Raw genomic sequence first — 144,179 nt, 5'->3', positions numbered from 1 at the left:
GAACAACAGTGGTGTCTTGTCATCTGCATCATATGAGGAACAGCCCGCTCCCATGTGTAAGTGTCGCAGGTGGTTGTATCAGTAAGTTTTCCCATGGGGCGGTGGGGCATAGAAGTTGAAAAGCAGTCTCATGCGATATCACGAGTGCGTTAATAGACGTGTGTCGATGTAGCTCACTATGCCTAGAATGAGAGGCTCGTGTTGGCGGCAGCGTCCGGTAGGAACCGCCATGGCCACGGCTGTTATTTTTAGCAGTCTTTTACATGTGGCGCCCCACTTTGGCGGTGGTGCAAGCGTGATGGCCGGTATCGTAAAACATAACCCGGATCTATCTGCCCGTCTCCGAGTAATGCGTGCAGCAGTCATTCCCCTCAGGTCGTGTTTTTATGTTGTCGTGTTTTATTGGCACAAACAAGGTGGGGGTTTGATATGTCGGTCGGTATATGGTGTCTAAAGTCTCTTGCGTAATGCATACAATGTCTTTGTTTACAAAAACTAAGAAGCCTGGTCGGTGAACAGGACCAGCATATCAATGAACACGTGAACCATAACTTGGGGGTATGTGCAGAGGAGGACAATGTATGGGTAGTTGTATCTATGTGCTTGAGAAGAAGGAAGGTGGCGTTGCAGCGTCAGTGTAGGTCCGGCGATTGGGGAATGGGATGCATCACGAAGGTAGTTTGTTCGCGTAGGGGGGGCTCCATCATAGGGGCACATTGACGACGTCTTCAGAGTGCAGTCAATGCGGTGGTCACGTTCAGGGCGCATGGCGAGAACCTAATATGTGGAAGAGGAGATAGGGCGAAGGGCGCTTCACCGCAGACAGCAGGTCAAGCGTCGTAGACATTCCAGAGTGTGGGAGGTTCGCAGGCGAGGCGCAGTGTATTGCTCGCGGTGTGGCAGAGATGCAGGGGTGTAGTGCCCGACTTGAGGTACCCTGCCAAGGGGGGGAGGGAAGGGAAGGGGGAGCAGTGGGCGCAAGCGCACCCCGCAGTGTCCCCTGTGTATGTGTGAGGTTCGGATATGGACCCCTTCAAGTGATTCCCTGTTCCAGACATTTCTGCTGAAAGGACTGAAGGATGTCATCCCAGTGCTGTGCAATGGGGAATTTTCTAAGTCCCGCCGTCTCTTCCTGTCGTAGGACTGCGCTTTCCGCTCGTGCCCAGTTGACGAGGGACATGTACCAGTGCCGCATATTTGGGGGTGAGTTGGCCTTCCACCGCTTGGTGAGCAGGCGTTTGGCCGTGATTAGCCTTAGGTCCCAGAACCGGACCGGCACCTTGTTCAGCTTAGTGCGTTTATGAAGTCCTAGAATGCAGGCCTCCCATGTCTTCGGCACATTTTCGTTGGTGCAGTGCGTAAGCAGCGCTATTACCTCATTCCACTATTGCTGGATATTGGGGCACAGCCAAAGCATATGTAAAAGGTCTGCACCCACCAGGGAGCAGCGTCTGCAGGCAGTATCGGTGACTGAAAAGTATCTGTTTATCTTATCGGGTGTAAGGTAGGCCCGGTGTAATATGTAGAATTGTATGACCTTGAAGCGGGGGTTGCGTGGGACGTTAACCGGCCCAGCTAGCACCATCGCCCATTGCTTGTCAGTCCAAGCTCTCCCTCTGTCTGTCGCCCATTTCTCTCTCAACTGCGAGGTGGAGGCTTGTGTATGAATCAGGAGGGCCTGCGCTAGCCAATGCACTATGTGGGAACCATTGCCCATGACATGGAGGTACTGCATAAAGTGGTGTGTCGGTAGTTCCTCGGACATGTCGCCCCAGGCGGCAGTCAGTGTGCGGACGAGGGACGCGTGCAACAGGAACTGTCCAGTCGGGAGGGTCGTGCCTTCCGCGAGGTCCGCAAAGGAGAGAAGGGTACCGTCAGTGTATAGGTCTCCGAGCGTTTCCACGCCCACATTAGACCAGCTCTCCAGCATAGCGTCCGTCATCGCTCCAGTTGTCCTGGCGGTACCCAGCAGGGGGAGTATCGGGGCATACGGTACTGTCGCTCGGGTGATTCGCAGGCATCGCAGAAAACACCTGCGCGCCACTGCTAGGTACAGCTGCGAGGGACAAGGAGCCCGGGTCAGCGGATGAAACAGAGTGCACACTTGTAACTGAGACCAGGTGTCGATGTCCGTGGCGGTGTCCCCTAGGTTTTTACCACTTAGCCATCCCGACACCCACTGCATCTGTGCCGCTAGATAATACAGCTCCGTGTTGGGGACTGCCAGACCCCCCGAGTCAGTGGGCATGTACAGCTTTGTCAGCGCCACACGTGGTCGGCCTGTGTTCCAGATTAGGCCCTGGAGCAGGACCTCGAGGTCCCGGAAAATACCTTGTTGGGGACATAGGACGGGATGTTGGGAAAGTAATACAAGAGTCTCGGTAGGACTATCATTTTGGCCAGTGCTACGCGGCCGGGCACATTCAGGGGTAATGTCCTCCAAAATCCAATTTGTGCCCGAATGGAGGAGAGCGCTCGCATCAGGTTCCCCTCCAAGATATCCGTAGGGTTACGGTAAATGTGGATTCCTAGGTACCGGAACGTCATGGGGTACCATTGCAGCCTCTCACCACCGAGGTAATCGTCGCTCTCGAGCGCGTCCGGGTCAAAGGAATAGGCTCTAGACTCAGCCCAGTTGACTCTCAAGCCCGACATCTCCTCGAAGGTGCGGAAAATGTCAGCGAGAGATCCCGGGACATTAGTCAAGTCTCTGACATAGAGGAGGAGATCATCTGCGTATAACGAGACCACGTGGAGTCCATCCGCCATCGGGATTCCCCACTCCTCACCCCGGGACCGGAGGATCGTGGCTAGGGGCTCCATGGCCAAGGAAAACAGCAGGGGTGACAGGGGGCAGCCCTGCCTGGTGCCTCTCTGTACGCGGATAGCGTCAGAAAGCAATGTGCCAGTGCGGACCCGGACTGTGGGTCCGTGGTACAATAAGTCAACCATGGTCTCGTAGCCATCCCCCAGTTCAAATTTCTCTATGACCGCCCTTAGGTATGGCCGTTCCACCGAATCAAATGCTTTTTCGAGGTCCAACACCAGGCACCTGGCTTGTGGCCAGTGGTGTGTTGCGTACTCCTGTATACGAAACAGGCGGCGGATGTTATAGGAGGTGTGGCGCGTTGGAACAAAGCCATTTTGATCATGGTGCACCAGGGTAGGGACCAGGGGGGCCAGCCTCCGGGCCAGGGTGGAAGCAAGGATTTTATAATCTGTGTTGAGGAGGGCCAGGGGGCGGTAAGAGCCCAATTGTGTGCCATCCCTGCCGGGTTTGAGTAAGGAAATGAGGTTAGCCTCATTGAGCATGGGGGGGAGGGAGGAGTCTTCTGCAGCTGCAGCATACATCTTTAAAAGCTTGGGGATGAGTATATCCGAGCCAGCCTTGTAAAATTCGGCGGGTAGGCCGTCCGGGCCAGGAGACTTGCCATTGGACAGGTTGAAGATGGCTTCACGGAGTTCCTCAGGAGCGAGTGGTGCTCCGAGGTCGTCCTGCTGTGCAGCCGTCAAATGAGGTAGCTGCAGGGGCGAGAGATATTCTGCTATGTCAGGCTGCGGGTCGCAGAGCCGGGAGCAATATAAGTGTGCGTAGTGGGTTATGAATGCCTCATGTATGTGGCGTTGTGTGTAGAGTAGCTCCCTCCCTTCCACGCGTATCGCCGATATTGGGGTCGCGCAGTCTTCCCGTGCAATCAGCCAGGCCAACAGTTTGCCAGGTCTATCGCCCTGGCGGTGCGTGCGGGCGGAATGTGCAGCAAAGTTGAGACTGCGCAAACGCTCCAGGAGGCGTGTATGTTCTGTTTTTGCTTCCGCCAGGGGGTCGCCTGCGCCACCCACCACGTCCCGTTCATGGTCAAGCAGTTCGGATTCTAGTCGCGTCAGGTCACCCTCCAGTTGTCTCCGCATGTGACCCTGTGTGCCCAGGCAGTGTCCCCGAATCACCACCTTGAAGGCGTCCCACTGGATCTGGGGGGAGGACGCCGTGTCAGTATTGTCTTCAAAGTATTGGGCAGCTTGCGTGAGAAGGGAGTCGCGGAAAGCCGCATCTAGTAAGAGATCCAGCTGGAGTCGCCAGGTGGGGATGGGCGGGTGTGGGCGCTCCCATGCAGTGGCTAGAGTGTGCGGGTTATGGTCCGAGTGAGTTCGGCCCATGTATTGTGTGTCTGTAACCAATGGGAGGAGGTCAGTGGTCACCATAAATCCCAGGCGTACATGCAGATCATGCGCACCCGACCAGTAGGAATAGGTCCGTGTCGTTGGGATGCGTGTCCGCCATGCGTCGTGTAGGTCCCACTGTATAGCCCAGCTGATCATTGCTTTCGTGGCTACGTGTTTCGGTGTACCAGCCGGGGGTGGGGAAGAACGGTCTAAAGTCGCATCTAAGACGCAGTTGTAGTCACCCCCCAGGATCCACGGGACCCCATGCCAGGTCGCCAGCACCGCCGAGAGACGGGTAAAGAAACTACGCTGGTCAGTGTTTGGTGAGTACAGAGAGGCCAGTACTATTGGCTGTCCATCCAGTCTACCCCGGACTATCACGTACCTGCCGTCCGGGTCCACATGTGTGTCCATGACCGCCCATGGGGTTCCAGGACGGACCCACAGGAGCGCCCTGCGGGCAAAGGAGGAATACTCAGTGGCATAGAGTTGCCCACGCCATCTGCGGTGTAGAGCATGCACCTCCGCCTTGTTCAAATGTGTTTCCTGTAATAGTGCTACATGAAACTTATGGCGCTTCAAATAAGAGTAGATCTGGTATCGTCTCGCTGGTGTATGCATGCCCCTGACATTCCAGGTACATATCCTAATTTCAGCCATTATCGTCACTTGTGCAAGATCCACCTTTGTCATCCAGTCCCAACCTTCCGAGTGGGGCCCCCCACTGACCTCCCGGCGCCCTCCCCATCTTTGGACCAAACACAGTTGCAATCACATTAAGGAACGACCCAGACAGGTCCCAAGGGGTGAGGGTGAAAGGGAAAACATGGAGCCTAGAAGAGGCAATACAATAAAAATACCAAAAGGTTGGCTGCGCAACATGCTGCCGTCCAAACACTCAAGTGAGCTGAATTAAACTACTAACTATACAGTTCTAGGGGGTGGTGAGCAAGTGGCACAGTAGCGACACAATAGTATTGTTCTCAAAGGGGGTAACGTCCCATCCCGGGCCGGAATGATGTGGGCCATATCTAACAGACTTTACCGGGCATCAGCAAATGTAGTGCAAAGGGAGAGTATCCATTCGTTGTAGTAATTGGAGGGAAAGTCCGTGCGAGGGCACATACCTCCGGCAAGGCCGGGTCGAGGATTGCCAGACCAGCAGCAAGTACAGTAGGGGGTGGGAAGGCGTCGCACTGACATGGTTCAAGTATTTGCAATGTCTGTAAAGTGTTACTCACTGTGTTTCGCTGATTCCATCCCATGCAGAGCAAGGGGAGTTCCCCCCCGTCCATTGTCGCCAAGTATCCCGCACCCCATGACGAGCAGGGGATGCGTGTGCGTAACGGTCAGCGCTGCGTGAATGTTCGGAAAACCCCAAGGGGCTTCCCCTCAGCCGAGTAAATCCACTGTTTGCGGTATGACTTCAGGTGGGTCTGCGGATTGTTGAGAGTCCGGTATGCCGTAGATTGCTGCGTCGTCACTGGGGAAAGTGCGCGGACTGGCATGCGGGGCAGAGGATGGCGTAGGAGAGCTGCTAATTTCCGTTACCCTGCGTAGCGCATCTTGTTGTTCCTGCAAGACTAGATCTGCTGGCGGGGAGCGGGTCGCCGTTTCCTGCGAGTTGTGAGGTGCAGGCGATTTGTGCCTGCGCCGTCGTCTCGTCCCCCGGGAGCGCGTCATCGTAACAGTGGCTCGCGCTCGTCGAGGTGCCTCCTCCACCCCTCCATCCAGCCAAGCTTCAACCTCCTCAGGGCTGGTGAAGAAGTGTGTTTTATCCTGCGCCACCACTCGTAGACGCGCTGGGAAGAGGAGTGAGTATTTGAGACCCGCCTGTCGCAGCCTGCGCTTCACCGCTAGAAAGGAATGTCTCTGCCGCTGCACCTGAACGGTGTAATCTGGGAAAAACATTACCATGGCATTGTCTATTCGAACGTCTCCTAATTTCCTGGACTCGCGCAGAATGGCGTCGCGGTCTCTGTAGTTAAGGATACGAAAAATCAGCGGCCTGGGGTTAGATCCCGGGGGGGGGTGTCTCGTGGGCACCCTGTGGGCTCGCTCCACCACAAAATGCTGCGATAGTGTTTCCTCCGGCAAGAGGTCTCTTAGCCAGTCCTCCACGTGGCGCGTAGGGTCCGTCCCTTCCCATTTTTCCGGTATGCCAACCAGTCTGATGTTGTTTCTTCGTGCCCGTCCTTCTGCGTCCTCAGCACGCTCCTCCAGAAATTCAACCCTGTTGAGGAGGTCATGTATATGTTTGTCTGTTTGAGTCACTCTGGGTCCCAGGTCAGCCACCGTGATTTCCAGCGTGGTGGTGCGGTCTTGTAGTTTCTTGTGGTCAGCCTTGAGATGGGTCAGGTCAATCGCTACACTGTCAATCTTATTTTCCAGGGAGGTGCGAGTCTGCTGGAGGGATTCTTCCAGGCGTTCCATCACAGCTAACACACTGTCCAGTTTGGATTTCACATCGGTATCCATTGTAGGTGGCGATTTAGCCTGTTTCCCTTTTGTAGATGAACCGCCAGTTCCAGTGCGCGTCCTCACCCCTCCAGACATGGGCAAGGCGGCGTGTGTGAGTGGTCATGGCTCACAGAGAAGGCAGGTCCCAGGGGAGAGCCCCCGCGACAGTGCTAGGGTAAGTGGGTCACCAGGTCTTCAGTCTCCAGGAGACCGGAGGGGTACGGCCCAGCCACCTCATAGGCGTTCATTACTCTGCTTTGCTTATACATGCAGTTCATATACCACAGAAGTCACATACATAAAAACATTTAACATACACTTGGATGGGCAGGTGGTAAAACAGGGTATAAATTATATTGCATATTGGCAAGACTCTCTCACCCAGTGCCAAATAAATATTTTTTTAGTGAGTGATAAACTCTTATTTACAGAATAGGGAGAGATCTTTGAATGCAACCTTTTCTTTTTTCTGCTCCAAATCCCCTTGTGCAGCATACAGACTCTGTACCAAGGTTACAATATTCCACACTATGTTTAAAAGGGTTGTCCTAGGCTTTGGACATAAGCTAAGGCTTTTAATATTTGAATGATATGTACACTCAGAATCGCATGTTTAAGCTGTCTGCCCTGGAAATGGACCACTATGCATAATGTTGTTTCTTTCTACAGCTTACATTCTCTGATTGCTTGCCAACTCAGAAAATCTTCTCCCACTATACTCCTAAAACCCTGCATAAAAAATTTACCTTGACATACTCCCGCTTGATTCCTCTCCTTTCTTCCCTTACTGTCTCCCCTCTTACCTTCCAACCTCTACATATCTTCTGTTTCTGAGACTAGCTGCCTCCCAACCTCTTGCTTGCCAGCCTCAGTCCTTCTTATTGTAATTCAGCTGATACCCCTTCTCTTTAAAACCCTATCCCTGTAATTTAACGTTAACTAATGTTCGCCAGCCTATCTATCTCACCACCCATTCACCTGAAACCACATAGCCCCAACTAATGATCATAACCACTTGGTATTAATTTATCACTTAGTAACTGGATAGATTGCATGCAATTTTTTCTTAAAAGAACGTGACTAATTGCAATAACTAACAATAACCACTAGATTAGTCATTAACCTTGGGTTCCGGAGTAGCATGCGACTCACCATAAAGCACTTCAAAGCCTCGTTGGGAGTAGTAAGCGCTATTAAATACAATTACAAGTAACGTTTGAATAGGGATTAACTCTGATCATGATTTCTTGGTCCTCTGACATCCCCTAAATATGAGGGTCAAAGACATTTTTTCCACCCTCAACTTCAGAGTAACTGACAAAGCAATCACAACAGCTAATGTATCTCTAAATAAATATGCCCAAGCCTCTCTAAAAAGACAAAACAGGTAAATTTGAAAGTATCCTTGGGACAATGGTATTCTAATATTCAACAGATAATTTCCCCCTGTGTGACATGGTTATCAGCGCCTATTTCCATGAAGAAACCTATGATAGATACATATATTGATGGTAATTGAGAGCTCCTATTTCTCAAAGATCTTTGAACTGATGTCCACTTATAAAGCCATAATTTAATTTACTTCTAGGGCATCAAATGATCTTCCACACTGCTAACGGCCATCTGAGAATATACATGGGCAAAGGCATTTTCAGTGTTCACAGATTTTTAATCTATATCTAATCTCAATGCTGATTTAGATGTAGTACATCACTTAATATGCTCAGTACAGTGACAGCTCCTCCGCATTGCCGCACTAGCTCAGAGCTAGTAGCTGAAAAATAAAACTATATTTTATTATGATTTTATTTCTCAACTCCTGGCTGAGCATGCTTGTGTAGGGAAGGGCGGGGGGCTGCTGGAATGTGAGGCAGTTTGCTCCCACCCTCTCTTTGTATTTATTTATGTACTTGCTTGTGTTGAGACTAAAAAATATCTTCTGACAGACAGCCACTTTCTAGCACTGAGCTACACACTAACAGGCTAATACACTAATAGGCTTAAGTGTATTGCTAGTGCATTACATGCTTCAGAACGATGGGGCTATTCCAACTTAGAGCCTGGTTGAACATGTTCTTCAGGTCACTCCTTAACCTCCTCCAGTGAACTGTGGTGAATGGCATTAGGAAAGATTCAACTTAAAGCCATTATTGGTCTTGACCAAAGTTCAATGCAGAACACAAAGAGGTAATTACTATGAAACTCTTGAAAAAACTCCATCCTAGAGCTGGAGCTACTAGTGCCCCCCCTCCCCTTCCCCAATTGAAGTAACATAGTAGGGTGATGCTTGGCAAACATGATCTTGGACATTTGTGGTTGGACTCACAGATGATGAATATGATTCATTTATGTCTCACTATGCCACAATAATGTGAGTAGGCATTATACCAGTGCCTAGCTGCTGTCAACTTTGGGCATCAGCCTGTTTTGAAGGTTTGACTATATGTGAACTATTTATTAACCCTGTCTTCAGTCAAGTTCTGTGATTTATCTACTGCAAATTTGAGGTCAATGCGATTTTTTGTGGTAGTGTACAAGATTTGGAAGGTGTAACAAGTGTGTAATATAGTGTTACTTTAATATTGTAGTCAAAATATTGAGGAAAAATATTGATAGGTACTTATGTATAGATTTTCTATACCTAACTCCACAGATATGTATCTCACTATATATATCATCAAGGTACATATGTGCTGAGCTCAAAATAGTACATCTAGTAGTGTTGTGTGAGTTAGCAATGACAAAACCCTTTTGGCTCCTGATGGGCTCTGTAGAACTATGGCGTAAGCGTTAGAGCGTAGTGAATTGACTGCAGGTTTAGAATGTTGAGTTTGCAGGTACACGCAGAAGAATAAAGATGTGTTTTACTAGGCTTCATGTGTGGCACAGTCATTAGAGGTTCCCACGCTGGGGAGGACACTACAACTGGCGACGAGATAAGGGATAAGTAACCCAAAGATCGACAGTGCTCTCCAAGAGTTTGTCGTGATCCAGCAAACTGCTTGTGTGTGCCACGTGTGCCTCAGTTGAAGTGCCAAATCAACGTTTGCCTCATGTGGAGTCAAAGTGCAACTCCAGATCGTGTAACACATTTGAAGTTAATTAAAGAAACACTGAGAAGTTTACACATCATTGGCCGTGAAATTGCTGGGAAGCCCACAAATATAAGTCATACATCATACAGAGTGATAACGCTGCGATAAGAAGCACTGTGAAACAGAGTTCAACCAGGTGTCAGGCAGTACAAAGAGACGTTTGCAAGCAAAGCAATACAAATATGATAAACTGTCAACTGCTTACCAGAACTTAATAAAGAGAGTCATTGTACCACAGACCTGGGTGGAGTGGCTCCAGAGTAAGCACCGGGTGTTGTGTTCGCAAAGCCATCCAAAAACCGAGTAGCACACCACCAATGCTGCTGAGTGGGGCCTAGAAAAACTCCAGAGGTTTCCGAAGATCAGAAAGCCAGGAGTGGTCATCAGAATGGGGAAAGTTTGGTTTCCCAATGGAGACCAAGAAAGAGGCCACGTTTCCTGTAATTATCAAAGATGACCCTGAGGCCAGCACGTTGCAGCCTCAGAGATGGGCTGCATAAACAAGATCACCAAGCAGCATCGTAAAGAACATTACTCCCCACATCAGTCAGTTCCACCAATGGTTACAGCGCTGCAGCCTTCTTAAAACCACCACCACCATTTGATACCATCAAAAAGCTGAATATTGGTGACAGATGGACTGCTTGGATACAGACATATGATGATTTCACTGATGTGCCGGAAGAAACAGATAACAAGAAGATTATCAGATACCTTAAGAATTTAGCTGGTGAAGGTGTAAAAGAAGTCATAAAGAAAATGCCACAAGTTGACAAAGTTATATGGCATTAAATCAAAAAAGCCTTGAAACTCAAATTTAATCCAAAGCTGAATGTAGATAACGAAAGCCACATTTTCAGTCAAGAACAACAGAAAGATGGTGAACCCATTGACAAATTTGTTGAGAAACTGGATACGCTCATCAAACACTGTAAGTTCAATGAATTCAATGATGAGGAACCTACATGCCTCGGAGTTAATGGCGGGTGCTTGTTTGACTCATTCACACAACGAATGCTGAGAGAAACTCTTAGGCTAGAGGAGGTTCTCATGGCTGCCTCAGCTGAAGAGTGTGCTGATCGAAAAGCTGCTAACATGGAGAACTGAGGTGCCCAGATTGAGTCGGTCATGAGAATACATAGTAAAACAAAGCAGAAGACAGAGGGACATAGGGTGATGTCTCCACAGAAGAACTTGTGCTTCAGGTGTGTATTTTCATTTCCAGATGAAGGTAAATGTCCCACCACAGGACAGGTGTGCAAAGGCTGTAGGAAGGAGAACCATTTTGTGATGGTTTGCAAGGCGAAGAAAATAAAGTGCATCACAGTGCCAAGACGAAATGGCCACCCAAATGCTTCAGAAGTGATGCTCGATGCACACCCACAAGGCCACACCAATTGAGACAAATTGACACCAAACAAAGTCAATCGTAAGCTAAATCATCGTCAAAGAGTTTCCGCATGTCTTCAGCAAATGAAAGTGAAGATGATAGTTGTACCATGTCGATGTTTACCTTTGAAAAATGTGAACATGTTGGACTGGCCACTTCTGAAGAAAAATGCAGGTCCAAGAAAAGTCGACTTAAAAAGGCTCCAAAGTCATTCAAACATTGTCTGAAGATTACACTATAGGAAACGGTTGCTTAATACCTTTTTATTATCGACAGTGGTGTGCCGATAAGCATAATGGCTGCATCTATGCCATTAAAAAGTCAAGGTTCATTTGAAACAATGACAAAACACAAGAAAACGAAAGTACAAGCACCCATTCATGTACTTCAAGGTATAGTGTTCAAGTCCCTGTTTACTCAGATTCAGCACAGCTGCTGATATGGGACTGATATCAGTGAACTATAACACAAATGTTCATCACGAAATATTAAGTCAGTTCCCTTCACTGTGTCATGAGTTAGGAAAACTCAAGGCTATAAAAGTACAATTACACATTAATGAGAACGTCCATCCAATTGCTCAAGACACAGATAAGCTGCACTTTATTTACAGGATGCTGTTGAAAAAGAACTTGAATCATTGCTCAAACAATGTGAGTGCCATAAGACAAAGCTAAACTTCTTTGGCTATATCTTTTCTGATGGGGGCAAGACTCCCGATCCAACTAAAGTGCATGCATTGTCAACTGCCAGTCCCCTACAAGATGTTTTCATGTTACGTTCATTCCTTGGCATGCTAGATACTATACTAGATATATACAAGACTTTTCCACTGTAAGTGCTCCATTGAGAGACTTGACGAAAAAGAATACTTCATTTAATTGGTCACATATTGCAAGCAAAGATTTAAGAAGATAAAAGAAGCTATCAAGAATGCTACTGAAATGGCATACTTTGATCCAAAGCTTCTTATAGAGTTTGTTGTTGACGCTAGCCCTTTTGGGTTAGGTGCAGTCCATGCACAGCACAGCGGATGCTCAAAAGCATATTGTGGCATATGCAATTTCCATTGATAGTAGATCTCTCATCCACCGCAAAGAGTTTTCGCGAGATTAGATGGCTTCTTCGCGATATGGGGTGTTCCTGCGATCCTAAAATCTGAGACAACAGCACCCCCTTTCAACAGGGGAGAATTCAAAGACATTCTCAGTCCTCTTAATGTGAAGCATCAGACAAGCACACCTCTTTGGCCTCAGGCCAATGGCCGTGTTGAACATTTCATGAGTACTCTTCGGAAATCTGCTCAACATGCCGTATCGGAAAAGCTTGACCATAAAACTGTAGTGAATTGAGGGGTGGAACTTGCCTAGCTTGAAGATGGCCGCCTGTTAGGCTAGCTCTTTCGGCCGCTACAAGAATTCTGTAAAATCCTGCTCTGTCGTGCTATTTAGCATACCCTGAGGTATCATCATGTGGGCCCTACACCCCAGTGCTGCTCCTGGGCGTGCCGGCTCGGGCAGGCAGTGGCTCCCGGGGCTGCGCCATGATCCCCTGCGGCCTATCTTGCGGCTGTGGTGTGGCCTGCTGCACGGGGCCTGGCGCTGGATGCTGTCTTGTGGTGCCTCTGCCTGGTGGGGCTCCTCACTGCAACAGTTTCCAAGGAATGAGTGACTCGCGGCGGTAGACGTGCACGTCCGGGTCCGTGCCGGAGACCAGGTTTCAAGTTGTTCTGTGGCCTCCTCCTACCTCCAGAGGTGAGCAAGAGTTACAGGCCATGGGGCATGCCCAAAATTGTTGCTGTGGAGCTGCGAGCTGCGACGAGCCCTGCCTTTTACACCGAGAACATATTTTGCTGCAGGGGGAAGCTGGGCCTGTTTGTGCTATGACATTTGTCCAGTCCCCCTGTGGTTGAAGGGGGGGGGCCGGTCTATTGTTGTGCCGCATTACTTGTCCCTGGGATGCCTGCTTCAGACTACACCCCCTCACCTTCGTTGATTGGGATTGAGATGGGGCCCCTAGTGACTGTCAGCAATAGCGGGAGTGAGGCGGGGGCCCTGGCCACACTGACCACTGGGTTCAACCTTCTATACTAATTTATTTTGTAGTGCTGTAACATGAAGGTGTAGGGCTACCTGTGGCCACAGCATGTAGCCTCTACTGCTGTTGTGGCCTGCAGCGGTCCCTCTACATGAACCTCTTTATACCCACTTGACCTTCCCACCGTTTCATGTGGAGTCCCCTACCTGATGAGATGACACAGCGTCCCTTTCTGTGGTCCTGGGGATGTTAGGCTATAGCGGTTGCAGTGATGAGTAGGGATTCGCACCCACCCCCGTTTGGACTGCCTCATCTATACCAACACCCAGGAAAGCAGATCAAGGGAGAGTGACCCCCTGACCACAGTGCTCCTCAGGAATAACTCACATGGTGATCAAATGTTCCTCATTGTTGTTCTATTTTTGTGATTTTCAGGCTTATGTACGCAGAATGTCTGTATACTTCAATATGTATAATGCCAGAATGATATGCGGGGTCAGTGGCTTTGGGGATTCCCATTTGAGAATTCCCATTTGGGATGCTGTGGTTATTTATTCTGTGATCAAGTGGCGGGTCCGTTGGAGTGACTGGGATGGGGCTTGCATATTCATGTTTGTTTATTGCACGATTGCGGCATTGAATGCCTTATAAGCAGCCCCCCGGTGACTTTGCGTTATGATGGTGCTTGGCAGACATTCTCTGCCTCCATATGTGCACCTCATTGTTTTCATTGGGATTTGTTGATTGGGTGAATGGCAGGGTCTGGGTTGGGAAACATGTTGTCATGTCGCATGTTGGGGGATTTGGCGTGGGAGGGGGGGGGGGAAGTTGGCATACCAAACTAGTTATATGGCACAAATGAAGGCGGACACAGGTGCATGTGTTGGGAGAGGGACGAGGTGCTACTATGGCTGCCCTTGTTCAGCCAAGCTGCGAAAACGATGCAGTATTAACTGTCAAGGATGAGCGGGGTGAGCCCCTTCGTGAGGCCAGCCATGTGGCAGATTGGTTCCACCGCTATTATACTGATCTTTACACCTTGAGACTTAAGCAGGACGAACAAGCTACAACTGACTCCCTTACACACATAGGCATGCCGAGGTTAAACAATGCTCCTAGAGAGTTTCTTATGGCACCTTTTCGCCCCATTGAAATTGTTGCTGTATTAAAAGATATGCCGAGAGGGAAGGCAATGGGCTCTGATGGCTTGACAGTAGCCTTTTACAAGGCTTATCAGGACAAACGTATACCACATGTAGTTGGCCTATTCGAGAAGATGCGGCAAGACGATTGTATGCCCCCAAAAATGCACAAGGCATTATTGGTCGCTTTTCTCATGCCAGTTAAACCAGCCGACCAATATTCATCCAACCGGCTGCTGTCTCTTAAATACAGGCTTTTTGGCAAGGTCTTAGCCAATTGCTTGCCTCTTTTGCTCCCCAACATTGTGGGTCCTGAGCAATCTGGCTTCCTACCTGGCCTGTCTCTCCTATATAATATCCTTACCCTCTTTGGAGCAATATAGTGTATTGACCTCGATTTCTGCGCTGCAGCGATTTTTCTGGGTGCAGAGAAAGATTTAAACTCTTTTGAGGGGGTGGGTTTCATGATTTCTGTGTTACGCCAAGTGGTAGTGGGTGATATCTTTCTATGACTTGCTCGGGTACTTTACATGGAATCAAAGGCACGTGTGGGCACACATCAAGGGTGCCCTTTATCTCCACTACTCTATGCGCTGGTTGCGGGGCCTTTAGCATGTATGCTAAGAGAATACCACTCTAACCATAGTATTCTTTTTCAATAGTATAGATGTATCATATCAGCGTAGGCTGACAATACACTCTTGTACGTTTGGGACCCTGTACATAACCTCTCACCAGTTTACATAGAAGTAGTACTCTTCGGTGGCCATACCGGACTACGTATTAACTGGGACAAGTCCCTTGTTTTTCATCGCTGCCATGACTCCAATACCACTGGAGTTTTGGCTTAGCTGGATGACGGAGCCAGCTTGCTACTTGGGGGCAGACCTAGAAGTCATGCTGCGTGTTAACTATGAAAAAGCTGTACATCGTCTCACAGAAGCGGTGGACCATTGGATTTGCTTACCTTTTTCTCTGTGTGGACGCATATCCATCATGAAGATTTTTGTTTCTTTTTGCAAATATTCTGATACTCTTGCCTAATACGTTCTTCCGGAACCAACATGGCATATTGGTGTGATTGGCATGGCTGGCAAACAGCTGCAAGTGCGTTGTAATATGCTCACGCTCCCATATGAAATGGGTAGACTCTGCGCTCCAGATCTGGAGACCTACTACAGAGTGGCACAATCCATGTTTGCCTATTACTGGCTTAATGGGCAGCTGGAATGACCACATCTCAGCCTAGAGCATGAAACGGCATCCGCGCTATCATTGCCCCAATACTTATTTGATAAGCCAGTGCATCGGTTTCACATGATCGGCCTCATAGGTACCATGCAGAGTCTTTGGAGGAAATTGATGGACCTTCTAAAAAGACCCTTGCTAAACTATCAGGGGCTCCCTGTGGAGTGGTGTAGGTGGTTCCCATTGGAGCAAGAAAGGGCGGGTGGGGAGGCACTATGGAGTCTCAGAATACGATACGTTGGTATCTTCTTTGAGAATGGGGTTCTCAGTGACTGGGTGTGGGTCTTTGCGCAGTGTGAGGCACCATCTGCACTGACACAATTTCATTATCGGTCGAGCCACGTGATGAGTACACTACTAGATGACCCCCCTTGCAGAACCATTGGAGCTCCTGCCTCTCACTTATCTACTACATGCAACATCACCATTACGATCAACCGCAACACTATACTCTTTCTCACAAGAAGTCCGACAGTCCAACATTCCAAAGGCTTGCAGTGACTGCCAAGAGGACTTGGGTATAGATATTAGCAAAACATAGTAGGCTTACTTTTGTTCTGTAATTCAAACCATCTCTTTGAACGGTCATCATCGTCTTGTAAATTTTAAATACTTTAATCGGGTATACCATATCCCGGTCCGTTTATTTCGTTACGGCTTGCGTGAAGATTCCAAGTGCTCGCACTGTGGGACGGATGGTGCTGGTTTTGTGCATATATCGTGGTATTGCCCCGGAGTGCAGCACTTTTGGCTTGCGATTTTTAAGATTGAGAAGGAGATTACTGGGGAGGCATTGACCTTCACTCCAGTGGTGGCCCTACTGGGCTACAATAAAGATGTTCCAGAGACATACCGGCGACTTGTAGCATTGGGCTTGGTCCTAGCAAGCCTCAGGATAGCAATGCATTGGATGAAATATTCAGTTCTACAGTGAAGGAGTGGCGTACAGATATGGTATATTGGAATACTCAATTAGACGCTTACCATGAACGTATGCCACCCCATGGTTGCCCGAAAGATATATGGGGTCTGTACAAAATGTATTTGGCGCTTGGGAGGAGTGATGCCGGTGGGGAGGGAGAGATGAAAGTTGCTGAATGATATATCTTGTGCAATGCATTTCCATTGTTTGATTGTCCAGTGCGCGCTTGCTTGCATGCTGTGTATGGAGATCAATACAATCACGGCTGTGGTCCCATTTCCTGACATCTAACGTTCATCCACATTAGGGCATTATTTGACCGCTCCCGGAGGATCCTGGCTGGTGTACATGCTTCCATGCTGTGTTAACACTTGCGATGGCTGACATATGCTATCCCCCACTCTATATATTCCGCCTATGCATTAGATTTTACTTGCCATGTACCTGCTCTGCAACGTTATTTGATGATATTTTATTTTGTTTTGTGCCGTAAATGGCATATGCTATTGTCTAACTCTCTATGTTTGTTAAAATGAAAATAAAGGTTTAAAAAACTGTCTTGAATTCTACTCTTTGAGTTTACCATTTAAGCCCACCACGGGTGGAAACCTTACACCCTTGATGTTCGAGAGAGCCAAGATGACCAAATTACCTCAATGAACCAACAGAAGATCAAGTCCTAAGGAAGAAACCCGTACAAGAGACTTGGGTCGTAAAAGAAAAGTTAAAGCCTCGGCAGATAAGCATCGACATGCAAAGGACATTAAGTTCACTAGAGGAGATCGAGTGCTTGCCCGTCAGCATGGAAAACGGAAATCTGATGCTCCCTTTGATGCTGAGCCATTTCATGTTGTGACCAGCAAAGTACACATGGTGACCGCTCAACGTCATGGAAAGTCTATCACATGAGATTCCTTGCATTACTAACATATATATGGCTCTTCGCTCGTCAATGTAGAGACTGAGTCTGAAAAGACAACTGGGAAACCCAGGACTGCTGTTGTTCCTCCATCACCAATGCAGATCATGGACACTTCGACTGCATGTCCCCAGTTTCCGAAGACACAGTCAGGACGTGTGATCAGAGCACCACAAAGCCTCATTTAGGATTTAGGATTGTATATATTTGTAAAACAATGTTCATATTTTATTTAACAGAGGGGGAGATGTAGTGTTGTATGAGTTAGCAATGACAAAACCCTTTTGGCGCCTGATGGACTTTGCAGAACTGTGACTTAAGCGTTTGAGTGAAGTGAATGCAGGTTTAGAATGTAGAGTTCGCAGTTACACCCAGGAGAATAAAGACATGTTTTCTTAAGCTCCATGTGTGGCGTAGTCATTGGCGGGTACCCAGGTTGGGGAGGACGCTACACATCCATGCTTCCCTGCATGCATTTACCTTTCGATATTTTGGTCCTCAATATATTGGATACAATATTAGGGAATCACTATAACCCTATACTCGATATTCCAGACTGCAACCTTTGGAAGATAGAGTCTTACGTTAGCCTTTTATATTTATTTATTAATACAACTCTGAATACTCATCTTTTTCTATACATCTGTCTGTTGTATGTTTTAGCACATAGGAGGTAGTGAATTCCATTATTGTGGTAATGTAATATCCATACAGTTACATACTAGGAATCCCCTGCAAACCTCAAATTTAGCTGAAACCAATCACTTTTTTCTCAAATTTATGGGTGGGAAAGTTTTGGAATCTACATAGATCCTCAAATTTCCTACCACCCAGTGTTCCCCCAGGTCACCCGAAAAAAATGGTACCTCACTCATGTGGGTGCCCCAAGTACCTGTGACACGAAAGGGCTCACAACATACTGTGGGGACATCAAAATTACCTATCACAAAACAACCTTGTTTTGCAAGGGGGGTCACCTGGGTCTTTGGCCCCAGGCTTGGCAGCCATCTAGGGAAACCTACCAAACCCACACATTTCTGAAAACTAGAGACCCAGGGGAGTCCAGGGAGGTATGCCTTGCTTGGATCCCCCAACGTTACCCTACACGGAATCCACAGCAAACTAACAGCGGGCGGAGAGCTCAGCTCTGCCCACGGAATTTGGGGAGATTTGCAAACGCGTAGTAGGCAAATCTCCGCACACTCCACGGCGGGGCAGAGTTAACCAGCCCGAGCCTCCCACCCGCCCTATTACTTACAACTTTCAAAAAATGACTTTAAAGTAAATAAAAACACCTTACCTTTGCTGCGGCGTCCCAGGGCTGCCCTCCTCCTCTTCATCGTTTTCTCTGTGAAAAATGCGCATGGGCGCGCGCATGCGCATTGCGTTCTTAGTGAAAATTGTGCATTCGCGTGTGACCGCGCATGAGCAGTATTCACAGAGAACGTGATGAAGAGAAGGAGGGCAGCCCGGGGACGCCGCAGCTAAGGTAAGTTGTTTTTATTTACTTTAAAGTCATTTTTTAAAAGTTGTAAGTAATTGTTAATAGGGCGGGTGGCGTAGCGGAGCTCCACGGAGTTTGTTATCAACTCCGTGGAACTCCCCTATGCCACGCTATGCCTACTACACCCGGGGTTACAGCAAACCTCATATTTTGATTAAATAATCATATTTTTCTCAAATTTCTGTGTGGGAAAGTCCTGGAATCTATGTGGATCCACAAATTTCCTACCACCCAGCGTTCCCCCAGGTCTCCCAATAGAAATGGTACCTCACTTGCGTGGGTGGGTCATATACCCGTGACAGGCAAGGGACCAAAACGTTTTGAGGAGACATCAAAATTACTTATCACAATACAACCTGGTTTTGCTAGGGGGTCACCTGGGTTTTTGGCCCTGGGCTCAGCTGCCATCTTAGGAAACTACCAAACCCATACATTTCTGAAAACTAGACACCCGGGTGAGTCCAGCGAGGTATGGCTTCTTGGATTCTCCAACGTTTTCCTACCCAAAATGCCCTGCAAACCCAAATTTCGCTGAAAAAACCCACCTTTTCCACATATTTTTGGGTGGAATCAACGTGCCGGCAGAAATGTCCTACCCCTTAGCGTTCTCCTTAGTCTCCAGAGTAGTCTCCACAGTAAAAAGATACCAATATCAATTTTAATCTCACGGGGTCTTTATTTGGTTTTTTTGTGATACACACAAAACACTATTTTTTCACCTCTTTGTTCTGGACACTCTGAATTTTTTGTAGGCGAGCTAGCTACCTATGATGAGAGACATGGGCACGACTGGTGAGAACCAACCAGTAAGCTCCTTTGGTGTAGCCCACGTGAGGTGCTATCTCGCTGTTTCACAATTTTTCTCTTGAATTTGTAACTGTCTAAGTGGAGGGTATTCTTGGAACACAGGACTGATAACCTTAAAGATGTTTTAGCCAAATTACGAATATTTTGGGCCATAAGGATTTGGGACAATACCTATGAAAGAAAATAAGGGGTGTTGGTGGGGTAGATAAATAGAATTCCCACTCCCATTCCTATACAGACAAAAAGTTGAAGCCCACACTAATCAGGTCTTGTTGTTGTTGATTTATGATTTGAGGTGGAGGGCGACCTGATCATATTCTTTCGCCCTCTAGAGCTCCTTATTGTGAGAGACTTGTAATAAACCTGCACCATCTGTTTTCCCAACAAAACTTGTTGTAGTATTGTACATTTGACTTAATTGTAGAGATATGTCATGTTCTGTATCCCTTTGTCGAGCTCATGCTCTGTAGCTCATGCACTGTATTCCATTGACTAGCTCCATGGTAATGGAACTGATTTGATGTCTGTTAATACTGTGCTGGGGCAGTTGCCTCTGCTGAGCTTGCTGGATGGATGGGACTTTTACATTGGATTAAACTACTTCACGCGTACCTTTGGATTGCCTAATTACTAATCAATTTACTAATTTTACACTTGTGTGGACTGTTTATTTTGTGCAGCGCAGCTAATTATTGCTTCTTACAACTAAACACAAACATAGCGGAAGTACTCATCATGGGCCCAAACCCAGATGCCTGGAACAACACCTGGTGGCCCCCCGTTCTCGGAAGCCCGCCCACCCCCACGGACCACGCACGCAACCTGGGAATCATCCTGGACTCAGAGCTCAAAATGGACCGCCAGATCAACTCTGTCTTGTCCTCCTGCTTCCACACCCTCCGCCTCTTATGTAAGACCTTCAAATGATTCCCCCTTGAACACAGAAAGACCGTCACTCACGCCCTGGTCACCAGCAAGCTCGACTACGGCAACGCACTCTATGCCGGAATAAACAAAAACTTCACCCGCAAGCTACAGAACATCCAAAACGCCGCCGCAAGACTGGTCCTCAACCTGCCAAGCCACTGCCACATCTCCCAGCACCTGAGCACACTCCACTGGCTCCCCTTCGAGGCTAGAGTCACCTTCAAGATGCTAACCCACGCTCACAATGCCCTCCACGACACCGTACCAGCATACCTGAACAGCCGACTCAAATTCCACGCACCACAAAAGACCCTACGATCAGCCCAGCTCTCCTACACCGTGGTCCCCCGCACCAGAAAGACCAGATGGGAGGCCGCTAATTCTCCTTCCATGCAGCCAGTGCCTGGAACGACCTTCCGCTCCACCTCAGACAGATAACATCGCTCCCCATCTTCGCAAGAAACCTCAAAACCTGGCTCTTCGACAGACCCCCTCCTTGATGGACTGGAACCTGTGAACCCCCCCCCCCCCCCACATATCCCCAGCGCCTTGAAACTCTTACTGGTGAGTAGTCACGCTTAACAAACACTTGATTTGATTTTGATTTGCTAAGCGGGGGTTACCGATATCGTCACTAATCCACTAGAATGCTTGAATAAACTGCAAGAACAACTACAAATCCAATGTAATACTATTATGAGAGAACCCTCAAATGTATTTAGAGGTAAAATGTTCCCTCTTGCTTGTTCCTTATTTGTGTATATCCTGAGAACCATATACTTGTGCATTGATGTATAAAAACTGATTGTCTGACATAATATCGACAGACAGAATATCGAAATACAAAAATATTGACACAAAAATATCGAAATCAAAAATATCGGAGTCATATCTTCATAAAGGTAAGTACAAAAATATCGAAAAATTAATATCGTAGTACAAAAATATCGAAATTAAAAATATCGTTTTTTTAAATGTATAAATAATAATGTAAAAATAATTTTAAAATACATATAATTTTACAAATATTACATAAAAACATTAAAACATAATTAAAAAATTAAAACTAATACATATACATTTAAAATAAATAAATTAAAAACGTAATAATTTAATGTAATTTTATTTTTTTTAATTTCATTTAATTGATTTAATTTAAATATAAATTTATTTTATTTTTACCCTGTACGCCTGTATCCCAAAAACCCAAAACTGACCCTGAACCCTAAAAATACCCCTTTACCCAAAAACCCAAAACTGACCCTGAACCCTAAAAATACCCTTTTACCCAAAAACCCCAAACTGACCCTGAACCCTAAAAATACCCTTTTACCCAAAAACCCAAAACTGACCCTGAACCCTAAAAATACCCCTTCACCCAAAAACCCCAAACTGACCCTGAACCCTAAAAATACCCCTTTACCCAAAAACTGAAAACTGACCCTGAACCCAAAAAATACCCCTTTACCCAAGAACTAAAAACTGACCCTGAACCCAAAAAATACCCCTTTACCCAAAAACTGAAAACTGACCCTGAACCCTAAAAATACCCCTTTACCCAAAAACTGAAAACTGACCCTGAACCCTAAAAATACCCCTTTACCCAAAAACTGAAAACTGACCCTGAACCCAAAAAATACCCCTTTACCCAAAAACTGAAAACTGACCCTGAACCCAAAAAATACCCCTTTACCCAAAAACTGAAAACTGACCCTGAACCCTAAAAATACCCCTTTACCCAAAAACTGAAAACTGACCCTGAACCCAAAAAATACCCCTTTACCCAAGAACTGAAAACTGACCCTGAACCCTAAAAATACTCCTTTACCCAAAAACTGAAAACTGACCCTGAACTCTAAAAATACCCCTTTACCCAAAAAACTGAAAACTGACCCTGAACACTAAAAATACCCTTTTACCCAAAAACTGAAAACTGACCCTGAACCCTAAAAATACCCCTTAAAAAAACTAAAACATATAAAATTTAAAATATTATTATATACTTACCTATACTTACGTTGTAATGGTATGCGTTGTAAAGGTACCTGCGTTGTAAAAACATGCGTTGTAAACACATGCGTTGTAATGGTTTTTGCATTGTAAAAATTTCGTAATGGTAGTGCGTTGTAAAAGTTGCGTTGTAAAGGTTGTTTCCCCGGTGGATAGCGTAGGGGTAAAAATTACTATTCACACTCCAGAGGGTGCAACAGTAGGGAAAGCGTTGGATAGCATGGGGGTAAAAATTAATTCCCACACTACTCCCACTTTAACACACAACACACTACACATATAAAAAAGACAATTAATATAAATTTCAATTAATCAATTAATAACAATTAATATTACTAAATTGATGTAATTATAAATGAACTAAATAACACATATTAATTACTAATTAATTAACAATAAATACCAAAGAAAATTACAATCTCTTTAAATAATTACATTTAATTATATCACACCCTATCCCCCTATAAACACACAACCCACTACACAGAAATAAATCATATCATTTATTCACTTAATAATTATTAATTACCAATTAATTATTATTTACCAATAACAAAAAATTCAATATATTAGCACATTAACTCTAAATAATTTAATTACATAATTAATATTATTTAATTACCAATTAATTATTAATTAACAATAACAACACATTAAATATATTAGCACATTAACTCTAAATAATTTAATTACATAATTAATATTATTTAATTATCAATTAATTATTAATTAACAATAACAATAAAGTAAATATATTAGCACATTAGCTGTAAATAATTTAATTTACTAATTAATATTATAGTTTCCCAATTAATTAATTAACAATAACAAAAAATTATATATAATAAAATTACTCTAATTAATGTAATTAACTAATTAATATTAATTAATTACCAATTAATTATTAATTAAAAATATGTACAAAATTATATCAATTAATTAACTAATTAATATTAATTATTTACCAATTAAGTATTAATTAAAAATATTTACAAACATATATTAATTAATTATTATTAAATTACTTCCCACCCTATTCCCCTATAAACCCACAACCCGCTCTGATACTAAAACGCAAAATGTAAACAAATTTACAAATTTTCAAACATACATTACAAAACATGTTTAACAAACATATAAACAACACATTAAAATACATAACACTAAACAAAATTTCGATATTAGTAAAATTCGATATTAGTAACATACATACCTTAAAAAAACGATATTCTGTCTGTCGATATTTTGGACATCGATATTCTATACTATCGATATTAAAACATCGATATTATTGTATGTCGATATTTTAATTTCGATATTTTGTCTGTGTACCATAAAAACTATTGTCTAAAGCCCTATAAAAGCCAATGCCTTTCTGTATCCCTGAGGACCCCTCTTTCCCATCTTTAAAAGGAAAATCTATGCCAGATTTAAATTCAAACTTTACTGAGTTCTTTCACTTATGAATTATATATGTTGTGCTGCTAAACTTATGATGGCATATTTCATGTACTTTGCCTATAAATTCCTTATAAATTCTAAAACTACCACCTGTGTCTGTCATTCTTATTGAAAATGCTTCAGTCATGACTATTGAGCTTGCTCTGGAATGCAATGTTGACAGGTGAGGTCCAATTGGGGTGCATCAAAGTCCGTATCGGGGTTACACCGCTCTTGGTCCTAGCCGTTGCTGTAATTTTGACATGATCGGTGTACCCCCGACTCGTGCCCTGCTTTTGTGTGAAATGCCCCATCATATTCGATCTAAATATAAGTTCATTTTTTTATTTTTTTTATTTCCACATTTCAGACGCATCAATTGACAATACAGATAGAAGAAAACAGATTGAGTCCGGTGATGCAAAGCTTACAAACCAAGGCTAATGCAACCAATATCGAGAGTCCAAAAATTCACTAAGATGACTGATCGTAGATAATAAATCATAATCATGAATCATATATAAATATCAGACGTTCATACAGTCAAATGTTCATGTGGGCCAAAAAAAGGTCCCAGATCTTCAATCCTAATTTGCGTTTCCTCGCCTCATTTATTGAATATAAGCTCAAGGTTGGCTAGTCAATACATTTTCGCCCTCCAGACTTCAAACCTTGGTGCCTCAGGGCATAACCATTCCCCAGCAATGCATAAACGGGCCACAGTCATTGCAACAAATAAAAACAGTCTGTGTTTGTACAAAATACTCCCTTTTGTAACTAAATGCCCCATCCCTAGAAGCATTAAGGCTGGAGTGATGTTAAATGTAACCCCAGTGGTCGAAGTGGGCGGGAACGGCAGGGCACGGCGTGCCCCTACTTCTTTAATTCTGTACATTCCGTTCCCCTACTTTTCTTATTATGAACATGCGTCCCTGGACGTCAGAAATATTCTATTCGTGGACGGGCAGGGAGCAGAGAAGTAAAAGCTCTCTGTCTCTTACTTCCTTCCCAGACGAGACAAGGAAGGTGTCCACTTCTGCTCTGCCTCTGGCAGCTGCCCCCTCTTTCTTACTCCTATTCCCTCTCGTTCTGTCTAACTCCTTCTCACTTTTCTGAAAATCATGAATCAAGAAATGGTTCTCACCGTCTCTTCCTGTTGTCCATTTGTACCCCTGTGAAATGGATGCAAAAAAGAAAACCACTTTTGCTGGAAATGCCGTTTTGACATTTTTCTATTCCAAAGTGCAGCCTCAGAAATAAAATGTTCAAACTCTGTAAAATAATTAAATAAAGCAAGATGGAGTGTTCTTAAAGTGGCCAGATATTTTTTTTCAAACCCCAACACATTAGCGCCACTTTACAGAGTTTGCCAGTAAAGCGCTACTTTTGTTTTCTTGTCTTTCTTTGAACAGCATTGTTTTCCTCCAGTACCTCCTACCTGGAGGCAGGGCCGGCGCTAGGCATGGGCAGTGTGGGCAGCTGCCCAGGGCCTGGCACTCTGCCTGCCAGTATGGGGCCCCCCACAATGGCAATTAACACCCCACTAGTACTTGTGTATGTCTGCCAATCAGAGTGAAAGAAATGCTTCACAAACAGGCTCATGGGAGGGGGGCCTTCCCACACCATCTAAGGGATGGTGTGGGAAGGCCTAGGGGAGGGTACACCTCTCAGGAAGCCAGTTCAGAGACTCAGCAGGGCGCCCATTGTCAGCACTTTAGCCCACACAGGTTTAACTCAGCCCCGAAGCAATTCTCACACCTTCAGTTCGAAATAGGCTGTACAAGAGTTGCTTGGGGTGGCTGAGAAGAGGAGCTGCGGCCCAAGTGGAGTCTGCACAAAGCAGCTTCCCCGAGATCAGAAGGTGTCACTTATGTAGATTTCAGGGGGCTCCCACATTGCCTTTTGCCCAGGGCTCCGAAAATCCTAGGACCAGCCCTGCCTGGAGGTACTGCAATACCTGGTTGATGGGTGGATTGGAAAACGAAATGTGTATGGCGGCTTTGTGTTCACAAATGTGGTCTTTTGAAACCATACTGTTTACGTTTTGTAAGCATATAAGCAGTGGACATTGAAATGGGTCCTTTCTGGGCCCTGTAGTTATGTCCTTAACTTTTCAGGCAAAAATACTTGTTGATTTCTGAATAATGACTGTAAAAGCGTTAAGTTTACCATGTTCCTGCTTACATTTTACATGCTTTATTAAATCTTTCATTCTTTATGAGTGTTTGCTTTTTCCAGGATGTTGTTACCTTTTTTTTTTAGGCAGCCTATTGCTCTTGCCTAGTGTGTAACTTGAATTGAGTCGCATCCAGTTATTTATAGCAGGTCAAATTGGATTGTAGCTGAAGGCAGCATGAGTTTCTCTCAGTGGGGCAGTATGATGTTCAGTGAGGGAGCAGATGTAGCACTGGGGGCAGAGCTGCTAAATTTAGAACTGGGGAACCAGGTTCAGCCTTCATGAACAGTCCCCCAGACCACTCTCCTGAGGGAGCACATTCCCATGCCAGACCTTAGAAGGCACCAGAAAAGCCCTGGTGTGTTAGCACCAGCATGTGGATCCTAGCAGTGGCAAGTGTGGGTTCACCTTGAAGGCTTGTCCACCACAATCCATTCAGAAGTTCAGCTCCAGTCTTGCGGGCAGGCCTACGAAGTAGCAGACCCTAGAGCAACAGTGACTCTGTCACTGAGGTCACAGGACCCTTGAGAAGAGCTGGCTCTAGGGCGGTGTGACTGGTGTGACTGCAACAGGCGCTGACTTTGAGTGGGGGCGTCGTATATTATGGTTTTAAAAGCACTTGCTGCCTCCTTCCTGGCCGCCAGCTATTTTCGGCAATAATAAAAATGTCATGATAACTCTGATGAATAAACTTCTTCCTAGAGCGAGATCGGAGATTTATCTAATGGAAGTTTTGACTCATGGAAAGATAGCGCAGAGTGTTAATGTGCCTGCTGCAAAGAAAATGTACCAGGCCCATCACAAAGTGCACATATTGTAAATAGGTCAGTGGGTTACTGCTTTTGTCAGTGAGATCCTTTTGCTACTTGCAGTTTATAAGTTAAAATCCTAACAAAGAACAGTGAGCTATTAACTTTCATCTAAGAGCTGCATACAAATTGCAAGGTATAAACTAGAGCGTTATGGTTTTTTCCCTAAGTCTTTGATTATCCTAATGTTGCAAAAAGTGTTATTTTTGATACAAATCAATAATGATTTTTAAAGAGAACCCCCAATCATGGTATTAAGTTTTAAATTCTGTGTTTGTGTTTCTCCAGGCCAATCACTATTAAACTATACTGTCTACTAGTATGGTTATCATGTGACTCCTACACCTTGTAGTCCTTTGTCTTATGTAACATTTCCTATACAGTCATTTACACACGTAAAATTGATTGTCTCTGTGTATATTACTGACGACAGAAACTCCATGGCTCGGAAACAAATGGCTCGTGCTTTCACTTTTAAGCATTTTTGGGACATTCTGTGATTAAAATAAATTCACAAAGTGGAATATGTTTCTAATGTCAATAGCTCATCTTAATTGTTAAATAATCATGTGTATCCATTGGTTGAATTACATAACATAATAAGCTGTAACTGGTCAGTGAAATGCCACACAAATACTAAAGGTTGGGATGTTTTGCGCATCCTGGCCATACCTCTGTAGCGGCGCGGTCTAGTTGACGCACGTCACGTACAGGCGTGATGTGCGGCCACCATATTGAGGGATGCGCGAGCAGCGCGAAAAGAGAGCGCGAATTTGCCGACACTGAGCAGATGCGGCTCGGCGCTCTTTGGGGCAGGATTTATTAATAAATTTACAATTTACCTACAAATGTCCAGCGTCCTCATTGGGGGAGAACACAGTGTTACAATGGCGACGAGGGTGGGATACTAGACCCCCCACCCCCTGCACAGAACCAGCCCACCAAGGAAACAGCATCTATAGGTGGCTAGAGGACACGCAGCAAGGGACAGGACCACGAGACACCCGGTACCAGGAGGAGCAGGCGGCCGAGAAGTGACCAGCAGCCCCCACACAGGTACCACACCCCAAAGAGCGTGGCAGAGCACAGCACAGCCCAGAGGAGGTACCTACCTGCCCGAAGGGGTAGCCCAAGCCCCACAGACACAAAGCAAAGTGCGACGGAGCACGCTTCGACCCACCAGGCAGGCAGGACCGCGCTGGATCCCCCAGGCAAGATTGAGGGGGCGGACGAGGGCAGTCCTCAAGCGCAAACAGTCAAGGAAGAACAGGACAACGCGCCAGGAAGTCCCAGAGGCCAAGAGAGCGCACATCCCGCGATCAAGAGCGAGAAAATGAGTGCGCAGGCGGGGTACGCGATGGCGCCAGTGCAGTTCCTGCCCAGACCAGGAGAACCACTTATGAAGTGGGAAGACTGGAGGGAATACATCGATAATTTCATAGGAGTCCTGGAGGATGAGAGTGAGGAACAATTCAATCCCAAGAGGAAGAAACGCATTTTATTGCTCAACCTGGGCCCAGAAGGCCTGAGAATTTACAAAAGCCTAGTGCCAAAGGAGAGAGGAAGCACCGACGTGGACGTTTATGCCCATGCCAATGAAGACCTGAACGAACACTACAGGCCGGCGGTGTGCGTTTCAGTGGACAGGTTTAATTTTCAGCAAAGGAAACAACGCCCGGGAGAGACCGTTGAGGAATATGTTGCGGCCTTGAAGAGACTAGCGGCCACGTGCAAGTATGATAATTGGGAAGAGGAGTTCATCAAAGACCAGCTGGTGATGCATACCACGTGCACATCGGTACAGGACAAGTTGTGGGCCAGTGGGGACACCACCCTAAAGGAGGTAATGGTAATAGTCAAAAGGGCAGAACTTGCGCGCAGGTGTGCGGAAGCAACGAGGAAAGAGACAGCCCCCAACGCCATGGTGAACAGAATAGGTGAGGAAGAGCCCCGCAGGGACTATAAGAACAAGGGTGCGGCAGCAAAGGGACCCAACAAATGGCAAGGCAACCCAGGCCCTCCAGGGAAACAAGCGGGTAGTAGCAAGAAACCATCCTATCGGTGCGGGAGCTGGTCGCACGAGGCGCACGACAGGAAGTGCCCAGCATTCCGCGCCAAATGTTTGTACTGTAAGGTGTGTCGGAGGAAGTCCTCGAAGAGCATGGTGAAGTATGTCGGACAGGACGACGAAGAACAAGAGGAAGGCGCAGAGGATGACGTCGTCACAATCATCTACATAGAAGATCAAGCACTAAGCGTAGATGGCCAAGTGTTGAACGTTGACGGCAAGAGAACGATGAAACCGGTCCTGGAGATGCTGATTGGCGGAATACCGATAAAGGTCGTGGCTGACACCGGATCACCCTACACCATCATCCAAAGAGCGGTGTGGGAGGAGAGTTTCGCACCACACTTAGGCCCACAACTGGAGAAGCTGGACATCCGCCCAGTGACGTACAACGGGGACCGCATTCCCATGGCAGGATTCAGACCATTAGATTTTAAGTTTAGAGGCCGGTCAGCCTTCTGCAAACTGTACATATCTGAGAGAGGATGGCTCGACCAAGGAGACCTGGGCATCAAGCTGGACCCAGGGGGCAAGGAACAGATACTACTCACAGAACCGGGGACCTGGCCCGACCTAGACAAATGAAAGGAAGAGTACCCCAAGGTGTTCGGCGGCACAGTCGGAAGGATGGAAAAATTTGCACACAAGATAGTCCTGAAGGACGCTGCAGTACCGGTCGCCCACAAGGTGAGGAATGTGCCTCTGGCGGTGAGGGACGCAGTGCAGGAAGAACTGCTGGATCTGGAACGGAAAGGGATCATAGAACCTATCACGTGCGCGGAGTGGCTTGCACCCCTAGTGGTAGTGAAGAAGCCCAGCGGGAAGATCAGGCTGTGTGTCGACCTACGTGAGTTGAACAAGAGCATAGTGGTGGAAAAGTTCCCCTTACCCCGGATCGAGGAAATGTTGGCCAGAACCAGGGGAGTCAAATGGTATTCCACAATAGACTTAACCCCCGCCTACCACCAGATTGCCCTGCATCCGGAAAGCCGAAAACTCACTTCCTTCATCACCCCATTCGGGTGCTACCAGTTCCGCCGCATGCCGTTTGGGCTGGCCTCGGCGGCTGCGGTGTTCCAAAAGTTGATGCACCAACTGTTCAAAGATACTGAAGGAGTCCAATATTTTCAGGACGACATCCTGGTAATGGGGCGAGACAGGCCAGATCAGGACAACAAACTAGGAAAGGTGTTGAAGATCCTTGAGAATAAGGGCCTCACTGCCGAATGGACCAAGTGCCGGATAGGAATGGAGTCCGTCACGTACCTGGGGCATGAGATAGGGGTGCGAGGAGTCACCCCGAAAACAGACAATGTGAGAGCCATCTGCGAGGCGCCACCGCCGTCCAACAAAGAAGAAGTCCGATCGTTCCTCGGAATGGCGGAATATTATAGTAAGTTCGTGCAGCACTTCGCATCCAAAACCCATCACATGAGGCAGCTGACACGGGACAACACGGAATTCTGCTGGTCGGAGGCGGCGCAAAGTGAATTCGAGATTGTCAAGAGAGAGGTGGCCGGAGCAGTCCCACTCCAAGGATACGACCCCCAAGGAACCACGGTACTAACCACGGACGCCAGCGACAAGGGACTGGGCGCTGTCCTTATGCAAGATCGAAGTCAAGGGAGGATGGAGACGATCAGTTTTGCATCCCGCACGCTCAGTGAGACCGAGAAGAAGTACAGTGTAATTGAAAAGGAGATGCTGGCGGTCGTATGGGCCATGACCCGGTTCAGGCAGTTCTTGTGGGGCACACGGTTCTTGTTAAAGACAGATCACAAACCCTTACTGAAGGTGCTAACATCCAGCGGACACGCAAGTGCCACGCCGCGGATCTCAAAGATGACCCTCAAGTTGCTAGAATTTAGGTACGATGTAGAACACATCCCCGGCAGCAGGAACAAGGTGGCAGACTACCTGAGTAGAGCGGCTGCTATGGACCAGACGGGAGAGAACCAAGAAGGGGCAGAAGAAATGGTGGCACTCATGGAAGACCAAGAGAAAACTATTGGGCATCTGGAATGGAGGCAGGCCTATGGGAAAGATCAAGTCCTTGAGGAAGTAAAATCCTACATCACAAAGGGGTGGCCTGAGAAGAGACTGACCCGTGGAGGCCTCAACCCCTACTTCGAAGTCAGAGAAGAGTTGTCGATGGACGACCAAGGAGTGTTTGTATACAGAGGGGAGAAAGTCATCCCCCCAGCAGAAATCATCCCCCAACTATTGGACATGCTCCATGAGGGACACTTGGGGATCGGAAAACTGAAACTAAGGGCCAAGCAAAACTACTGGTGGCCAGGGATGGACGTGAGGGCCGAGAGGCACGTCAGAGACTGCCCCCAGTGCCAAGGGGCAGACAAAACGCTCAAACCACTCCGCCCAGCCCTTGGCAAATTTGACCCCCCAAGGAATCCGTGGGAGGAGTTGTCCGTGGATATACTGGGCCCTATCCTGGATGGGCATGGGGTCCAGAAGTATGTGTGTGTCATGGTGGATAGGTACTCGAAATGGCCAGAGCTGAAAATAGACGAGGCGATGGACACCGAGACCATCATAAAGTTCCTGGCGGACACGTTCGTGAGGGAAGGGATCCCGAAGTCCATCTTAAGCGACAATGGCCCCCAATTTAAATCAGAGAAATGGAGTAACTTTATGCAAAGAAATGGAATTCTAGCAAAGCACACGTCCATATACCACCCGGCTGGGAACGGACTTGTGTAGCGATTTAACAGAGTGGTAATGGGCTCTGTGCAGGCAGCCATCTCCAACAACAAGGACTGGGAAAGAGAGATTGAACGCATGGTGTGGGCGTACAGGATCACCCCCACAGGGACAGGGTACAGCCCTTTTCAAATACTGAGAGGCCGCGAACCATTCACCCGGGACAACCGCGTGTGGAAGGAAAGAGTCATAACAAGTGAATGGTCCCCTGCGGTTGTGCGAGCCAACCTGGAGAAAGCACAAGCCGTTTACTCTAGACACTACAACGCCCGGAGAAATGTGAAGGAGACCGAGCTGGAGAAAGGGGAATGGGTGCGAGTAAAACTGGCCACGCTAAGGAGGAAGGGAGAGAGTAAATACAGCAAGCCCCTGCAAGTCAAGGAAGTGAGGGGTAGAGCGGCTTTACTGAGTGATGGCAACATGTGGTCACAGGATCGCATGGCTAGATGCAGCGGAGTGCAAGGATGGAACCGAGGAGGAGAGGACCCAGGAGATGGAGAAGAAGGGTCTCTGGAACAAGAACGATCAAATGGAGAGTTGGAGATGAGCGAAGGAGAACAGCGGAGAGAGAGAATAGACTATGGTGATCAAGGACTGGCTGGTGAAGCGGGAATGAGCAGGCGAGATGGAGGCGCGACCGCGCTTGAGAGTGGAGGAAGGAGCGAAGAGACGCAGGAGAGAGCGATCCCGCCTGACCCCCCGAGGCTCACACGGAGTGGTAGAGCGGTGGTTAAGCCTACCAGATTTCGAGACTTTGATATGAGCGACGGACAGTGAGTTTAATGTTTGTTGGGTAAAAAGGGGAGATATGTAGCGGCGCGGTCTAGTTGACGCACGTCACGTACAGGCGTGATGTGCGGCCACCATATTGAGGGATGCGCGCGCAGCGCGAAGAGAGAGCGCGAATTTGCCGAAACTGAGCAGATGCGGCTCGGCGCTCTTTGGGGCAGGATTTATTAATAAATTTACAATTTACCTACAAATGTCCAGCGTCCTCATTGGGGGAGAACACAGTGTTACAACCTCTAACTCCGCCCACTGATCCAATCCTCAGGTTATTCCCGCCCTCTGATTCTCCGCCCACAGTTCCCCTACTTTTTCCCCCCACTTCGACCACTGTGTAACCCCTAAAATAATGGATAGACAATTATAAGTTATTGCGTATAGATATGCAAGTAATGATTAAACGTGTTAAACGCTAGCGTGTTCTTTGATGACAAGACGAAAAATGTGACCCCCACACCACCATAAATTGATCAGTGATTTAGTGAGTAAAGTTAAGGACGAGTGCAGGACACATTTTAAAGTTGTAATCATTGTCGGGTCTGAGACCTGGCAAGACTAACCACTTTAATAAAGGCAGCATGCTATAATAAAGGCAGCATGCTACACATTTCCAGGGCTGCTTCCCAATCCATTGATACTTCATTCTCCGTGTGACCGGCCACTGAAGTATTACAAATACAGGATGAGAATGGGATATGAGTGGATCTAATAGTCCCATGCTGTCTTCGCCAAAAGAGGCGTGGCGGTTGTATAGATGGGCGTGTGACATCAGCGCGTGGCGTCCTACGTCACACGGCCTTTCCTGTCATTTACAGCTCAGACTGGCTGACAGTTGTTTCCGTGTTCGGCTGAGTGCGCGAGCCACAGGTGTCCTCGACAGCAACAAGTGTTGAACCTCCGCACTCAGCCATGGCTACAGATGAGCTGGCTTCCAAGCTGAACCGGAGGCTGAAGGTGGAGGAAGGCGGCGGAGAGCCTCCGGGACTGGGGAATGGCGCAGCCCCAGAGTCGGAGCGGCAGAACGGGGAACCCAGCGCTGGACCGGAGCTCAGCGCCAAGTTGCAGCGACGGAACAACCTGAACGAGGGTGTAGGCGAGCAGCAACAGCCGAGCTTGCGGGTTTTCAACCCATACACCGAGTTCAAGGAGTTCAGCAGGAAGCAGATCAAGAGCATGGAGAGCATGTTCAAACAGTGAGTCACTGCGCCAGTCTGCATCGCGCTGCGTAAAACCAGTCCTCCAGGCAGCTTCGCGGCTGGTCCACAACAACCGTAAACTGAGTGAAAGCTGCCACTCTACCTTCTGCACAGCCAGCACATGTTTAGCCCCATATATTTTCAATGCGTGCATTGTATCGCCTACAGATATGCAGCGCCTACATACAGCCCTCCATGCTGTAAGGCTCCTGACCCAGAGCCACCACAAACTGAGTGGAACTGCCGCATGCCACCTTTTGCACAATCCGCACATCTGCCACCTCTGCAGACCGCCAACGTGTACATCCACTTAGAGCTATATTCATGCAGCACATGTAATCATCTCTCCTTGCTGCACCCTCGGCGCCAGCCTCTAAAGAACGAAATCGAGCACAGCGCGTTGATACAATGAGTCACAGCACTGCAGCGCCATACACCCTCGGCAGATCAGGATAACGCTCAGAGGTTGGACAAAACATGAATACGTATACGGGTCTATTTCCACACATCCGAGGTCTGCAGGCCAAGAGCACGTTCACACATTGCATTAATCATACAGCTCATTACACTCCGCTTTCTACCTACCACAACTGGTCCATGCAGATTAAATGGGAGAACGTACTCGCACCGAGTCAATGCACCCCCTCTCCACCCCCAACCCCTGAAGATCGAAAATAAATGTTGAAATAGTGAGTCAGAGATCCTGTCGCATAATGATCACCAGAACACCCACACAACCCGTTTTTATAGTTCTAATGAGCCCAGAGTGTTCAGTCTAATGTTCTGTGCATGGTTTGTGGGTGGCTTAGCCGATTGCCCTACATCAAGCACATCCTGCGGGGGTAGCGCCACACCCCCAGTAACTCATTAATCTGCTCCAAGAACATCAAACTCCCTTCCCGCCTTTCACAACTCAACTCTCACTAAGCGACAGCATTGGCCTCAGCCAAGTCTCGGCCAGTATATGTGTGCTCTGGGACACCTATTAAATTCTGTGAGCGGGGACAACACCCCCACCAAAAAAAAGAATCCTTAAAGTCACCTTCATGAATCATGATGCACCATTGCCATGTTACTCCTACAAATCCCTCTGGTGGTGGGAGAATCCACTTCCCTGGCTGGAGCCCAAGGGGGAGGCGAGCCCCCAAGCCCATTTCAAGGATAATAAATATCTGTGAGATATGGGAGACTCGGTGGGTAGGGTAACCACCTGACCAGATGGCACATTCTGGACAGTGACAGTAAAAATTCGGGATGAAGGGTCAACATTTAGGACAAAACTTCACCTTCAGCCCCTGATGCTACTGCTCAGCTGCAGACTATTAAAGCTCCTCCTCTTTCCTGCCCCTGAAGGTCCTGTTCATAATGCAGATCACACATGCAAAGAGGAAATGGCCTCCGAGGATAGTTTTCTTCCGGCTCCGAATACTCATCTGACCACAACGTTTTTTCACTAGGCAGCCACAAGTGCGCCAGTACTAGAGGCGAGCACAACTGCACCATGTCTTTAAAAATATGGTGCTGTTCTGCTCTTTCTGTTCAACGCAACTCGGTTCTGCAACTTCACTTGCTGTACTGTGTTGCATGAAATGTTAGTAAATCTGTTCCTCAACAGTGCAGGTGTCAAGACATGCATTTTGTCTTGGACCTTGTACAACATTCTGTTGCCATTTAACAATTGCCACACTATTGAAATAAAATAAACATGCAGATAGAAAATCACTATTTGGTAAGAAAATCACTATTTGGTAAGAAAAAGCTATTGTACAAATAATTAGGGAGAAATCATTCCAAAGCTCCAGGATGAGTCATTTGTCTGTAAGGTTACCGTGTGGCACTAGAAGATTTTGGGATTAGTTCATACCGGTCATGCAATGTTAGACATATCTAATTTAGTTCTTAACACCCCCCCCCAGCTGTGCTAGCATCTCACCGGCCCTCCCGCTGTTCCTCCTTTCCCAACAATTATAATTATTTACACCAAGACATCTGTGGCATTAGAACGGCCACAGTTTATTCACATCATAAGTTAGATGGTACACACTTGTCATGATGGCATTGGTCATCAACATGCTCATTTCTGGCTTATCTTGGATTTTCTTTCAGCAACAAAGCTGGAGACTGCATGTCCTAGTCGCCTTTATGGCAGTGCTTACCGCACCGCCCCTCCTTCTTGTTTGGGTCTTTTGAACCCAAACTCCCCATGTCATTTGCTGACCCTTTTCTCTGTTGCGCTCTCATGCGCTGCTACTGTGCCAGAGGGAAGGTGGCTAACACCCCCGTGGGCGGCAGACACTGGCACAGTATTTCAATATTTCTAGTTAATGGTGAAATTTACCACTGACCACTTCACCATTAACTAGAAATTTTGAAATAAAAGCTGTACAGAAACTTACAATAAAATGAAATCCTCATTCATAGCCTATGCCTTCCTACCAGTCGGTCTCACAATCAGCTACTGAAGTGCTTTTGCCTTGGGGCCTAGGTGAAGTCACGACTCCAACGAATTTTGGCTTCATGCATCTGACCCATGTGGAAATTGTTGAACTCCACCTTTTCAGAAATCGAGCCGAAGCTACCCATGCGGCCGTTTCGCAACTGCTGATATTTACCCCGCATCACTGCTGTTATCCATCCTGACCCCCGTGAGAGTCCCGGACCCCCTCTTTTTGAGGAATTGAACCGAAGTCATTGACACGACCGTTTCGTTACTGCAGACATTGATTTTACTCCACGGTTGTTTCGACCAAATACACCAGACTCCTGTGAGAGCACCGTAATTCTCCTTTTGCAGAAACCGATCTGGACTACTCAAAGTGGTAGCTTTGAAACCACAGACATTGAATACACTTTCTTCGGGGACAGCGGTTTAAATACCGATTTCAGGATCCTGACCCACGCGGCGGATTCCTTACCGACCTAGCGACCACGCCTTTCCACTAAGATTTATTGCCCCACCTGCATCCCTGTCCTGATGAAGACTCTCTAGCAAGGTTTTATCCTACGCCTGCATCAACTTGGGTCGAAACGTCAACACTTTCTTTCATCCTCAGCCTTCTTCCCCATTTATCATTTGTGTATTTGCTGTAATAGGCATGAGTTTGTCATATTAATTTGTGAATTGTGACTATTAGCCTGTGTTAATCAACTTTTAGTAACTATTCATTAAGGTCAAACTGACCACCGTTCTGTCACGTATATAGTTCCTTCACCTTCCATATCACTACCCTTCCCTTTCCCTTCTGTTAGGGGCACTATTCATTATTACATTTTGATGTATTCTATGAACAGTGTTTTATTGAATATTTTATACACGTTGTGATTAAAAGCAATGTTGTGATACTGTTTCTACTTTCCAACTAAAGCGCTTCACTCTGCAGATCTTAACCTGGCAGTGATCCCCCAATTTTAAGAGAAAGAAATCGGGTGGACACGCCCTTTGGGTGCTGGCACCTGTCCTTTGGATAGGCATACCTCATGATTTGAGGACTGTCCAGAATTATCTTTGTTTGAGAAAAAAATTAAAACATGGTTATTTTCTTCCCAGGTCTCTCGCTAGCCTTTTGTTCCTCCTGCTATTTTTCAGGTTTTTTTTTGGTCCAGTGCTTGGAAGCCTTGTTATTGGAGCAGCCATACGCTCTATAAATCATACTAACATAACATAGCTGTCTGGCCAAAGATTTCACCTCATTTGTACCAGCTGAACAACTAAATACAGAAATAAGCATCTGAACGATGACCAGTTCATCTTTGTGAAGGGTCTTCCCCTGTGCATGAACACAGCGCCACTTTTTTAGTAACGTTTGATCCATTTGAGCTAGAAACAAATTTTATTTTGCTAAAATCTGCAGGTTATGCACCACATGATGGATTATGTGGAAATGCAGCAAATCAATAATCATGTGAAAAAAGCAGTGGCTGCAGAAGTGCATAATTCCAGTGTCTTCATGTTAAGAATGCTGGGCCTGGAGAAATACAAACTCTGGATTCAAAACATAAGGATATTGATGACTATGACCAAAATGTGTTCAACTGGCTGAAGGAGACCAGTGACACCCATGCACGCAGGCATAGCTCTAACAAGATAAGAAATGTTCAGAATCGTCAACTAATTATCTAACTTAGATAGGGAGACTTTCCCCATCACACCGTCAGAGTCTGTGTGACACTATCAATGGATATTTTGTGGGCAAGATTGCCGCAATACAAAGGAGCATCCCAGTGAGCTTGTTTGCTCCTGTCTCCATGCCGGGAGACACAAACAGCCTTGCACTCTCACTCTTCCCCAATGTATCGCAGGACGATCTGATGGAACTTATGACGAAAGTTAAATCCGGTTTGCCTAACGACATCTGTCCCCCTAGAGTCCTTAGAGAGGTGGCACCCTACAGTGGAGACAGTCTCCTACAATTTCTTAACTATTCTATCAGTTCAGACTGGGTACCTAAATCCTTTAAAAAGGCAGTCATCAAACTCCTCCTGAAGAAAGTGGGGGCAGACCCCTCAGACATGAATAACTTTCGCCTAGTCTCCCGTCTCCTGTATTTAGCCAAGTTCTTGGAAGCCTACGTGGCTCACCATCTCTGCGACTTCTTAGAGAAGTCAGAGTTTCTGGACCAGTGTCGGGCAGGGTTTCGACCACCACACTCCACTGAAGCAGTGGTCCCATCAGTTCTGGACGAATTGCGAAGAGAAGTGGATAAGGGGAACACTCAGGCTTTGGTGCTGCTTGACCTGTCAGCAACCTTTGACACAGTGGACCATGCTCTGTTGGCTGACCGTGCCTGGGCCGCGGGGTTATGGGGCGAAGCATTGAACTGGATGACCTCGTTCCTGAAGGACAGATTCCAATCAGTGCGACTCACTCCTTATTCCTCAAAAGAAGTTAAGGTGACCGGGGTGTGCCCCAGGGGTCCTCTCTCTCCCCCCACTTATTCAACATCTACATCCAACCTTTGATCAGATCCCCTAAGATGATTGAAGTAAACATATTCAACTACGCAGACGATATGCAACTGTTATTTGTGATCAAAGACAATGATGCAGCTAGATTGCACTTCCAAAACACCATGCTATTCAATCGTGGATGGATGAATGATAACCAACTAAAACGTAACTCGGACAAAATTGAGATAGTCCTCACTAAGAGTAGAATGGTAGGTTGGAATCCGGGGTGGTGGCCTAGTGAGATGGGATCCCCTCCAACTACGAAAAGAGCAGTAAAAAGCCTGGGTGTGATCATTTACGAGAATCTATCATGTACACATCAGGTCAGTACAGTGACCTCTGCTTGTTTCCTGCAACTTCGGCGGATAAAAAAAAATGAAGAAATTCCTGACGAGAGAGGCCTTGATCCAAGTTATCTTGGCACTGGTTATGTCCAGATTTGATTACGCTAACTCCCTCTATCTGGTTCTCCCAAAATCCCTCCTGTGCAAGCTACAGTTAATTCAAAACCAGGCTGATAGTTCAGCTTCCAAGAGGGGGTTCTATCACGCTGGCGACTAGGGACCTCCACTGGCTGCCGGTGGCACAGAGATCCAGATTTACGGCATGCTGCACGGAGTTCAAGGCGCTGCATTTGAGATGCCCGAGTTTTGTGAAAGCTCGCATTGTAAAATACTGTCAGACGAGAGAACTACGATCAAGCTACCTTCGCTTCTTGGTCACCACTACTTACAAGAAACTCAGGATTTGAGGACGCAGGTTCTCTATCGCAGCCCCTTTCATCTGGAACACCCTTCCATTGGAAATGAGGCAGGCATCCGTCTACACCAAATTTAGGCAACTTCTAAAGAGGTGGTTGTTTACAAAAGCTTACAAATAATAGGGATCCTCGTTTTTTCCATTACCTAGCGCCAACAGACCTACCCGGTGATTGTGCGCTCTACAAATAATCAATAATATAACATAACATAATATAGTGGTTGGAGTTGTCCTTACTAATACATATTTAATATTATCCAAAGGAACCCACTGAACTATCTACATAAAAACAATTCTTTGATCTGCATGTTACACTGTGCTTTGCAAGAGGCACATTATCCCTCTAGGCTACTTAAACTCGGACATCTCTCCAAGAGATAGAATAATCACCAGAGTTAAATTAACATTTTTATGATGGCCTGAAAAGTGCAGGCAGGCAAAGAACTCTCAAGTCTTTACCTTTTAGCCCTATTTAATATTTAAAAATGCAGCACACCTGGAACCTTCCTACCCCCACAAGTACAGCTCCTCTTTCAGTGGCAGTGGCCCCTCGACAAATCACCACGGCCGAGGCAGGAGGCAACGCACCACATGCTGTAACTGCAGTATGACCCGTTTGTCATTCTATATGTGAGAATCGGCTGCAGACAGAATGACAATGGGTCATCCACAGTCTGTGCGAGGTTGGAGAAGGGCTGCTGAAGCCTCTTTAGTTTAAAGGGGTCAGCATAGATTGCTACAATCCCCATAATTACGGTCAAAAGGCATCCGTCAAAGGAATTATGACTTACAAAGAACTTGACACCCAAATAATGGACGGTCCATGAAATTTACGGATGAGTGGTCACTCTACTTTGGGTCCCCTCATCACATCCTGCAGGTGAGGGGCACCTACATTTTTATATACGCAACTTTTCCCTGGTAGATGACCAAGTGTGTCCGGTGGAGATGAGCTCTAACTCTTGTTACACCTCGCTAGGTGGCATTGTAAGGGGTAAGCCCTGTCCTGATAGACCACTAATCTGTAGCTTGCAAGGCGTGAGTTCAGGTGTAGAAAGAGAAGTACCCTTCCTACCCCTGAATTCCCACATGACATCCCACCTTCTTTTTCATCTTATTGCTTGGATGTAGCTAAAATGTACCCCTATAAAGTCTGAGTATATGGTACAGCCATCTAAGCAATGCCTTAGCCTTGACCCTGCTATGTCAGTGCTCTTTGAAGCCGCCATCTCGCACCACCTTAATTCTTCTGTTCCCTGCCATAGCGAAGTGAGCATGTGACTGGGTTCCCTGCCCCATTTTGCACAGAACTTTCCCTAGGTACCCACTGTGTAGTGCCATCCCTACCACCCACTTGCCTTTAAAAGATAATCCCTGGCTCCTTTATGCAGAAACACCCATTAGCATGTAGGTGATGGTCTACGTCACCAGTACATGTCGGAGCTCTTCCCCTCCATTATATCCGTGTACATCTAGGAAGGTGGGGAGCTTAGCCGCAGTAACACCCGTATGGTTGGTAGCGCCATGTTCAAAGTTCCTCCATGGTTGTTGGTCGATGTCTGTGATTAGCCTGCTAGAACACCATCCACACTCTAGTACACCAGCCCACAGTCCGCCAGTAGATATGCAGCCCTATCCAAATATCCCAGTGGAGGGGCCCTGACAAACCTGTACCTGAATGTGTGGGGTGCTGCGAAATTCGCTGCTGCTTCATGTCAACAGGTGGGCTTTTCCATCTCGGCAAACTGTGAGGATGGAACAACCAGGGTTTTAAGCGGGATATAAAATTAGAGGATCTCTCAAAGGGGCGTGGCCAATGTAATTAAGGGCGCGGCTTAAAACACTTAAGCTTAAACATATGTGCTTAGCATAGTGTGCCGCCCGACTTGTATTTTGCTTTTCCTGTCATTGCATCAAGATATGATACAACTAGTAACATCATACCTACAAGAAGTTAGGACTATTGGCTTTGTCAATGGTTGTTAGTTGCGTAAGATAAAAAAGGAGCAACTATGGCTTGTATAGAATATTGAAAAAGCTCCCACTGAGAGCCCTGGTGACACCATGACAATGTTGCTGCTCCTGAGTTTCAAAAAAGAGAAGGTAAATCCAGAGAGAAAATGACTCTTTAAAGGATTTCCTTTACCCTACAATGCTCACCTGGCATGACGTCATGCCGTAACTTCTCCACTAGTGAGAGGTGAGCACGAGCACATGGATGTGTCTGCTGTCACTGCCGTCCAGAAAAAAACGGATCGCCTGTGCCAGGGCATAAAACAGAGCCCTATAGACCCCCTTTAAAAAACTGCTGGTGCTCAGACCTGGTGAGACCCGGCCCACCTAAAGCCCTGGAACAACCATGCATTTGTCGCATATTTTACACCTGCGTATCCAGGCACCTGCTAGATGAGCATTTACAGATGGATCCCTCCCATTGTACAACTATGAACATTGAGGCCAGTGTCACGCCCTGCAGTGCCAGGGTACAAGTAGGACTCACCTTTGCTAAATTGGTTTAACTGCTAAATGTCAACAGAATTATTAAACCCAGTACAAGGGACAGCTAATTTTCAGTAAACAAATTGAAAATGTAAGAATAAAGTAGAAACTTTTGAGACTGTGTGGTTAGGAAAGGCATGGAAGTGGGCAGGTTTAATGGGTGCATCAATCCTTTCGTCGTCAGAGGTTTTTTCTTCCCCAGCCAGTTTAGAGTTCTCCCATTTCATCCCGCAAGTGGAACACCTGGTGTTTGATTGATGGAAAGATTTTGTCTTTTAAAAGGCACAATTGGAATTTCTAGCATGCAGATCTAATTACAGGTTGATGGGAGTAGACGCTCGAATTCCTGCAGCTCTTGCCTACACACGATCCTTCCCTCTGTGCAGGTTGCGTCCTGAAACCAAACCTTTCGGTGGCTGATGACATTCCAGTATTCGACGTTTTCTTGTGAAAACGAAACGAGCATGGAGTGTGATCGAACCGGTGCGTTTGGCAAAAAAATTATGCTATGAGACTCCAGTGTATCGGAGATATTCATTCATAGCCTAAATTTGAATGGGAGGGCGAAAGAAGGGGGCTGGCGTTTTGGCCCCTTGCACCGCAGGAGGCTGTGCAATGCAAAGAAACGGCGTACATTTCATTTGTAAGTCTGCATATTAAGCCTACCGTGGAACTGGGCAACTGGAAATGATCTTTCAGTTAGGGAAGCGGTGTTTCACGACTCATGTCCCAATACAGACGATCTGTCAACTCGACGGAGGATTGAGGAAATTGGTAATAACCACAGCCTGCAACAAACGCCACTTCTTCATCTGGTGTTGAAACGAGACTGAAATGTCCATTATTTAGCAGCACAACTAAATTCCCATACATGGTTATATTTTTTTCTTGACCGATCTCAATATGCACAAATCTATTATCTGACTTTTTTTTTTTTAAGTTAGGCGTGTACATTCAGGGAACAACTAATCTGGTCATATTCACGTTTCGACATTGGTTTAAAGAAAAAAAGTATCTTGGACATATTTTTATGTAACACGTACTTTTTAATCGTCCTGTTTGTGCATCAATAATTAATAACGAAGATAAAGAGCTATTCATTCTAGAGCCATAAACAGAATAGCTCATACATGCAATGTGTGTTCGCAGAAAAACTCTCTGAAAGTCTAAGGGCCAGATGTAGGTCGCCAATTACCGGTCGGTAACGGCCGATTTCGGCCGTTACCGACCGGTAATTGGTTTTTGAGATGTAGGGGGCCGAATTTTACCGAATCGGTAAATTTACCGATTTGGTAAAATACCGAATCTGTATATTTACCGATTCGGTAAATCCAGATGTAGCTGGCACTTCAAAGAGTGCCACAGGCCCTTTAGGAGTCGGTATTTACCACCCAATCCTATTGGGTGGTAGAATACCGAATTCCAGTGTACATGCACATCTGTGCATGTACACCTATGCCATGTGACACACAGACATGCCCTTAGGGCATGTATGTGTGCCACATGGCACACAAGCCTGCAACTGGGGTGCTACAGGGTGTCAAAGTGACACCCCGTTCCCCCTGCCAGGATTCGGTATTTACCGATTCGGTAAATAACTAATCTGTATTTACCATTGATTCCTATGGGCTTCAAGGCCCATAGGAATCAATGGGAAATACCGATTTGGTATTTACCAAATCGGTAAATACCGAATCATACAGAATCGGTAATTGTAAAAGGAAAAATTACCTACATCTGCCTACTTCCAATTTACCTACTCTTAAATACCGAATCGGTACGATTCGGCATTTAAGAGTGGGTAAATCGGAATTACCTACATCTGGCCCTAAATATTTCTGGATTTTGTGTCAAAATCCAGACATACCAAAGTGTTTTGAGCAAAATCATTGATTTGGGGCCATGAACTTGCATTCCGTCAATTCGTAGTAAAGTCTGAATTCTTTTTAAGAAATTGTAGCCCACAGAGACCTGCTAGGAAAGAATATATCTGACATTGTGCGTCCACTTTGTTGGTGGCGGTTGTTCATTAACTTTTCAGAAGTGACTAATCGGCTGCCTGGCTAGAATTATTGAGTAATGATGCAGTTTGTTTGCTGTGTGATAACGAGTCGTGATCTTCAGGGATGGCAGAAATCAAATCAATTGGGTGTAACTGGTTTTCCACAATTGACGCTTTTTATGGAGTTTTGATTAGCGTTGAGTGTTGCCTTTCTGTAAATTAGCGCTTGCAGGTTGGAGGTACAAATTGATTTTTGGTCCTGGGAATTTACTGTCCAAGTGAGCACAACCTCGTCCATGTTCCCATTCTATGTCAGTTGAGGGAAATCCCGAAAAGATCAGCGTTTAGGGTTTTCTCTACTCTGTGGTAGGACTCTATTTCATCTGCCTCGACCTTGTAAGGAAACGTCTTTTACTGGTTTCTCACTTACCAGTTTATCTGAAAACTGATGCACTCATTACCTCGACTTGACAACATATAGCGCTTTGCAAAACACTGCAGATTTAACTATTTTGGTGGCAAGTTCTCCATAAGTATATTAAATAACAGTTTAGAGTATGCTGGATCCTTCAGAACACACCTTTCGAAAGATTTAATAAGTCAGTCTGCAATGCGACTAGACTGCTTGTGTGTGGTCAATAGGAAGTGATTTTATCTTTTTGTATACATGTCCCTTTCTCTTTCTGCCTACTTGTGTTCAGCCTTTTTGGTGTGAGGAACGCCCTCGACAGCGATTTACTCGTTCAACGTGCACTGTAAGGCCTATTGATATTACTTAAAGTGCCCTATGCAGACAAGACAGGAATTTCTAGGACAGGTTCAAACAAGTAGATGTTAGGATCCCATGCAGCATTCGTCATCTCATGACGTGCTAATGAGCATGAGCAAGCTGTATCCTGGCCTGAATATATCCGATGTAGGAAGCTTACACAAACAACTTCATACTTTTCCATACCCTGTCTAAGCCTAAACCGTTCAAGGGGAGAGTGTTTAAACATTCCATGCAAGTGAAAATTAGTTTATTTTCGATTGCAGCAAAGCCGCCGAGTACAAGGTCATATGTCTTGTTACTATCATTATGTAATGTTTAAATTAATTGAAATCGTATAGCAATCTAGTTTGTCCATCTTAGCTAACCAAAGATCAATGCATAGGCTGCATATTCTTTGCAACACAAAAATAGTAAACGGAATATCAAATCAGAGAGGGAAGACCAAATGAAAAAGCTCTTGCATCCACGCAAAAATAGTTTGAAACTCTGTGTCCCAGAAACGAGCACTGAGAAAAAATGGTAAATAGAGTACGGTAAAGATCCTGGATGCCATATCCTTGTATTGCAGCATTTAAATAGCGTTTACTGCCCCTTTGTGGGGCACTGAAGCGCATACCTACATGGGTAGCATGCTACACCTTTAGGAGTGTGTGGTTGTAAGGATGTTGTCTTTGTTTTTTATCCTATGTGGGAAGTGTTTCCATGTTGTGCGTAATGACCGCCGAGGTGGGGTTAACGTGTTATGCAATGCAACACGTGGCAGTGTGGTGGATGAGGACGTGCGAGACAGACGCACAGTTTTATGTCTTTCAGTGTGTTGGTAGCTTTGAAAACCTCTGCACATCCCTTTACCTACTAAAAAAAATCAAGATGCCTTTTCCATTCTCCTAAAGGGTGTATTCGCAAGTCGCTTTTTCACCCTCCTGCATAAAAAGGAGACTGTAGCTGAGAATAGATTGGTGGTTTGCTTGTTTGTAGGGAGCAGTGAATGCTTTCAAACATGAAAGAATTAATGGTGACCTTTGGATGAGAGCTGACTTATAAATGGATAAATGTGGTCACGATCTCAGAAAATAACCTTTAATTTGACCACATTGTTTGGATCATGATTTGTGCTAATATGTCCAACATTGCACCACAGATTTCTGTTAAATACTAAATGTAATTCGGGAACCATTGCAGGCTGTTCTTCGTATCTGTACTGTAAGATTGTTTTAAAGGAAAACCTCTGTGAACCACAGTGAAAATGTGGCATGGAAATAGTACATATACTCCCCCCCCCCTTCTCCATAAATTAAAGACTAATAGTGGCAGATCCAGTCTGCTCAATAGGTTTCGGGAACTTAATATTAACCGCGGCCTGCAAAAAAGAAGAGTGTAAAGCTTGCTGTAATGAGCTTTACATTTCCACATTACTTTTTTTTGGTAACTGAACATATTAAAACGACCGTCTTCCCCGCCCCTCCCTCTAAACGTGGCTTTGCCAATAATCAGATACTTTTGACTAGAGCCCTTTAGCTTTAATCCCCAGGCTTTCGCCCTATGTTGAGTTTCTCTCCCTCAGTACTTCAGAAGAAATGTCACTACTTTGCAAATTGTCAGATGCAATGATTGTCCCTTTGATGTGGCTCCTGGATGACTTTAAGTGATATGTATGGATGTGTTGCAATCTTCACATAAGAGGGCACAGATAACTTTTTTCCCAATTTATTTATTTTTAAACCATATCACACATACACTATCACGCACACTCACTTTTTGATTTGCATATAACTTTCACCCTTTGGATGGATTTGCACCAAATTCAGCAGTCTCTTTGCAAGTTTATCTAAGGTCATGAAAGCCAGTTTTCATGTGGATCTGTGTAGGAGAAAAACGTTAAATGTGGAGATGTTTAACCATTTCAGCTCCACCCTAAATTTCGCTTGAGTATGTAACCGATTTACACTGTTACACCAAACTTGGCATGAAAGTAGACCTTCACTCAGAAATATTGCTTTTGTTCATTTGGTGTAAATCCATTTCAGTAGTTTTTTAGATATTAGTGCTTAAAGTTCGCAAGTGGGCTTTTAATGGTTAACAATTTTTTTATGTCCCTGCTGTTTAAAATTGGGAGTTCTGTCAATCGCATTTTGGAGTTTGACAGATGGAGATAGGGTCTGAATTCCCTCTTGATCACTTTCCCGACCATCTTGAAATTGGCAAATATCTTCTGATTTTGCAATTTAGGTGCTGTAGAAACACATTTTTGACCGTGATAGAGAGGTTTTGACCCTAGGGGAATGCTGAGGTGTACCCAAAAGCACGAAAAATTTGAGTCCTGCACCACGAAAAAAAGTAGAAAACTCTGCACAATTATCAAATCGAAATGCAACTGTAGGATTTAATCGCCATCTTGGGAATGATTCACAAATAGATTATTATTCATGACTTTTGTACAGTGAGAAAAAATATCCAGAGGCAAGGGGAGCCACTATAACGAGTGGATGACCCAAGGGCATGGGTGGTAGGGATTTGGAGGGATAGAAAACAAGGCTGCAGGCAGCCAGTTGGATGTAGCGAATCCGTATGATGTAGGCGTTCGCTGATGGGGATTGCGGCCGGCCTTGCGTCCATCTCCTGCCGCACAGCATAGACTGAACACCTACAGTTGGTTGGGAATAAGTTGTGGCTGGAGGCCAGTCCCCGCAGCCAACACTTCGGCCTTACAAAGAGGGGGCTTGGAAATAAGGTACATCATAAATGAAATTCAGTAAAAAAAGAACCTTTAAAAACGGAGTTCTGGTTCAGGCTTAGACATTCAAAACCACTGATGCTCTCACTCTGTGTCTATCTCTTTCCGCGTTTGTGAAAGGGATGGCAGAGAGCTGTTATTCTTATGGCACTCCTGTCTGGTGGAATGTTGTTGTGTAGCATGAACTTAAATTCTGAGAAGTTTCTGCTTCGATCTACCTGGTTTATTACTGATGTCATTCTGGTCTTTCAATTCTCCGGTACAGAACTGGATATCAACTTTCTGGGGCTTAAGTGCATTGTTCTTATTCTGAAGTCCTTTTATCCTCTTGTTTGGGAAAACATTGCTCAGAATCTCCGAGACAAAATTTGCAGTGTTTTTCCTAGACCAGCCAAGAACACGTCTCCCATTCTCTGTACAACCTAGCAGTTTAATATTGAGACCATAACAATATTGTCCTGGTAAAGTCTCACCTACAGAGAAAAAGTAGCATAGATGTAGGGTTTCTCTGCTCACCGCATCATGTGCCACATGATTAGAAAACCAATCAAGTGACTATCTTAAGAAGTTGGGATAACTAAATAGACATTTTCAATGGTGGATCAGTGATTTGTGTCCTTTTTGCAACTCGCTTGTGAATAAGGAAACTTAGCTTAACATCTGCTCTTCTACTAACTACAATGTTGACGTTTTTTTATGCACTTGCCACACTTTTTTTTGTATTTCCACCCCTACCCCTTTTACGCTAATTTATTGAACTCTTCTGAATATCAGGTGATGCTCTTCTGAATATCAGGTGATGCCCTTACCTTGAAGTGGATTGCAACATGCTCATTGCTAAATAGGGTTCACAGAACTCTTCATGATGCTTTTGCAGGGTGCCGCATCCAGAACAACTTTCTGATGCTTCTTTAGTTCAAGTTCGTTTTTATTGTTTGATTAATTAAAATCATTACAATACCCCCCCTGGTGCAAATAAAAGAATTACATAGACAGATTATCAATCTATAAAAATGCACATCACTTTTTTGTTATAATAATTCTTAACAATAAAATTTAGATATAAAAGGTTTTGCATTGGCGGCATTCAAACTTGGCACAACAAAGTTAACCGTGTAAACCCCTTAAGAAGGGTATTATTGTAGTTTTACAGAAATGTATTTATGGTCTCCGTCGGCTTGCCGTAGAAGTCTACTAACTACATTCATGTATTTGACTCCTCGGCATGCCAAGATGTGTGACATGCCCTCTAACCAACGTATCACCGCTTGCCTGCTTGACCGAATGTTCAAGTCGTTAAAAATTGATTTCAGGTATTGCCTCCTTTGGTCTTGGACGGCTGGGCAGGCACATATTCGATGAATTGGAGTTTCTTTTTTGAAGCCGCATAGTCGGCAAGACTCTGATTTAAATGCATTTTCCACAGAGGGTATAAGTCCTTTGAGTCATGAACGCCCATTCGAAACTTTATGAAGCTCATTTTTAGCTGTGGGCTATAATGGGCGGATACGTATGCTTGTGGCTTTCAGAGACGGTAGGAGTTAATAACTGTCCACCCATGCCGCCTCTTGTTGAGCTCCTTTTTGTCCTCCCACAAGGATTTCTTTTTGGCTGCGATGTTTGCTATGTTACCGAAGCTTCCTCTGTCCAGCTCTTTATCCCATGCTGTTTGTAGACCCATCTCGGCCAGCGAGTCACTCAAAAAACTTCCCCGGGAGTTAGGAGTATCCAGTTCCCCATGGGGCTTGATTGCATCCCAGCATAAGCTATTCAGAGTGCCCGGGTCAGAAGAGCGCAATGTTTGACAAAGTTTGATAAAGTTGCTCATTCCCCGGAACTTCTGGTGCTGGAGGCCGAATTCCAATCTAACCTGAGCGGGCGAGACACATTTTGGTAGGTCAAAGACTGCTTTATAAATCTTTGTCTGCAGCTTGTTCAATAAGTGCGCTTCTTTGTCGCACCAAGGGGCCAAGCCATAGGATAAGCTGAGCTGGATTTGGGCGGCCATAACTTTTAGCAAGTGGGAATAGTTCGGGCAGTCCATTTTTTTGTATAATAATCTGTAAGCATAAATTAATGATTGTGCCTTGGCTTTTAATGCCAATTTATGTTCTTTATGAGTTGCCCCTTGCCCGATTATTACGCCCAGGTATTTGTATAAGCTAAGTACTTCAACGTTTGCCCCTTTGGCCATCCATTTGAACTTACTTTTTTTACGGTCCACTAGGCAGACGATTTTAGTTTTCTCTTTATTTAGCTCCAGCTGTTCCATGTCCAAGTAGGCTGCGAGATTGTTTGTTTATTGATCTCTGTAAGCCAATAGGGGTTTGGCTCAGCAAAACTATGTCATCCATGTATTGTAGGATGGCGACTGGTGTGTTGGCCATTTTCGGGTGGTGAGAGTCTGGTTTCTCAATATGTGGTGCGATGTCGGATAAGAACAGGTTAAATAAGCTGGGGGCCAAGACACAGCCTTGTTTCAGGCCTCTTTGCGTAAAAATACTCGCTGTGGTACTTAGCCCGTCGCCTAGCTTGACTCTTGCCCAAGTATCCGAATACAATGCAATGCTTCTTTAGGTTTCAGAAAGTCTGCTCTAACCGATTGGGATGACGTCATTTTCTTCCCCTTTCTGCCCGCAAATTGCTGAACTTGAGAGCCCAGTCCATAAAATTAAATTAGCTTATGCACACTCGGGCATACCTAAACCAAGCATAATCTTTGCACAGCTAGAAAAGATTCAGCTAGTAAGCAAGATAAAATGAAATGGTTCGAATTTTCCACTGGGCCTTGGAGGGGCATTTAAACCTTCAAAAAACCCACAATCGGCCTTACCCTTTTTTTCCCTTTCAATTTGTGCTGCTGACACAAAGAAACGATTAAGGTTGATTCTTGTGGACACAACTTGTTGCCCATTGTAACTTTCCTAAGGATGAAAAACCATCAGATGTGGCACCTTGCCACATTGTTCTCTGTAGGACATGAAATTTCGCTCCTGTCGTGCATGAACTGTTTGAGCTTAGGGCCAACTGTGACCTAGATCTATCAACTTGGAAGATGGTCTTTTCTATAGTCTTCACGCCTGAGAAATGACCCGCGAGTTTCAAGTTCCTTTACCTGTAGAGCTGTATGTTTTCTTCCACAAGGCTAAGGTTGCCCTTGGGAGGTTTCTTCCTTCATATCAAAGGTCCGCATTAAATTAAGTTTGAGCAAAAAATGACGTTCTTGACTTTAAACCTATGCCTGAGGGCTCTTCATTAGGAATTATTTACATAGTATAGTTGTATTGAGGTCTGTAAAACTTTTTGTTAGAGTGAATATTTCAGTGTTACTGAGTATCAGTTTGACGTGTATTTTGTCTTCAGTCCATAATGCATCGAAAGGCGCTCCTTTCTAAGTGTGTAATTTTTGTAACTCACAGCCTTACTACATCAGCAGAGCTGTGCTTCAAATAGACTGGATGATTCATTCAACCACAGCAGAGGTCTTCTAAAATTCCAAATAAACTTTAAAATTGCAGACATTTGCAGGAAAGGAAACCGGGCCAATATACCTGTTTTATTCAAACATTACAGCCAGCTGCCTCTGCACATCTTTTCTGCTTGAATTTAGTTGGACATACAATGTCTCCTTCCTTCGAATTCCTAAACTGTTACCTGCGTTAAGATTTGAAATTAAATTCTTGACCAGTTGGGAACAATGGAGAGCAATACACTTACTTTTATTCTGATACTGTTGGCCTTTGCTTTCAGCACATACCTAGCCATTCCCTTAATTAGCACATACTTTGCTACTATGTTGCATGTTGGGGGAAAAAGGCGGGAGCTGGGTGTGGCGACTAATGATTCACAATTGAAGGGGCACAACTCCGTAGCACACATCCTTTACATTCAAGGGTGTTTTTGGTGCTTTTTTTAAACACTTCTAGGATCCTGTCTCCCATTTCAGGAAATGTCCAACAAGTTTTAATCAACCCTACTATGACCTTGCTTTCCAATCTATTTTTTCTCAATATCAAAGTCAGTCAAAATACGCTTTATTCGATTTTTTTTTCTTTTTTTTTTTTTTTTTTTTTTTTTTTAAATCATAAAAGGCAATACATACCGCACAATATTAAAAATCACATTGCAATTTACATACAGAATACAATTAATAGTCAATTTAGGTTAAAATTTAATTTAATTAAACACTCAAGACCAGCATTTAAGATGAGACGTTTCCTGGGGCTTGTTTGTTTCTTAATCTAAATGCAGCCGTTAGGTGAGATGCAACGCGAAAAATGATCTGCGTGTTGCCCAACATTTGAAGGAAAATTAATGCTGGCCTAACCTGAAGAAAGCCTGCATCCTTCAGAATAGGTATTAAATATTTCTCCCTAGCGGTGGCATAAAGTCCACAAAAGAACATAAAATGTAGGGTTTTTTTGGGTAGAAAAATTATCGCATTTGCAAGGTGGAGCGTCCTCGGGTTTTGCCCAAGTAGGAAAACAACCAAGTGTATAGGGGATCAAGTTCATCCTAAATTTAATAAGCAAGACTCTGTGAAGGGGATTGGTAACAATTTTTAAATAAGGTTCCAGAGAGGGAGTGGTACTTAGAATCAGGTAAGCTCTTACTGACGGTTTCATTACTTCCCTCCCTAACCGTACCCTTTCAAGGAAATGATGTTTAATCCACCCAATATCCTGTTTTCTAATACTTGATGGGGCTGAATAGATCTCCGGTCTCCCCAGCGCGGCAAATGAGGTTTTAAGGTATCTCAGCCAGGGTATTCTCAAGGCGTGGTCCCTTGATACCACGTCCAACAGAATACCATGGTTCAGCGTCAGCTTGGTGTTCAGCCATGTTTTGATCCAAAAGAGTAGGGGTGCCAACTTCAGTCTGTCAGTAATGTAAGGTAGGCCCAGTTCCTCATGAATGGATAACGTAGAGGTAGAATTTGGGACAGATAGAAATTGACGAATGAGCCCGTTTTCAACTCTCTGAATACGATCCTGGTTGACGTATCCCCAGAGAGCAGACCCATACGTAGCAATGGGAATACACTTACTATTATAAACTTTAACCAAGGCCTCCATTGGTTTAGCCCCCAATCTTTCCGAAAAGCCCATCAGAGCAGCTGTTGAACGAGCCAAAGAGACACTCTTTGCCTTTATCTGGGGGGCCCAAGAACCCCTCTCATCGCAGAGGACCCCCAAATAAGGGAAGACAGGAACCCTCGAAACCACATCACCCCCACAGGTAAAAGTTACTCGGGTGGTCTTACTTCTCTAGCGACCTATGATCATTGTGTGCGATTTTGTTGCATTTACTTTCAAATCAAGGCTCTCCATAAATGAGCCAAAACTGTCCAGTAAGATTTGTAAACTATTGCCAGTACGCGCAATTAATACTGCGTCATCCGCGTATAGGAGGGCCGGTACCTGTGCTCCTCCTACACGCGGTACATCTGCCGCCCCCTAATTCAAGATGTTTCCCTAATCCATTAATGTAAATGGTAAAGAGAAGGGGGGTCAGGATGCACCCCTGTCGCACCCCTTTCTCTGACCTAAAACTATCAGTGCATCTCCCCTCCCTATTGACCCTTACTTTAGTGAACAGGTCCTGATGTAAGCTGGCCATAAAACCTAACAGTGGAGCCTCTATCCCTATCTCTTCTAGCAGGGACCATAACTTGGACCTGTTAACCAGGTCGAAGGCCGAAGAGAGGTCCATAAAGGCCAGATAAACTGACCCCTCTCCGACCACCGTGTATTTAGAGACAAGAAGGTGCAGATTGGAACATTGATCCAGGGTGCCTCGCTTTTCCTGGAAGCCGTACTGTATGTTTGCGAGCCCCCCACATGCCTTCAGGTTTGTCCTTAATTTACCCAATAACACTGCCCAGGATTTTAGTCGCAGAGTCAAGGAGGGAAATGGGTCTATAACACCCTGGGTCCTCCCGGTTGCCTTTCTTAAAAATAGGGACTATGATAGCAGTGGCCCATGTATTTAGAAAAACATTATCATTTGCGACTCTAAATACTCTGGTTAAGACTTGTGACCAAGTTTTTGGGGAATATCTAAACAAATCAACTGGTACGCCATCCGGCCCTGGCGCCTTATTTGTGGAGGAATCCATTATAGCCTTAAGGACCTCGTCTTCCCCAAACTCTACCTCAAGGTGGACCTGAACTGTTGTTAAGCAAGCCACAGATGTACCACATTTATTACCGTATACTTCTTGAAAATGGTTGATCCATTTCTCATCCGGAATGACACAGTCAAGGGCAGTATTGTCAGTACCCGAAAAAAACGGGTTATTTATGGTGTCCCAGAAGTTTTTACTATCTCGAAGGGCATCTATGTTAGAAGTTTATTCCAGGCCTCATTTTTAATGGCATTTCTCCTTCTTTTTAGAGTTGATTTGTATTCCCGCCTCAGGCAAGTGATTAAAGCCTTATCTCTCGGATTGTCCCTTAAGGCTCTTTTTAAAGATCTATGAGTGCGAGAGCACTGGGAATCAAACCATTTAGAGGGCCTTGGTGGGAACCGTGGTTTAGGTACTGTTAGGTCCCTAGTGACTTAGGCACAGATAGAATCAAAGGCCTGTATAATTAGTTGGTTTGAAGAGCCTTGGGCCAAGCAGGTTTCAATTGAGTCCTCTATTTTGGGCAGGATGGTGGCCATAAATTCTTCCTCGACTACTCTACCCCACTTAAGCCTTCTATCCTGGTCACTGGGCACCGCAGTGGCGCAAACCTTAGTTTGTCCAACTAAGTTGCGCCGTAGGTCACTCCAGTGAATCACTAATAGCAAGGGGTTATGATCGCTGTGGGGTGAGACAATTGTCTTATAACCTATCACCTTTGGGATGATCGCGACCGAAGTGAAAATGTAGTCTATAATCGTCCCCTGCGCTGTCCCCTTGTATGTAGGCACCCTATCACCCTCTCCTGTATACAGTGGCTCATATAGGTTTATGCTGGCTAGCATCGCTTCAAGCGCCTCTCCTGATTTTGAATGTTCAAAGTGGGGTGTATCTACGTCGCCCAAACCCACATAAGAATCTATAAAGCATGGTAAATTGCATTTGTGAATATTAAAATCGCCCAATAAAATGGGCTCAAAATTGTTATGCGTAGTTTGACTGTAATTAACTAAGAAATTCTCTAAAAGGACTATATGGTCCGATTCGTTCGCCCTCACCCATGAGTTATAAAAATGTATTATTAGGAGGGTAGAACTTGGAGAAACAATCCATTCAACGATTAAAAGGTTTTGTGAGCCAGGCTCTAATTGCTTAAATGTCCCAGCTAATTCTAAAGAAAATAGGAGCAGAAGTCCCCCTTTTGCTCTCCCAGCGCTGCTAGCGACCGCAGGAGTTACAAAGCTTGAGTATCCATCTAACCAAAACCCAGGCGAAATATCCCATGTTTCTTGTAAGGCTATTACATTGTGTGTGGTGATTAAAATTGACCCATGACTGGTCCACACTTTTGCCCTTTAAGCCTGCAATGTTCCAACTGGAAAATTTACAAAATGGGGAGCCCTCCTCCCTTGTGCCTAGACCTGTTCCTGGCTGCGTTGGGACTGATTGTCAATCATTAGGGTTCAGGTCAGTGAGTGGAGTGAATCTATTCGCCAGTGTCATATTCGGGCCTACCTCACTTGCTGTTAGTCTACTTTGTCGATGTCTATAGGGTACAACTTGCCAATCATTACCCGCACATCCTGCCGTCAAAGGTATGTTATAAGAACTACGGGTGGACAAAGTTCTTAACTGTGGAGGGTAAAAAAAACCCAAGTGGACTGCTCTGAGGCGGCCATTTTCTTGTATATCAGAGCCATCCCAAAAGAGTCTGTCTGGCAAATGGGCCCTATCAAAGTTCACAACTACACAATCACCTTTCACCCGTTTGGGTCTAAACCCCACCCATCCCACCCTTCTGGCTGTGATGATCCTCTGTGAGATATTTAGCCCCCCGCTACAGGATTCATCACACCATTTTTTAGCCTTCGAGATTAATGCTGCGTTTGTTTCAACCTCCCCCTCAACCAACCAGGGAACTCCAATAAAAACCGCCACAAAAGGGGCGGCTACAGGGGGTAGCGTTAAGTGTGCTACACATTCCACATGTTTTATGGCCACTGGGGCAATATGCACCTCCGGGGCCTCAACTCTAGGCTGATTAGTAGCCGGGGTATTTGGGGTCTTATCCTTCTGACCCTCCCCCAAAGACGATACCTGGCCAGTTGGTATAGGTAGGGGTAGTGGTAGCGGTGGCCGCGATATAGCAGAATTTAAAGAGGGGCCCTCTAGAGCCGGGCTAGCAAATGGCTTCGGGTGGTGAATGCCATCAAGTTTTTTAACCAGATTGTCAATAATTACACATTTTTTTAAAAGACCTTCGAGGCATGTACTCATTGTACCTATTATATCCTTTGCAATCCCTACGAGCAGCGGTTCAATCCGCTCGGCAAATAAGAGGTCTAGATGATCCTTCAAAATGTCCATGACCATATGTTTAACAGCGGTATCTCCGTCACTTTTTTCCCCTTTTTGGACGTGATTTTTGTGGGAGCAAAATGTTCATCTGGCTTACTTGGTGGCACAACAGCGGAGGAGTCAATTAGGTTCTGGCTAGCGGCTGTAGATGGCTTAAGTACTATAATATCTGGTTCCAGTGGGATCCCCTGACCCTGGGCAGGTTGGGTCATATTAGGTGAAGCGACTGCCAGACCCAGTTCCTGTTGTGCTGATTCAATTTCTTTGGATAGAGCCCCAACCGCTGTGGTTAGATATGATATAATAGAATCAGATTGTCTCGCCACCTTGGGTTTTGTTCCCCCTGCATCAGCACTTGGTACATGTTTGTGCTTACCCATGTTTCTTGTGGGCGTTAGAGGGAGGGCCCAGCCCTGCTGCCTCCTGCCGATGACTGCCGTAGACTGTCCCGCCCTTGTCCCGGGCTTCTCCCGTGCAGCTCCCGCGCGCTCCCACGTCGCGGGAAGGCCGGTATGGATTTGTAGGGTGGGAGGTGTGGGCGCACCTTGCTCCTGGGCCAGGTGGTGCTGCTGGAGGATCCTGGGGCTTGGAGTCCACCTTGATGGACTGGCGCGACTGCAACAAGCCCCGAGACTTTCTTCACTCAGGTGACCGGTCCTTCACAGGGTGCTGGTGAAGTTTTTGTGTCCCGCTGTCTCCCTTCGTTGACACAGCCCCCGCACACCCACATGCTGCGGCTCCTATTTTTTCTCTATATTAAAATTAAATATAGCTTTTCAATACTCATTTCTTTCTGGAAATAATTCAGAATTTTTAGACTATTTAACTCGCACCATTTTTTCCTACAGTTGGCCAGGATTGGGTACTCGTACTAAGGTTTTTTTTTTTTTCAAGAAAAAGTGGTTATTGTGGAAATAGGTTAGCTTAACTTTTTGTCAGTATGGTTTTCTTAAGTACGCCTTCTTAGAGAACTCTTTCTCCGGCGTTGCATATTCACAAAATTCGAGATCTGATTTCTAAAGAACAGAGTGATGCATCTGCGACGAAATGGGCAGAGGGTAGACAGAGTGGAAGAAGTCTCTCACGTTACTATTTGCACCCTCTTTCATCCACTATCCAGCAAGCGCAGGAAAAATGTGGCTGTTTTGGCGCTTCATTATGTTGGCCCTGATCAACACTAATAAACATGTCTAGTCCTGTTTTACAGATTTCTGATCCCATTGTGTTTAAATAATGGAATCTGTGGCTTATCTACTATCTTAATGATTAGTGAAGTAAATTAGAGCAGGTTGAAAGCTTCAGTGGCATTTATTTAAAATTCTGACTTCTTGCAAGTTTTAAAAAAAAGCAATTTCTACTAGAACTATAATCTTTAATGTTTTTTACTTGCAAGTTTTCGAAAGTGGGACAGAAGTCGGAAATTACAATTGTGTTAAGATTCTGTCTTTTGGTTTTAGAAAGTAAGTGGACTGCAAGTAAGGTAGTAGTTGTGACCAGTGCAATAAAGACCTATGATCCACTCATACAAGACATTGAGGAGTATATGGAGCACACCATCTGCAGTTTATTAAATACTCTAGATGCCAACCCATTAAATATTACACCCACCACACATTTCAGTTACTCATTTAACCACTTCGTTACGTGGTCTTTAAATAAGCATGAAAACTGTTTGCCAGTCAGGAATTTAAGCACTGGGACTGCCCCTGTTGAATGTGGAAAGGTTAGACTTGGTGGACTTTGCTGCAAAAATGTATGCGAATTGTGCTGTAGCTGAAGTTAGAGGTGGGATTATCTGTCCACATCTCTGACTCTGCAGATGTTTTTGTTATGCGTTTTTTTAATATAGTGTGCTTGACTCTTTTTTTTAGTTTTCCTTGAAGACGTGTGTGATTGAGGGAATTACTCTGGGGTTTACTTTGCTCTAGCTGTACTTGTCTTCCAAAGTAATTGAAAATCAGTCTGAAAATTCTCTGCTACTGTAGCTGGGGGTGTGGCATATTGGATATTTCCCAGAGACCACGTAACAGTTTTGTAGTTCATCCGATTATGTGCAGCCTAACACATCTTCCACTGCAAGCCTGCCTGTTTGCCCAGTTCTGCATAATGTGCATCAAGCCAACCAACACCTCTAGCAAATGCTTTACATTTTACAGTGGACTTTAGCTTTTTGTTAAGCCTTTTGATTGGATCTGTAGAATTTTGAAATGTCATAACCATCTCTTGCTTATTGTGCCCATATCGAAAGGAATAATCAGTTATTCTCTGCACGAAGATCTGCATTAGCCTCTCCAGGATCTAATATTCTGGACATTGATTTATCTCTGAGGTAAATAACCACACATTTCCATAAGAAATGTTGTGTACACTTTAGCGAGTCCAATGTAAATGGGCACCGTTGACAAATAACTGCGGTTACAAAATGACCACCGCATCTGGCACCTTATTCCATACCTCATAGTACCTGGCTGTCTGACACCACGTTCAGGAGTCAGTTAAATTTCATATTCTGGATGACCAGATTAAAAATTGGGAAGTGTTTGGTTCCTTTGTAGAGCTTCTGCTTTCTAACTTCCTCATTCATCTACCCGTTGGCTCCCTTCCCTTTTTCGTTACAGGCATTTGCATTTCACTCCTGTCTCATCACAGTTCGTCTTTGTGGTTGTTCTAAATCTAAAGATCTTTGCAGCCTTGTTGCAACATTTAGTTGTAGGTGCTTGACCCATTGCATTGTGCACGAAATTTGAACTCTAGCATTCAAAGGGTGTGTGCCAATACAAGGAGGCCAATATTATGCTAATTACTTCACTGGAGCAGATCTCTGAATTGACATTTAATACAAGTTACAACGCCCTTGCAGTGACTCGCGTTGCCAGCGTATGGGCCAATACAGGACATTGGCAAGACAGGAGGGGAGTATTTTGTGTAGAACGTTTTCTGTCGCTCTTAATAGCAGCAATCATGCAATATAACTTTGCAATAATGATTATATTTACCTCAAAGAAAAAGTTAACATGAACAACTACAAATAACCTTGTGTACGCACTAGTATTGTCCCATTATTTCTCATAAAATCCGGAGTTTCAGGATTATAGGAGAATTTTTTTATTTGTTACATGGACTTGGTTAGCTGTGATTCCGTTTGAATTTCTGGAGGTTTGATTCCTCAGAAGGGGATGGTTTGGGTGCCAAAGGTGATGACTGTGTTCTATGCTTGTCTGGTTTTTACCAAGGTTCTCATGGGGTATGACAGTACCCCTACTACCATGGACATCTATGATTTTTCGACCAACAACCCTCCCTATGAGAATTTAAGAATCCACCAACCTTCATCCTGCCTCTTTGCATTCCTTTTTTCATTTTGGAGCAAATTAATGACTGTTTTTGATCGTAAGGGTTTAACTGAGACTTTTAGTCCATTATACTAGAGTGCATACAGTTATATCTCTGCCACTTACTTTAAAGCTGTTCATAACAATTTGAAACCTGCAGGAGTCGTTTTTTTTTTCCTTGCTGGAAATTCCATAATCTGAGCAGCAAGAAAGGACATAGTCATCTTCCCACTCTCCATTAACAACAAGAAGACCCAAATCTGGTGAAGGGTCCACAGGGCATGCATTGTTTAACTAACTACAACGAAGTACCAAGTCACAAGTTGATAAAGTGCCATTTCTCTGTCACCCCCGTTCTTTCTCGCTAGCAAGCTGGGGAGCATATTGTGTTCATTCTCTTTATATGACGGGGGAGGGCGGGGCGGGGGTGGGTGGGTGAGGGAGTAACAGTATGTTTAGGAACTTCAATTTGATAAATCAAAGACCTGCAGGAATGGCTGAATTACAGGTGCCCTTTTCGCTTCAGTGCATTCTTTGTTTTCTACTACTGTTTCCTTTCCCCTTTGCATCCACCACCCCTCCCCCGCCCCAAAAAAAGGTTGTCAGTGGGTGTACAATATTGCAAACTGGTCAGGCATGTTGATTGATCAAAGCAGTACATTTGCAAGATTCCATGGCTACCTAATGGCTTATGTATTATTTTTTTTGCCTTGAGTTGGCTTAACTCTGGAAGTGATAGTAGCTCTGAGTAGTGCCGGTCATGGGCATGCTGAAGTTGCAAGTATTTAAATAATTAAGATCGATGAAACCTGTACTCCTCGAATATCATCGCAAAGGATTTTAAATGGTCCCGCTCATGTATACTTTTCCTGGTTTTGAAATGCCAACGAGCTCCCTCCCACCTGTGGAAGCCCTTACATTTCATCTTTCATCAATTGATTCAGCATCATCCCTTTACATAAAGGTGTTTTACATGTTCTGCTGGCTCACCAAGCCATCTAGTGCTGTGAAGCATCTTTGCCAGCTATTCAGCACAGCTTTAGGAGCCATAGTCAAGGAGTTGGGGAAAATGGGAGCCATATAGATACTCTAATAGAGGCACATCCTCTAGCAAGTCTAGTTCTCCAAAGGTTATAGCAGGTAAATGACTGGCCCATTAATCCCACTTTATGTCCGCTATACCTAGGCTACTATCACACGTAGATAAAATACATTTATCACAGGATATTCCCTGTAGTTTGCCACCCCATTGAAAGCTATGTAACATGACCCTTATAGTATCAAAAACCGGTCCTCTAATTGGCGACAATTTAGCCACTATAAAGAAAAATGCGGCCTGACCCAGTGTAGTCTTGGAATGGGCATCTCAACACCAAAGTTCCATTCCTAATTTAGCGAAAAGGTGGACCTTATTAAGCCATCACCATACTATTAGGTGAGTGGATGCCGCGATTCTACAGACCGACCGTTTCAAATACCTGGTCATGCATATTTCCAGTTATTCATGTGACTCCCAAGCTGCACCTGGAAAATGGTGCATTTGTCCCAATTCACTATCAAGCTAGAGGCCTCACCATAGATGAAAGAGCTTCATTAGCCTTACGCCATTGAGGCAAAAGAAGCAAATATTGTCTACATATAGTGATACCTGATCTTATCCATGAAAGCCCTGCACCAGACCTTCCCTTCAGATCCGTGCCTCCAGTGGCTTAATCACCTCTGCAAACAGCGAGAGAAGATACGAATGCCTGGTGGGTCACTCGATAGGGAAAGGGTCATACAAGATGGCTTTTAACAAGCAACTGGGCCCTCTGGCCACTGTATAGAGCGTCGATAAATGCCTAGAATGCGGGGCTGACGTTTTTCCTCTGTAGGATAATGACTGCATCTGTAAGCACAGCGCCAGACTCCTTTAACTCCTTCCGTGCTGATGACGGAACCGCTCCGTCATCAGCCGCGGTAGCGCTGTGCTGATGACGGAGCGGTTCCGTCATAGCCCGCCCGACGCGCCTGCACGGCGCGTTCTATTGAGCGGGCAGGGCCATGACGGAACCGCTCCGTCATCAGCACAGCTCAACCGAGGCTGGTGACGGAGCGGTTCCGTCACCAGCATGGGCGCGCCGCCCGCCCCCCCACCCCCCTTAGCGCTGCGGCGGAATAGCCGCCGCAGCGAAGAGGTTATTATCTCTGCTATTGTCCTGGTGGCTACCTCTAAAGGAGTTTGTTGAATTTGTCACTTAATTCACATATGCAGCTTTGTGATGCTAGTAATGCCCACTTTGCCTCCTCCACATGACTATGTTTTTGGATAGGGTACATAGATTTCGGGTACATTGGTCTCTCTCATTGACTACAGCATTGCAACGTCAAGTACTCTGAGGTGCAGAGCCACAATTATTTTTTCTTGATCCCCCACCTTCGTAGATTCCCTGCCTTCAGCTTGCCCCTGAGAAATGCCTTTGCCCTTCTACACAAGACTGATTTCCGTGTCTTCAACAGGACCTCCTACTTGAGACTGAGCCTGTATTCAACTCCAAGCATGATTTTATTTACTCATGTAGGAATGTCACAAAGTCTCTGTCAACCATCCACCATTCTCTGATGCATCATATCTCTTGCACACTGTTGTAGCGTGCCCCAAAGACCACTCCAATGCACAGTGGTCTGACACGCCACAAGGAAGGATCTGATGCTCAGTGACTCATTGCAGTTCAAGCATGGGAATAAGGGAGTAGTCAATGAGAGAGACCAATGTACCCGAAATCTATGTACCCTATCCAATCCATGCCATTTCCACAGCCGAGGGAATCGACTCAGTTAGTGAATAATGGACCTCTGGTTGCCTAGGGGGAACCGGCATGACCACTTTCTATGGTGTGGTGCAAAGGGGCGTTGAAGTCACCACTGAGTGGACGTCCCTAATTTGGCACCTGATAGCAAATCATTTAATTTGTCCTGGGTTTACTGTGTGGAAGAGAGTGGGACAGTAAAGACCAAGGACGCTCTTTCAAAAGACCAGGGACTGACTCTAATCGGCCTAGCTTATCTGAAAACACATGGAACAGTCAAAGGAAAGGTTTTAGGTAGGGTAGACCCTCCTTGTAATCACTACTGCTCCATGTATGTACAGTCTCTTCCATCTGAGCCTCCCCAGGAAATGACATTTAGTGGTAAAGAGGTAGGTCTCTTGCAGTGTGAGAGTTGTGTCATCTGACAAACTGGAGCAAGGCCCCATCTGATCTTTTAATTCCGGTAGACAACTTTGAAGGCCGGTTAGCTAACAACTTCCATACTAGGAACTAAACAGCCACATATCCTGGTTTCAAGTCCACCGCCTCCTGTCAAATGGGCTGCAACATAGTGTCTACTCCGGTAGATGACCTGTCCCATCCAACAAAACACTAGGAAACTCAAATTCCAGTCTTTTGTGTGGTCTGTTCTCGGCTCTGTCTTCTGAAAACCTTTTTCGAGAAGTTGCCTGTCTGACCTTCGTGGAGGTGTCAGTCAGTCAGTCAAAAGTTTACTTTATTTGGTTAGTCATAACCATAAAGCATGCATATACAAAAACGAATTCCATATAAAATAGCAGCAAGTTAAAAATTCATTTAGTTAAAATGTATTTTCTCGTTCATTAATTACACACTTTGTCTTAGGCCTTATCTGTAGTCTATTTCTACTCTTTGAAGCTGAGACTCTACAAAATTCATAAATTTTACCCCGCGGCATGATAGGATGTTTGAGTCTCCTCCCATCCAGCTGGTCACAGCTTGCCTGCAGGTGCGAATCTGTAGCATGTTAAAAATAGGTTTCAATAAAATGTTCCTCTTTTCTTTTAAGGGCACACATGTACACAGGAGATGGCACAGAGTCTCACTGTGATAATCGCATAGTCTACATCTTGGTCCCTGATGTGTGTCCTTCCATGATGGAATCAAGTCTTTAGAGAAATGGTCACCCATTCTGAGGGTAGGTAGTGTATGCAACAGTTGCAAATACATCCCCTATGAGGCACTCCGGGCGTGATCAATGACGTGATTCACAATCAAGTTTCGTGATTCTTCATTTGATAGTTTTTATTTTTTAGAGTTCATTAGACGTTGGTTTATACATCTGATATTATAGTCATATCAGTCATTTTGTTATGCTGGCACATGAACTTTTCTCCAATGCATTTCGGGCCGAGGGCCCTTTATCACGGAGCGCTGCGGAGGAAGACAGAAAAAGCGGCGGTGAGGCGCTGATGAATTCAAAGATAGCTTAGAGGGGAATTAATAGTGTCTATATGTGAGGAGAGTTAGAAAACTAATAAGTCGACGTGACTAAGGGGTGTGTTCGGCGGGGAGTGAGGTGGAATATTTACCGCGGGGGTGAAGTATGGGTGCCGGGAGGCTGAGCAGAAAAACTTACTTCGTGCTTAAGCGTAGCAGAATTCGCTGACAAACGGCTGCAAAGTCTGTGTGAGTGGGATTCGTGAGGGGAAGCTATAAGGACGTGTGACTAAACGGGGAGGGTGTGAGCGGTGGGTGATAAACATAAAAAACGGTGCTGAGAAAAAGGAGTGAAGTGGCCATCTTGAAGTGGTAACTGAGTGGGGGAAATGTGTTGGAGCGGGCAAGGGGCTAAAGGAATCGGCGGGCAATGTACAAAATACAATAGGTGTATCACAGGTAACAGCTATATTCAATGCGGTCGTTAAGACCATATGGCTTCTGAGTCTGTAATAAATAAATCCACTCAAGTTCACGTTTTAACAACTGTTTGTTGTTGTCGGTTCCTTCTCTTTTACTGACCATTTCCAAAACTATGAATTTGAGTTGTGCAATGGTATGACGTGATTCAGCAAAATGCATGGCGATGTTAGATTTTTCTTGTTTCAACCGTATGTTCGATTTGTGTTCATTTAATAGAGTTTTTATTTTTCGTTCTGTTTTCCCTACGTAGAGTTTCCCGCAGGGGCATTTCAAGGCATAAATTAAATTCATAGAGTCACATGTGGCATCAACGTGTAATCTGATGGTATGTCCCTTCATAGGGTGTTGGATAGTGCTGCCCTTGATTATGCTATTGCAGTGACTGCAATTTAGACAAGGTTGAGTTCCTCGATGTTGCTTGGTTGTTAAAGTGGGTTTGGATAAAATCTCTTTAAAGTTCTTGCTTCTCGTGTAAGAATAAGGGAGGCTTATCAAAAATTCCCTGAAAATCAGGTTCAGCTTGTAAGATGGGCCAATACTTAAGTATAATTCTTCTGTATGTCGGACTTGCTGTGGAAAATTTGGATACAAGTACCATACGTGATTCCTTGTCTTTCTCAGTCTTTTTTAGACAATCTTGTCTTGACATCTTCAAGACGCGATTCTGCGCATTACAAAGGACATCTTCTGGGTAACCACGGTCGATGAACCGATCATGCATTTCGTTGAGGCGTGTGGTGAGAAGATGGTCATCTGACACTATACGTTTTATGCGTACCATTTGAGAAAATGGTAAATGTTTTTTCAAAGAGCCTTGATGGAAGCTAGAATAGTGCAGGGTGTTATTACGGTCGGTTGATTTTCGGTGGAGGTCAGTGATGAACCCTTGGGGGGTGATTCTGATATTCACATCCAAAAAGGAAATAGCTGTATCACTGATTTGCCATGTAAGGTTGATGCGTGGATCTTTTGTGTTTATCTCTGTGAGCACTTGATTCAATGTCTCCTTGGTGTCTGACCACATTATAAACAAATCGTCTATGTATCGCACATACATTCTAGAGTTCTTTTGGAATGTTGCGTTGGAGTATATATGCTGATTTTCAAAGTTCTCCATATATATATTAGCATACGTGGGAGCAGCGCAGTTTCCCATCGCCATTCCGGATAGTTGTAAGTACCACTGGTCATTTACTTGAAAGTAGCTATGATAGAGGGTGAAGATCATGAGCTCCAGTAAAAAGGCCTGCATTGATGTATCGATGTTGCTGTTGAGGAGGGCATGTTCAAAGGCTTCAATGCCACCTAGGTGAGGTATCGAGGTATATAAGGAGCTGACATCAGCTGTACATAGGATGAGAGATTCTTTGTTGCTGGTAGGTATTTCTGCTAATTTATTTAAGAAATCAGCGGTGTCTCTGATGTAGCTAGTAGTGTTGGTGACAAAGGGTTGAAGATACTTAGCGATGAACTTTCCAGTTGGTTCGTGTATGGATCCTTTCGTGGACACGATGGGTCTGAACGGGGGGTCCAAAAGATTCTTGTGTATCTTGGGGCACATGTGAATGGTGGGACTCTTCGGGTGATCTTGAAGTAGGTACTTTTTGGTACGATCTTCTATAGTGCCTGCTAGGTGAGCAGTGGTAACAATGTCTTTCAGGGTGCTCTGAAATTCCTTAGTGGGATTATGGTCAAGTGTCATGTATGTAGAAGTATCTTGTATATGTTCATGGAGTTTTTGGGTATACATGGTAGAGTTGAGTATAACCAAAGCTCCTCCTTTGTCAGCTTTTACACATCGGATCTTTGTGTTGTTGGCCAATGATTTCAAAGTGTTGCGATCCTTATTGGTCAAATTTTGTTGTTTAGCAGTTTTCTTAAAATTAATTTTTTGAACATCATTATGTACTAGCGTCTCGAAGAGGTCGATACTCTTGTGGCTTTGGGGCGCTTGGTAAGTGCTAGGAGGACGTAGACCTCGAAGTTCATCATCTTTGTCGGCAGTTTTAACTGGTAAGATGTTGTTAAAGAAATGTCGGAGTTTGATTTTTCTAGTAAATTTGAATGTACTCACTTCTAATTCAAGAAGGTTGGTAGATGTTGTAGGGATGAATGAGGTGCCTTTCTCAAGTAAGGTCATTTGGTAATCAGGAATGGCCACGTCAGATATGTTAATGACTAGGTGTTCTTTTTTGGTTTGAGATTCTTGGAGACTGTGCTCCGTGTGTTTGGAGGGCTCTTTTCTCTTTCCTTTTCTTTTGCTCTGGCTCCTCCTGAGTCGTCGAGTTGGTCCGGGCTTATTTCTAAAAAATGAGATGTAGTGGTTTGTTCTTGGTGAGTAGATGAAGTGCTGGCTTGTTCGGTATTAGAACTCGTTTTAGATGATGGTGGTCTGCGAAATGTTCTGTGAGTAGAATCCGTGTCTGAAGATGATGTATCCGTTTGGGTATTAGGTGGTTTGTTACGACGCCTCTGGGCATAGATTTCTGCCCACGAGTATACTTCGTCGAGCTTGTAATCAAGCGTGTCCCTGCGAAATTTTCTCACTTTTCGCTCATTAATTTCGTTTTGATGTTTGTCTAAGATGTTTTTTATGTCTTCAAGGGTGGAGGTCAATTCTTCAGCGGTAATCATGTTCTTGAGTTCATGATCAATCTCCTTAATTTCCATCTCAAGTTCCTTTAGAATTCCAGCTAGTTCTTCAACAATTAAAAGTATTAAGTCTAAACTACATTTGTTGAGTATTCCATTCCATTTGTCCAAAAAGGTTTTAGAATTCTTACACAGAGACGGCTTTAAAGCTATCCGTAATCCACGAGTCACTATTCCACCCATTCTGAGGGCCATAAATTTTCTTTTTAAGGATAGCCTGAAGTGCGCCACGAGATAGGGTTGAGGTTTTAAACATTTATACGAGTTTAAAATGGTCCATGCATGTCGCCGTTTGGCCAGAGTCTTTTTATCTTCAACCAGAGATAAGGCTTTTGCATTTAGCTTGCAAATCTTTTTAAAGGCAGCTTCTTCTGGTGGATTCTTTCAGATCTCCTCCATTTTGAGGGTTTTCAAGGATGCTCGCAGATCATTGCCCCATGAGTTAGATTCCTGTTGGTCGTATTGTTTTTTAATTTCTTGCCAACATAAATTGTTTAGGGATCCTGTTTCCGCCGTTCTCAGTTTCCAGCACCATTTTGCTAGGGCAGCTTGTCTTTGGTATATTCGATTTTGTAAACCAAATTCCAGCCTGATTTGGGCCGGGGCCGAACCTTTATGTAGGTGAAACACGGCTTTATATATTTTTGTCTGGAGGGTATTTAAAACAGCTGCTTCTTTCCCATGCCATATTTCCAGTCCGTATGCGAGAGAGGGTAGAACTTGGGCTGCCATTACTTTTAACAGATGGTCGTAAGATGGACATTGCAGTTTCTTTTGGAGAACTTTGTACGCAAAGCTCAGTGATTGTGCTTTTGCAGCGATTGTTCTTTTTTGAGTTGAAAGGGACATATTTTTGCTTATTGAGACCACTAGGTATTTGTAAGCCGTTACTTCTTCAATCTGTCTGCCATTTGTGAACCACTTAAAAGATCTTTTACTGGTGCCCGCCAATCTTACCACTCTTGTTTTTTTGATGTTTAGTTCCAGGCCTTCTCTCTCAAAATAGTCTGTTAATTCGGCTATTGTTCTTTGTAGGCCTATTGGTGTTTGGCTTAAGATTGCAATATCATCAGCGTATTGGAGGAATTGAATGCTTTCATTTGCCAGTTTAGGCGGGTGTCCGTTCACGTTCTTGAGTTGGTCTTTCAAATCGGCCAGATATATGTTAAAAAGGGTTGGTGAAAGCACGCAGCCTTGTTTGAGGCCGTTAGTTATTTTTTGTTCTGCGGATACTCTTCTTCCGTCTCCCAGTTTTACTTTAGCTATATAGTGCCATTAATGTTTCCATTAACGTTTTTGGAAGACCCCACTGGTCCAGTTTTTTCCATAGGCGTCTTCTGGGCACTCGGTCGAAGGCGGATTTCAGATCTATATAGCGGGCTATTAATCCGGTCTTCCTTTTCACTGCACCTTCGATTAGTAATGACAGAGCAGACAGATTGGTTAAACAGCCCATGCCTTCTCTGAAACCGGTTTGGAATTTGGGTATTATTTTATTGTCCTTCACCCATTTTCGTAGAAGAGACAATATACAAGATGAAAAAAGCTTTGCCTCCACATCGATTAAAGCTATTAATCTATAGTTCCCGGGTTCCATTCTGCATCCACTTTTGTATATTGGATGGAAGATGTTTCCTTGCCAGGAAAGTGTAATCTTTTTTTCTTTATGAATGTAATTAAATAATGGTGTTAGGTATATTGCCCAGAAGTCGGCGTCGTATTTGAATAAGGCGTTTGGCATTCCATTCGGCCCTGCTGCTCCTTCCGCTTTCATTTTCTTTATTAGGTCGGTTAGCTGTTTGGTAGTTGTCAGCGGCATTTGTTCATCTTTGTCTGTGTCGCCCTGCCGATCATTTTTTCTTTGTCCAAGAACTGATTCTTTTTGTTCTATACCCTTTTTTGGGTTTTTGAAAGCTTCTCTGTTGATTGGGTAACTCTGGAAGTTATACGGATTATTAATATAAGTGGCCCATGTTGTTTCACTTATTCCTATATTGAGTTGACCACCTGCTCCTCTCGAAAGTTTATTTATTACATTCCAGAATTCTCCACTATTTGGTAATTTACTTGTCCTTAACAGCTCTTCCCAGATTTCCTCTGTGTGGGATTTTTTGGCTTTTCTACACTCCTCTTTGTATTCTTTCCTCATTTTTTGTATGTCGTTGTTGTCTACTTTTTTTCCTAACCTTTTTTCTGCGGCCTTTTTCCTTAGTTTTTTCGCAATTTCCCTTTTCCTGTCTCTTAGGTTAGTGTTATACCATGGCTCAGTATTTACGTTTTGGCCATGGGTTACTGATGTGTTTATCGCAAATTTTCCAAGCACAAATTTGTGCAAATTCTCCCATTTAGTTATGGGTGATTGATTTTCAAAGGCCATCATAGATTTTCCGTATTCTAATACTGCGTTCATTATCTCCTTTTTTACTGGGCCCTTGCTTTTAATTTTCTTCAGTTTATATATTTCCGGAAGTGCAGTCAGATATTCTAATTGTGTTTTCTCCTCGATGTTTTTCCTCATTATTGTCTCTTGTGGGGAGTGATCACTCTCTGGTCGGATTTGTATTCCAAAGTGCACTATGTTCTTTCTTAGTTCCTTGCTTATTAGGGTGAAATCAATTATGGAGTTCCTTTTACCACTGGTGAAAGTGGTCTTGGCGGGTATGTCTCCCTCCGTGTTTCCATTTAGAATTGTTAAACCTAGGGGTTCCAGATCGTTCCAAATTTTCTGAACTTTGTCCTTGGTCCGGTTGGTTTTTATTAGGTTACAGTTGAAGTCACTGGAGATAAATATCTCATGGGATTGGTAAGTTCTGTGTAAAGTTTTTATCAAATTTATTACCGTTTGAGCTTTTTTCCCTTTTGTGGTCTTGTCTGGGTGGATATATAGATTTATAATTAGTAAATTCCATCCGTGTCTTTTTTTGCTTACTTTGGACTCTACTTTGATCACTTGTAACCAGTTCTCTCCTGATTCAAGCAGTTCGGTTTTCCAGTCTAAATTATTCGTGATAAAAATGGACAGACCACCCCTTGGGTGTCCATATTTTGCAAATTTTTCTGCCATTGTGTGATGTTCCTCATATCCCAATATTTGTCTCGGGGTTACATTCCATGTTTCTTGGAGTAGTATTATTTCAAATTTGCTCAGGTATTCTATTGTCTCTTGGTCTTGGGACATTTCTTTGAAGCCATGTACATTCCATGAGCAAATCTTTATTTTTGTTTCTGGTTTTAAGGTTAGATTGATGTTTTGTCTTTGGGTTCTTTCAGCTGCTTTGCCTACATCAGGATCGATGGGTGTTTAGTACCTGTGCCAACCACGACCAGTCTTTATTTTCCTTCAAACCCTGGTATTGCTGTTTTGTTTTCGAGCTACTCAGATCTTGTTCGGAAATTGATTTGCTTCTTGCTCCCATCAAGATTGTTCGGATTGTTTCCTTTGATTTGTTGGGTTGAGAGATCTTGTTCTTTAATAAGGGGAATGGATATTTTGTTGGGTTGTGACGCTCTAGAGTTATTCCCCATTCTGAGAAGTGTGTCCTAGTTGAGAAAATAAGCTCTGCTATTTCTTTAGACGCCCAGGTGGTACTGCTTATTTCTGAATTCATATTTTTGTTTCCTTGAATGAATTCTACAGCCTTTAGGTCGCTTGTTGTGATTCCTCTTAGTATTGGTATCTCTTCGATTAGTCGCAGGATATTTCCACTGTTCAGCGTATCTGAATTCCCTTTTGTTTGAAATTCCGGCTTAAATAGTAATTTACATTCTGTTACCATGCTTGCTGTGTCAAGATTTCGAGTTTGATAGACTCTCCTTTTTCCCTCTGCTGTATCAAGCCGAATGTGAGGTATGTTATCGGTCTGGTAGACCGTAGTTATCGAATCTGGTCGAATGTAATCTACCGTGGATGCTTCTTTTAGGGGGTACATTTCTCCTTGGCTTATTTGTATGTTGCTTGCGTTTTGTCTTGACTTATCGTTTGACTCAGTTTCGTGACGGTCTCTGCAAAATCTTCCTTTATTTCCTGCTGTGATTATCAGACCAATATTTGGTTCCCTCACTTGGTCTGCCTGAATTTTGTGGCTTTGATCTTTTACCATTCTTTCCTTGATAGAAGGTAGATTTCCTCCGGTCTGCCCATTTAATCCTATACGAGTCAAAGTTTCACATTCCCTCTGTGACTTGTTTTCCTGTGTTTTTTGTTGTTCTGTGGTCTCTCTTTGAGTATTTCACTTTTATCATTGACTTTGTTTGTGCTTGACTTTTCCTCGTCTTCTGACTTTCCTTGTTTACTTGCTATTATTTTGATCTGATCTGGAGATTGTGTTTGGTTTTCTGCTTCGTCTGTGGTATTTCCTTTGTTGATTCCTTTGTTTCTGTCTTCTTTGATAGATGTCGCAGCTTGTACAGATTTGTGAAGGACCAATAGCTTTTTTCCTCCAGCATTGTTGATTTTCTCTCTCCCATGATCTGACACAGGCTGCAACTGTTCCATTTTATGACTCTGGGCTGTCTTGTATATCTTGGGAGCTTCCGTTCTCCTCAACCCAGTGCTACACGGCCTTCGTGATATAACCACTAGGTGGACCGCTCAAGGGTTTAAATATGGGACAGAACACCCCTGCTGCATATTATAAGGTTATTGCAAGTCATTGAGGAGTTCCATGACGGTATAGAGGACTGAGGTGCATATGGAGTTCCTTTATAAAGTTATGGAACTCCAAGTTGACTTGCAGTATCCTTATGTACAGCAGTATTATAACATGTATTACATGGTCACACCGTCACCTTTCCCACAAACCACTTAAATCCTTGGTGTGTAGCTCTTTCATATGAAGAAAGTATGTTTGCAAATGTGAAGAAGAGAATCTCTAGTGCAAAATTAAACGCATCAAAAAAGCTGTTGGATATTTGTTGCAAAAAGATATTGAAATTAGTTTAATACAAGTCATTAAAAAAACGGGCAGTACCCCGGAATAAGTAGCAACACACAGAAAGATTATAACTTTTGTATATTTACCTAAGGAGTGCAAAATATAAACATGTTGCCATAAATGTCTCTTTTCTGCTTCAGTAGAAGACATATAAAAGCAGTGTTTTTTTTTTTTTTTTTTTTTTCATCTTTCACCAGCTTCTTGAATTATGCTCTGTGACATGACCTGCGTTTCCCCTGACAGCTGGCCCTGGCAGCAGTTATTTTGACTTCAGAACTCAACTGTAATAAGTTACTACAGTTGTGTTCTTTGCCTTTTGTTTATAGTCATCGATTGGGTGCGTAACAAACCACTGTTTGTAAAAAAACTGTCTGTAATTTCTTTACAGAGATCGCAGAATCCCATGTTTTATAAAACTATGGCACTTATTTGTGTCACTGAGGGAAGGAAGCAGTCTCTTCCACCAGCTGTGCAGAGCCTTGTTAGATTACCTCTATGCCATTTAGGGCCAATGTGGATCACTTGTGGTTGCCACAAGCTTGGAGCCTCATAGCAACCACAGGAGTGGTCTCCTGTCAGGCTAGCAGTCCTCATTCTCTTGGGGCAAAATGTATCCAAAGTTTAGGTGTGGGTGCCTGGGATCCACTGTCAATTCATGCCATCTACCTATCCACTGCAACCGCTGGAGAGCGTGCTCCTTCATGCCAAAGCTCACCAGTCCAGTCGCACTCATCTGGGCCCCTAGGGTCTGAGCAGGTGTCCATGCCATCACCCTGTATGTGGCAGGCACTTTGTTTCTAAGGCTTCTCTCTAAAAGGTTCATTGCCTGTGCCACAAGCTTACCTTCAGACCTCGCACACTCTCAAAAATCTTCATGAGAATGTGGTCCTCTGCCTTGTCTCCTTGGCTCTCCTAAGTTTCCCTAATCCTGGGGCATGTGAGGTTCCATGAGCGGCAGCCTCACCCTTCCACTCCCCACTGTAGGTATTCGACAAGGCCTAGCCAGGAGGGTCACTTGGCTGAAGTCCAGCTGCAGGTCCCATGGCTCTCTTGTTGCCGTCAGTGCCTCGAGGGATCTCGGAGACCCAGTTCCTGTGGATCTATCCAGTGATGCCGGTCCCTACGCCCCTTCTTTTAAAGCTGTACCTCTAACGAAAGGACATGCCTCAGCCAACAGGCCTGCCAACCAGATATCAACCGGGGTCAGGCACAGCTGCTTCCCGACTCCCCACAGTTGGAAAAAGATGTCGGACACCACAAATTCATAGCAGTAGGAAGATCATGTTTGAGTCACTCTACAAAGAGGTTGATGACAGATGAATGAAGCTTTAGACTGGTTAATGTTGCAATTGCCATCTTGGCTCGCTTGCCATGACCACCCCCCCCCCCCCCTCACCACTACCCACATGTCCCTTTGTAATCTATTAATCAAAGAACATTCACTTAAGTGACTGCAGTGCAGATGTTAAAGATTGAGGTGAATGGGCTACCTACAATACTATAAATAAATGTGTGTTGGTACTATTATTTTTACTGAAAATTCTCACCCCAAGTTTTAGATGTGATGGTACACACATGTGAATATATGATAGACATCCGCATATCTTTTTCTCTTTCGTGCAAAAATGATTGCCTGAATGTTGCCAGTATTGTTTAATGAGCTCTCTTTTCAAGACTGATTGTTAGTCCTTTCCTTTCTGTTTCTTTCCTTGTATGTTAGCAATTCTCAGCTTCTCAACTTTAACTGTGTGGTAGTTCTGCGTGCTACTCCACTTCTGGCATGCACAGCCTGCCCCTGGTCTTATTTCATGGCTTGCTGCAGGATCTATATAGATCGCTTTCCACTGATGCATCTTTTTCAATGGTGTATTTGTTTGTGCATTTTGTAGATTCTAGTTCTTAGTTTGAATTCCAATAGATACTTGAGTAATCGGTTATGTTGTCTGGGAGCCAATATCTAATTTCTTACTTTTTTGGGGCACATTAGGTATGATGCTGGTAAAGATGGCTTTATTGACCTTATGGAACTCAAATTAATGATGGAAAAACTTGAAGCACCACAAACACACCTTGGACTGAAAAACATGATCAAAGAAGTAGATGAAGATTTTGACGGTAAACTTTCGTTCAGGGAGGTAAGAGATTGTTTTTACTTTGCAGCTCGTAAAATCCCCACCATAGCTGCTTGTTTTTGCTTTTTCTGTTAGCTTTTCTTGAGTAATGAAACTTTCTTTGATTACTGTGTCTCCGTCTTGGCTGTAGTATTTATTTAAGACTTTATCCTACCTTACATTAGGCTACATTTCTTTTGTAAGCTCTGTTTGGAGTTTGGATATGATTATACACTAAGCTCACAAACTGCTTTTTGTGACAGATTGTCCAGTCATTACTAAATGTAAGGCCAGATGTACGACCATTTGCTTTTGCGACTCGCAAATTGCGAAAATTTTTGACTTGCAATTTGCGACTCGCAAAAACATATGTACAACATTGTCAGAGACACTGTTAGCAATTCCCAATGGGGTTGCAAAATGCGAGGCTCATTAGTATTAATGAGCCACTCGCTATTTGCGACCCCCATTGGGAATGCTGGCCCTCCCAGTGATGGTGGCCTGCTGGGCTCAGCAGACCACCATGTCTGAACTGCTTTTCAGTAAAGCAGGTTTTTTTTTAAATTTTATTTTTTTACAATTCAGCCCTTTTTTTCCTTAAAGGAAAACGGGATGCATATAAAAAAAAAAAAATTCATTTCATTTGGAGGTCTTGCCTACGCAGCGCGCATGCGCTTCTTAGGAAAGAGACCTTTAACCATCGGTTCCCTTTTTCTGCCAAGAACGTGCACGCGTTCCATTGCCTTCAATGGCACCGGGGGCACGTTTGGCGATTCCCTTGCGGGAGGGAGCAGCTGTAGCCATATGTTATTAATTATCACACCTTGCTGCTCGCTCCCGCAAGGGAATCGCGCAGGCCCCCTCCTCTCTCCCTCCCCTTGCTGGCGCGTGCGCTTGTGCTTGTTAGATTTTCACTTTGAGGCAGGGAATGTCAACTGATAGTAGGTGGTGGCGCTTATGCTCGAGGTACCTTGAAATGTGTCGCAGAACTATATTTTTATTTTACACGAGGGGCCCGCATGACATTTGCCCCCATGCACCCTAAGCCCTTCTGACCTGACAGTCCTCCTGGTCCATCTTCTTCATGAGCCGACGAGCTGAGCAACAAATAGTACTAGAGTCAAAAAAAGCGTCACGTTACCAGACTCTCTTAAAGTGTAAGGACCCGAAGTCATCCCTGCTGCACTGGAAATAAACAAATATCCATGAATTTCATGAGGCAGCCGGGCATTCCCAAACAGGCTGTTCTTGCATCGCCTCGGCCTCGGCAATTGTCTCTCTAATTTGGCAAAGTCTTCGACACCGATGGGCCTTGCATGTGGAGAGCGTCTTTGGAGATTTGCATCAGCCCCAATGCCTCCCACGGGGGCAGAGAATAGATTAAACACCCTTGCAAATGCACAGAGAAGTGCATTGATACTGGATAACCAGCCTGTCCACTGGCTGCGCCACCGTCGCCCGGGTCACCCTGCCGTCCTCCTGCTCCTGTGTGAGCACCAGGGCCCTGGCAGTTCCCATCCATGGCGCTGCTCTCTGTACAAAGGCCTTTTTATGCTCACTCTCACACGTCCGGTGGCACTGTCTTTGATGTAAGAGCCAGTACTGATTATACTGAGCCTGCCCTGGAGGCCCCCTGCTATCCTGGAGTGCAGCCAGGCTCGGCTCTAAGTGTACACCTATGCAGAGTAGAGGGGGAACGCGAGCCTATGAATGGAACTGAAGGCTGCAATAAAACGAGGAGGGCGAACACCAGGGGGCGCTCTCCCGCCACCAACTCCACAGCGAGCATCTTCTGTGCGCCAGACGGTGACCCACGAGGAAATTGTAACAGTGGCTCGCCATATATCACAGCGTGCCCAGAACAGAGAGGGCGGCCCGAGCTGTGCAGTACTTGGGTTCATTCACAGCACGTACACGGCTGGACAGTATCTCCGTATAGAGCATTGCTAGAAAGAACCTGCCTTGGTATGTATAAGTATGACTTTTCCTTAAAAAAAAAAAAAAACAAGCATTGGCATAGCCAATAGGTCTCGCTTTTGGGACCTTTATAAGTATTTAGTTATGCAGCACAATATCCTTGATGCAACAAAATCAACGCGGAGCATCTGAAATTAAGGCAACAGCTAATGAGATGGCTTTTCCTAGCTTATTCAAGACTGACTAACTGAGGGTACTTGTAAAGCGCACTAATGCTGAGGCGTCTTGGCGCTGAATCTGGTTCTAATGTATCTGCTCTCATTGGTCAAATGATTCTTATAGCGCCAAGAGACTCTTTGAGTGTGTGAATGTGCTTTATAAGTATGCCTAAATAATTAGTTCACCCATGTAACTCTTAAATAGAATGCCAGTCTTATTGATGAAACCCTTGCCTAGATGGGTAAGTCCTAGTTGATTACAGAAGTCAGAGAAGAGGGACACTTTTCTCTATGGCATGTAAAACAATAGTGAAATAGAACTCTGTTTGAAACAGCTTTTACAGCCTTTCCAGCCAAGCTTTTCCTCTTTACAATATTCCCGGCTGTAAAACTGAGCCTTTTTAGGTCTCGCGCCTAGTTGTGCACTGTGCACGCTATTGGCCAAAGGTGGGCGCATTGCTCTGCCCACGGCCTATTGGTGTCTAGTAAGCACTTGGTGCGCGTAATAGACACCAATAGGCCGTCAACGTGGTTTCAATTATCGTGCCCGGCCACGGGCGCAATACTTGAAACCGAAACCAGGGCTCGTTTTTCTTTACTTTTGGTATAAGCGCGGCACCCATGCTTTACTTTTCATGTTATAAGTAAAGCGTGGGTGCAGCGATTATACCAAAGGATGTATAATAGAAAAAGGACAGAGGGATCAATTAACTATTTTATTTTTGTACAAGGCACAATCAATTCCCTGTCGTTTACAAATTTCTTACATCTAACTAAACATAGTTCTATAAAATACACGTCATAGGACGGTGCTAGATACAAAGAAAATCAAATACATATACATCAAACATAGTATATACAAAACCTATATCAAGACAAAAAGTCACGTATAAATCACAATAACACATGTAGAACAATACATGTACACAATATATACAACATTTACAAAAAACCCTAAATACACTCCTTATTCTGAGTAATACACTCCGAGGACGTCACCTATGCGCCTGAGGTATCACACCTCTTATCTTTTATCTCTAGGCGCCCTTACTTTAAGGGAAAAATTCAAAATTAATAAGACTCCTCCTAGTTTTGTCGAAGCAGTCGCGGTTGCGTTTCAGCCATTCATTTCTTGCATCTTCATCAGGACAAGGGTATGGATATATCTGGAGTTAATTCTTCAATCGCATAAAAAGGTGGCACCATCCATCAAATATATCGAGGGTACACAAATACCCACCAGTCGGAGAAAGTTCTCCACCTCGCTGCCTGCTTACGGTGCCGCATCCACAAAGCGGACGTGTGGTCCAAGCTCTACTCGCTCTGTAGCGAGTAGAGCTTGGACCACACGTCCGCTTTGTGGATGTGGACCCCGTAAGCAGGCAGCGAGGTGGAGGACTTTCTCCAGCTAACAGGGAGACGCCCGGTGATTACGTGGACTTGCACTAAGCCCCTACACAAAGGATTTGAGAGAGCCCTTGGATCCAGCTGAGGTGGGTATTTGTGTACCCTCGATATATTTGATGGATGGTGCCACCTTTTTTTGTTTTTTTTGTTTGATGTATATGGATTTGATTTTCTTTGTATCTAGCACCGTCCTATGACGTGTATTTTATAGAACTATGTTTAGTTAGATGTAAGAAATTTGTAAACAACAGGGTAATGGATTGTGCCTTGTACAAAAATAAAAGTTGATTGATCCCTCCGTAATTTTTCTATTATACATCCTTGATGTCCAATGCTCAGGTAGAGGAGGGTCATTTGGGGATACCCCCTTTATTGTTAAGCGATTATACCAAAAGTAAAGAAATAGAAAAAAAATCTATTTCTTACTTTTGGTATAAATGCGGCACCCGTGCTTTACTTATAACATTAAAAGTAAAGCGTGGGTGCCGCGATTATGCCAAAGGTAATGAAATAGAAAAAAAACCTATTTCTTTACCTTTGGTAGAAATAGATTTTTAGAAATAGATTTTTTTTTTCAATTTCTTTACTTTTGGTATAATTGCAGCACCTGAATAGGTCTCGCATTACTGAAAATTTGAGCTATTGCCGTTGCATTATTGTTTGCAACAGCAATAGCTCAAACTTTTAGTAATGCGTGACCTATTGCATTGCAAATGCTTGTTGATATTAAGTGATGAAATGTGGCATAGCTTTATGCACTCCTAGAACTAAGAGTTCAATTATATGTCCACCAGCCAACTGTTTTTTTTTTCCTATGTCTACTCATCCCTGATGTTCTCCATTATTTATGAAAAGGAATTTTAAGTGTTTTAGTCTCTCGCGGAAACGCCTAATATCACCACACCTGCTGCTCCTGGCATACTTCTTTCTCTGTTTACAGTCGAGCATAACAGCCAGCAAAGGAACCTAGATAACGTGTGTGAATAAACATTGAACTTGGGATGCATGATCCAATCAGGAATCCGTGTCCTCGCCCAGCCCATATAAGGAATCTCTTGAGCGGCTGTTCCTATGTATTTATTGCTGGGCTAGTGCAAAGTCTACACGTTTCCCCTCGTTCATGCATCACTTCAAAGCGTATTTTTTAATGCTAATCATATTCTAGATTTTGAGTACTTTTGTAATTTTCGTGTTTAACAGTGTTCTCACTTAATAATTTTATTTATTAGACTTACTCTGGTTGTAGTCATCTTGCCAATACTCGGAAGCTTTCCTTTCCCGGTAAAGGTAGCTGTGTGGTGTTTGAGTTCTTGCTGAGGTGCAGCATTTCAGTTTGGGCCATTATCCAATCTAGCAAGGCCTTCATAGTGCTTTTGGATTGGCGCCAAAAGCTCTGGATGTTTGTTTTTTCTAACACTTTTATCCATCTCGTTGTTTGTATTAAAACACATTTGAAGGTATATCCGTGTATGTTTCCGTAAATGCTGAGCAGCCTCAGTGTCTCGAAGGTTTAAGCAGAAAAAGGAAGCTCAAGGAAGGGTTTGTGTGTATATACTAGGTCTTTTACATGTTTAGGTGCTTTTATTGCACAGAATGCAACGGCGTAAACACCCACATTCCACGGGGGACCAAGAAATGCAAAATTTGTCATTGTTCCCAGTGAAATATGGATTTCATCATTATAAAGATGGCCCCATACCAGCTCGGTAGATTTTAGCATTGTCAGGAGTACGAGGATTATGTAGCAAGGTTTTCTAAATTACGCGGCAAAGAATTCAATGGTTGTACTATTTTCATGCACAAGAAACAAACTTCTTTTTGGTGAAATCTGTTCAATTTGGCAAATGCTTTAATCCATAATTATGTGGCAAACACTGCAGCCACATAATTTCATAGAGTCCCCACTATTGTTTTATTTATTTTATTTATTTATTTATTTTTAGTCCTCATTTGCCTTGCCCTCCTTTCTAGACTCGTCAACCACCTAGCGTGTCCGCCATCACAAGACATCCGATCTTTACCGTCTATCATACCAAGACACAAATTTATGTTATTGGCGAGAGGAGAGTTTCAAAGTATGAGGTAGGAAGGAGAGAGTGCGGACCCACTCTTGCTCTGACTCCATCGTGGTGTTTAACAACATGCTGGACCAACAATTCCAACGAGGGGCCCTGGTCCTTGGAGTATACTGGGCATAATCATTGGACCCGGGGGAAAAAAAAAAAAAACCCGGAACCATTATCTCCACTGAACCAACAGATCCCAAAAGGCCACATTTCTTTTGCTCCCAGGTCTAGCAAGGTCCACTTTAGATGTTTCATATAGCGATGTCAACCAACCAGAGTGCGAAGGAGCCTTGTTCTCCACCCAGACTTTACAAATTTGCCTTCTGGCCAACAGAATCGCATAGAACAAAAAGGACCTAGCCTGATCGGAAATACCTGCCTTTAAGCCAAATATGATTAATGGCAGCGTAAGAGACAATGAGATGTTCAAAATAGAGTCCAAGGTAGTTTTCACTTCATTCCAGAAGCAGACGATGTAGGGACAGTCCATAAACATGTGTACGTCAGAAGCTTCACTGTAGTTGCATTTATTACATTTCTTACCAGGGAGAAACTTAGACAGTCTCAGGGGCGAAAGATAGGCTCGGTGTACAGTATACAGTATATAAGTGGTTCCGCCTGAGCCAAGCCGGTTTCACGATTTTATACAGGAGGGTGAAAGATTTTACCCATATCTCTTCACACTGGAAACCTACCACTTCCCCCCCCGCCCCACAGCTCATCTGGCAATACAAATTCTCCATCCACTTCGTCCAGTAGGCTCCAGTACCATAGGGCTACCTCCTTGCCCCCCCCCCCCCCCCCCTGCCCGTTCTACCAGCTGCTGTTCCAAGGTGCAGATCTTACCCAATGGAACCCCTTTCCTGCTCATGACCCTAGCCCAACTTTCTAACTGTAGATATTTAAATATAGAAAATCCTGGGCCCACCAATTCCCGTAATTCCTCCCAGTCCCTCAGCACCCCGTCTGCCAGTTGCTCCCCCCATCTTACTATCCCAGCATCCCTCACCGGAATGGACAATCTATCTTGTAAACATAATGGTAACCCGGGGGAGTCCCACACTGGTGCATAGTTGGAATAGTAGGCCAACCCCATTCTCTTTCTGATCTGAACCCAGGCTTTCGCCAGGGACAGCAGGATTTTTAACTTGACCTTTTTGAAAAACTTCTGGTCCCCAAATTTAAATAGGAACCCGTTGATTGACATGTCCGCCCCCACCAGCATTGCTTTAAACCTCGTCCCAGAGGATGAGCCCAGTGGTGATTTTAAGAGCATTCTCGAGTGGGACAGCAGGAAAGCCCATGCATAATGTTGCAAGTCCGGCAGAGCAAGCCCTCCTTTCTCCCAACTTTTTCCACGCCAGTCTAGTAGACTTATAGTTCCAAATAAAGGAGTTGATTTCTCGCTGGCTTTTATCCAATGATTTGGCATCAAAAGCCAGGGGGATGGTGTTGAAAATATAAGTACATTTAGGCAAGATAGACATTTTGATCAGATTGACCCTACCCAAGATGGTCAGTGGGAGGTGAGACCATGATTTAATTAACTTCCTACATTCATTGTGTACCCGCTCCCAGTTGATTTGGGCGATGTTTCCAATGTCTTGGACAGCCCGAATACCGAGGTAACTCATAGATGTTGTCACCCCCAGATGTATGTTGGGGATATTCCATGCCATGATTTCCGTTTTACTAGCGTTGATCTCATACCCCGATATACGTCCAAACTCCTCCGCCCTCTTAACTGCGGGAAATGCTTTTTCGGGGTCTGACGTAAAAATCAAAATATTGTCCGCATATAATGCGACCCGCCTCTCCCACTCTCCGAATCTAAATGGGAAAATGTTTTCTTCTCCCCTCAGGACCTAGGCAAATGGCTCAATATACTAATCGAATAGGAGGGGAGAGAGCGGACACCCCTGCCTCGTTCCCCTTGTGATTTTAAAAGGTTCTGTCAAGGCACCATTAACCAAAAGCCTTGCCGATGGGGTGCTATACAGAAGAGAGATGACGCGACAAAAACCCTCGCCAAAGCCGAACTTCTTCAACACAGCATCCAAGTATTGCCAATTGACCCTGTCGAAGGCCTTTGTCGCGTCTAAAGTGAGTGTAGCTAGTGGAGTAGAGAAAGCCGAAGCGATGTCTATTGATCCAACCAAATCGTATGTCAGGTCAGAAAGCTGCCACCCTTTGATAAATTCCTTCTGATCTTGCTGTACTATGTCTCCAATCACTGACCCCAATCTAGCAGACATGATGGAAGCAAAGATCTTATAATTGCTATTTAAATGAGAAATCGGTCTGTAAGACCCACATTCTATTGAGTCTTTCCCTGGCTTGGGGATCAAGACAATAGTCTCCTCTCTCCAAGATTTTGGGGGGGCTGCCCCCTTCCTTAGTATCTCAATAAAGAGGGTCGTCAGTGTTGGGACTACTGCGCTGCCCAGGGCTCGGAATAGCTCACCAGGCAGACCATCAGGGCCTGCCGCCTTCCTTCGCTTGCGTTGTCCGATGGCTTTACACACCTCTGCTTCTGATATTGCCATCTCCAAACAGTTGCTCTGAGCTGTTGCGATAGTTGGCAAAAAGATATTGCCCAACCATATGTCCCTTCTCGCCTCGTTATTCGGAGTGTCCTCTCTGTAAATCCCCTCGAAAAACTCAAACGCGCGCCCTATCTCCTGCTTGGAGGTCCTTACGGACACCTCCCCCTCCAACTTTATCTCTCTGATATAGTTCTTGGCTTGTTCCGCCTTAACTTTCCAAGCCAGGATCCTTCCAGCTGCTTCTCCGAACTCAAAGTGCGCGATCTTACTGGCCTCCCATCTTTGCGCCACCCTCTTGTAGGATGTTCTCCAGCTGTCTTTTCATCGTCCCTAACTGCTTTTGCTCATCTAGAGACCCAATGGGGTCCCCCAGTTTCTGCTCCAACAACTTCATCTCGATCTCGAGTCTGTCTATCATCTCTCTATATGCTTTCCGCCTATAAGAGGCTCTGTTTGTAATGCACCCTCTAAGGAAGGCCTTCAATGTTTCCCAAACCGTTGTTACAGCTGCAGAGTCTAGGTTAACCTCCAGAAACGATGTCGTTTCAGATACCAAAAAACTGACTTCCTCCTCTTCCAACAAAATAGTACGGTCAAACGACCAGGAGGGATGTTTTGTCTGGGGTTCGAGTCTAAGACTAAACATTAAAGCAGCGTGATCCGACAGATGGGACGGAAGGTATTCTATGGCAGTTAGCATATCTTTAAGACCATAACTGAATAAAGCATAATCTATTCTTGATTTGTGCTTATATTTCAAGTTGCAAAAGGAGACCCCTAATTTGTAACCAGCCCTTTCCCTCCAAAAGTCTGCCAAGCCAAGTTGTGTCATTGCTGCTATAAGGGTTTGCCTAGATTTGGAGGGTACACTGGCTCTAGAGCTGGGTGTCTTGTCTAATTTCGGGTTGAGCACAATATTAAAGTCGCCCACCCATATTATGGGGTCTTGAGTGGAGGTCAGATGGTGCCTAATAATATCCAAAAAGGATTGGTCATCCGAATTAGGGCCATAGTAGCCAACCACTGTACAGATCCAGCCATCCACTGAGATTCTCAATATGAGCCATCTCCCACTTTGGTCCTCCTTAGAATCCAAAATCTGGACTTTCGCAGATTTCTTAAAGATAAATAGGATCCCTCTTATGTTTGCGTTATGGTCAGTGCAATAAAAACTGTCTATCCATCTATGCTTTTTTAATAAAGCTTTAACCTCTGCCTTCAAAAGATGTGTCTCCTGCATGACCATGATCTGCGCGGGGGAATCTCTAAGATATTGCAGAATTCTGTCTCTTCTGCCCCTCACGCGCAGACCATTGACATTCCAGGACAAAAACTGGACTGACATCAACGTTTTGAATTTCAACACCTCCCCTGTTTACTCCCTCCTAGCTAACATATTTGACTGAAATTTAGTTTTTTCCCAACTAAGACAGCTATCATTCGTATGGAGAGCTACCTTATGAGGAATTTTTGCCATTTTCCCCCACCCCTGGAAAACACACCCATACTTACTCCGACCAGATGTGATGCTCAATTTGCGTCCACAGACAGTCCCCCCTACTCCTGCACCGCATAATACTACTGGACCATCCGGCTACCCGTGAGACTAAGCAGCGGGACCTAGAAATCTTCCCCCTTTTGCAAATAGTGATTGCTAGTCTTAACCCGAATCCTAGTGCTTTGTTATTTTGAATTGTATTTTTTATATATATATATATATATATATATATATATATATATATATATATATATATATATAATTTTTTTTAACCTATTCATACTTTCTTTTATTTCCTAAAGCCCTATTCCGGCCATCATGCCACTGATATCTGCAAAGAGGGAGGCCGTATTTGTCCTATCTCGCTCACATTTTCGTTCCAGGTTGTTTAATACCCTGCAGTTAGAGACCACTCCGGAGATTTAAGAAAAGACATTTAGCCTTCTCCGCTATTACCTGGTCTGTTATTTTAAAGGATCTCAAATTAGGATTAAAATAGTTGAATTATTAACTTAGACCCCCTCTCTGAGCATGGTCGTTGATTGATTCCAAAAGTTTGTCTGCCTCCGCAGGTGATCGTACATTATGCATCTTATTATTATACATCACACGTAAGAACGCGGGGAACCGCATCTGAACCGTTGCCCCAAAAGACCTGAGCTTATCCATTCGCTGACCAAGCTCCCACTGTCTATCCAGCCTAGTTTGAGAGAGATCTGACCGTATCTCAAAGGGGTAGTCAAGGCCCTCCAATGTTTTCGCTTTTAAGGCGAGATTCAGTATTTTTTCCTTAAGGGAATACGTGAGAAAGTTAACCAAGATCTTCCTGGCTTTGGTTCTACCGGGATTTAAGCGGAAGGGGTCCCGGTGTGCCCGTTGGATATCTTTGTTCAGCTCCTCCTCTGATTCTTCAAGATTGAGAGAGACTTTCAATGTCCTGACCACAAAAGCCTTGACATCCCCTCCTTCTTTTCCCTCAGGGATCTTCAGAAACCGAAGGTTGTTTCTCCGTGAGTAGTTCTCCAATGACTCGACTTTCTCTCGCATAACATCCCCCTCACGTCGTAGATTCTGAATTTTGAATTCGGCTCTCTCAAGATTAGATTTCAAAAGCCCCACTGTACCTTCCCATACCTCTGTTCTCTCACAATGGCTGTCCACCTTTTTCTCTAGGATCTCACATGAGGACCTAATCTCATTCTGGTTAGCCTTAGATACAGAGAAATCATTTCTTATCTCCTCCCTCATTGAAGTAATAGAGGCCACTAGAGCCTCGAGTGTATTTCCGAAACTCTTTCCGCACTGGCCCTCCTCCTCCTCTCTCTTGTTGCATTGCCAGTCTCCTCTAAAACTGCTGATGAAAGCTCTTGATTTCCACCATCCCGCTCCAGCTCTGGCTCTGGACCTGGTTCTGGATCTAATACTGAGGAAGGGGATGACTCGGCCATCCTTAGCTGCTCGAAAGTAGGAACTGATGTAGGCAGTGATGGTATAGTTGTTGAGGTGCGGGCATCAGTGGCTGGCAATAAGTCCAATACCTGGGGCAGCACCTTAAAAAGGAACGCAGGGAAGGTGTCACCCTAGTAGTATAGTTCCTGCCCCTAGCTTTCGCTCCCTTTCCCGTCTCCTTATTATTTCTTTTCTGATTGCCCCTAGTGCTTCTCAATATTCCCGCCTCAGCGACTATTCTTGTGACACTAGGACTCCTGCTACTTTTCCCGGACTTTCTACCTCACTAATTATGCATTCTGGGACTTGCAGTGCTTTCCCAGCTTTCTGACTTTTTAGGGGCTCGGCCTACGCCCACGAAGTGGGAGGAGTTTCGAGCTCCTAATGTTAAAGGGAAAAAAAAAGTATCTCTAGGGCTATGGCCAGACACATTCCAGACACATTCCTTAGTGTTTTCTGACATCTGCCTAGTGATTCGTCTTCGCTGTGCTGTGTATTTTGTAGCATTGATGTGATAGGCTGTAAGTAATTTACGCGTGCCCGATGTGGCATAATGTGTGCGAGAACGTGCACGGCAGAGTCATTAATCTTAATTAGGAGCTGTCAGAGTGCCCGTGTAATGCAATCCAGATGGTGTGTGCGCGTTCACCATCTAGCAGTGCGTTTGTAGATTAGCTGAGTCAGACCGTCTTCACATAGTTTCTAAAAACGTTAGACAAATGTGGGCTTATATACCAGCGACGTGCATCATTCCTTTGGGACGTAAATACACTCTAAAAGCGCCTGTGGTCCAGCGGACACCCACAGCAAATATACGGCTGACTACAGATGAAGACAAGACGTCTAAAGCCAGCTTGTTTGTTTTGTTTTTCAAGGAGGGTTTTACAGGGTATGCAGGGAGTCTCTGATTAATTGATATGCCCAGACAGCCAAGACAGCCGCTAGTCCTGGCTCCGTGCCTAGAACACGCAGATAAACCCCCCCCCCCGAGCTCTCACCTTCCACTTGCCCACCCGCCCACAGTCTGCTGCTCCCTTACTCTCCCTCCACCCCCCCCCGCTCACCGTGTAGCTGTCTCAGTACAGCCGTGTTGCTGAGAGGTCGAGGCCAGGCCAGACTGCAAGACCGGCCACAGTTCGGATCAGCAACGGGAGAGCAGCGGGAGAGCTGCGGGAGAGCAGGCGGACGTGGCGGAGGTGGTGGCTGTTTTTTTTAGCACCTCGCCCTCGCACTCACACTCGCACCTATGTTCCGTGCGGTCCAGTCCGACCGATGGTGTGTGGTACTTAAGTCCTTTAACGGACCTACGGGTGCGATTACGGAGCAGGCTGCAGCCTCCTTGCAACTGTAAAGATGGGGTTCTGGCGTCTCGAACAACAAAAGTTCTGTGAGACTAAAGGCGCCTCCGAGGTACCGAGCTGCCGGTAATGCTGTGCTGATAGTGCCGGTTTGTTGCTTTGTTGGCTCGAGGTATTTAAATCGGCAGATGGAGATGAGCGGAGAGCCGGCGGCCGACCGGCAGCCTGCTTTCCTTCTCCTTTCTCGCTACGGTGGCTATTCCGCTTCCCTCTGTGGCAGCAGCACCGCAATCTCCTCGAGGCAATGGCGTTTCTGGCGTGCTGTCGATTTCTGCTCTCTGGCTCCCTGTATCGATTCACTCTCAATCTGGCATCCATCCAGGGCCGAGTACTGGTGTAATGCTAGTATTTGTTATAATAGTCCTGGCAACATCCCAAAATAACATTGTCATCTTCAGCACAAACAAATGCCCTTGAATCCCATATGTTTCAGCAAACACATTTGCTCAATCGTTTCTTACACGCATTCTCGTTTTGTGAAGCCCACCTAAATCATGTGTATCGTAATATTAGCTAAAACAATTAATTACCATAACAGCATCAGTCATCCGAGATATAAAAAGCACAACGTGATTAGAAGCATTCGGTGTAACAGCCTTATAGACCAGTTATTCTTAGCCTATGGTCCGCAGGCCCCTGGAGGTTTAAAAACATACGTTTGATAGTCCGCAGCTCTTTAAAAAATTAAATAACCGCAAAAAAAATGAAGTATAAGAAAATACAAAAGGAAAATTGAATATGCTAACACGCTCAGTAAACGCGGAGGAATCTGATGATGCTAAAAATGAAGTTGGTATCCGTATCTTGATTGTGGGAGCAGCGCAGGTACAGCAGCACATGGAATCTACTATGGCCGCCGGGTGACTCAAAGGAAGCACTATCAGATGACCACAAAAAGAGAGGACGCATTGGAGCACAAACAGCAAAATGTTATGCTAAGGAACAACAGATTGTTTGCTCTTTTAGAAACTAAACTTGTTAGGCATTCCAACCTTCCGATTCAAATTCCGAGTTATGCATGTTTTGGTTTGTGAAGTATATCAGATTACAAATGTGTGTATTTGTTTGATGCAGCCTTGCGTCTGTGTTTTGTCTATTGTTCTGACGTTCGTATCAGTGAAAACTCTTAGGTCGAAGCCCCTGGCTAAGAGTAGTGATTCACTGGGGGCCCACGGAAGACAACAGTATAAGAACCGCTGTAGACTATTGTTCAACGTGCTGATTCTAGGCAGTTAGAACCACTGTTGGAATTCAAAACCCGCTCCAAGTCAGACCAAGCAGCAGACTATCACAGCAACAAAAGATTTGAAGAAAAGTTGTTTTCTCCACCGTTACAAAGAACAGATTCCTCTTGCCTTGCAGGGGCGATGCCCACAGCACAACCGCACTAACAAAGTATATATACAGCATGAAGCTCTGACAAAAATGTGAACTTAATACTTCAGTACCAAGAGTAGGAGCACTGAAAATCGGCAATAATGACCAAACTTGCACGTTATTTCAAACTAAAATAGTGAGAGTGACAGCATGAGAGACAGCAGAGTAAGAGTGACAGCATGAGAGACAGCAGAGTGAGCGTGACAGAATGAGAGACAGCAGAGTGAGCGTGACAGCATGAGTGAGCGTGACAGCATGAGTGAGCGTGACAGCATGAGTGAGCGTGACAGCATGAGTGAGAGTGACAGCATGAGTGAGAGTGACAGCATGAGTGAGAGTGACAGCATGAGTGAGAGTGACAGCATGAGTGAGAGTGACAGCATGAGTGAGAGTGGCAGCATGAGTGAGAGTGGCAGCATGAGTGAGAGTGACAGCATGAGTGAGAGTGACAGCATGAGTGAGAGTGACAGCATGAGTGAGAGTGACAGCATGAGTGAGAGTGACAGCATGAGTGAGAGTGGCAGCATGAGTGACAGCATGAGAGGCAGCAGAGTGAAAGAGACAGCAGAGTGAGAGTGACAGCATGAGAGACAGCAGAGTAAGAGTGACAGCATGAGAGACAGCAGAGTGAGCGTGACAGAATGAGAGACAGCAGAGTGAGCGTGACAGCATGAGTGAGCGTGACAGCATGAGTGAGCGTGACAGCATGAGTGAGCGTGACAGCATGAGTGAGAGTGACAGCATGAGTGAGAGTGACAGCATGAGTGAGAGTGACAGCATGAGTGAGAGTGGCAGCATGAGTGAGAGTGGCAGCATGAGTGAGAGTGACAGCATGAGTGAGAGTGACAGCATGAGTGAGAGTGACAGCATGAGTGAGAGTGACAGCATGAGTGAGAGTGACAGCATGAGTGAGAGTGACAGCATGAGTGAGAGTGACAGCATGAGTGAGAGTGACAGCATGAGTGAGAGTGACAGCATGAGTGAGAGTGGCAGCATGAGTGACAGCATGAGAGGCAGCAGAGTGAGAGAGACAGCAGAGTGAGAGTGACAGCATGAGTGACAGCATGAGTGAGAGTGCCAGCTTGAGACAGCAGAGTGAGAGTGACAGCATGAGTGACAGCAGAGTGAGAGTGACAGCCGAGTGAGAGTGACAGCATGAGTGACAGCATGAGAGGCAGCAGAGTGAGAGAGACAGCAGAGTGAGAGTGACAGCATGAGTGACAGCATGAGTGAGAGTGCCAGCTTGAGACAGCAGAGTGAGAGTGACAGCATGAGTGACAGCAGAGTGAGAGTGACAGCCGAGTGAGAGTGACAGCATGAGTGACAGCATGAGAGGCAGCAGAGTGAGAGAGACAGCAGAGTGAGAGTGACAGCATGAGTGACAGCATGAGTGAGAGTGCCAGCTTGAGACAGCAGAGTGAGAGTGACAGCATGAGTGACAGCAGAGTGAGAGTGACGGCATGAGTGACAGCATGAGAGGCATGAGTGACAGCATGAGTGAGAGTGACAGCATGAGTGAGAGTGACAGCATGAGTGAGAGTGACCGCATGAGTGGGAGTGACAGCATGAGTGACAGCATGAGTGAGAGTGACAGCAGAGTGAGAGTGACAGCATGAGACAGGAGAGAGAGTGACAGCATGAGAGGCAGCAGAGAGAGAGACAGCAGAGTGAGAGTGACAGCATGAGTGACAGCATGAGTGAGAGTGACAGCATGAGTGACAGCATGAGTGAGAGTGACAGCATGAGGCATGAGTGACAGCAGAGTGAGAGTGACAGCAGAGTGAGAGTGACAGCAGAGTGAGAGTGACAGCAGAGTGAGAGTGACAGCCGAGTGAGAGTGACAGCCGAGTGAGAGTGACAGCCGAGTGAGAGTGACAGCCGAGTGAGAGTGACAGCCGAGGGAGAGTGACAGCCGAGTGAGAGTGACAGCCGAGTGAGAGTGACAGCCGAGTGAGAGTGACAGCCGAGTGAGAGTGACAGCCGAGTGAGAGTGACAGCCGAGTGAGAGTGACAGCCGAGTGAGAGTGACAGCCGAGTGAGAGTGACAGCCGAGTGAGAGTGACAGCCGAGTGAGAGTGACAGCCGAGTGAGAGTGACAGCCGAGTGAGAGTGACAGCCGAGTGAGAGTGACAGCCGAGTGAGAGTGACAGCCGAGTGAGAGTGACAGCCGAGTGAGAGTGACAGCCGAGTGAGAGTGACAGCCGAGTGAGAGTGACAGCCGAGTGAGAGTGACAGCCGAGTGAGAGTGACAGCCGAGTGAGAGTGACAGCCGAGTGAGAGTGACAGCCGAGTGAGAGTGACAGCCGAGTGAGAGTGACAGCCGAGTGAGAGTGACAGCCGAGTGAGAGTGACCGCATGAGTGACAGCAGAGTGAGAGTGACAGCAGAGTGAGAGTGACAGCAGAGTGAGAGTGACAGCAGAGTGAGAGTGACAGCAACCGCATAAGAGACAGCAGAGTGAGAGTGACAGCAACCGCATAAGAGACAGCAGAGTGAGAGTGACAGCAACCGCATAAGAGACAGCAGAGTGAGAGTGACAGCAACCGCATAAGTGACAGCAGAGTGAGAGTGACAGCAACCGCATAAGAGACAGCAGAGTGAGAGTGACAGCAACCGCATAAGAGACAGCAGAGTGAGAGTGACAGCAACCGCATGAGAGACAGCAGAGTGAGAGTGACCGCAAGAGAGACAGCAGAGTGAGAGTGACAGCATGAGAGACAGCAGAGTGAGAGTGACAGCATGAGAGACAGCAGAGTGAGAGTGACAGCATGAGAGGCATGAGTGACAGCAGAGTGAGAGTGACAGCAGAGTGAGAGTGACAGCAGAGTGAGAGTGACAGCAGAGTGAGAGTGACAGCAGAGTGAGAGTGACAGCAGAGTGAGAGTGACAGCCGAGTGAGAGTGACAGCCGAGTGAGAGTGACAGCCGAGTGAGAGTGACAGCCGAGTGAGAGTGACAGCCGAGTGAGAGTGACAGCCGAGTGAGAGTGACAGCCGAGTGAGAGTGACAGCCGAGTGAGAGTGACAGCCGAGTGAGAGTGACAGCCGAGTGAGAGTGACAGCCGAGTGAGAGTGACAGCCGAGTGAGAGTGACAGCCGAGTGAGAGTGACAGCCGAGTGAGAGTGACAGCCGAGTGAGAGTGACAGCCGAGTGAGAGTGACAGCCGAGTGAGAGTGACAGCCGAGTGAGAGTGACAGCCGAGTGAGAGTGACAGCCGAGTGAGAGTGACAGCCGAGTGAGAGTGACAGCCGAGTGAGAGTGACAGCCGAGTGAGAGTGACAGCCGAGTGAGAGTGACAGCCGAGTGAGAGTGACAGCCGAGTGAGAGTGACAGCCGAGTGAGAGTGACAGCCGAGTGAGAGTGACAGCCGAGTGAGAGTGACAGCCGAGTGAGAGTGACAGCCGAGTGAGAGTGACAGCCGAGTGAGAGTGACAGCCGAGTGAGAGTGACAGCCGAGTGAGAGTGACAGCCGAGTGAGAGTGACAGCCGAGTGAGAGTGACAGCCGAGTGAGAGTGACAGCCGAGTGAGAGTGACAGCCGAGTGAGAGTGACCGCATGAGTGAGAGTGACAGCAGAGTGAGAGTGACAGCAGAGTGAGAGTGACAGCAACCGCATAAGAGACAGCAGAGTGAGAGTGACAGCAACCGCATAAGAGACAGCAGAGTGAGAGTGACAGCAACCGCATAAGAGACAGCAGAGTGAGAGTGACAGCAACCGCATAAGAGACAGCAGAGTGAGAGTGACAGCAACCGCATGAGAGACAGCAGAGTGAGAGTGACCGCATGAGAGACAGCAGAGTGAGAGTGACAGCATGAGAGACAGCAGAGTGAGAGTGACAGCATGAGAGACAGCAGAGTGAGAGTGACAGCAGAGTGAGAGTGACAGCAGAGTGAGAGTGACAGCATGAGTGACAGCATGAGAGGCAGCAGAGTGAGAGTGACAGCATGAGTGACAGCATGAGAGGCAGCAGAGTGAGAGAGACAGCAGAGTGAGAGTGACCGCATGAGAGACAGCAGAGTGAGAGTGACCGCATGAGAGACAGCAGAGTGAGAGTGACCGCATGAGACAGGAGAGAGAGTAACAGCATGAGAGGCATGAGTGACAGCAGAGTGAGAGTGACAGCAGAGTGAGAGTGACAGCAGAGTGAGAGTGACAGCAGAGTGAGAGTGACAGCATGAGTGACAGCATGAGAGGCAGCAGAGTGAGAGAGACAGCATGAGTGACAGCATGAGTGACAGCAGAGTGAGAGTGACAGCAGAGTGAGAGTGACAGCAGAGTGAGAGTGACAGCAGAGTGAGAGTGACAGCAGAGTGAGAGTGACAGCAGAGTGAGAGTGACAGCATGAGTGACAGCATGAGAGGCATGAGTGACAGCAGAGTGAGAGTGACAGCAGAGTGAGAGTGACAGCATGAGTGACAGCATGAGTGAGAGTGCCAGCTTGAGACAGCAGAGTGAGAGTGACAGCATGAGTGACAGCAGAGTGAGAGTGACAGCAGAGTGAGAGTGACAGCAGAGTGAGAGTGACAGCATGAGTGACAGCATGAGAGGCATGAGTGACAGCAGAGTGAGAGTGACAGCAGAGTGAGAGTGACAGCAGAGTGAGAGTGACAGCAGAGTGAGAGTGACAGCAGAGTGAGAGTGACAGCAGAGTGAGAGTGACAGCAGAGTGAGAGTGACAGCAGAGTGAGAGTGACAGCAGAGTGAGAGTGACAGCAGAGTGAGAGTGACAGCAGAGTGAGAGTGACAGCAGAGTGAGAGTGACAGCAGAGTGAGAGTGACAGCAGAGTGAGAGTGACAGCAGAGTGAGAGTGACAGCAGAGTGAGAGTGACAGCAGAGTGAGAGTGACAGCAGAGTGAGAGTGACAGCAGAGTGAGAGTGACAGCAGAGTGAGAGTGACAGCAGAGTGAGAGTGACAGCAGAGTGAGAGTGACAGCAGAGTGAGAGTGACAGCAGAGTGAGAGTGACAGCAGAGTGAGAGTGACAGCAGAGTGAGAGTGACAGCAGAGTGAGAGTGACAGCAGAGTGAGAGTGACAGCAGAGTGAGAGTGACAGCAGAGTGAGAGTGACAGCAGAGTGAGAGTGACAGCAGAGTGAGAGTGACAGCAGAGTGAGAGTGACAGCAGAGTGAGAGTGACAGCAGAGTGAGAGTGACAGCAGAGTGAGAGTGACAGCAGAGTGAGAGTGACAGCAGAGTGAGAGTGACAGCAGAGTGAGAGTGACAGCAGAGTGAGAGTGACAGCAGAGTGAGAGTGACAGCAGAGTGAGAGTGACAGCAGAGTGAGAGTGACAGCATGAGAGGCAGCAGAGTGACAGCATGAGTGACAGCAGAGTGAGAGTGACAGCAGAGTGAGAGTGACAGCAGAGTGAGAGTGACAGCAGAGTGAGAGTGACAGCATGAGAGACAGCAGAGTGAGAGTGACAGCATGAGTGAGACTGACAGCAGAGTGAGAGTGACAGCATGAGACAGCAGAGTGAGAGTGACAGCATGAGTGACAGCAATCAATCAATCAATCAATCAATCATGGGCATTTATATAGCGCACTACTTACCCGGAGGGTCTCAAGGCGCTTGGGGGGGGGGGTGCTGCTACTGCTCGAACAGCCAGGTCTTGAGCTTCTTCCTGAAGGAGAGGTGGTCTTGGGTCAGGCGCAGGTCGGTCGGGAGGGAGTTCCAGGTCTTGGCGGCCAGGTGGGAGAAGGACCTTCCTCCTGTTGTCGATCTTCAGATGCGGGGGACGTCGGCGAGGGCGTGACTGGCTGATCGGAGGTGGCGTTTGGGAGCGTAGAAGTTGATGCGGTTGTTGAGGTAGGTCGGGCCTTGGTCGTGTAGGGCTTTGTGTGCGTGGGTGAGGAGACGGAAGGTGATTCTCTTGTTGACGGGGAGCCAGTGCAGGTCTCTCAGATGTCCGGAGATGTGGCTGCGTCGGGGGATGTCGAGGATGAGTCTGGCTGAGGCGTTCTGGATCCGCTGGAGTCTCTTCTGGAGCTTGGCGGTGGTTCCGGCGTAGAGGGCGTTGCCGTAGTCCAGTCGGCTGGTGACGAGGGCCTGGGTGACCGTCTTCCTGGTCTCGGTGGGGATCCACCGGAAGATCTTTCGTAGCATGCGCAGGATGTTGAAGCATGACGAGGAGACGGCGTTGACTTGTCTGGTCATGGAGAGGGAGGAGTCCAGGATGAAGCCCAGGTTGCGTGCGTGGTCTGTCGGTGTGGGTGCGGTGCCCAGGGCGGGGGGCCACCAGGAGTCGTCCCAGGCGGAGGGCGAGGAGCCCAGGATGAGGACTTCCGTCTTGTCTGAGTTCAGTTTCAGGCGGCTGATCGTCATCCATTCGGCTACATCTTTCATCCCTTCGTGAAGGTTTGCTCTGGAAGCGGCGGGGTCGTTGGTCAGTGAGAGGATCAGCTGGGTGTCATCGGCGTAGGAGATGATGTTCAGGTTGTGTTGGCGTGCGATGGCCGCGAGGGGGCTCATGTAGACGTTGAAGAGGGTGGGGCTCAGCGAGGATCCTTGCGGGACGCCGCAGATGACTTCGGTGGCCTCTGACTTGTACGGTGGTAGGCGGACTCTGTGTTCTTCCGTCGAGGAAGGAGACGATCCATTCCAGTGCCTTCTCCTGAATTCCGACGTTGCTGAGGCGCTGCACTAGGGTGCGGTGGCAGACAGTGTCGAATGCCGCGGAGAGGTCTAGGAGGATGAGGGCCGCTGTTTCTCCGTTGTCCATCAGGGCTCGGATGTCATCGGTGGCAGCGATCAGGGCGGTCTCGGTGCTGTGGTTGGCTCGGAAGCCAGACTGTGAGGGATCGAGGGATCCATTCGTCTCGAGGAAGGCGGCCAGCTGTTTGACGGTCTTCTCGATGACTTTGGCTGGAAACAGGAGGAGCGAGATGGGGCGGTAGTTCTTGAGTTCGGTGGGGTCCGCTGTTGGTTTCTTAAGTAGAGCGCTGAGTTCGGCGTGCTTCCAGCTCTCCGGGAAGGTGGCGGTGTCGAAGGAGGTGTTGATGATGTCCCGCAGGTGGGGTGCGATGACAGCGTCGGCCTTGTTGAAGACGTGGTGAGGGCAGGGGTCGGTCGGAGATCCGGAGTGGATGGAGTTCATCATGCGGACGGTGTCATCGGTGCTGATCGGAGTCCAGGCGCGGAGGGTGGTGGTGGGTGGCGTTGCTGCGGTCGTTGTGTGCGATGGTTGACTACTGAAGCTGTTGTGTATGTCCGCGATCTTGTTGTGGAAGTAGGAGGCGAGGGAGTTGCAGAGGTCTTGCGATGGGGTGATGTCGTTGTTACCGGCGTTGGGGTTGGAGAGCTCTTTCACGATGTTGAAGAGTTCCTTGCAGTTGTGTGCGTTGTTGTCCAGTCGGTCCTTGAATGCAGTTTTCTTGGTGGCGCGGATCAGTTGGTGGTGCTTCCGGGTGGCAAGCTTGAGGGTGGTCATGTTGTCCGGTGTAGGTTCCCTTCTCCAGACTTTCTCGAGGGCTCGGCAGTTCTTCTTGGAGCTCTTGAGTTCGTCGGTGAACCATGGGGCTTTCTTGCTGCCGGGTCTGCTGGGCGGGGTCCTCAGAGGGGCGAGTTCGTCCGCGCAGTTGCTGATCCACTTCGTGAGGTTGTCGGCGGCCTGGCTGGGGTTCGCTGAGCTGGCGGGAGGGTGCTGACTCAGGGAGGCGGTGAGCTGGTCGGCTGTGATCTTGTTCCAGCTCCTTCGGGCAACCTGTTGCTGGTGGTGGTGGGTCGTCGTTCTTCTGAAGGTGAAGTGGACGCAGCTGTGGTCCGTCCAGTGGAGTCCTGTGGCGTGGCTGAAGGCGATGTCTTTGCTGGATGAGAAGACGGCGTCGAGTGTGTGTCCGGCGAGGTGGGTGGGGGTGGTCACCAGTTGCTTGAGTCCCAGGTTTGCGAGGTTTTCCAGCACGGTGGTGGTGTTGCGGTCGTCGTTGTTCTCCAGGTGGAAGTTGAGGTCCCCGAGGAGGATGTAGTCGGTTGAGGGGAGGGCGAGCGGGCTGATGAAGTCGGCGATGTCCTCGCTGAATTGTGTGCGTGGTCCCGGGGGTCTGTAGATGAGGGTGCCTCTGAGGGTGGTCTTGGGGTTGACGTGGATCTGGAAGTGCAGGTGTTCGGCGGGTGCGATGGTGTCGTCGGTGTTGGTCGTGATGCGGATGGTGTTCCTGTGGATGATGGCGATGCCTCCTCCTGTCTGGTTGACGCGGTCTCTCCGGATGATCTTGTAGCCGTCCGGGATGGCGATGGCGATGTCGGGTGCTGAGGAGGCGTTCATCCAGGTTTCCGTGAGGAAGGCGACGTCTGGGGCTGTGGTGTCGAGCAGGTTCCAAAGCTCGACGGCGTGTCTGTGGACGGAGCGGGTGTTGAGCAGGATGCACTTCAGGTGGGTGCTGCTGGAGTTCGGCTTGGTGGGTGCTGGTGCCGTGCAGGTCCGGGTGCAGGAGAACTTGCAGGCCTGGCAGATGAAGGGTCCGTGGGTGCGTCTCGGGGTGGCTCGGTAGCATCCAGGGGTTCGGCCGGCGTTGAGTGCGTTGAGGGTGGCGGCGTCGTACGTCCGGCGGGTGGGCTGGGGTCTGCGAGGGCCAGGGGTCCTGGCACTGGGCGCGGTCCAGGCGCGGACGGGCGCAGACGGGCTTACCTTTGGCGCACCTTCGGCGCTCAATCGGTGCTCCCGCTGCGCGGTCGCTCTGGGGGCGTCATAAGAGGGGAGCCGGGAGGGAGGGTGTGCGGGGAGGCGGGGATCGCGGTAGCCAATCGGGGGGCGGGGTCTCGTAGTGATCCGGCGGGAAAACCTGGGGGCTCGGCGGCGGCCCTGCGGTGGCTGGGGCGGCGCTGGGACGGCCCTGCGGCGGCTGGGATGGTTCAGCGGCGGTCCTGTGGCGGCTGGGGCCACGTGTAGAACGAGGCACAGGCAGCAGGTAGGAGGAGCAGGCGGGGGGTGTGGGGGCGACCAGGCCAAGGGCGCAGTGGTCGCTCCTGTGCAGCGCTGTGGGTCCCCTTAAGAGGGGAGCCGGGAGGGAGGGTGTGCGGGGAGGCGGGGATCGCGGTAGCCAATCGGTGTGCGGGGGGGCGGGGTCTCGTAGTGATCCGGCGGGAAAACCTGGGGGCTCGGCGGCGGCCCTGCGGTGGCTGGGGCGGCGCTGGGACGGCCCTGCGGCGGCTGGGATGGTTCAGCGGCGGTCCTGTGGCGGCAGCAGAGTGAGAGTGACAGCATGAGACATCCAATCCAACCCACATAATTCCACTACACACCACATGCATACACTCCATAACACATGGCTAAAAGACATTGCCATTTACAATGCCATTAGCTCAAACTCAAATAAATCCGAGCCCGATTGCATTTCTAATGCTTATTTCTGTTTCCTTGAGGCTCTAGGCGTCTGCCTTGAAGTTTGTTCCTTGATTGTGTTTTTAGAGTGCTTGGCAGACTCGGACTTCCCCGCCGCCCCTCCTTACTACCAAGTTCCGGATCCAGCGCCGCTCTCCCGTCTATCTCCGTCGTTTCTGCTGCAAAGTACCGCTCCTCCCGTGGGCCAGCAGCTACACCTACACTGTTTCCCAATCTACTCCTCAGGAGCCCCCGGGCCGCGGCGCTACGGCCGCGCCTGAGCTCCACGACTGCCCAGCCCCAGTGAGAGAGCAAGACGGGAGGGTGGGGACGTGATTCCTCGCCCGAGCACATCTGCGGCGATGAGCAGCAGGCAAGCGTCCAAAAAAGAGGTAGAGATGCCAGGTGTCAGGGGTCTAGTGGCTTCACGGCTCCTTTACTCCGGGAGATTATTCACACTTGTTCATCCCTTAGTGCTAGTAGCCGCCTTATAGTTCGCGCAGTGCAGCGAGGCACAGGAGAGCTGCCTGGACGCGCGAACCACACTAGCCTGTGGCCGCCATGTTCCCTTTCCTTTCAGCCTTAAAGCCCACTATTGTTTTATTGACAAAGCTTCATGAAAGCTAAACTCAGCCTAAACTTTCTAATTCCAATTAGTGGCCACCGTTAGCTGCACTCCGAAGAAAACATTCTTTTCAAGCTAATCTCTGCAAATCACCCATGTACTATGAAAGTACATAGTCGGTAACATGTATAATGTGGTCCATTATTAGTCGTAGAGTTTTGCGACATTCATCAAACCATTCTTCTGCCTCGTGATTTGAGATGTCGCCATATCCCCCGATAGCAATATTGGAAGACATTACACAGTTACCCATTATGTATGTAACCAGCTGAAACTCACCAGGAGACACCATATTGATCACTTGGCACTTTGTGCATTAATAAAGGGATTGCTGATTTTTTCCAACTGAAAGTGAAGTAGTTATGGCTTTACGGATGGTGAGCGTTTAAATAAACAGTTTGTGCTTGTATGTAGTGTTTCGAGTGTATAATAGAACGGGGTTCATTGAGCCTGTGGGGTTTCTGTCAAGAACAAGATAAAATAATGGGCCATTGTGAGAAGATGCATAGGGAAGGGGTTTTGAGAAGAACAGGGCACCATGGTGTGTGCAAAGGAATACAAAATGGTGAGGACAGTCGCTGAATAGATTGAAGAAATGGCCAACAAGCATTGGTAGCAAACCGAAACAATGCACATGCACTAAGTAACCCAATCCACAATCACTGATAGAAACGCCTGGTGGCCAAGGAGCATTAATGTACATGGATATACTGTCAACTTAGAGTGTAGGAGAGATGGAAAGGAAGAATAGGAGTAGTGGAGAGAGGAAGCAGAAAGATGCAGAGACCAGACACAAACATATATGCACATTGACCATCATAGAAACCTGTAAGCTCAAAAACCGTCCTGCCTCCGTTTTATTCTGACCTCTTGAGATCAAATAAAATATTTAATTAGTTTGCAAAGTGTGTCTCCTGCCCACTGTGGCATGGCTCATGTCTTGAAAGACGTGAGTTTTTTGCTTCACTAAAGTTCAGATTTCTTCACTTCACCACCCCTATGGCCACCAGCTTGCATTTCGGGTAGTCCATCTCTACAATCTGTTTACTAGTCCTGCCACTTGAGCCTGCATGGTGTTTTGTTATGAGAAATGGCACCCCCACCAAGCATACCCTGACCTCTGTAGCTCCTTCCATCACTGATTTAAAAAATAAACTGCGTTATTTGTCTACTGGCATGGACCCAATGTAAGCTTGAAGTCTGCTGTGGCTCCAGCACTTGATTTGTAATTGGATGGCTCTCTCTGTCTCGGTCCCGTCTCGGTATTACGTGTCTCTCAGTCCGCGGTCATGTGTGTTCCACCTTTGGAGCAGTTCAGTCTCACTGTCTTTGGTGGAAGAGTGGTAGTCTTCTGCTGTTGACATGTCAATATTATGGTGTTTTATTCTGTCGGTTTCTTTGCATTTTGTTTTCAACACTCATTGGAAGTGCATCGCTTTAGTCACTCTCATCCCCGTCTGCTTTATTTATTTGTTATTTTATGGTTATGCAGGTGCCAGGCAGTTGTACACTCCTACTAACCTGTTTGATTTTGACAATTTGCTCATCCTGTACTTTTTCTTAACCACCCATCCGTGTGTTTTTTTTTTTTGTTTTTTTTTATATTTCGGCAAGGGCTCTGTAGAGGCTCCCTGCTAGCGGGCTGTTCCCTTGCCCCAGTTTGTGCGGCATCTCACATATACTTAGTATTTTAAGTTACTGTTTAGAAATCTTGATATGTCAAATAAAGTCTGAAGATTGCCACCATGTATATATCCACATGCACTGTGGCCATCTTTGAATTATTTTTCTGTTCCCTTATAAAAAAATCTTTTAAAACCCCGAATTCCTCCAATGTCCCCCCCCCCCCCCCACCCTCACCCTCCCTTTGAGGATATATTTTTAACTAATGTGCTTGGTAGTGTTGGGAACTGTTTACGGTAATCAAGGCTCTGACTAATCCAGCCATTGACACCTGTCCATCAAACTTCAGAGGAGAGGTGCAATGACTTAGCTGCCTACTTCCTCTGAAAAGTAACTGACATCTATAGCTCCTTTAAAACAAATGAAGAGTTAACCGCAGGGTGTGAAGAGGAACAGGAATTAGTTTCCCCCATAACAAATTATCACAGATCTCCCGCCTATGGAACAGAAGGGTGTAGAAGCCTTGATGGACAAGGTGAAGTCCGGTTTTCCTTTGGACCCAGCTCCCCAGCAAATCCTCAAAACAGTAACACCTCTCATTCTACCGACTTTAATGAGGGTCATGAGTCAGTCCCTAGAAACGGGCATAGTTCCAGTCTCTTGGAAACACGCTGGTATTAAGCCCCTGTTGGAAAAAAGCAAATACCGATAGATTGGAACTATGTAACTACCGCCCCATCTCCTTGCTGCCATTTGTGGGCAAGCTACTAGAAAAGCATGTCAACAGAACACTGTCAGAAATCCTAGAAACTAACCAGTGATTCCACCCCACTCAGATGGCTTCCAAGCCCAATACAGCACAGAGTCTGCTCTGTTGGTGTGGAGGAGGAACTCAGAAGATCGTTAGACCAGGGAAAATCAGCCACCTTGCTCCTTTTGGATCTGAGCGCCTCCTTCGATGCAGTAGATCATTATACTGTAGACCATAGACATCATTACTGAGAAGGCTCTCAGACATTGGGATACAGGGCACGATGCTTAAATGGTTGTCATCGTTCTTGGAAGATAGAACATTTCAAGTACAGGAGAACACTACTCTTTCCAAGACTGTCACTGAGGTGTGAGGTACCACAGGGTTACTCATTGAGCCCTATGCTTTTTAATGTGCACATGGAACCACTGGCTAAGATTGTCCTGGAGTTTGATATCTCTATGACGTCCTATGCCGACGACACTCAGTTGGTGATCTCCTTGGACCCAGAAAATAGCAAGTCCACTGGGAGATTATGTTCTTGCTTGGAAAAAATCAAGGAGTGGATGACAAAAAGTTGTCTGAAATTAAATGGGGACAAAACTGAGTTACTGTTTCTTGGTAGCGAAGCAATACCCAGGCCCACCATAGGTTGGCCTGTTTGCCTAGGCAATCGACCTATCCCCAAAGAAATAATATAAAATCTAGGCTTCTGGTTAGAATGGATCTCTCCGTGGTGACACAGGCTAAGAAAGTTGCAGCAACCTGTTTTTGGACTACTCGGAAGTCTTCGGAAAATTCTAGACAGGATTCCTACACAGCTTAGGAAGACAGTGGTCCATTCTTTATTCACCGCGTGGTTAGATTATGGAAACTCATTGTTCCTGGGGGCACTTAAATGTGTAACCCACAGATTGCAGGTGGTCCAGAATGCAGCTGCAAGGCTGCTGTGCAGTGTTACGGCGTGGGAGACTGGGGGGGGGGGGCACATAATCGGGCTTTATTGGGTCCCAGTAGAGGCCAGAATAAAATTCAAAATACTGGTCATCACCCACAGAGCTTGCCCTAACAGAGGTCCCCAAAAAATCAAGAGTCAAGTATCCCCTTCCATTCCAAACAGGCGGTTGCATTCAAGCACGAAGGAACTTCTAAAATCAACGAAGATCAGGAGGGAGAGATGGGAAGGAAGTTCCTTCACCCACCTTGCTCCTAAACTCTGGAATTTTTTACCACTGGAATATAGGTTGATGAATAATGAATTTCAGTTCGGCAAAGCGATTAAAACTTGGCTGTTTAAGCAATACCATTAAGACCCGCCCGACCCCAATCAGCTATGTGACCTCCTAGCGCTGGGAAGCCTTACGGTAGCCATGCAATCTATAAATCCCATAATATTAATAATAATGCCCTATTGCTAAACTCGTGTTACAGCAAACAAATGATGATGGAATGCTGACAATGCAAACATTCTCCCCCACTCAAAAGATCTGGGTTAAATCCAATGTTCTTTTGCCCACTACGTCACCCCAGTTTGGACAAAGCCATATGCAAATCATTCTTGACCCTGTGCAGCATGGGAACAGTCCAAACCGAACTGCCAGGCCAGGTCCTCCCTGGACCAGAAACAAGCATCCTGGGAACGGTTTCAGGGTATGTCACCCTTCTTCAGCCAGGCTAGCTTGAATCCAGTGGCACAGTGAGCAAGGGACCCATGTCTGGGCATACCCATCCCACTTGGGGCGAAAAGTGTTACAGCAAACAAATGATGGACGAAATGCTGACCGTGCAAACATTCTCCCCCAGCCAAAAGATCTGGGTTAAAGCGTTAAAGCAGTCGTTCTTTTGCCCACTACGCCACCCTAGTTTGGACCCAGCCATCTGCAAATAAGTCTTGGCCCTGTGCCTTATGGGAACATTCCAGACCGAACTGCCAGGCCAGGTCCTCCCTGGACCAGAAACCAGCATCCTGAGACCGGTTTCTGGGTACGTCTCCCTTCTTCTGCTAGGCTAGCTTGAATCCAGTGGCACAGTGAGCAAGGAACCCATGTTTGGGCATACCCATCCCACTTAGGGCGAAAAGTGTTACAGCAAACAAATGATGGACGGAATGCTGACAATGCATCTCCATTAATAGTTTCTCCCCAGGTCAGGAGCACCTGCTAGGCTTCCTGTGTCCCTGCTTCGTCGCTTAAAAAGTTTCTTGGTATAAGAGGCTGTGAGATGAAAATCATGCTTCTCTGTCCCTGCAGATGATTTACTGCTCTAGGAAGGCCTCTTCATAAGAGATTACCACTTATTAAGCCCGGGGTCAGCTCAGCTCCACTCCAGATTTTGTTAAAGTGTTCACACACATATTGTAAATACAGTATAATATTATTAAAAACTCCCTGGGGATCGGCCTGCTATAATAATGTTTATAAGTGGTATACATTGTTAACTTGTTGACTACAAGTATGCAGTCTGTAAGTTCACTGAAACCTTTGAAATGTTGGACTGGGAGGGTAGCGACCACCTGCTAATCAGGAACATTTAAAATTGTGAACAGAAGATTGATATAAATCGTTAGACCCACATATCAAATGAATTTACCTATTTAGAATTCGCAGTACCTCAGTTATGAGTGATGGTAAAGTGCCCCACTGAAAGAGTACAAATTTAGAAAGCAAAACCTGTGCCAAATTGCCTTCAAGCGCAGGTGTTTTTAGATAAATATACAAGCGAAATTGATGATGTGGCATCTACTAAGTAAATAAAAATGTGACTGTCCTAAATATGGAACCACAGTTCGACACAGAGTACACTTAAGTGAAGGGAACTTTGCCAGACTCCAAGGTCTATCCGTGACTAAAAATGGTGTGCTCTCAAACATTTTAGGTCCCTGCCCTACAAATGTATACGGATTAGGATAAGGGAACACCGTTGGTGCTTTTGACATGGTGTCAGATGCTGGAGGCCATACAAACTAAGCACTCTAGGAGATTTTGGAAAATGGTTTATATTCTCAGTGTAGCAGAAGGAGACACAGATTACTAATTTCCAGTAGGTCATCCACTTGGGTCAACTGTATGCCTTATCCACTAATGCCTGTGAAGACAGGCCAATGCAAATTTTCAACTCCTATTGGTGATTAAGTCTCTAGTCAGTTTTTAAGATCGTAGGGCAAGAACTGAATGGCCTTTCACCAGGCAGCAAAAACATAAACGCTTGAGGCAATTTTGTAGTCAAATTACATCTTAGTGGCGCAAAAAGAGCTTTGCCCACTATCCCGGAGTGAGAGTAGATCAACTATTTGTCCACATATATTATGAGAACCTTCCTCCTGAATCCAATAAAAGGTGACAACATTTTTCAGTAGACCTGGCTGAGTTTGCCACACCCCCAAGGAATAACCAGATAGATACTTATATTATTAGGCAAATCCTTTTCAGCAGTGGGATCAGAGAGAATTCCCATAAAAGTTCTTAAAAAGGACCCAAAAGGATGGGGTGAATTTGTACTTTCTATTTTTAAGCACTGTTACCAGACTGGGCAAATCCCCTCATCTTGGAAGGGGAGCATTAGTATGACACTCCACAACAAATTATCGCAAACCTTGACAGTTGATTACCATCAGATTGCTCTCCTGGATGCATCGGGAAAGATCTTTGCAGCCAGCATACTAGAACATCTTCAGGATTGTGCATCTATGAAAGGCAGTATCCCAAGAGAACAGGCAGGTTTCAGATCAAACCACTTGGAGATGGACATCATTCCAATGGCCCAAAATCTAATAGATAAATATGCACTAAGAAAATCACAAATCCTTTATCGTGCCTTCATTGATTTCTCAACGACATTCGATTTAATTGACAAAACAACTCTCTGGATGAAACTGATCATTGGGCATTCCGCTGAATTTACTGAGATTACTTATAGCATTACGTTCTTCCCCTCCATGTGGTGCAGCGTGTTAATTTGAGAAGTAAGTTTCAGAACTATAAAAAAATTGAAAAACAAGAATAAAAACATCCTCCAGACAAGTGATCAATGTTCAATAACCAGGCAACTCAGTTCATTGCTTAAAAAATCATAACCTCGCTTAAAAAATCATAAACCGACTTGTGCACATGTAAACACAAAAATAAGAGAAAAATTCACAATCTCCATAGACCGATCACTGTTAAAAGCCTATTTCCCTACCAGATTCCTAATTTTTACAGCTGCAAAAATAAACTTATAGGCGATCATACAAATATATTCTGATTGTGGCAGCTGTAAGTAAAATAAGGTGGGTCTGTACCTTTTTATATACATTTGTCTCAGCAGTAGTGTTAAAAATCTACTCTTTGGTACAACCTAAAATTTACAGAAAAAGTGAAGCATAGATTGGGTGAGGAAGAGTCAGAGGGGCAAGGTTCTAAATTAGTGTCACGGTATATATTACTGGGATAAGAAACCAGGAATTGAGCTATATTAAATCTGAACTGAAGTAAATAAAATGTCTGTGATAATGGGTTATAAATTTAGAGTTACTTGCCATCTGCAGTTACTAATGGATGGTATATTGGCACCCTTTTCCTTCCTGACTCTAGACGTTCTCTACACCGTCTCTGCATAGTTAGAAAATGTAGGTTAATTGATTTTTAGAAACCACAGTAATCTCCCGTAGACTAGAGAAACAATCCGGTCTTCCTAATAGGACACATTGTTCTCTAGTATATCTCAGCCATGGGAATACTCTGAACATGATCAAGATATAAGCAGTCCTTAATTGACTCCTGATTTAGAAGTCTTGTGTTTAGTCCATATGGAATACTGCAACTTGAGTGGTGCTAATTTAATGTGATCCTCCAGATTCAGTATGCCTAATCCCCTATGGGAGAGAAAAAATGGAACACTGTTTGGTACAGATAAAAGCTATCATAAAAACACATTCTCTCTTAACTCAAGGGGACATGTGTCGAAATATCCCTAGACGTCGGCTCCGTCTACCATAACAGAGCACCAGCATGCTTTCGAGATATTGATCATGGCATCAAGTGGTTTAGAACCCTGTTTTCCAGCAAATCTGAAGAGTATCTCTGTGATTTTATTAAACTGGGAGTTCCTGAACTTGATCAAATGCAACCATCAACTATTACAATAAATGGTATTCCCAGATATGTCAAAGTTGGGACACTAAAGTTTTTCTCCATTGTTGGAATGTGACCTAGGGTTAGTGTTTTCGCCCTACGACCATGGTGTGTGACTTTGCTGTATTCATCTTTAATCCCAGATTGCTCATAAATAGGACAAATCTGTTCAATAACTTCTAAAGTCCTACACTAGTTCCTGACATTAAAACAGTCATCCGCATATCAAAGGGCATGTAGTTTTCTCTGGCTCACCCTGGGTGTATCTGCTTCCCCTACTTTAAAAAAAAGAATCCAAATCATTACTATGTAAGCAAAAAAGAAACTGGCCCAGCACATACCCTGCTTTCACACCATGTTTCATTTTAATGGAGTCCGTGCATTCACCATTAGCCCCGTACCTAATGCGCCTGGTCACGTGTTTGTACATCTGAGCTAAAAAGTGCATTTTTTTTTTGGGTCAAATCTTTTTTATTAGCAGTTTTTTGGAAACATTACAAGAATGAATATCACATTGCATTGGACATTTTCGCAGTTGCAGCACAGTAATTGGGTATGCCAGGCCCGCTTCGATGGAGCTATAAAGTGCATCATTGCAGCATCTACACCCATATGCAGTAATTTCCCCCAGAGTTTCCCTCTATCCACACAGTCAAACGCTGAGGTAAGGTCCATAAACGATAAATGCAGACAACCCTTCTTTGCCTGTGTGTACTTGCTAACGATTGAGGTTTAGACCTTGATCAACTATTCCAAGGCCCTGCCTGAAACCATACTGAACGGAGAAACTACCCTCTCTTCCACCCTAGCCTCCAACCGGTCCAATATGATCCTACCCAATACCTTACTTGTTGAATCAATTAAAGAAATCAGCCGATAACATGGGGGACAGTCTGCTCTGTCACACCTTTTCTAAATGGTAACAACGATGGAATTCGACTATGACTTTGGGGGACCTCGAACAACTGCACTCCTTAGTACAGAGACCATGTTAGGGGCCCATAAATCAATGTTATTGATAAACAGATTAATGTGTATTCTGTCAAGGCCTGTGGCCGTGTTCCTTGCACTAAGTTTAATCGCAGTCAGACCACTTCTGCGGCCTTCCCTTCCTATGGTTTTTGACAGATGTTAAGAGCTCATCGATAGTATGACAGATCCCAGTAAATGCCCTCAATATACATTTAGGATCCAATTCAGCATCCAGGTAAGCCGCTTTCTGCTCTCGACTTCTGGCTACAATGTCCAATGGGTGACAACCTGAATCCACTGTTACCCACTTGCGATGGATGGCCTTGTTTCTACCAGCTGATATTTGCAGGGTAATGAGTGTGTTTTGCTGCTGCTGATTACCCAGATTGAGTAAAAGCGCCAGAGACTTATGATCATTCATGCAGTTCTGCAGTAACTCCTATTCAATGACCTTATTTTTATGTTGCTGCTAGAGGGCGCTAAAATCAATAAGGTTAAATTGACCTCTTCTGGTAAAGGTAATGCATCTTTCAGCTGGGACAGTAGTGAGATGAAGGGAGTAGTTACTCAAAACAGAATTAAAAACATCACCACACAAACTGTTCTCAAAGTGAGAATAATACTCATTATCATGTCCCAGCACCCCGCAAACAGCTTCTAGAAAGTGGGCAGAGCCTACAATTACAATCCCTCCCCCCTCCACACACCCACCCCTCCATTCTTCCCTCAAATTACCATAAAACTTATTGAACTCATACAGGACCTTTCTAAAAGACAGGTCAAAGGAAGCTACAATGTCTGTATTACAGGAAGTAAAGTTGTTAGTATGATAAAAGTTAACAATAATACGCATTTCCCTGGGCATATGCAACCAACAGATAATTTGAAAATAGGGTGAGTGAAGATATGTTTTGTGAATCCGTTTGTCTAGAGTGGTAGAAATCAATTTTAACAAATCCCCTTTATGATGCTCCCCTCTAGAATGAGTGCCTGGCGTGTGAATGGAGACAAACTCATCTATATGTACATCACGGGCCCAGGCCTTTTGTAAGCAAGTAATTTAGAAATCCTCAATTAAGTCCTTCCACCTTATTAAAGAGACCTGTCACATTCCAAAATAAGCAATTAAAAATATGCTTATATATAGCAAGTTGTAATATAGCATCCGAGATTAACCCATAATATTTTACCATGCTTGCTGCCATAACTGAATTAACATGCAAAAAGAACTATTGATGGGCAGAATGTTGAACAATGTCAAACATTCACCCCAGTACTGAGATCTGAGCCTAACTCCATAATTATTTTCTCCACCTGCCATTCCATTTTTAACCCAGCCATATCCATAAAAGTCTTTACCCTGCTCCTTAAAGGGAACAGTCCAGCCCGGAATGCCAGGCCAGCATCCTGGGACCGATTTTGGTATTTCACCCCTCATCAGCCAGGCTAGCTTGACTCCTGTGGCATGGAGAGCATGGGACTCACATCTGGGCAAACCTGTCCCACTCGAGGTGACACATGCAATAAGGACAATTGATGGACAGAATGTTGAACAATGTCAAACATTCACTCCGGTACAGAGATCTGGGCCTAAATCCATCATTTTTTTCTGCTCTACATGCCATTCTAGTTTAAACCCAGCCATATGCAAATCAGTCTCAGTATCAATTCCCGGATGTTTGTTTCTGGTCCAGGAAGGACCTGGCTTGACTGGGCTGTTTCCATGAGAAACAGAGTCAAGACTGATTTGCGTATGGCTTGGGGGGGGGGGGTTCATACAGGTGGTGTGGTTAGCAAAAACAGGATGGATTAAACCCATATCTTTGGGACTGGGGGTAAATGTTTGCATTGTTCAGCATTCCATCCATCATTTGTTCCTTCTGCTTATAACCGAATTAACATAATTAGCAATCAACCATTCAGCTAAAGAAGGTGTTGGGTCCTGCAACACACAGATTGAGGGAACCATCAGCTTTCCGGCATAAATACAGAGGTTATTAGCCTCCCAGGTGATATCCTTCCACCACTGTCAAATTTGAAGTCCTTGCTTGCCGTTCGACTAGGCTGCAAAATGTAATCCAGCTGCGAAGTCTAATTCAACAGCCAATCCGCCTGTTCAAGAGGAGTTAAGTAGTTGTGTGTTGGTATGACAAAGGGCCTACTCACAGGGACACAGTGAATTGGGTATTTACTGGTGGATATACTGCTTGGCCTATAGAAATATCCCAAGGACACTGCCTTGATACGCCTGTGAAATAATTGTACATGGTTCACCCTGTTCAACGAAGTTCAGACAATCTGCACATTCCTAAAATGTATTACTGTACATTCCCCAGGTTCCTCTTTTATGGCATTCACAACACAGTAAACATGTTGCATAATAATTATGTTACTATATAAAACATCACAGCTGAATAAATCTATTGAATTGGCCAGCCAATGTACAACTTTGTTTTTTAGCTGGAAATGATCCTCAGCCTGGTCATTATTTAGGGCAGAAAAGTTTTTAAGTGCTATCACCAGCGATGTGGCATCAGGCCTTACCTGAAGTACCTTGTTGACTGTTCTGAGGTCCAAGCTCTTTCCCAAATGACCATCTGTACAAATCCTACTTTGATCTATGACTGGTGACTTTCCCAGCTGCCCTGCTGCAGGTGTAGTGCTTGTGAAAAAGGAAATCATTACACAAGGGATTGGGGTTTATGGATGTAGCAGTCACCTTGATTCCCGGTTGACCGGACCCCAACTCCTCACTTTTCCCAATTTGGGAGGCCTCAATATGGTGGGAATTACTTGCATATGAGAAACACACAGATCCAGAGTTTTTAATCCCCTGCCTTGTTTGCTACCTGATCTACCAGTAGTTTCAATGAGGAGTATATGCTCTTGAGTGAGGTAAATACTGAGTTGAAGAGTTTGACCATAGCTATCTCAAAGACATTCATAAACCTAATATGTGTTGAGTTCTCACCATGAAGTTCATTCCCACAGCTACACATGACGGTTATATTAGACTCTAGGGTGGGTGCAACTTTGGCAGCAATTGGGGACTTTTTTGCGTGTGTTGGTTGACCCGCCATTACCTTTTTCCTTCTTGAGGGTAAGGGGGGGTCCTTTTATCATTGCTGGGCCTTTCTGGTATCAATTGCTAGTACACCATTGAAAACACATGGGTTAGGGTCTTCTCTAATATCTGGTTAGTTCCAGTATGGCATGTGGTGGCAAGGCTGCCATAACACCAGTGTCCAGATCATTGAAAGTGTTTTTTTGTTTTTGTTACCCTTCAGTCTCTTCCACACACTCTCTCGTGGTTAAGGGCACCCATAGCATTCATAAGCAAACTCGTATGATCGTTGCAGTCAACTGGCAATCCTTAGGTGACAGCACAGCGGATTTCCTCTTACCCATTATGCTTGGCTTTCAGGGACTGAATATCCCCAACAAAGTTGCAAAATGAAGAATATAGTTGACCAGAAGAACCAAGGGGAGTGGCCCAGCCACGTCCGGCCGGGCGCACAAGTTCCGCTCCTAGCTCAGTCTTCGCCTAGGCGGGTCCAGTGCAGCGGGAAACCTCAAGCACTTTAAAGCGTGTCAAGCAGTCTGTGCCCCTCTTCCTGCCCACTGGTGAATACTGGGAGCATAAAGTTCCACTCCAGCTGTGGCAAAGGCAATGCGGGAAAAGCAGTCACCAAATGGCTTGGGATCAGGATGGGTTAGTAAGGCAAGGGAGCTGCCATTCTGGGCTTCAGAGCAGGCCGGGACCTTTAAGAGCCTCCATTCTGTGCCACCTGAATTGCATACAGTTTTGGCTGCAAGATTTTCTGTCAACGCTATGTGCCTACCTGGGTGCACCTCTTAGTCATTCTCTTTGGCGTTAATGAGCACTGTCTGCAGCATTGAAGGGCTCCATTGCTCTTCACCAGGCACTGAAGATCGGGACTGGTGCGGCGGCCGCCATCTTGGCCAACACGTTGCTTGTATGCAATTTTCCTCCATGTGTCGCATCTTTTAACTTAGATATTTTAATGTATGCAGATGATGTGGGTTTATTTGATCTTACTCCCTAGGTCTATAGAGTAAAATAGAAGTTTTGAATAAGTATGCAGGAAAAAGCACTTAAAAATGAATATCACAAAGTCAAAAATAATGGCTTTTAAAGGGGCGAAAGCAATGCTGGGCATTTAATGAGCATATAGTTGGACTAACTTTTGGAAATGGTAAATTCATACACATATTTAGGGAAAGTATTTAGTAAAAATCTTGATAGTCTCATTGTACACATTTAGGAAATAAGGCCATGGGGTATGTGGCTGTTTTTTTAAAATCAATTTCATAAATCCTTGCGGAAGACATTTTAAACATTTACTAGACGTATATACCGCAAAAACCCCTCAAACTCTCATTTATGCTCTTCGGATAAACCTATAACGCATTGGTCATTTTTGGACCACTGTGAAGGGAAAATTCTTCCTCAAATAAGCCAATTGGTCCCCGTTCAGGCATCGAGACTTTAATATGACCTTACGAGTTCCTTTGCCTCAGCAATGGCAAATATAGTGGCTGGGCCTATTGCCTATGCCATGCAAAAGAAGGCACGCTTAAGGACATTAGGAGACTGGAAACCCTTATTAAACAAGAAAAAGAAAATACGCTTAAGAAAAACTTATAATTGGCAAAGTGGAATATCCATCCACTTGGGCGCCAGCACAACTTAAGGTCCTTTCATTATTAAAAAAAACTATATCCCAAGTCGTCTAATTGACACCAATCAGTACATGAAGTTAAAATTCTATAAATTTTTATTGGCTGCTCAAGACGAAAAATATATATATATACATACACAAAAGTATCTGTCACTCAACCAAGAACATGGTGTCAGTTGGACAATATTGTCACTTAAGTTAGGGGTGCTCCCCCCTCAATGCCTACAAAAGTCACTGGTACAATTCAACAAGATTGAGTGATGTGTGTCTGGGGAGGAACCCAGGATTTAAGTCTTTTAATTGATATTTGCCGTGCAATCTCAGCAGTGCGCCGTCGATTTATAACTCCATTCTATTTTGAGTTGAGGCACGTAGAAATGAAAAGCAAAATTTGAGGTCTCCCCAACTGAATTTGTGTGTTCTAATGTATTCCCATTTTTAAAATCTTTTCTGAAATGGTTTTAAAAGTTTTATGTATATGTGCACTTGGTTTTACAGTTTGATTCCGATAATGTTATTTTACATTGTTGATCCCTGTTGGTGTCTTAATCAATAGAAACATTTTGATTTAAGATCACACAAATTTTAAAGAAGTTAAAGATGAGTTTGACCTCAGGCCCTGATGGTGTTTCCAACGCGTTTTACTAGACAGCCTCAAAACCCTGTGTTGATTTTTGTTTTCATTGTATTTATTTTTTTATTTATATTTGTTGCTGAAAGAAGCCAGACACTGGGTTTCTGAAAACTGCACACTCCTAATTCAACAGGCTAGGTTCAGGCCTGGGCAGTCAACATTGTACCATGTTTCTGCCTTTGGTTATGTTGTCCACAAAGCTAGCTAATGGACATAGATCTTAAATCTGCATAAGTGACTCCTCCGCTATTATGGTGTGGATTGGCTGTGCTTGGCTTGCCACTTGCTGTTGAAGTCTAAACTAACTGTACACCTGCGCCCAAGTTAGTTTGAGATGTATTAGGTTGGATTCAAAAATTTAAAAAAATGAATAAATGGGGGAGGAAAGCTCAGGGCATACCCTCAAATAGTACTGTACTAACATAGATGTGCAAAATAAGAAGAGAGAAAGAAAAAGCAGCTGTCATAATCTCTCCAATATCCTGTGCTAGAAAGAATTCCACCTGGTTAATTGCCCAGGACATGTATTTCTTAAAGAGCTGAAGCCCTCACCCACCCAGTGGTGGCAGTTCTATCATTGGGTCCCCCCTCACACTGATGTGACAAAACCCCAGTGTGGGCTTCTACCCGGATAAGTCGGGTGAGCTTTTCAGGATGGTTTATGAAACTGGGTACCTGGTGTCCTTGCGCAGGTGTAGAGAGGAAACGCAAAAAGGAATTTAAAACTCCCTCCTGGTGTCCAGATTTCCTTTAGTCAAGAGGTCCCCATTGAGTAGGTTTGAAGTGTAGGGGAATGATTCAACCCATTTGAGGAAGGTCAACCTGTTTCAGCCCTATTTGTATTTCTGTGCAATAGGCTTTCATCAGGACGAACCCTCTCTACTCTTGCATCTATTTGGATTTAAGTTCCACTGTAAAACACTTGTGTATATACAGAACAAAGTACTACAGTGAGTCATTTATTCACTATTTGGGAAGACCATCCACCTTCATTTCTGATCGCAGAAGGGGAGAAGCCTCAATGTTACCGTCTCCTCAGCTTCAGCGGCAGAACAATGGTCTAAAGTACTGAAACATGTCGATCTTTCTAAAAATGGTTGAATAATTCCTCCTATTCCTTTTACCCCTACCTACTAGTGGCCTCTTGAATAAAGGAAACCTGGTCCTGGGTTTGAAGAATGCATGTTTGTGTACTGGGAGCCACTGAAGGTTTTTGAGGTGTGTGGAGATGTGTGTGTGGAAGTGGGAATTTTAGTGTACGTCTAGATGACTTTGAGTCTTTTGGTGAGGAGTGTGGAGATACCGATATCGTGTTCCCATAGTTTAGCTTGCTGAAAACTAAGGCCAGAGTGACTGTTCTCTCAGTGTTGAGTGGGAGATATCTGAAGATTTGGGATGAGAAAGCAGGAGGAGGCAATTGTTTTAATCTGGCAGGCCATTTTGAGTTGCTCCATCACTATCCCGAGGTTACTGGCTTTGTTTGATGAGGTGGATGTTGGCCCCCGTTCGACTGACCACTAGATTCAGGTCCCGGTGAAGTGTCCTTCCCAAAGAGGACCCCTTCCTTCTTGTTTCTTAATGCAGATGGCTATTTCAAACATGCAAGTTATAACTTACGTCGGGTTGTTGGGGTTGTTGGAGAGGGAGAGGATGAACAGGGTGTGAGATGATGCTGATTCAGTGAGCACAGTGCTATGTTGGGAGTGGTGCCAAGTAGACATTGAATACTGTGGGGCTGAGTGAGGTTCCTTGAGGAACACCGCAGATTAGTTTGGCCTTGCAGAGGTTTACGGCACCAGGCTTACTGACCGTGTGTGTTTGGTGAGGAAGGAGCTGATCCTGTGGACGGTGTGTCCTAGTATGCTGATTTTGTGGATATGTTGAATGAAGATGAGATCGTGTGGTAAGCACCTGGGAGTTCGGGCACAATGAGTTCTGCTGTGAATCCTCTGTCCATGATCATGTGGATTTTGTTACTGGTGCTGATGAGGTCAGTTTTGGTGCTGTGACTGGGCCTGAATCTGGTTTGAGAGGGATCCTGGAGGTAATTGTTGTTCAGGTGTTAAGCAAGTCCTTTGTTTTTTTTTCTCCCAATACCTTGGCTGGGTAGGGAAGTAAACAGATCAGTCAGTAGTTTGCCAGAGTCTTCGGGTCTCTTCAAAAGGGGTAGTATGGTGGCATGTTTCCAGGTGTCCAGAAAGGTGACTGTGGTGAGGAAATCATTGAGTATCTGGGTGAGTGCGACACAAATGGGGTTGAGTGCTTTGAAGTGAGCGCATGGGTCCGAAGGGGCTCCTGAGTGGGTGGATCGCATGGTGGTGGCATTCTTCTTAGAGGTGATGGTGGGCCGCAGGTCATCCTAAATTATAAGGTGTTTGTCTTGGTCGGTTGGAGGGCGGCGAGGGTGGATAGGTCTGGTTGAGAGCAGAGTTGTTATACATAGTGCTGAATTTGTTCCTGGCATAGCAAGAGAGCTGGGAGCAGAGCTCCTGAGGTTAGGGTGATTGTTGTAAAGGTGGCAACGGCAAGGTGAGGGCCTATACTTTTCAAAAACGTTTTTGGGTGTTGGTACTGGTCTAGATATATTTGGTCATTGCTGAGAATTTGGTCAACCCGAGTTGCTGGTGGTAAAAGTGGAGGGTGGCTCTGAAGGAGGTTTTGTGATTTTGAACCAGGTTGTGCCTCCACCGGTGTTGTTGCTTGAAGTAGTGTTTGTTTGAGGTCTGGACCTGAGGTTGATAATAGTCTTAATTTGGACCACAGAGTTAGGCCGAAGGAGGGAAGTTGAGATTTAGAGTGGCTGAGATTGAAACAAGTGGGTGACCCAATAAACCCTTGCGAGCTTGGGCTGATATATGATAAAGACAAATGCGCCTGCAGGCGCATTTGTCTTTATCAGAGATTGAAACAAAGCAGTTTGGATGGAGACCAAGATTGAAGATGCACATAGCTAGGTTGTTAGTAAAATTCAAATACAATATTTGGTGCAGTGTGGCTCTGCCTTCCTTTTTTGTCCTCTGTGCCACTGCACCTTCAGCGGAAACACTTTGTGGGGCAACCTGGGGCTGTCAGTAACTGAATGTGTGAAATCTATATTTAACAAAAATTCTGTCAGATCTGTGAAATGTGGAAATGTTCATGGGTAGGACATCCTGTGGGCAGTACGGGTATGAGGGTTGATCTGTTGCTACAGCTTATATTATATTCACTAAATTATAAAATTAGTTTATAACAATGCAGTGTACTCTCCTGTATCAACATCAATGTCCAACAGCCCAAGTTTTCTATTTATCTATCTATATGTTCAGTTCCGTTTGGGTGGGACAAATCTGGAACACAGGATCATTTCCTAGTAAACAGTGGGCAAAACATGGATGTTCTGCTGGAAACTGCATTTTCTTTCTTTTCCCCCACTGAGTAGTCTTCAGCTTGGTGGAAAAATTGTTATGTATCTTATTTTATTTGGACATAAAGTTGGGGACTATAGCAACCTGAACCTGAGATTATCGGTTCTCTTAGCAGACTTAAAACTGAGTGCAAATAGTTTGAGCAATGGGGTTGTTTAAAATTTTTGTTTTTTTGTTTTTACCATCCACAGTTTCTCTTAATTTTCCGAAAGGCGGCAGCAGGAGAACTGCAGGAAGATAGTGGTCTTCATGCTCTTGCAAGACTGTCTGAAATTGATGTATCAACTGAGGGTGTGAAAGGGGCGAAAACCTTTTTTGAGGCAAAAGTAAGTATATGGAATAATTTGAATAATTTAAAACCTATGCACATGATGCGTTTTTTGTACTTTTGTTTGCCTTGCTAAAAGTGATAATTTGGAAGAACCAGCACAGAAATGGTAATTGTTACAAACGGCTGGTATTACTTCATAAAGGCGAAATCATGGATTTCTGATGTGAGTGTCGGATGGAGAGTAAGTACGTAGCAAACACTACAGATCGAATACGCTAATAATAAAATTGCATGCATTCCTCCCATCACCTTTTGTGTCTGTAGTAAGTGCAACGGGTATGCCCAGGTGTGGGTCCCTTGATCACTGTGCAACTGGAAGCAGGCTGCACCCAACTGATGATCTCCAGCCATTGCGAAGCCGTTCTTGGTTTTCTTGTTTTCTGATTTAGAGAGGGCTTGGTGTGGTATTTTGGGCTGGATAGTTCCTATTGGCAGAGGACCAAGGCTAATCAACAAATGACTGAGTCTGATCTTGGGTGCCAAGATGGGGAATCGAACGATGTGTTGAAATGCTACACTGCGTGATTGACAAATTGCACTCATTCCTCCCATCACATTTTGTGTGCTTTTATTTAATTCGAAGCAACCAGGGAGGAAATGTTGGAATTAACCTGGAAGTTGACCCAACCACTGTTAGGAAAACCTATTTAAAAAAACCTGCAATCAATTGAAAATGCAATGTATGCCATGCTGCTTGTTTTCCCTTTGTAGCAAGGGCCATGGGCAAGGTGGCTAATACCTCTGTTCAGGAAATTTGGCACACAATATATTGGACTTTTGCCAGGGCTTAAATATTCACTTTTGTAAATTGCTTCTGGTCCCATGACTCACCATTTTGCACAGCAGTTTGTGATTCAAAGGCTCTTCTTGGAATTTCCTAAAACCCCTTGACCCCACAACAAATGTTTTGATTGTGATGCAAAACCACCCCTGCCTCTTTCAGTGAAGTGCCAAAGACTGGTCTTGGGGACCCTGAGGTTTCAGTGGAAAAAGCTGACTTTCTTGCCCAGTTTTCATCTACCTCAGTGAAGGGATGTGTTAACTCTGCACTTCCCTGCTCCTGGAGTGGCCACTCTCAGCCATTCACTTTGGCACGGCAGGGAGTTAGCCACTGCAGCAAAGAACTGTATACATACATTTGCAGTCTACCTAGGGGCGCTCTAACAGTAGCATAGACCTGTGAAGCTGGTAGATTGTGTCTACTAGTTACTTTAAGGCCATCCTCTTGGCAAAAATGAATTTCCTGTAGCAGTGAATTTTGACTAAGATAATTAAGCTAAAAGAATTATTCACTCACAATGTGTGCTCAAAGAAGATTCCAGGCCTCCTTTACATCATTTATGTCTTCCCTTCCTAGCTAAAATAAATTAAATCTAAGAGTCTCTTCCGGTACCCATGAAGCTGTTGCTGCTGTTCCTGAATTTACTCTTCAGGAAACGCCTGCCAGTGACTGCATAACATTCTTGTGGTCTCTATTACGTGTCAATCACTTATTAGGCAACCTGCTGGCGCCGGTGAAAAAACTCACTCAAACCTTTCATCAATCTGCTGACTTGCAAAAAAGCCTTTAACTTCTGGTATTTTCCCACCAGTTGTTACGAATCCCATATGACCATCGTTTACGTGATGATCAGACCGGGCCAACCTCATAAAAGCAAACAATGGGCAAGAGATCTAAGGAACAATAATGTTAATGATCTTGCCCACATTAGCAATCACCTCTTTCCTTTGCCCCTAATATGACTAACCTTGATGACCGTAGCAAACTTTACATCCCTTCCATTACGAAATTGCTTGTCGAAATCGCTCCAAAGGCAGACAATCCGATCCCTGGCATATTTGCTCCATTAACGATGAAAGACTCAAACTAAGGGAGGCAAAGAGATCATGGAGAAACTCTCCTTCCTTAACCAACCTCAAACAATTGAAGACAAGAAGTGTGTATCACAAACACATCAGTTGCGCCAAAGCCAATCATTTTAAATCACAACTAGACCATGCTAAAAACAGACCAAAAAAACTCTTTGAAATTGTCAAACAAGCAAACCACTCCACCAACCAGCATTCTACATCTAGGGACTCACTCACCAGCTGTGAGGAGTTCTCTACACACTTCAGAGACAAAACAAGAAAAATTGAGCTAGAACTTCAACTCGTCCTACCAAATACACATTGTCCAACCCAGCCCACTTTCTCCCCATGTTTACAGTTGGTGAGCTCTCCTGACTCTGGATACAGGGAGTATACTCCCAAAAAATAGTGCGTCTTGGAATACCTTCTCACTACCAGATGATGACGAACTATTCAAAATAACCTCTCTGAAACCTTCAAATCATTTCAATGATCTGCTCCCCGCCAAGTGCTTCAAAGAGCTTAGATCCTTTGTGCTCCCAGTCTGGTCTAAGATTGTCCACGAAACACTCATGCAGGTCTGGATTCCGGACTGCCTCAAAATGGGACAAGTCACCCCATACCAAAGAAGCCTAATGCAGTCTTATGCGGTCCGAACAACTTCCGGCCCATTTCTAATAGCATGACTTTAGCCAAGCTACTTGAGAAACTCCTGGACAAATTCCAATCGGGTTTCAGATCTGGACACCGTACTGAAACTGCCTTAACACACATCGTCGATGACTCCTTGAGAGAACTGGACCAGAACGAACTCTGCCTTCTTATACTTCTCGATCTCTCACCAGCATTTGACACTGTCAAACATAACTTAATTTGTCTCCTCGAAAACAGGATGGGGCGATCTGGCCCAGTTTTAACATGGTTTGCCTCATTCCTACATAACAGAACTCAAAACAACAAAATCAACTATTCTCCATCTAACAGTACACCGGTGTCAATTGGAGTGCCCCAAGGATCTGTACACTTGCCCGCGCTTTTCAACCTACACTTGGAACCCCTCACAGAAATTCTGAACTGCTCAAACTTACAATACCACATATACAGTGACACTCAATTATACCTAAAGTTCTCGTCACCGGAGAACATCCAAACTCTTAACACTGCTCTTCTGAAAACTCAATATTGGCTAACTCACAATCACCTTATGCTAAACACGCTCAAGACGGAATTCCTCCTGATTGCTCCCCAAAATCAATCAGCCCCATTCATGACTGGCTCAAACTACTGACGCCGCTCAACTGCGCTCCTCATGTTGTGGACTCCACTAAATCATTAGGCAGAACTCTGGACAAACACCTGAATATGCTAAACCACATTCGTGCAACCACCAGCGGAGCCAAACACCAACTCAGCACATTAAGGAAACTCAAACCATTCCTGCCGACAGATGACTTGCAGTTAGCAGTCCAATACTTAGTTGTTTCCTGCCTAGACTACGGAAGTACAACCTTGGCGGGTCTACCTGAAGCCCGACTTGCTCCACTTAGGGCTACCCTAAACTCGGCGGCCAGACTCCTCACTGGGTCACGAAAACAAGATCACATCACACCAGATCTAACCCAACCAAATTGGCTCACTCTCAAAGCCAGGATCAGGTTCAAGATAGCCTGCTTGAAACACAAAGCACTTCATTGTAACACTCCAATATACCTGACAAAAAAACTAAAACTATCTGGTCTTATCCAGACCCTAAGAATCTCAAATACACTACTACTGAAACCACATAAATTCAAGAAGAAAACCTATAACTGGGCCTTCTCCAGCCTCGCTCCAAGAATATGGCTGGCCCCCCCACTACCACCCACTAAATCAGGACTAATCCCTCTACTGCCTCATTCAAAAGAGAAGTCAGGGGGTTGTTCGTGAAAAGCTGGCTTCAACTATAGACTTGAAGTTACAAACTAACTTTTATTTCATGTTTGTACAGCCAGGATCTACCTTCCAACCATGCAAAGCTTTGTTTTCTTATATCTAATATGATCACCCTATGTCTGCTTCACTACCTTTATGGTTTGCCTACATGTACAACGATCTGATACCCTGACTGGTCATTTCCGCGCGTTATAGCATTTTTCAAATAAATAATAAAATAAATAACCCCCCCATTTTTGCCTTACTCGTTTTTGCTAGCTGTAGAACTCTGTGAACCTTGCATCTGCTAACCAGTGAGAGCCTCTGGGCCTCCTTTTAACATTAGTAAATCAGTATGCTCCTAATTAGGATATTCAACTTGCTTATAAGTCCTAGTATATGGTTCAAAGTGTTTCCAGGCCATTAATTTAAATGTCACTAGAGGACAGGAGCACTTACAGTGCCATCCACTACAGTGACAATGTAAAACATGGCTTCAGGTCTACAAGTGTAGGTTGACTATAGCAGTGTAAAACTTCAGTTCAACCTGTCAAATTAAAACATATTGATAGGTCAAAACCTCCCCTTTAAATATAAATAGGTCACCCCTATGCAGGCCTTGTAGTCCGATAGAGTGCATGGTATTTAAAAGTAGCTCATTTACAACTTTAGGGGCTGATCACGATATCAGGCGGAAACTTTCTGCCCGACACCTACTCGGTCGGTGGGTTTCGCCTGCCTGATTATGATGAGACTAAACACTGTTTATTCGGTTCCCATTGTTTGCTATGCAAGCTTGTGTTCCGCCCGGCAATACAGGCTCCTATGGGGAAATGGGATGTGTGCGTAAAACCTTGCACCCTGTCGCTGGCACCCCATGGTGTCTGCCACACAGTGCAGGGTTTTACAGAGGAGCCCTTAGGTACCCTCTTGGCCCTCTACCGAAGGGTGCAGGATGAAGGGGGCCCTGCTATGGGCCCCCAAAGTCACTTTCCAACAGCCTTTTCATGTTGGACAGGCTGACGCGGAAAGGCTGTTGGAAATCAACTTAGTAATCCCGAGGTCGGAAATGCTGGCCACAGGGGTGTACGATACGGTAACGACTGATTTGAATACTCAGAGTGCTGGTCGGAACCGATTCTGAATGACCCCGCGGTTTACCTTCTGACCTAGAACATGGTAATTGGTTGGGTGGATTGTATACCAACAGAGTCGGCCGGACGTCCTCCAACAATGGCGTGGAGATTCCGACTGTCGGGAGGAGGCTTTCTGCCCGAGGTCTTAATCGGCCCCTTACTGTTAACATGTCCTTACAGTGACTAGTCTCCAAAGGATATTTTTACGCTGGCACGCTTTCTTGTCCTACGTAGAAAACCAGAGTACAAATTCAAATCCCAATACTGTATCTCAGAAATGAGTCTAACTGGAAAATAATTAAACCACTATTTGTTACAGTTCGAGTCATTAAAAATCCAAATCAGTGGTGATGTCCGCATTTTAATAAATATTAAGGAAAGGCAGCTTTTAGAATAGTACTTTTCCCCCCACCAGAAGATCCTGGATGCGAATTTGCTTTTGCTCTCCAGCTTTTCCCAGTCATTGAAATGAAATGTTTTTATATAGCGCTTGTCCGCCATGGCGTCTTAGCACTTACTGCACTTGATTTTCACAGTGGAAGAATAGGAGTGACTATGGTTTAGAGACAAATAGCCATGTTTTCAATTCCTTTCTGAACAATAGAATATTGGTTTGGTTTCTGAGGTGGGTAGGCAACAAATTCCATAATTTAGGTGCCAAGTAACGAAAGCTTCTGTCACCCCATTTCAAAATTTTGACCCTAGGAACTACAAGTAGTGAGGCGGATAATGATCTGAGGCTTCTCTGTGGAGTGTAGCGCTTGATATGTTGACTAAGTTGGGCAGGTCCCACCCCGTAGAAAGTCTTATGCACAATACAAATAGATTTGAAACTGGATCCTTGCCTGGACAGGTAGCCAGTGCAGATCGCGATTGGCTTGACTTATTGGGCTAAATTTAGGAATCTTAAGTATTATACGGACGGCTGCATTCTGTAAAGTCTGTAATTTACGTATCTCACATTTTTTTGCACCCAGGTAGAGTGAGTTGCAGTAATAGATCTTGGGTAATATCAAGGCAGTTACAACAGTTTTTCTGATGGCAATGGGAATGAACGGTAAAATCTTTTGTAGGATTTTTAAAGTGTGAAAACAGGAGGAAGTAACGCTATTGACCTGATCTGATAGTGGAATTGATAAGCATTTAAATAGGTATGAAATTCCTCCCAGGAGCAAACAATAGGCTGGCTGGAATGGGCAAAGATCACTACTCTGAACCTCGCAGAATATGTAAGGTGGGAGTGTGGGCATCTTTTTTGACACTGCAGTGTCAAATCGTGCTTAACCGTTCTGCTGGGTTTACATATAATACTGGAAGTACACTTGAAAGGACCGGAACAGGCTACCAAGTAAATTCTTGTGTATTCACTGTATGGTTCCTGGAAATTCCTGCTTTTATTCTACCACTACCAGTCTTCTTTCTCTGGGTTTATTGGGGGTACAGTGTGGGCTTCAAACTGGATTTTGGTATTAAATATGGGAGTACACTAGTATTACATTGGGCACTCCCTACACACATTCCCCAGCCCTCAAAGCCCCCTTTTAGTATGGCCCAAGACATTCACCATCTTGAAATTGCCCATTGTGAATAGGGTTGATCCAGGGAACTTTTAACCCATTGGTTAGGGCAAGCCCAGATGTTATTCCTACCCACTAGCTAATCTCAGGCATAAATGTGGCATCTCCAGGCACCCACTTCAGAATACTGCAGGACCTGACCAAGAACAGAAGAGTGTTGGAGCTGTAGTTTGTGACCTGAGAGGATCCCTGAAGGACTGGACATGCTCCCTCTTGTACCCAGGACAAATAAGTGGAGTCCAAGATCATACAGCCGACCACATGCTATAAGAGGCATTTCCTGTAACTGCCCACTTGCCCCTGCTGTTGGCCTCTGCTTGACACCCTGTGATTCTGTAGGTTCCTCCACTGAAGTCCTTTAGATGTGTGTTTTTGTGGTGAATTGAGACTTGACCAGTTAAGTTAGAAAGTAAAACCTTTGACTAGGACAAACCTAGTTGGTTTATTAGACCCATGCTTCATTGTGGTCGGCTTCAAATTGCACCTAGGTTCCAGTCTACTGCGATACGGAGTCTGTCTCAGGGGCACGAGAGGTGACGGAGGCGTCCATCAGAGCAGTTGTGCTCTTTGGAACTCCACCCCACTGACGCCAGTTCAAGTTTAATTTGCTAATAAACTCGTATATGTACTCCATGTTTACGGAACTCCCTCCACATGGACAAGATCAATCAGATCTGTCATTATCTCCTTGTCCACTTATCAAGGTAAGGAGTTTTCGTATGGGACTGGGACTGATAGACGTCCTGAAGAAGACCAATGTGACCTACTGATTGGGGGCACGCCCAGGTCGAAACATGTTGACTCCAGCAGTTTAGGAGGGGTGTTATAGGTTCCTAAATTTCCTTCCTGAACACCACCATCCGTTATTTAATTTTGATCCTGACCTTGGAACCTACGAATAAAGGGATATCAGGTATCCATGAGCCAGTTTTAAACTTACCTTTTTTGACTGCATCTTTTGTCTTACCACTGTACCCAGACTTGGACTGACACTTCTTGGGTTGTTACACTGTTTGTCACGCTTACTCTTTGTGATGTTTTCATGTTATATGTTTCCCCTCCCTATGCTCCGCTCTGTGCGTGGCTACGCCAGGGCGTTGTAGCAGACCCGATGATGAAGCATGTCACACACATTTGTGTGAGTGAGGGCAACTTTTCCAAACATATGATATTGTCACTGTTTGTAAATTCCATTATTTGTGGTTTTGTCCTCTCCACCCCTTTATGTATGTATTATAGTGACTCTAGGGGGTTCGGGGTGGTAGAGTAGTTGTTTGACCCCCTCCCCTCTACTGTGTGAGAAAAAAAAATCCAGTCTACTGCGACCATTGCCAGTTTGTAATTGTTTGTGAAGGAATATTGCCAAGAACAAAGTCGTATGTTACATTTCCCTTATTGAATTTTTGCCATTTTGTTTATTACGTTTTTTTTCTTTATTTTTCTAATTTTGGTTTCGGATTTTTGTTTTTACTTTATTACTGTTTTGGTAGTACATAAATAATTTACACATTGTTCTTAGTTAAGGCTGCCTGCTCTGAGCCATAGCTACAACGTGGTTAAGCACAGTTTGGTTTAGCGGGTTTAATGGTTAACCTTCACAAGGGTTGTGATTATTTCTTCAGGTGAGTAGTCCTCCACCCCAATTCATAATCCAATGTTGGGTAGGTGGAAAAAAGCCATCTTGGACACAAGTTAAAGTGTTAGAAGTAGCAGCACCATATCCTGAATACCCATCAGTCTGGCTTCTGACCAAAACATGGTAGCGACATAGGCTTAGTGAAAGGGTTAGAGCTGTGGTTCTTTACCTGTGGTGTGAGGACCCATGGGTGACCACGAGGCCTAGTCAGGGTGTCCGCGACTGTTTTACAAAATGTATTAATTTTAGTTTATTATTTTAATATTATCTAAGTATAACCCAATTAAGGGGCAAAATGTAAAACGTTTTCTATATTTAATTGTGAATTATACAAAATATCTCAATATTTGAAGATTTGTTTGGTGTACACTTGTTTCTGTATTTTGGTGTATTGTTTTGATTATCAAATCCTAGAAATTGCTGAGGCCATTGATTTCCCCAGTTTCAAATAATAATTCGGTGGGTGTCCCGGATCCAGTAATTATATTTATTGGGGGCCCACAGACCTCAAAAGATTAAAAACCATAGTGGGGTTAGAGTATGTTGTGCAGAGAGCATTGAAAGGAGCTTTTCATAATGTGTATGTCTATCCTCTTGGCAGGCTTTCGTGTATTGTACATAGGCTGATTTTTCTGCATTTTATATTCAGAGCCTCTTATACTGGATATACTGAAATACGGGACATTGTGTCTTTGTTTTGTAAAATCATTCTCATTAACTGTGTCCAGATGGTTTCATTAAAGCATGCAGTCAAATATCAGATCTGGATAATAGTATGGTAAGGTAAAGTATAGGATGATACGGAGTTAAATGTCAGCCTTGCAACATTGTAAGGAGTCGTACATCGGGTGACTCAATGGCGCAGAAACATTTTTTCCCATTCCTAGACTGTCTAAATGAATGCGTTCTGGGACTTGTGCCTCTTTTTTTTTGGGTGTAAGGGAACAAGTTAGAATAACACAACGTGAAAGGGGATTTGTCACAGGAAAGCACAGGAATACAAAAGTAGTGCATTGGGGTCACCTCGTTACCCTAGATGAGTAATACTGGTCCTACTTAAAATGCTTTGGTTATAATTCCACAAAATAAGGCGTCATGTGCTTTTTTACATCCCTCTTTTAAATATCTGGTTAAACAGACTGCGCGGACCTTCACAAGTATTGATTTTTAGGCAACATATCTCAGTAACATTAAACTCGACCTCCACCTGTCCGCTTTATAGTCACGATGCATATAAAAAAACGTGTGTCACGGTAGTAGGTGAAGTAGATAATTTTAAGTTCTAAACCTTCGTCTTGCTATATTTTCATGACTTGCTTTAGGTTTTGCCTCCTCATGTACTTTTGCACTACTTTGATGAAAAACCTGTTTTTTTTTTTCATCTCGAATATTGTTTGATTCTGGGCTGCTTAACAACTATTGTATGGTGAGACTATCTTTCAGGGAAGGACAAGGCTTGGAGAGTCAAAACACTAATTTCCTCAATGGCAGCTTCCATCTGCAAGTTGTCTAATCAATAGATTATTTTGTGCTCTGAAAGAAATCTCGCCTTGGTGGAGATTCCATTTTGTATCAGCATCTGAATTTGATTGGCCAGTACTAGGAGCTCCAATTTCTTCAACACCCTTCTGTCTTCAACCAGCCTTTTCGATTTGTCCAAGAGATTTTGAATACTTTGTTCAATATTTTCCAGGAAGGATGAAGAACAATACAAAGTGAAACCTAATACTGGGGAGCTGTGAGCAGTGACAAACGTTTGTGTTGGTGTTTTAGAACACAACGGCAAATAGGCAGTTGTATTGCAAAAAACAAACACTTGCTAGTAAGGCTAGGTTTGCGTGACAGGCCAAGTGGGATATCTGATGCCCTCGGCCACTGCGGCCATTTGGTATTTGTGTTGCCTTCTGCTTTTAAGTCTACTATCAAGGTGACTGTTGCAATGGCGGTCTGTAGCACCAGTCTTAGACTTTAACAACTTTTTCATAGTGTGGACGTACATTTAGGATCCTTCATTCCTTCAATTTTGTCTTGCCAGCAAGATTAGCAGTATCAACTGCCTCATTTTCTAGGTTAAGATCGAATAAGCTTTACTTTCTGGTGCTCCTTCTGAGTTGGTAAGGTTCCCGGATTCCACTAAGTCTATGGTGTCTCTATGGGGGACTTGGTTGTTCTGCATTTTGGACCACTTTCAGAGAAGAGATGAGGTATTCTGGAGTGGAAGCTGGGACTTGAAAACCACCAAACCCTCATACAGGAAACATCTGTGATATTTTTAGTTGATTCCTTGCGTTTGGGCTTAGATGAGCGGTTAACCCTTTGAGCATTGCAGTGACTAGTTACCCCCTCTGTAAGTGATTGCTTCCTCTCCTCTCCGACCACTGTGCTTTAGGAAAAAGCATCAGCTGGGCTTGCGTGAACTATGATTCACACTATTACAGCACTGCAAATGTGACACTTATTTTGGTGCTTTAGTTCTTGGGGGTTAGGCTTTTGATATTGCTACTGGCACCCTTGAGTCCTAAACCTAGGTGTCTGCTACCAGTAAATTGTAAACACAACATTTTCCAAGATTCCAAACTCTCACCACAAGAATCTGGCACAGAGGTAGTAAGTAACAGAACTTGTGTGGAGCACTAAGAGAATTAAATTCAGGGTGCAGGTAGCTTACTGATTACCATCCCGTCAGTGGTCCCCAATGGTCAGACAAAGAAAAGTGCAGAAAATGAGGAGGAATCCACTGGCCCACCTCTGTAAACCAAAATCACTGGGTTTCCCATAAAGTCAATTTGAATCCTAGATGTAACCAGGCCTGCTAAATCAAGGTAGATTAAATGGCTTGATGTTAAGGGTTAGCTGCCTTGACACTATGCCTGTAAGCAGAGGCAGCACCAGTCCTGAAGAACTGCTGGCAATCGCCACCTTTTACATCTTTGTATACAGTCACTTACTATCTGCAGGGAAGCCTTGTTGTATGAAGGGTCCTGGTGTGAAGTTGTGCCCTAGTCTAGGGTAGCATTGGACAACAGACATTGGGTTTTAAAATGGCGCTATTGTGATCAAATAGTACTAATCTGCTACCTCTCTGCCACATCAGCCTGCTACATGAGACAAACTGTAAGAAAGGGAGAGCAAGGTACACCATGGTCCAGGGCATTTGAGCACATCCCACAATGCAACTTTCTTTTTCTGCTCACGTTTCATTTTGGAGGTTAGCTTTTATTTTATGTGACCTGCAGATAGCAGTAGACCTCACAATGCAAGCGAAGTGATCCATAAAAGCAGGCATATCACATCAGTGTGCTGGAGATGAGAGTTGTCCAACTGGCCCACAAGTGATTCTTGCTGAAAATCTCTTTAACTGCATCCACATGAAGTGAACCATGATAAAGTATTCTCCACAAACTGAGAAACAAAATGAATTATCCTCTCACGTGAAGCACATACAGTCTGCACTGGCTTCTGTCGAAATCTGATCGCAACAATTCATCAGGCAGTCTCCTGAAAATAAAGGTCTGCAAACTTGTGGGTGCTAAACATCATTGTTGCATTGGAGGCTCCCTTTGAAAGATATTCGCCACATAAGAAATGCAAGACTCCACAACCATGTTTCTAGAAGGGCATTGCAAGGAAAAATACTCTTGTAATTAATCGAATAAAAACATTTGTAAAGATGTCTTCTGATCCTGCTACAGCCCGGTGAATATTAGCCTGAAACAATAAACGAGGACTTGCACTCATTGTTTCATTGTTTTTCCACCTATACCTTCAACCACAGTGGAGACGTGTGCACAGAATGTCTGCCAAGATCCTGGACCCCACCTGCAAACTCTAAACTGGACTCTTGGCGTCTGAGTATCTTTATGTGGCTTCCTGAGTGTTTTTGATTCATGCATAACCACCTTGAAGCAAAGCAGCCTTCAAAAGTCTCATGTGTTTTCAGTTGAACAAAGTTCCACTGTCAGGAGAAACATGCGTTCCAAAGAACTTGTCAAGAACAGACCATACTCCCTTACCTTCTTTATTTGCCCAAATCGAGCTTTATTAAATTGATGTGCATTTGTGCACCTCAGAAATGTCTTTCTCGGGCATGTGTTATTATGCCAGTGACCAAATGTTTCCTGGAATTCCAAAACACCTAAATGATTGGGCCACGGGAGGGTGGAGATGTCCTTTAAAACCTAGTGTTTAATTGCCTCAAATTGTAAGCGCTCTGATATCCTTCGGGATCAAGTTCGCGCTATATAAAACTTTATAAATAAATAGTCTGAAAGTTGACACCAGACATTTTTTCTTGACGGCTCTCATCTTAAAGAGGAGGGCAAGGAGCTTCCACCAGTTTTGCATGAAATTGTTTCTCTGTGGGATTTATCCTTCTTTTCAGCCAAAGGGTCCTCCAGAATTTGATGTGAAACTATTTGCTTACCCTCTTATTCCTCCAAACCGTTTTTTCCATTAGTGAGGCCCGTTCATGCCTTCATGTAAAGAGAACATTGGGATTAGGAAAAAGCTTTCGGCATTCATACATCTTTGTCAGTTCTGGGATCACAATGATATGGCCTTCTCTTACCAGTTTATTGCTAAATAGATTGTTACTGAATCGTCCCTTTTCACCAATAGGCCAAGCCTTATTCCACAAGGTGACGGTCGTAGCAACTGCTTTTGAGGAATGCACCAACCCCAGGTATTTGCAGGGCTTCCTGGTTATCCATTGTTAACATTGCTTTCATTTTTGCATACCCTTCAGAAGTCTGCACTTGTAGGTAATGCTTCTTTGTGCTATCTGTGTACCTAGTTTATCTCCTAGTCTCCTGCCGTCAGTGTATGTTTAAAAATATCCCATTCTCCCCGATTGAGGAAGAAATGGTACTTTTAATTATAGTTCTTCATTACATGCTTTGTCTGAATTTGTAAATTTGCCACTCGCCTCTCTGCAAACCAGGAACACTGATTGGTTTGGTTGTCAATCTGAGTAGATCCTTTCTCAACCTTACCTCCAGAAATTGTGTGGCTGCCCTAAATGGTCACCTTGATGGTAGAGTGCAGCCTTTGAGATCTTTAAAGTTTTTTCAGTTTCCAAATATGTTTAAGCGTAAGTATCTGATTGTCAACCCCTGCTTTTTCATTTTAAAATGCATTTGTTGACTGCTTTGTTTGAATTAAACATGCTTGATCATGCCGTATATGCTAAAATAAGAATGTTGCCATTTAGATATATTTTCTTTACTAACTTCTTTAAAACATATATATATATTTGTGTGTTCTGTGTCCTCCTTGCGGAGAGATAGGCTGTTTCTGTATAACTGATGACTTAGAAGTAGGATTAAAAGTAAAACTGCATAATTTACAACCTCAGATTGATAACTGCACCCTCTTTTGACACACTTGAGGTCCAGCAGTATGAGGTTCACTAGCATATTTTGCTTCTTAGAAATTGGTACGTAGATGATTGATTGTCAGGTAAGGAACATGGTTGGGGTGTTTGGTATGACAAGCTAAACACTGCCATCCACATCTCACCCAGATGTTTCTTTTGTGTGTTGGTTGTATTTCAGAATACCCTGTTGTAAATGTATATATTCCAAAATGTTGTAGCCTTTTTATCGAGAAGGTGTATATGTGTGTGTATGATTAGGTTTACTATGAACTCCACATCAGAGTAACTTGGCCTATATCGTCAAGATACATATAAGCGGCAGTAAGTTTAATAAACCTGTTCATATACTTAATGTCACAATATTGTGGTCCTTGCTATTTTGGTCACAATACTTTGGCACATTGTATTTCCCACCCAGTGTTCAGGTAGTATGCCTGTGCAGTCAATTGCCTAGAAAGCATCCTGACCCAGCCCCAAGTGTCTGATAAAGTGATTCATCTACATTGAACCATTTAGCTGCAGAATCTTGGTTCTTCCAAACAACTTTTCTCCTTCACTTACCCATCTGTACTCTTACCTCAGTTTTACAACTTGAAGAGTTTATCATGGTGAATGGTGTGATTTACTGGCCGACCTAAAACCAATTAGTTGATAATAAAAATGTCGACTTGTGAAATCATTTTATAGTCTTGCACTTGCTACTTCACCTGTAATAGTGGCTATTTTCTCCAGATAGTTATGCATTTGCAGGAACACATTTATCTGCTTTTCCTTAACTTCTGTTTGTCCATGCCTCAGATTATTTATTTCCTCACCAACTGCTCAATTTTTTGGTGTAAAGGCCAAAGACGAGGCTTCCATTTAGTAATGAGAGGGTATGCCAATTCAAAACTGTTAAAATGACTGAAAATAATAGTCCGCCAGATATACATATTTTGAAGAAAAAGTTGTCGTAAGGTTTACTTATGTGTTGTTGAATTGCCATTTCCTACACCACTTCCATTTTGCTTGCCTCCATCCTGTGCCCCCCAACAACCATGTCAAATAATTGGCAGCTTGGAAGCCTGTTATAAAGCAAACATGCCACTTCATTTTGCAGATGAACAGCACTGCTATGATCCCATTGTACAAACGTTGCTTCTTCTATTGAAATGTTTCATAGCTGTTCCTACCTCAGAAAATCACACATTCTAGAAGTGGGACATATCCTGGATAGAATGTCTCTGTGGAATCTTGGAGGGACAACCCTACAAGTCCAATGCACAGAGACCATAGTTCGACTGTGTTAATGTCACTCCACTGGCTCCTGACCAGTCTGACACAGTACTAGCAGATCTGATTCCATAGGTCCGTACCCTACTCTGCTGACGTGGTGCTATACAACATTTGTGGATGCAGAACCTTATGCTTGCACGTCTCCTCCACCTAAAAGTTGTTTCCTCTACTTCTTCACCTCAAAATAGACTTTCTGAGATTCAGGTCAGCACTGAAAATGCATTTGCTTCAACCAGCTGTAAGGCAGAATTACAGGTGATTATCCTCTAAAGCTTTGAACTTCCACCAGATCATTAGGTCTCTGGGCATTTGAGGATCCCATCTACAGACCTACTGATACAGTTCTAATTCCTTTCCCACCCGGGGTAGAGAAACAACTATGGCAGTCTTGGCTGTATATTCAACCCATAAACACCTAAATCAAATAAAGGATGGAATATTGACTTGATATTCAGGATTTGGAGGCAGGGGGGTGGAAACTTAATGTAGGCGACTAGCAAACTCAAAAAAACATTACATTACAATTGCCTTGCACTTAAATCCAGGTAATTATGTTGCAACCTTCTTGGTCCATTACTAGCTTACTTTCGATTTGTATATTTTTTTTAGGTGCATGCTATCAACGAATCCAGCCGTTTTGAAGAAGAGATTAAAGCAGAACAAGAGGAAAAGAAAAAGCAAGCAGAAGATAAAAAACAGAGGAAAGCGGCATTTAAGGAGCTCCAGTCTGCTTTTAAGCCATGATTTTACTCCTTTCACAATAATAGATGAAAGTAAACCTATAATAATTCATAATTGCAAACTGTTAAATGGACCAATTCTGACACATTGTACTCCTTACCCACCGCTGCAGAACAGTACATTTCGCATAATATATATTTATAATATGCAGACCAAGTATTGACTATCTAGAAAGTTTTCTTTGACTTCCTCGCAAAAGCCATCCGCTAAAATAGAAGTTGTTCCTCTGTTTGTGGTGGTTAAAGGGATGCTGTGAGAGGTTATGGATGTATTTTCCTTTGTATGTATATGTCATATATTTTTGTCATGCATGTGCAAACCTAAAAAGGGAGTAAATAGAATGGTCAAATTGGTATATATTTGACTTGAGATTTTCGGTGCTTTTCCAAATACTTAAGCAGTGTTGCAGCATTGGAACAAATTTTACAAATCTTTGATATGCACCAACTTAAGTATCCTTTTTATATATTATCAGGAGAAAATATATTTTAAGCCATCGTATCCAACCTTGTAACTTTGTCCTCCATGTCTCCTCTGCCTCTCTATTTTGTGAAGACAAGATTGAGGGATTAGTAATACACTAGCATCCTTCTGAGTCTGGTCCACATTTGTCTATGTGCAATGTAATGGTGACTGTAGAAGCATTGCCAAAAAGAAATTGAATTGAAGGAGAAGACGGAGGTGCTGACAGCATTTCTCGATCATCTGCTCTTCATCTTCATAAACATGAAAACATTTCTACCAATGTGTTAAATCCCAAAACATGCATGTGGGAGGCAACCTTTGTTTTAAATCGATATTTAGATTAACATGTTAACACTGTAAAAAGCACTTAACTAAAAACACCCCTTTTAATTACTGTCTAAAAAACAAATGAAACGACACAAACCCATTATTTTTAATACAGGTAAATGACACTGTCCTTTAGTGTGTTGAGGATTTCCACTCTTCGTGTTTTAGAGTATTTCCAGTTAGGGCTATTATTTTTTCCACTTTATGAAAAAGGATCCCTTATCACAGGTGTATTATTTAGAAGTCTATATTTTACTAAACCTTTTTTGAAGCTGATCTAGTTCACTGTTTTTTAGTGCATTACATTTTTTTCACTTTTTTCTTGAAGTAGACACCATCATATCTCCCAGAAACTCTCTCCCTAGTGGTCTTTTATTTTTAGTTTCTTTCTAAGTTGCCGCTAAATTATCTTAAAAGGATGATCACATAGTTGGTATGGTATCTTCCACACTCTTCGAACATTAAGCATTGATATAGAACAGTAGATTTTACATAGGTATATTGAGAAGGCAGGGGGAGTATGCCAGATTGTTAAACTGGGCCTTACTGAAAAGAGGAAATAACTTTCTATATTCAGGACAGCCTGTTCAAAAGGGCTAGCAGTTATTACTTTGCACCAGGGCTTATTGGTACTCTCAGGCACTCTATGTAGCCCTCCCAAGAAACAGTGCTATCTGCGCTGTTCCCTCTTCTAATTGCCTTTTTTGTAACTGGAAATATTTCCTGCATATAATTTATTTTGGAGATCTTTTCGAAACATTAAATTGTTACCTGAGAAAATATGCTGCGGAATACTGCACCTAGAGAAAGCTATTTTAATGCTAATGAATTCAAAGGATAAACCAAAGTTGGAGAGTTATGGTTGCAAGTAGGTGGCTTCTGCTGAAAGGTGTTATACCAATGGTGTAAAATGGGTTCTGCAAATGGGTTTTCAACCAAACAAATGTTATATGTTAAAAATGTGTACTTTCAAGTTTTCTGTTCACTTAAGAAAAACATCCAGGCCGAATAGCATATTGCTGTTTTGATTCCTGGACATCTGGCACAAATTGCAGCTTTTTAGATCCTTGGATTTGTGTTTCTAAAATAATACATATACAGTGGTACGTGGCTCACAGATGTGTTAAAATATTTTTATGAAGATGTACTTTATATATTGGAAATGAAATCGCTTAAATGTATGATATGTAGACATCTAAAAGTAATCTCTTAAAATGAACTGCAATGATTCTCTTGTTTTATAGTGAGGCATAAATAGTATATTCTGAAAACGGCAAACCGTTGTATACTCTTGCCGTTTTCCTTATGATTGCAGTCATTGCATGCAAATATAGTATGAATGGCTTGGTTTATCTTCACATTATATATATATATATATATATATATATATATATATATATATATATATATATATATATAGTTAATGAATGCCAGCAGCTATTGAAACAGATCAAATTTGTATCACAACAGAGTAGGTATCCAAAACCTGCAAGATGCCAAACGCAAAGATTTACGTTAGATGAAATATTTTTTTGCAAGTTATTTTAAAATGTTGTAGTCTGAGATGGAAATAAAGTAATAACCCTATAATAAAACCATATTTCTAATTAAAAAAAGATGGCACTCGCAGAATTCTGTGAATGGTGCATATTGCCTGACTGTAATTAAGTGACATTGGACCTACAGTATTTTCATTTCCTATATTAAGAACCTTTGTACCACTGCTTGAAACACCTAATCTCAAAATAGATATTCTAATTTGTGCCTAGAATGCAGTTGTAATCACTTTTATCGAGAATGTTGATAGCCATCCCTATATTCCCAGAGGTTGTGTTGATTTTTGATCTCCTTCCCTTATGTTTCTGGTTTACTACAATGTAATGCATAATCTATTGTAAATCATAATTTATTGTAAATTGCCTTTTGAAAAATGTGCACATGTTAAGGCTAAACACATTACTTATATTTTTTACATAAGCAAAAGAACAACGTACATAATGTTCATATTTTATAAATAAAAATAATCCTTTACTGAATATGTTGACAAAGGACTAGTGCTACAAAGAAACGTGCATATCAGTGGTTTAACTATTATATGTGCTATGAATTTAGTGATGGAGCCATATTGCATAGTTTTATTTTTATGGTACTTCAAAATGCTGCTAACTAGAAGTGGCCAATAATTGGTCAGATATGACTGGATCGACCATTGTCTTAGGTACAGTATCTGTCATGAATGCTCCCCAAGTATTCTCTTGTCCAAAGATTAATCTAGGGATGAAACTCTGGTACTTGTTTTAGCATCCAATAAACTCTTGCTGTAATGGAAATATATTTAGAAGGACCAAAGTAAATGCATCACCTTTTATCGTGATCTGTGGACTAGCCTAAATCTAGTGGAACAAAAGGCAAATAATATATACAAACTCTGTTGTCTAGGCTGCTTCTTTATAAGTATAGTAGAAAATTAAAACATTGGTGCTTGTAGGGGGCTGCTGAAGAATTGCTTTTCAAAACACGGTTTCACATATATTATTATAAACACGTTTATTGTGTTTGTCTTTGTAAATTATAATTGTATGTCTTGTTTGTTAAAGTAAAGCTAATGCTCATTATCTTTCATGAGGCACTCTACTTAAATTGGCATTGACTGAGTGTATACAGTAGCTATAAGATTTAGCAGGAAATTCTGACTTCTGAAGGTTTTGCATTTAAGCGCCTAATACAGTGACTCATCGGAAAAAGCCTAAAACAGTGACTCATCGGAAAAAAGGGCAACACTGTAAAATCTTCTATATTTGGTCATTGTTGTACAGTCACAATTGGCTAAATAAGTTGAGCACTTTTTATTCTGTTGATGCTTTTATGGTGCAAGCCACAAGTTATATTTTGACTAGCTCATTTGACATCTTTGTAAAATGTATAGTTACTTCGATGTTCATGGATGATCCCTACTATTGTAGATATTAATTACTAACCGATGAATCGCTTAAATTTAATGATATGACTATTGAGTTTCCGGTGATAGTGTGTAAGTCAGGTCGAAACATGTCCTAAAATAAAACATACTGCCTAATGTAGGTGCATCGGTCACCACTGAATCTCCATACCCAGTGTGTCAGGATAGGGAGGATAGCACCAAACTCTTCCTCCAAATGACTCAACTCTTGAATATATTGTGCCCATAAAAAGGGTCTCTTTAAAGTGAAGGCCAGTGCAAATATCTTGCATTTGCAAATCTGGTGCAGCCTCTTGAACGTGATCAGAGTTTAAGCCTGTCCTCATTTTGCTAATTTCAGGTACTCCATCTCCAGCAGCAAGACTGATTAAAACAATGCTGCAGGATCCATCTTTGGCTCCTCTAACTCTTTACATTGATTTTAAATTTCAGTGAATTCATACATCCTATTGTAAAAGGCACCCCTATTTTTTCAGCTGACCCAGTTCCAGTGCTCTTCCGCCTTCTGCCAAAATTCACAGTAAAAACTCTGATTGTGGCCAAATTCAGCCAAATTAAAGTTTCAGTTGGAGGCCTACAAAAGAGTTGTAAGGTCTTTTTTGACTTTGTCACAGAAGCCAGATCTTTACCCATTTGATCAGGGGGCTAAAATATAGTTTTGTGTTGGTTAAAGATTTATGACAATTGACGTGGAGTACCTCACTGCCTCTTAATAGTATAAAGGAAGATATAATGATAGCTTTGGTTGCTTTTATGCCAAATTCTTTGTGACGACACGCCATACAAGTAATACTAGAAAACAAGAGATTTCTAAGTTACCTGCTGCGATCTTGTATCTACTATCTTGTTCAGAAGATGTGACTAATTAAATGCAAACTTGCATATCTACGCAGTTTTTTGGTGGCATGCAGTACTTGGTGCTTAAGCTTTTCAGTTTACAGCCTATTGTTTAAGCTATTGGGGAGCATCAGTTGTTAAAGCAGCAGTCCATCTATACCAATATGGCAGCTTGACCATGGAATAAGAGCAGTTGACCTAAGAGCCCATGTAGAGTGAATGGATAATTATAAAATTATAAATCATTGGGTGCTCGTGTCACATTCCTCAGTGACTCACTTACTGAAAGGTCCCAACATGAGTCTAAACTGAAACTGATTGCAAAATCTGTGCTGCTTTTCATGCAAATCCAACTCGGAAATGATTTAAGATTGTGTTTTTCTGTCTTTTTAAAACTTAAATCTCATTTGGTGATGGACCAGTGGTGAGCTTATATCCACGTTTAGTTATACATTTCTTGTTCATGTCATTGCTTTGAAACAAGCATGTGAATGCATGGGGAAAATTGCTTCTTTTAAAACATATATATTTCAGCAGAATGTTTGGTTTTTCTAATAAAAGCAACTTTATATATTCTTATGTGTGTTCCTTATTTTGCATTATTGCATGTTTCGCAGTGACTACAGAACTATTCTTGCATATTTTCCTATTCAGTCTCTCTGGTTTGTGGTAGCAAAACAATAATTATGTAGATTAGAAGCTGCTTGATTTGTTTTTGAAAAGCGGAATATTGCAGTAGTAGGTACATGATTTGGAACTCCCAAAGCGTTCTGGAGATGCTCTAATGGCAGTTATGTGAGAAGTGGAAATGTGACTGGTTTCACTGACGGTGTCTCCACTGTATTTTTAGAACTGCACAACGTTTGCAATTTTTGTTCTTTTGGCGTTTGTGGAAAATAATTCTATCTTCACGGATATCATTCTTGTCGGGCATTGCTTTACTGGACGGCAGAAAAATAGGAGATGATATGAAAGGTGCCCCCCACCCCCAAATGAATCCGCTTCCCACTGCATAAATTTCAAGTAGCCCATATCAATTGTAACTCCTCCGATCAGTGATATTCATTTTATGCCTAATAGAACTTTGCATTTCCAGCAAGCATTTTTAATTGTTTTTATTTGAAACACGCTGCTGGCTAAAGGTATGGTACATTGTTTTACATCACTACATACACCCCTTTTACACCACCCTTTGCTCCTTAAATGCACACAGCCCTGTACTCTTGCAGTCATCTCCACGGTGATTAATTTCTCCCAGCTCTCTTACAAGGGCCATCACCCACCCTCCCAAGGATTATCACTGGTTGGTGCACCACTGCCCTTTGCTGCAGATCATACTGTGTGAATGTGCTGCACATGGCTTTATGCCGGTATATTTATTAGCCTGTGTGCATGAGTTTCTGTATGTTGGTTGGAATTTTTGGAAATGGGGCTCTGTAGGTGTTTTGATACCTGTGTATTTGTACCCATATGTTCTATTTGCTTTGTCATTTTTTGCTTTTGTGGGGAATGGTGGTGACTGCATTTTACTTAATAATTCAACATCAACACCAGTTAGCATAGGATACCGCTTTTTGCCTTTTTTTGCTTTCATGCAGTGTTTATTTTGCGTTTCTTTGTTTTTCTTTGCTATGATAAGATTGATGCAAGTGATGGTTCGTCTGTGGGCTTTGAAGCACGGACACTCACAAGTTCCGAATCCTCAGGACTCGAAACATTTTACAAAAGTTGCCAAACCTCCCTGTTTTATGGATTGAATTATTTTCTTGGCTTAACAGTAATGCCATCGATCCACGAGACAGTAACAGTATTTTTATTCATCCAGTTTGATAATGCAGCAGCCTGACAGTGATTGGAAGTGACTCATTGAAATGCCCTCGAATATAGGGTAAGCATCTCTGGCGACGGCCAGATGCTTTCATTTTAAAAAACAAGGCAATTTGGGGTTGATAACCTTACTTTATCACATTTTGTAATATAATAATAATTTCAGCTAGGTACTGGATTGTCCTAGTACAACCAGGATTCTCGGAGACCCCTATTGCTAGTGTTACTAGATGACTTCGCGTCACCTGGACACACATATTCAAGTGCTGCCCTGTCTTTGCTAAAGTGAGTAGAGTTGTTTCAACTGAGCTGGCACTGCACTATAGCTTTCAAAATGCATTTTTTAAATGACAACCCAGCATTAGGAGGCCTGGGTGGAGTTCAGAGTTTCACTCCGCAGAATTTCATGCAGTCACTGGAAAACTCAATGGAATACCACGTAGTTCCGTGGCAGGCGGGGTACTGTCTTGCTTGGCCACCCAGCCTAGATAATACCTCCACTACCCTCCTCTACAAACAAGCAATACCCGTAGAAAGGGGAGGACCACTGCTGAGCAGCCCATCACTTGAAAGTACCCAAGAAGTGAAGAACAAAACAACCAACTGTAGTCCAACACAAGGGCAGGAGACCGTTGATTTGATCTCCATACCAAATGGAAAATAAAGATGCACTGTCCGTTAGCTAATAGCTAGCTCATGGAGCGCGGAGACTATGTCAGACAGCCATGTATTTTGAAGTGTACTCCCTGCCCCAGGTTGGCTCGATGCGATCATTACAGTGGAGCACTAGATATACTACTTAAGAAATGCAAAGAAAGATGCACAGTGCAATAAACTCCACACACAACGAGCATAGTTATGCCGGATGGCGGCTCACATCATTGCCCACCACCCTCCTCCCACTTGGTGAAGCCCCCAGTGCACTAACTTCTGTGACTCACCCTCTAGCAGCCAGAATATGAGGCTGTCCACATTCAGTTCTCCGTCTGCCATTTTGGTGCACTCAACCCTGTCTCTGCTCTGGGCCTCACTCTGTCTGCACCAAATGAAAGCTAACACAAGGAGATGATGGATGGAGCGCTGAAACTTTTCAGACAGTCACCCCCAGTCACAGATCTGGGTTGAATCAATTATCATTGTTTAGCTCACTTCGCCACCTCAGTTCAGACCCAGCTATATGCAAATCAGTCTTGACCATGTGCCTCATGAGAACACTCTAGACCGAACTGCCAAGCCAGGTCTTCCTGGAACCAAGCATCCCCGGACATTCTGTCCATCAATGGTTCTTTTTGCATTTGTCACCCCGAGTGGGACAGGTATGCCCAGATGTGGGTCCCGTGCTCTCCATGCCACTGGAGTCAAGCTATCCTGGCTGATGAGGGCTGAAAGCCTGGAACCGGTCCTAGTATGCTTGTTTCCAGTCCAGGGAGGACCTGGCCTGGTAGTTCGGGCTGGACTGTTCCCATTGGACACAGGGTCAAGACTGATTTGCATATGGCTGGGTTCAAACTGGAATGGCATGATGAGCAGAAAAACGATGGATTTAAGCTCAGATCTCTGTACTGGGGTGAATGTATGACATTGTTCTGCATTCTGTCCATCAATTGTTCTTTATTGCATTTGCACCAAATGAAAAACAGCGGCCACACACAAGAAGGCCATGCAGGAGATGCCCACAGGTAATGGGCGTGCACAGTGAAACCCCGTAGATGAGTGAGCCGCCATCATCGATGCAGCTGTCAAATGGGATTTAAAGATGAAGGGGGTGAGGTGCTGTGAGGATCACAGGGCTGCTTTACTGAAACACATCCCAGGGCTGATGGAGGTAAGAGAGCTACTGGGAGAGTAGAGGAAAGAGGTCAGCACGAGAGACTACAGAGAGTGGGAGATGGCTGAGGAAGAATAGAAGGGCAATGAAGGAGTGGTGAGCTCACCAATAAACTCTTCTTCGCAGGTGGAGCGGAGTGTTTGCCAAACTTCCCTCTCCCAGCAGAGCGTGGAGTACCAAAACTTCGGAAATTCCACCGGCGTAGCGAAGTCTGCTGCCCAGCATAGGATAAGCCTGGTCCCAGTGGCATGAAATTGTCAAGTGAACCTTCTTCAAAACTTTTCTTGGCTTGAGTGCAGAGACTTGCTGAGGGATACTGCTACCTGCAAATTGCTCACCTTTTGAACATCTCGGGTGACAATCTGGATCCAGAAATGTTTCGATAGATCTCCCACAGCGGTAGGGGATGCCAGCTCCAGCACGAGACTGCATGCGACGTGATATCACTGGAATAAAAAAGCCTCCGCGGATTGGGCATTTAACAGATCTGTAAAATTGTGGGGCATATTAACAAGATGTGCGATAATAAAAGCACATCGCACATTTCCATATCGCCGTAATAGCGCGTAATTATCAATGCGCAACACGTAGGCAAAATTAAATCCGGCGATAGTCCGCAATAGGGAACATTAGCGCATGAAAACAAGCGTTGTTTTCACGCGCTAATGTGTGCCTTGATAATATGGGGGGGTGGATTCAGCTTTATGATCCACACCCCCATGTTATCAATGCCTAACCTGATCAAAGCAGGCGTTGGGAGACCTGCAATAAACTAGTTTATCGCAGGTCTCCTTCTCCCAACGCCTGCCTTGATAATAGGGTGTTAACACCTCCAACCACATTTTACATGTGGTTGGACGTGGGAACGCCCACCCTGCATCCCATTAGCGTTATCTATCGCCCCCTGCGCGGGGCGATAGATGACGTCAAGAATACGTCTCTAACTCAGGTTAGAGACATATTGGTAATAGTGCGATGGAAAAAAAAATGCGTTAGCGACTTTAAAAAGTCGCTAAAGCATTTATCGCCGGCTTGTTAATATGCCCCTGAATTCTTTGTGTATTTGAACTGAACTGACGACTGATCTGTGAAAGCAAAGCTCATACTGGATACAAGGTATCCTGACCTACAGAACTGCAGTTGGTTGAGAATGTATTACGTGCACTCAATGCAGCCCGGATTGAAAAGACATAATTGGTGCTGTCCACTTAATAATAATAGTTTTATGTAGCATTTTTTTACCACCCTTGTCATTTCTAAGCTCTATAAATATATAATACTGCCATTAACCCATTTAAGGTGCTTAATTTACCGACCTCGGATGGAAGCCTGCCTTGTTGGGAATCCGATTCAGGACCTCCAGTATATCCATTTTGTCACTGGTGAACGTCCAGCTCCGTGAGACCGCTCAATGTCTCAGTTGGCAGCTTGATTAATTGATTTATTTATTTTGGTCTTTGTTAGACAAGACTTTTTGATTTGACTAAAATCACATTTAATATGTTTACTAATACTAGGCTCATGGCGGCCCTGGGCAGGGAGCTTAGGTAGGGGCCCCCCGGAGGAACGCAGGTGCGGAAGCCAGTGAAGAGGGTGGGGGTCAGAGTGTTTAGAAGTGGAACAGAGCCGGAGGCTGCCAAATCCCTGGGATGGGCCGCCACGCAAATATGGATCCATCTTCAGAGGATTATTATATTAAGGATATATATTGGCGTGGCGGCCCCTGGGGTTTGCCGGCCCTGTGCAGGTGCACAGCTTGCACATGCCTAAGGCCGCCCCTGATATGGGCCCTCAACCAGGCCTCTTCATCCGTTGGTCTATTGTTTATTTTCATTAGTCTATTGTTGTCATTCAGTTTTTCCCACCCACTACAGCTTATGGTATGGGGCAGTGGGACTTCAGCCATTGCTTAACTTTACTGTGAGTGACAGCATTCTGCTCTTTTACAAAGTCTAGATCCACAAAACATACTGTGGCAAAGTGTGTTTTTTTTTTTTAAGACTCAAACATATTTTTGCTTTCTTGTTTGTTTTTCTATCTGAAAGGGCCCTCGAGTAACGTTTTGCAAAACCCATGACAAAAAAAAGCATTGACAAAGCCAAAAGGCAGGCATCCAACACCAGACATTTTGGCTTTGCAAACTCTAGTTAATTGGTTAGTATGTCATTTGTTTGGGAGTTTAATTGTGCATTTTATATCTGAATTGGCAGTTCATATAAATTCTGCATTATTTTCACAGTATCAAAGCACATTACACAGTCCAATTTAAACAAATGTGCAAATAATGTAAATCTTAGCTGTCTGATGTTTTAGTAGAAGATATATTTGTTTGGTAGGTTTCTGATCTGCCATTTCATGCAGGGTTGACACCTGGCCATTATTTTACCAGCATTCCTCATATTTTTATATTCAGGCCTGTGGGCAACAACATCTGAAAGTCAGCAAAAATATGTATTTCTGGCGAAATACTTATAGCATATTCCTCACCTTAGAATTCTCCCCAGGGGCCCTACTGGTTCCAGAAAGTTTTCTCCAGCAACTGCTTTTGTGCACCGCTAAGGGGTTTTGTGCGACTCCACTCTGACAACATACAGTCAGGGGAGGGACAGTGCAGAGCTGCATATAAAAACCACCAATTCATGCTGATGTCAGCTCCTTTCTATCCACACCTTCCAACGTGGCTCTAGAGCTTGCTCCCCCATTTGGTCATTCTTCCGATGACTTTCAAGCTCAATCCAGTGTGCTAGGGAACAATGTCCCCTCCTAAAACAACAGGTTTCAAACTGTCCCAGGACTGTAGAAAGCAGACTGTAGAAAGACCTGCACCTGGTGTCAGGGTTTGGGACACGACTAAGTCATGCGAAATGTGCTTTCATGCACCTGAAGGAGATTCAGGACTGAAAAGTGAATCTGTATGTCACCAAACATTGTCCCTCGTGTAATTCTTGCTCCAAGTCTCTGGCGCGGAGTCAATTCCATTCTCGAGTTTTCCTGAAAGGTCATCTTCACTCTGAAGTCCACCATTAAGTCCAAAACGAAGTCCAGAGACAGAAAAAAGTAGTGGGATTCAACACCTTCCCACCACTCTGTATCCAGGGGGAAGGCACAAGGGCTTCCTGTTGTAAGTCTGTCTCCCTAGAAGTCCTCTGTCTCAGAGCTGATTAGTCAACTGATTTCAGTGTGACCTATATTTCTCTGGCCATCTTGTATCACCACAGCCAATTAAAGTCTTAAAGGAGTCCATGTTGCAGATATCTGATGTACTTTTGGCTCACTCCAGTGTGCCTCTGGACCCTAAGGAACCACAGAGGCCAATAGTTGGGCTGCTGCTGGCAGATCAGTCATCTGTACCGTTTGATTCCTTAGAACCTGCTCGAGTCCTGTACAGACTCCGGTACAAACTTCCACTTCACCTCCAAGACCTGCGCCAGGACTTTCCATGTTGACACTGGTACTGACGCCACTGGGTCTGGAAGAGGATTTGATGTGGATTCCAATGACTGACCTCGATCCAACTTCAGCCAGATCTTGACCAATGCTGCGCTATGAAATTACGAAAGCACCACAGGTCTTAATGCAGCCAGACTCTTAACCAGTACCTCTAACAGGGTGGACATGTCTGCAAAGGCTTCATTATCTTTTTGGCTCTGATTCTGAACAAGGAACCACTCAAGATAAAGTTGATGATGGTGGGGCCCAGATGACAACTTTTACATGGCTGAAAAGAGGCCAGTGGGTTTGAGACTTCCCCATGGGGTTTGACTTGCCACTGATTTATTTATTTTTTTGCAGAGTTTTATATAGCGGGAACTTGACCCGAACCGGGTATCGGAGCGCTTTACCTAGCACCAGTCACGTTACACGAGGACACATTCATTTTTGTTAGGCACGGGGAGATTAAGTGATTTGCCCAGGTTCACAGGATGTTGGGCGTCGTTACCGAGACTCGAACCCAGATCCTCAGGTCCGAGGTCTCAATGGCAGTTACTTTGACCCAAGCCCAAAACATCCTTACAGAGATTTTGCAGCCTGGGCCATCCACTTCTGAGCCCTATATCTCCTTTAACGAGGCCCTCCTATATACCTTCCCTCATATATACCTTGATGTGAACTTTGTCAAAGCCTTGTTCCTGCTCCCTAATGAACAGGCAGGTGGTCAGCATCACATAGTGTCTCCTGCTGATTCAGATTTTTCTTACTAAACATCCTACTCCACAGGGCCTTGTGGTTCAGGCTTCAACCGGGAAGGTGGACCCTCAATTGATTCCCCACAACCTCTCTGAATAGGGAGTCCAAGAGGATTGAGGATCAATCTAATGTTCTGCTCTGCCTGTCTGACACTGCGATCAGTAAATGCTCTGTGTGTGGGCTGCTACACACACATGCCCTTTAGGACTTGGCCAGCAAGATCTTGGCAGTTTCGTAAGACCTTGGAGTCTTTTTGGCTTGGACACTTCATAATGTGCAAGTTGTGGCCAAATATGTTATTTGTCCTAGCTAGCTACTACTGATTACATGGGAAGTGCGATTGACACATTAGCAATGGTTGTGCTTATATCTGGTTCCGCAATGTCCGATTTGGGAAAGCACAGAGCTGCATGGGCCACCTAGTTTCTGGATATAGTACTGTGCCTAGGGAGCATTCTAAGCTAAGGAACCTGCAGGTAGGGTATCCACCAGAAAGAGTGTTACTGAAGGCAAGTAGCTTTTTTTTTTTTTTTTTAAACCCCCTTTGAAATGTAAACTTGAGAGCTAACCTACGATCAAATCAATTTAACCTGATTTCAGAGCTGCCTTTACTATACCTGCATTAATTGTACAGCAAAAAGCATCATTGTCTTACAAAAATAAATAAATTACAAGGTTGATTTTACATAATGTTATTCAATACTAGCTCCTGGCCCTTTTAAAGTTTGACAATGTGAAAAAATGCACAACATTATCTCTAGGAAAGGTTGCAACCCTATCCCTCACAGTGCACAAGTTCATGAGCCTCTAAGCTGGTATCAGCTAACATACGTACGTGACATGACATGCCATCAAATTGTGGGGCAGATTTACTACTTCTGGCGCATCTCTGCTAATCAGCAGGGATGCGCCAAAAGAGTTGAGACGCAACCGCCCACCTGTGCGCCACCACTAATGCGCCGCATTTACAATGCGGCACACGGATGGGCAGCTGTGTGTTGCATCCCCCCGTGGAAAGGCGGCGCATTGCTGGAGTTGCGTCGCAAGCGCGCCGCAGCTCCAGCAAGGCTCGGGGTGCCCCTATCCCTAACATGTTGCGTCAATTCCTACGCCTGCTTCAAACAGGCGCAGGGTTTTGACATAGCATGGCCGTAACAGTGACTGAGTGAAATCTTGTAGATTTCACTCAGCCACTTTTCGGAG

General features: G+C 44.7%; 1 protein-coding gene across 1 annotated transcript; it reads left to right on the top strand.

Annotated features, from left to right (window-relative positions):
- Positions 1–33,416: 33,416 nt before the first annotated feature.
- On the top strand, positions 33,417–135,708 carry EFHD2 (EF-hand domain family member D2). Its single transcript, XM_078642790.1, has 4 exons — positions 33,417–33,815; positions 73,613–73,760; positions 114,905–115,039; positions 130,414–135,708. Exons 1-4 carry the CDS (start codon positions 33,532–33,534, stop codon positions 130,546–130,548), a joined length of 702 nt encoding a protein of 233 aa, XP_078498916.1. The 5' UTR covers positions 33,417–33,531; the 3' UTR covers positions 130,549–135,708.
- The last annotated feature ends 8,471 nt before the right edge of the window (positions 135,709–144,179 follow it).

This window comes from Lissotriton helveticus, chromosome 5_1, assembly GCF_964261635.1.
Source record: "Lissotriton helveticus chromosome 5_1, aLisHel1.1, whole genome shotgun sequence".
Classification (NCBI taxonomy): domain Eukaryota; kingdom Metazoa; phylum Chordata; class Amphibia; order Caudata; family Salamandridae; genus Lissotriton; species Lissotriton helveticus.
This window is presented reverse-complemented; position numbering and strand designations above follow the sequence as displayed.

Excerpts from the sequence above, each read along its gene's own strand:
- EFHD2 (XM_078642790.1), top strand. The coding sequence starts at position 33,532 with ATGGCTACAGATGAGCTGGCTTCCAAGCTGAACCGGAGGCTGAAGGTG. Across the intron at positions 33,816-73,612 it reads ATGGAGAGCATGTTCAAACA|GTATGATGCTGGTAAAGATG; the intron begins GTGAGTCACTGC and ends GGGGCACATTAG. Across the intron at positions 115,040-130,413 it reads AAACCTTTTTTGAGGCAAAA|GTGCATGCTATCAACGAATC; the intron begins GTAAGTATATGG and ends TATTTTTTTTAG.